We start from the raw sequence: 142,296 nt of genomic DNA on the forward strand, positions 1-142,296 counted from the left end.
CGCTTGTCATTGGCAGCGCAGCGGGCACCCAGAGGGGCTGGGCACCGGCGCAGGGCCGCTCCGCAGCCGCGGAGGACAGCTGCGCGGCTAGCAAGGTGCGCCGCGTAGAGCGCGGCCCTTGTGTGGCCCGGTGGCCAGGCAAGCTCGGGCGGGGACCCCCATGCGAATCTAAGACGGGAGAAGAGGGCAGAGCAAAGGGGGTCCCTTCCCCAACCTCCGGCTCTGAGACTTCCCTGCGCCCCAGAAAAGCGAAAGGATTTTCTCTCTCTCTTTTTTTTATATAAATATTTTATTAAGTTTTCAAATACAAAGTTAGACACATACACTGAAGAAAAAAGTAAAAGAACAAGAAAAAGAAAAAAAAGAAAAAGAAGAAAAGAAAACCAACCATTCAACACATTTTTTATATAACTAACTGGACTTCCTCGCATCTCCCTTACCCTGCATTCTTTATAATAAAGATATCAGCAAATTATTACCTTGTTTCGTACCTTATTTTGTACTTTTCAAATACTATACCTCTAAATTTAACATACTTTTCATCAGTTACTTATATCTTAAATTAAACATAGTATTACCTTAGATTTTGACCTTTTCTTACTTAAAATATAATTTCCTGTTTCCCAAATCTAATTGCTGAAGCTATAGTTTCCGAATCGTGTAAATTTTTAACATTCATACAACTTATATTGTTTTTGTAAATAGTCCTTAAATTTTTTCCAGTCCTCTTCCGTTGTTTCTTCTCCCAAATCTCGGATTCTGCCAGTCATTTCAGCCAGTTCCATGTAGTCCATCATTTGCGTCTGCCACTCTTCCAGTGTGGGCAAATCTTGTGACTTCCAATATTTTGCGATAAGTATTCTTGCTGCTGTAGTTGCATACATAAAGAAAGTTCTATCCTTCTTTAACACTTTCTGGCCAACAATGCCCAAGAGGAAGGCCTCTGGTTTCTTGGGAAAGGTATACTTAAATACCTTTTTTAACTCATTATAGATCATTTCCCAGAAGGCCTTCACTTTTGGACAGGTCCACCAGAGGTGAAAGAATGTCCCTTCAGCCTCCTTACATTTCCAACATTTATTATCAGACAGGTGATATATCTTTGCAAGCTTGACTGGGGTCATGTACCACCTATAAATCATTTTCATAATATTTTCCATCAAGGCATTACATGCCGTGAATTTCATTCTGGTGGTCCATAACCTTTCCCAGTCCTCAAACATGATGTTATACCCAATATCCTGAGCCCATTTTATCATGGCTGATTTGACTGTCTCATCTTGAGTGATTTTCTCTTCAACCTGCCCTCCATCCTCTTGTGGAAAACTCTTTGCCTGCCATGCCCGTATCTCGTTTTTGCTTTTTAATTCCACACACGCACCCTTCGGACTTCGTGGCAATCGGGCGCGTGGGTGCGTTTCCTAAAAGAGTGAGGACCCCCGCCTCCTCCCCACCTGCTCCCTCACCAGCCAGCCAGCCGCGCGCCCTAGCCGGAGAGCCCCGGCCGTCCCCATCGCGCAATCGGCTGGATCTCCCTTCAGCAGGCCGTGCTCACAACTCGGCCCAGGGACCCCCCAGCAGCGGGTCTCCGGCCCAGCTGAAGAATCCGGCAACAAGCCCCCTCCTCCCCAATCGCTCCGCCGAAATATGCTCCAAAACCCGCCAGATAGGCCGCCGGCCGCCAAGTCTCGTGGCGCCCTGAGCGAGGGTCTCTCCCCAACACCGCCACCTCGAACTGCGTTCTCCCGGCTACCCGAGCGAACCAGCGGCAGGACCCCGGTATGGGCCCCCCCAATATTTTTTATAAGTCGGCGCCCCTGGCTCCAGCTATGGATGCGGGAGAAGACTCCATTCAGTTTGCTTTCAAGGGGAAATCTAACCAATCTGTGCTTTCCATAGCAATCCGCAAATGGAGGCAAAATCCACCCTGCTCTGGCTATTGCAAAGGAGTTCAAGGAATGTACTCAGAGACATGTATATGGGGGAGTTATGTGTGTGTACAAAGATGCCTGTATCGTCCAAGTCAAAGGGTGTGGTGATTCCCCACCCCTGCCTCAAAACGAGAGGCAACCTCGCTCATGCACAACTCTCTTTCTCCAACAGCCCATGCAGCCATGGATGATTTACTTGAGCTGCGTTTTAGTCATTGCCATGCTCACTGGATACATGTTTGGGCCAGGTAAGGGCTCAGGTGACACACAAAACTTATTTGAGGTGGGTGAAGAACACGGGCCTTTTCTGTGGCGGCTCCCCATTTGTGGAATGCTCTCCCTGTGGAGACTCACCTGGCGCCTTTGTTACATGTCTTTAGGTGCCAAGAAAAAACGTCTCTCTTCGACCAGGCCTTTGGCTCATTAAACAACCTATGGCCTTTTAAATGTGTTTTTTTTGGGGGGGTGGGGGTGGGGAGGGGAGTTATCGGTTTGTTTTTATCATGTGTTTTGCATTCTTGTGTTGTATTTTTGTGTTGTGACCGCTGGATGAAGGGCGATATGCAAATTTAATTAATTAAGATGGAAAAGACATAGATCCAGCACTGGAAGGGATCTCCAAATATCTGGAGGGCCCTATCTGTACTATATGTTGAAAGAAGTTTTGTATCACTTTAAACGGTCATGCCTTCCCCCCGCCCAAAGAATTCTGGGAACTGTGGAGTGGTTAGGAGACCCCCTGTTCCCTTCGCAGAGCCACAATTCCCAGAGTTCCCTGGGAAGAGGGTGTGACTGTTAAATCACTCTGGGAGGAGGGAGCCAAATTCAACACCCACTTCGTTCTGTCCTCCCAGCTATAATCACCTACGTGGTCACTCTCGAGATCTTCCTTCAGTCATCGCGGGCCACAGCCTTCACGCTGGGCGGCATAGTGAACTGGGTCACCCGCTGTTTTGCTGTGGGGATCTTCCTTAAGCTAGAGGTGAGTGGTTCTGCCAGGTCCCTTTTAGCGGGAAATAAATAAATAAAACGGCAGTAAAAATCGCATTTCGTCGTGCCACAAACGGTATCTAGATATTTCCCGCAAACACAACAGCTCCGCCCCAGCGGTAGGAAATGACGTGGGAATGCTGGGAGAATGCAGGGAACCAGTTTGCATCTGTTGCTGTTTAAAAGAGCTCAGCTCCAGCTTGTGAGCAGCTTCTGAGCTCAGTTGCTCCCCAGAACACAGCCTTCATGTTTGCAGGCGGCTGCAACCTGGTCCCACCTTGCCTTCTGCCTGGCTTGAACCTCACCTCACCCTATACCCCACAGGGCAGGACAACAAGCCCCTGCAATTGGTAGGCCAGGCGAAGTTCCTGAACTGAGGACTGTGGCCGTTCCGCTTTTGCGTGCTTGACAAAACGACCTTTCCTGGAGGTCCTGGATCGGCATCCAGACACCGTGCAGGCGTCATTAAATGGGAACCGGACCCTGGAAGGACAGGATCCCTATGGGCGGGCTTTTCCAAAGTCCAGGTGTCAGGTCCACGTGTCTGTTCTGGGTGGGGTGGCAAGCGGAGGTCAGCAGACCTTCCCGTCCCGAGGGCCGCATTTCCTTCTGGGGGCCACATGAGATGAGCAGGGCCAGCGGCACAAGGAGGGTGTGTTGAGCAACTGTGCTGGTCCCAAGGGCTAACCGTGCAGTGAAGTCTGAGTCCAGTCCGAGGTCGAGGGTGCAGTATGGAGGCTGTCCGTCGAAGCTGAAGCGGGGTCCAAGGCAGGGAGTCGGGTGAGGTCAGGAACTCTGGCAGAAGAGCAGGACAGGGTTCAGGCAGGAACAGGCTACCAACAATGTTGCTCCCGCAACCTGGGACTGGGGCTGACTGGCTTTTATCTGCCCCAAGGCATAGGGCGGCCCCGGTCCACAAGTGACTCACCTCTCCTGGCCTGGAGGCGAGCACTCCTCCTGCGAGAACTCAATTCCCTCCACCTCTCTGCCCTGAGCCTCTGCAGCTCAGGAGAGGCTGGAGGGTGACCGGACCCAGAGGCAACCTCAGTTTCTCCTGAAGGGGCTGAGAGTGGAGCACCTGCAGGCAATGGGTCCTCCATCACCTCAGGAGCCAGAGCAGACTCAGCTGGTGCCTCCACCTGAGGATCCGGCACAGGTGAGGACCCTTCAGGCTCAAGCCCCAGCCCTGGCTCAGCTGGTTCTGAAGGCGGGGACTCCTGTGCAGGCTGGGATTTCTCAGGTTCAGCCTCCGAGTCCGAATCCCAGGCCATCACAGCAACACATGCAAATTTCCTCTTTGCATGCTCGGTTACAACTCACAAACTGTGGCGGAAATGCCCAGAGCTGAAATGGAGACTGGGAAAACAAGGAGCCCGCCGGGACACATTGGTCAACCCCTGCTTACCTCCCCCTGTTCCCTCCCCCTTTTGTCTTTCCAACTCCAGCCGCTCACTGGGCCTTACAGCCTCCTGATCCTTTGGCCTCTCTGCATGCTGACCTTTATTTATATTTCCGCGATGGTTCCGGAAACCAGAGGCATGACCTTTCTTGAAATCCGCAAGTCCATGGATCTCCACGCCAAGGAGGATAAGGAACAGATAGATAGAAACCCAGATAGTTAGAAACTCAGAAGGCGTCAATGCTGTGCTTAATTGTTATTTTTTAAGATACAACGGTCCAAAGAGATCTCCTTCATGCTGTCCTTCAGTCGCCTCAGCTCTGTTAACACGTATGGCCATTTTCCTTTCAGTCCAGAAGAGCAACCCAAGCTGTTTCCCCTTTCCCTGTGTGCACTTTTCTATTGTTCTACCACCATAGGCGCCGACTCCATGGGGCTCCGCCCCCCCAATAATCTCGGGCGCCCCTCCAGCAGAGCGCCGCTGCCGCGCTGGCTCTGCCTGTCGACGCTTGGCGCGTCCGCGGCTTTTATAGGGCGCCCGGCACGCACCAGCTCGATAACGGGCACCGGCGCGGCGGGGAGCGCCGGGCCGGGGGAGGGGGGCGGCCGGCCTGTCTCCTTGGCAAGCCCATTGAGCAGCGCCGGCTCCCCCGGGAGGGCCATCCCCCCGCGCCGCCGATCGCCAACACCGCCGACGCTGTGGCTGCCCGAGCCCGAGCCGAAGCCCGAGCCCGAGCCAAAGCCAGAGCCAGAGCCAGAGCCGAAGCCCAAGGAAGGAAGGAAGGAAGGAAGGAAGGAAGGAAGGAAGGAAGGAAGGAAGGAAGGAAGGAAGGAAGGAAGGAAGGAAGGAAGGAAGGAAGGAAGGAAGGAAGGAAGGAAGGAAGGAAGGAAGGAAGGAAGGAAGGAAGGAAGGAAGGAAGGAAGGAAGGAAGGAAGGAAGGAAGGAAGGAAGGAAGGAAGTTGGAGACCCAAGTTTGGGAAACACTGAACTAGATGAGCTTTGTGGTCCTGCCCAACTCTACAGTTTTATGATCTTAGGTCTTTTACAACATCCTGCACCCTCCTCCTTTTACTGTCTTTGTATCTTCAGTGTGTTATGTCACTATGTTTTCCAACACAGCATGGTGGGTCGGAGCTGTCTGCCTGTCTCAGGCATTGTTGTGGGTTGCCAGGACAGAGGTGGGCATGGGGCTGTGGCAACGCAATGGGTGGGAGTAGTAGTAGTAGTAGTAGTAGTAGTAGTAATAATAATAATAATAATAATAATAATAATAATAATAATTTTTATTTATACTCCGCCCTCCCCATCCAAGACTGGGCTCAGGGCAGCTAATAACCAATAATAAAAACAAGTTGATTAAAATACAATTTAAAAGATTAAGATACAACATTAAAACTACATTAGGCTGCAGTCTCTTCATAGGAGGAGAAAGGAAAAAGAAAGAAGGGGAGGGAATCAAACTGATTCTAAGCCAAAGGCCAGGTGGAACAACTCTGAAATAAATCAGATCCCGCAGGGCCCTGGTCTCATGAGTACCGGATTGGTTCCACCAGTGCTCCCAGCATCTCCAGCACCCCACTGATTCATCATATTGCCAGGACGGATGGAATTCAATATGTACATACCCACTCGTCTCTGGTAACAAAGGTTCGACTCCAGGTGACCAGACCTGATCCAATATAAATGGGATTCCTTCTCTATTTTTTTCTCCCACGCTTTGGGTGAACCAGAGACCTTAAAATGATTAGCATTTATGGGCAGGCTTGCTAGCTAAAAGGTTTGTGTGGTCACCTTCACCTTTTAGTAATCTGATTTGCAAAGCTGGAGTTGCACCATGGGAACAAGCGTCATTGAAATTTGGTCTGTAGGAGATCTGGGTTTGAACTTAGGGCATCAAAAGCCTGGGTAGCAGAGAAGAACAAAAGGCGGTCCCGGGTTCAAATCCCCAACTGAAATCTAGATTTGCCAAGTGTGGCCACACACCCCTCACCTATGTTCCTGATTGCTGAGGTGGACATTGACCACAGTGGTGGCAGCCCAGTTACAGTGAGGGTGGGGCACTGCCCCAACAATTTCAGTCTGCGCTCAGCCAGCCCCCACCTGCCTGATTTCTTTCTTGCTACTTGAGGGATATTGGCACCAGTAGCGTAGTGGCAAATTGAGAAGTGCAGGGCCCCTTCTTAATCGTCACAGCCTCGCCCCTTCTAAGAATATACAGCTTCCTAATATTATACTGTACAGTAATTTTATAGTTGCACAATAATAATAATAATGGATGCATTGCAGCAATCAGTGCAGATCTTTGTGTCTTGCCGTTCAGCTACATACACTATTTTCTGTGCACAGAAATTTGGAGCGCTCCGATGCCTTCTTTCCAAAGTGACTTCAGTTTTGTTTTCCTTGAGGTTCCATTGTGCATAACGGCACTTGCAATGCATTGTTCTCTCGGAACCAAAGCGCCTTGTGTTCAGAGTGCTCCTAAATGCTCAGCTTTGGCGCAGAACTAACTGCAGAGTGACCCTAGGAGCCAATCCCAGTGGCCAACTCGACTTCACTCAGATGGTCTCCAAAGATCACAAAGGGAGAGAAGACTTCTTTTCAATGGCTAGCAGGCTTCTGCGTCATGCTGATTGGGCAGCTGTAGGACTCTGGAGGGAAGGCCCCTGTTGTAGAAATAGTAAAGGGTCTTTGACCTCTACAGTCCCAGATCACTACATCTGTGGGGGGGCCCTGCCTGTCAGCTCCTTGTAGAATTCAGCAGGGAAGGTGTTTAAAGGATACTTGCAAAACCATATCAATTTCAGTTTCAATTCCGGACCTGAGCATGAGCCCCTTACCCTCCTGTGGTTTCCCGCAACTGAGATTCAGAAGCATTCCTGCCTCCAACCGTGGAGGCAGAACACAACCATCAAAACTAGTAGCAGTTGATACTATAGCCTTCCTCTCCATCAATTTGCCCAATTCTCTTTTAAAGCCATCCAAGTTGGTGGCCGTCGCTGCCTCCTGCAGGAGAGACTTTGGTAGTGCACTGAAGTCGTTTCTTTTGTCTGTTCTGAATCTTTCAACATTAAGCTTCCTAGGATGTCGGTGAATTCTAGAGGGGGGGGGGAGAAGCTTCTCTCCATCCACTTTCTCCATGCCACACGTAGTTGTAGCACAAGGGAATTTGCAGGGTGCCTTCCAGACTCCTGCTACTTTGCAAGAGGGATTCCTGTGCATCCTTGAACAGTTTTGCACATTGAAAGTGATTTTAAAATGCTCTTTTGCCCTAGGACAACAAATCTCCTCCTTTTTTAAAAAAAAAAAAATCGACTTTTGGTAGTTTGGAAAGTGATGGAGGAAAGCATGGAAAGAATGAATGGTTAAAGGGAAATTGTAAAAACAACCCAAAAGCAAACCAGAGAATGCTCCTTGTCATATAACAAAAGTAAAGGGACCCCTGACCATTACTTCCAGTCGTGACCGACTCTGGGGTTGCAGCGCTCATCTCGCTTTATTGGCCGAGGGAGCCGGTGTACAGCTTCTGGGTCATGTGGCCAGCATGACTAAGCCGCTTCTGGTAAACCAGATGAAATATACTCAGAACACCAGAGCAGCGCATGGAAACGCCGTTTACCTTCCTGCCGGAGTGGTACCTATTTATCTACTTGCAGTTTGATGTGCTTTTGAACTGCTAGGTTGGCAGGAGCAGGGACCGAGCAACGGGAGCTCAGCCCGTTGAGGGGATTCGAACTGCCAACCTTCTGATCGGCAAGTCCTAGGCTCTGTGGTTTAACCCACAGCGCCACCCACGTCCCCCTTATCATATAACCACCCCGTAAAGATATCTGAAAGAATGTTAAATATAGACTGATTGTATGCTGTAGTCTAATCTCTGCATAAACTGGCTATGTTCTCTTTAGGCTCATTGTTGAACTCAGCAGGGGGGAGGAGGAAGATGGGGACAAAGCTAGAACTCATTGGTTTTACTCACCATTGGCTCTAGTGCCTCCAGCCGTTCGCTCTGGCGCCCCCTACTGTTGGCCTCCCTGACCTCTGCCATATCAGTTCCGGCGGGCACCAGCCTCCACTGCTGGATGAGGCAGTGTGTACAGACCGGGGGTTGGGGGGCGCTAAGAACCTTCCAAATGCTGCTGAGCCGACATGGGTGGTCTGTGGCACTAGTAAGCCAGTCATCTCCTTCCACACAGCCTTGGTGAAGCTAAGGGGCTGCGACAACGTGGAGGATGAAATCGAAGAGCTCCACGAGGAGGACCTCTCTGAGGAATTGGAAAAGGATATGGACATCTTTACGATGTATCACTTCGATGACATATGGAACCACCTCGTCTCTGCCGTCGTCTTGATGGGCGGGCAGCAGCTCACTGGCATTAACGCGGTAGGGCAATCTCCCCGAGGAGAACGGGCCTTTTCGGTGGTGGCTCCTGCGTGTGGGATGCTTTCCGCAGGGAAGCCTGCCTGGTGCCCTCGCTGGCAGATTTGAGGTGCCAGGCAAAAATGTTTTCAGCCAGGCGTTTGGCCTTTAGCCTGGAGAACTGTAGATATTGTGGCCTCCTATAGTGGGTGGGATATTGAGCAGTGAAAAATCCCCCTCCTCACTGGCTCTCTGTGGAGAACCGAAATTAAGACTGAAAAAACGATAGAAACTGAAATGGACAGATTTGTCTGTATCCTGATAGGGGGTCATCATTCAGCTAAGAATCTCTGTTTCTCCTTTCAGGCCAGCTATTATATGGAGATACTCTACATGGCTATGGGGTTAGAAAAGAAAATTGTCGGGTATATCAGCATAACGATATACATTTTGCTTATGTTCATAACTCTCCTGGTGGTAAGATTCTCTCTCATTTCTACATCAACGCCGACGTGATGAGCTCCAGATGTTGTGGCCTACAACTCCATAATCCCTAATCATTGGTCACACAGGCTGGGGCTGATGGGAATTGTAGTCCAAAAATGTCTAGAAGGCATCACGTTCGTCTCCCCTGATATGAATGTTTAGCTCCTCCTTGTAATGCTTCTACCCTCGGCCTACTCCAAAGGCCAGCACTTTTATAGTGTGTGTCTGTGTTAAGCTGGCTGAGTTGTTCCAGTTTCCTACAGACAAACTACAAGTCCAGGTTCAGATGGCATGCAAAGACAAACCATGGCTTAGCTCACAGAGGAGGGGCAAAATGGCTGCCATCGCCTCTCCAGAGATCTGGGTGGAATCTAGACACATAAAAAACGCGGTGGAAATGCTTTTGAACAAAGTTTTGAAAAAATTATTGGATTTGCCATAGCTCACCATCGCCATCTAGTGTCACATTTGTATAATGCACTTTACAACCCAGTTTAAACGTTTTATTTGCAGCTGTATAGCTGAGTGCCTGGTTTGGCTTAGGGTTAAGTAAAAACAGAGCTTCCACCTCTGGGCCCATCCAGGCTGTTGCTAATTTCGGGTGGGATTCAGATGGGCTCAATCCCCAGTTGCATCTCCAGGTAGGGATGGGAATGTACTCTGCCAGAAACTCTGGAGAGCTGCTGCCAGCCAGTGTAGTCAATACTGAGTTCGATTGGCTAATGGGCTTCACTCAATATAAGATAGTTTTTTATATTCCTACATCTGTAGGGCTATAGTTCAATGGTAGAGCATCTGCTTTGCAGGCAGAAGGTCCTAGGTTCAATCCCCAGTATCTCAAGGCTAGGGAAGACACCCTGGCTGAAACCCTGCAAAACTACTGCCAGTCAGTGTAGACATTGCTGAGCTAGAGGGATGCAATGGTCTGACTTGGCACAAGGGAGCTTCTTAGGTTCCTAATCACATACTAGCCAATGAGCGGCGAGAGCTGATTGGGAGGTTTAGCGCAACAAACCCTCTTCCCAAAAATGCGGGAAGCAACAAGGAAATGCACTGGAATTATCTAATCTCCCTGTAAGGTAATGAATATGACCACCCATTAAATAGCTGACATCTCCCTGCAAATAAATCAGAATGTATGCTCAATAGGCAGGCCATCTTGAAGCAGCCTTCCTCTCTCTTTATAACTTCCCTGTTTTTTGTATCTGTTAGATCCGTTTTGCTGATTCTTCGGGGCACAGAAATCTCCTACTCAGTGGCTTGGGGATCTGTAGCATCACCTGCGTCCTCTTAGCCATGGCGATTGAATTACAGGTCTGTATTGCAAGTCCGCAAACTCTTGATGTCTGACGCTAAGCACCCACCAGCGCGGTGCCCTCAGTTCTTGGGATAATGGTAATAATAATTTATCTGTTGCATTTCTTAGTGTTTTTTGTTTGCAGAAAGTAAAGTCCCCAAGGGACCTGCAATGTAAGACAAGAATGAAAACCAAAACTGAAATAAAATAAAAGCTAAAAGCATTCTTATGCATGAAACAAAGGCCACAATATCCCAAACTCCCCGAGCCTGGCTGAAAAGAAACATTTTTGCCTGGTGCCCCCAAGTAGTTAGTGATGGTGAACCTCCCTGGGAAGAGAGCATTTCATAAGCAGGTGCCACCACTGAAAAGACCGTTCTCCTGTTGCCACTCTATAGAGATGGCACATGGAGAAGAGCATCAAATGATGAATGATGCTGATTTTGTGTAGTGGATGCTGCTTTAATGGAAATTATGGGTTGCAGTCAACTGAATCCTACTCAGAGGGAACCCATTATAATTATGGGGTGTGGTGGTCAGCTGGTGTGGTGCAGTGATTAGATCAGGGGTCAGCAAACTTTTTCAGCAGGGGGCTGGTCCACTGTTCCTCAGACCTTGTGGGGGACCGGACTATATTTTTTGGGGGGGAAATGAACAAATTCCCATGCCCCACAAATAACCCAGAGATGCATTTTAAATAAAAGCACACATTCTACTCATGTAAAAACACCAGGCAGGCCCCACAAATAACCCAGAGATGCATTTAAAATAAAAGGACACATTCTACTCATGTAAGAACACGCTGATTCCTGGACCATCCGCGGGCTGGATTTAGAAGGTGATTGGGCCGGATCTGGCCCCTGGGCCTTAGTTTGCCTACCCATGGATTAGATTGTTGGATTGGGGTGTGAGGAGAACTGGGTTCGAATCCCCACTTGGGTCACAAAGCTCCCTGGGTGTGACCTTGAGGCCAGCCTCTCCGCCTAACCTACCTCACAGGGTTATTGTGGGAGAGGGAGAATCATGTGTGTGCCACCTGGGCATCCTCAGAGGAAAAGGGGGGATAGAAATGCAATAGATAATTAAATAATAAATGAAGAAATCCATTAACTTCAGTGCTGCATACCAGCCGAGATGAGCTAAAGTCCATTAACTTCAGCGAGTCTGCTCTGAGTTGGACTGGCATTGGATAAAACCCTATAATTTTATTTATTTGTTCATTTATTTCTACAGTCACGGAACATGAACATTTACACATTGACAAAATGGTAGCTCTATGGGGGAAGCTCAGGAATTTCTGGCACCAAACTGCAGTTCCAAGAATTGCTTGCAGGAGGTGATGACAATTGAACTGGTATAAAAGTGAGAAATTTTGCAGGACAGAGCAGATAGGCTGTTAATTAAACCATGTTGTTTTATTGTTGTTTTGATTTCCTTCCTCCCAAAGGAGCCCAGGGTAGCACATGCAGCAATGATAATTTTTTTAAAAAAACAACACACAACTCAAAGCAATTTTAAAACACTCTAAAACCAGTTTAAAACCTTTTTATGTATAAAAAAACAGTTAAAAACACTCTTAGCTGGTGATCATAGGGTTGCCAGGAGCAGTGTCTTTCAGCCATTAAATGCCTAGGTTAAACAAGAGTGTTATTAAATTCCCGAAAGTAAGTAATGAAGGGAGAGGGTGAGAGATGCACCACACCAGGGAGGACATTCCACAGGGAAGGAGCCACCACTGAAAAGGCCCTGTTATGTGTCAACGCCAGCTGGGCAGTCCCCAGTGGCACCACCCCCAACAGGGTGCTGATCACCTGCTGATCATCGTAGGGTCTGAGATGGTTGATACTAGGGAGAAGAAAGCACCACTGAGTTCAATGGAGCTTATGCCCCAGCATAGGAACACAGTCACGGTCCTATTAAATAGGGTTTTCTGGTGATAATGATTGCAGTAGTGGAGTATCTATGTCATTTGCAACCACAGCACTGTCTCTGCCTGAACTGTGAGTCCCTTTCTCCAACAGAAGACCATCTGGTGGATGTCATATGTCAGCTCATCTTTCGTTACCCTCTTCCTCATTGGACAGTCCATCGGGCCAGGTAAGCTCTCTGATGAAGATGATTTATGAGACTTGTCCATCTCTTGTTACACTGAGCTCTCCAGTACAGTGGTACCTTGGTTTACAAACTTAATCTGTTCCGGAAGTCCATTCTTAAACCAAAGTTTCTTAAACCAAGGCGTGCTTTCCCATAGCACCAGGGGACACAATTTACACTCAACAGGAAGCGGAACATGTTCTGCTTCCAAGGCAAAGTTCACAAACCAAAACACCTACTTCCGGGTTTGCAGCATTCTTAATCCAAATTGTTCATAAACTAAGCTGTTCTTAAATCAAGGTACCACTGTATTGACATAGTTGGACAAAGAAACACTCAGTCCGTAAAAATATATGCAATGCCACACAGACACACCCCAAACAGCTGTGTAAGTGTGCTGCCAAACATCATCATAAGTCTGAAGGGGAATCCAACATTCGTGCTGCTCAGAGTAGATCCATTGAAGCTAGCGAACGTGGCTGTCAGAGCTGCTTCAAGATCCTAGCTCACAGAGGATCACGCTAGCCAGCGGTCATTAAGTAAAAGTCTTTATTGAATTACAGTTTCCATTCTCACGCTGCTGTCTGCAACTCTACGTCTACTAGCTAGATCGGCGAGGCTCCGTCTGAGTCTCCGCCCCGTGCGCACCAACTTAATATCCTAGCCTTGCTCCACCTTTTCCTCCTGACTGTCCTCCTCTGGGTCCCTCTACCCCCCGGGGCTTCTTCCTTCCGGGATTCTTCTGACGCTGACCCAGACCCTTCTGCCTCCTTGCGCCGGGCTTTAGGACCCGGTTCCCTTTCGGGGCTGCTCACTGCGCCGCCTTCCTCTGCATTTGAACTTGGCGCGCGCGCCCAACCTTCCACTTTCCTCTTAACCGTTTCTTCGCTCCCCGATGGAGGTGTGGCCACTCCTGACTCCTGCCCTCCCTCCTGTGGTGAGCTGCCAGCGCTTCCCTCCTGGCTCCTTTCCTCTTCCCTGCTTCCTGGCGGTGACGCTGGTCCCGATTTCCAGCTGCTCCCCCCTGAGTCTCCTCTGGCTCTATCTTCCTGGGGTGCCTCCCTAGACTCCCCCCTTGCCCTGGCCACTGGTGCTCCTTTCTGTGAATCCTCTGATTCACTGGAAAGACTGGGAGATCTCGGGTCGTCGTCATCACTCATCCTTTCCTCTGTCTCCTCCCCTTCGCTCTCTGTTTCCTCCCTTGCCCGTGCCTCTGCACCTAAACCCCTGACATCCATCCCCCCCTCGAAGCCCCCCAGTCCCCCCTCCCCTCCTTCCGGTGCTGGAGCTGGGGGCTGCTGTTGCAAAGGGACGAACGTCGGATATCGGTCGCTTCCCGTGGCAGGCCTCCAGCGGAACTCTTCCAGGTCTTCCTCTCTGCTCTCGTTGACGACAGTCACCTCCTCTTCCATCTCTGTGCCGCCGTGCTCGAAACCAGGGTCGTCCCCGAAAATGTCCATGTCTGTCTCTCCCGCACTTCCTCCAGGCGGCGTTGCTCGGCCGGAACAGTCCAGCCACTTCCTGCGGAACTGCTCCTCCGGCCTATCGTCCCACCAATACGAGGGTTCTGAGACAGATCCCGAGGGTGACCCCTCCGGGGAACGGACGTCTCGTGTTGGTTCCTCGTCCGAGTCGAACCCCCTGAACGTGCTGTCCGAAAGCGTGGGCGTGAAAAGCCAGTCGTCGAAAAAGTCTGCTGGCATAGGTCTATGTGGGAAGAGGGCATGAAACTCGTCTTTGAGCAGAGGTTCGTCTAAAGCGTAGCCCGGCACCCAGCTGTTCGCACTGGCCGGGGTGCCCTCCCTGGCGAGAAAGTATTCTACTCCCTCTTCCCCCCATCGGGAGTCCAAAATCTCCGTGACTTCGTTGATGCGCTCCTCCTGTGCCACTCCCGCGTGCCCCGTTCCTTCTCTGAGCGGACTCGGCGCCGTTCCGGGTTCCTGGAACCTGTGCGGTGCCTTGTAGGGAGTGAGCACCGATCTGTGGAACACCGGATGCATTCTGGAACCCTCCGGAAGCGCCAGCCTGAAAGCCACCGGGTTGACCTGCTCTTCGACTTGGTAGGGCCCCAGTTGTTTATGCCCTAGTTTCTTCTTGGCCAACGACCTGGCCGGCACTGCGTGGGCTGCTAACCAGACCCAGTCTCCCACGTGGAGCTCTTCGCCAACCCTTCTGTGTTTGTCCGCTTGTACCTTGTATGCGTGTTTAGCCAGCTCCAGGTGGCGCCGCAGCTGATCGTGGACTTCCTGCAGCTCCGACGCGAACGCATCTGCTGACTGCGGCTCCCCTTCTCCCCTGCATTCCAGTCCCGGAAAGGTTCTAGGGTGCCGCCCGTTGTTGGCGAAGAACGGCGTGACGCCCGTGGATACGTGCTTCGTGTTGTTGTAGGCAAACTCTGCAAGCGGCAGGTAATCCACCCACGTCGCAGGCTGTTGGTTTGCATAACATCTCAGGTACTGCTGCATGATGGCATTGGCTCGCTCCGCTTGCCCGTTGGTCTGCGGGTGTCTCGCCGACGCCAGATTGATCTTGACGTTTAGGAAGCCCATCAGTTTCTGCCAGAAGTTCGAGATGAACTGCCGCCCGCGGTCGGACAGAATAGACCGTGGCAGACCGTGAACCTTGAACACGTGGTCTATGAACAGTTTGGCGGTTTGCTCCGCCGTGGCCACCTTAGCACACGGAATGAAATGCGCCATCTTGGAGAACAGGTCCACCACCACCAACACTGCCGTCTTGCCCCTTGAGCTGGGCAGATCCGTGACAAAGTCCAGAGCCACCCTTTCCCAAGGTTCGACCGGAGTTTGCAGCGGCTCCAACAGTCCAGCCGGCGGTTTGTGCACCGGCTTTGCCCTCTGGCAGGTGTCACACCTCGCTACGTAGTCTGCGACCTCCCCTCTCATTCCAGGCCACCAGAAATCCCTGGCTACTAATTCCACCGTCTTCTCCTTGCCAAAGTGCCCGGCCGTGGGTGCGTCGTGCAGCTGCTGTAGCACCTTGGCTCGAAGTTCGTCACCCGGCACGTAGATGGCCCCTTTACGGATGAGCAAGCCATCTCGTAGCTGGAAACCGTCGGCCGCTGCCTTGCCCCCTCGCACCTCTGCCATCTTCGTTTGTGCGAAGGAGTCCCCCTGCAACGCTCGCCGCACCGCCTCTAGGTCCACGGTCGCCGCGGCGCACGCCCACACTGTCGGTGCAAAGATGTGCATGGCGGCCGCTGGTGTTGCGTCCTCCAGATACTGTGGCTTGCGAGAGAGAGCGTCTGCCATGATGTTGGTGTCCCCCGGGACATACTCTATTCGGAAGTCGAAGTCCGCAAAGAACTCAGCCCAACGTATCTGCCTCTGGTTCAGGAACTGTGCCGTGCGCCAGTGTTCCAGATTCTTGTGGTCCGTGCAAACCTGCACCGTGTGCTTGGCGCCGATCAGAAAGTGCCTCCACGCCTTGAACGCTGCATGAATGGCCAGCAACTCCCTGTCCCATATGGTGTAGTTCTGCTCGGACTTGCTGAGCTTCCTGGAGTAAAACGCTCCCGGCCGCCACACGCCCTGCGGGTCCTTCTGCAGCAGGACCGCCCCCACTGCTCTGTCCGAAGCGTCTGTCTCCACCCTCATCGGCATGCTGGGGTTGACATGAAGCAGCTGCTCTTCCGACGCGAAGAGACGCTTGAGGACCTGAAAGGACTGCTCCGCCTGCTCTGTCCAGATGAACTTCTTCTTCTTGGAGCTAAGGGTGTCAGTGATGGCCGCCGTCTGCATCGCGAAGCCCTTGATAAACTTGCGATAGAAGTTCGCAAAGCCGACAAACCGTTGGACCTCCTTCCGGTTGCGTGGGCTCTTCCAATCCAACACCGCTCGAACCTTGGCGCTGTCCATGGCGAGCCCCTTGGCAGACAGCTTGTAGCCCAGAAAATCCACCTCCGGCACGTCAAATTGGCACTTCTCCAGCTTGGCGTAGAGCCTGTGTTGCTTTAGCCTGCCCAGCACTTCCTTGACGTGCTTGTCATGTTCTTGCTGCGACTCCGAAAAGATCAGGATGTCATCCAAGAAACAGACGCACGTCTTGTAGAGAAGTCCCGCCAACACGTGATGCATAAATGCTTGAAAAACGTGAGCGCCATTTTGCAGTCCAAAAGGCATAACTCTGTATTCGTAGGTACCCAGTGGCGTGAACATGGCTGTCTTCCACTCATCACCTTCCCGCATGCGAATGAGGTTGTACGCCCCCCGCAGGTCCAACTTGGTGAACACCTTTCCCTTCCGTACCTTCGCCAGGAGGTCGTCGATGCGGGGCATGGGGAAGTCCGACGGCTTGGTCACACTGTTCAAAATCCTGTAATCCACTACGAGTCTTTTTTGGGGCGTGTCTCGCTTCTTAACAAAGAATACAGGACTGCCCCCCACTGCCTTAGACTCCCGGATGAAACCGCGCTCCAAATTATGATCGATGAAGTCTTTGAGTTCCTGCAGTTCGTCCTCAGACATGGAATACAGCTTCCCTTTAGGCAGCGCCGCCCCCGGCAGCAGGTCAATTTTGCAGTCATATGGTCTGTGAGGGGGTAGCCTGTCCGCCTCCTTCTCGCAGAAAACTTCCAGAAATTCTGCGTACTTGTGGGGAATCGCTTGCAGCGTGCCTAGCAGCAGCTGTGACTCCTCTTCCTCTCCTTCCTGCCTGGGTACGATGCAGTGTTCAGCACAAAAGGAAGAGCCGAAGACCAGCTGCCTCTGGAACCAAGCCATCGTTGGGCTGTGCTTGTCCAGCCAACTCATACCCAATACAATGGGCGTGTCAGACAGTTGAGTGACGTTGAAGCTGATGACTTCCCTGTGATTCCCAAGTCGCATCACCATTGGTGGCGTCTGCTTCACCACTTGCCCCCCTAGCAGCTCCCTGCCATCCACCGTGACAACCTGCAGGGGCAGTGTGGCCGGCAGCAACTGCACAGCGTGCCTGTCGACAAATTCCTGCCCTATAAAGTCCGCGTTGCTGCCGGAGTCGATGGTGATTGGCACGTCCATGGTGAGTCCATTGGGCAGCTGGAGAGATGCTGTGAGCCTCACTACTGGTTTGGGCGGGAGGGGGTTCACTGGCTGTAAAATTTCTGGGGACTGCGTCACTAACACGTCTGGCTGGGCCCCAGTGCCTCTTCCTCCAGCCAGACATCGTCGTTTCCCTGCTGTGGTCCTCCCTGCTGCGTTGCTGCAGTCACCATTGCTGAGGCTGCAGTAAGCTTGTGGGGCCTCTGGGGACACTCTTTCGCCATATGCCCTGGCTGCTCACAGACGTAACACTTCCTGGTCCCTCTAGGAGGCTTCGCCTTCACTGCTGCCGGTGCTAGGGCTCTGGTTGCTGACTGAGCCCTTGCACCTCCAACCTCCATAGGTTCGGCTCCTCCTCCTGGCGGAGGCGTGGATTGCGCTCGCGCTGCTTCTCTGGGAAAGAAGGAGGGGCCCCCGGCTGGTTCGCGCCCTCCACGTCCTTCGTCCTTGTTCCACGGACGTCCTTCCAGCCTCACCCCCACTGCCAGTGCCCTCTGAACGACCTCCTGGGTGGTTCGGGGTCTCTCCCCCCTCGCTATCTCATCTTTAATCGAGTTGTGCAGTCCCTCCCAAAAGAGGTCTCTTACAGGAGCCGAATCTCTGTCCCATTCCAGGGCGCTGACCAAGGCGAAAAAGCGTGCATGATACTGTCTGACGCTGGCCCTCCCTTGTCTCAGCCCATGCACCTCCTTCCGTGCAAGATCAATGTCAATACTTGATAAGAAACACCCATCCATCGCTTTAATAAAGGCATCCGCATTCTGGAGCGCCGGATCGTTATCTCTCCATAAATTGCGCAACCATGCTTTCGCCTCCCCATGCAGATGGGACATGATGAACCCCACTCTCTCCTGTTCATCTCTAAAATCTTTATGCAACAGTTGCAGTGCGCACAGTACGTCGGCTCTAAAGTTGGGATACTGTTGCAGGTTCCCATCGAAGTGAGAGAGCAGCCCGCCTGTCCGTCTCGCCAACCCAATTCCCTCCTGCCGGGGTGGTTGCTTTGCCAGTACGTCTAACCTGACCTGGAGATCCCTGCAGGCGGCAGCTGCCTCGTCCTCTCTCTTCCTGGATGCGAGAACCTCGGCGTTCAGTTGTGCCACTGCTTTTCTGAGGTCCTCTATCTGCTGCTCAGCCGTCATGTCTCCTGCCGTTCGTGAGCTCGCTAGTGGGCGCCTGTTTCTCTCCCCTCCTCGAGGCTGCAGATGCCCACAATGTGGAGACGGAGCCTACTGTCAGAGCTGCTTCAAGATCCTAGCTCACAGAGGATCACGCTAGCCAGCGGTCATTAAGTAAAAGTCTTTATTGAATTACAGTTTCCATTCTCACGCTGCTGTCTGCAACTCTACGTCTACTAGCTAGATCGGCGAGGCTCCGTCTGAGTCTCCGCCCCGTGCGCACCAACTTAATATCCTAGCCTTGCTCCACCTTTTCCTCCTGACTGTCCTCCTCTGGGTCCCTCTACCCCCCGGGGCTTCTTCCTTCCGGGATTCTTCTGACGCTGACCCAGACCCTTCTGCCTCCTTGCGCCGGGCTTTAGGACCCGGTTCCCTTTCGGGGCTGCTCACTGCGCCGCCTTCCTCTGCATTTGAACTTGGCGCGCGCGCCCAACCTTCCACTTTCCTCTTAACCGTTTCTTCGCTCCCCGATGGAGGTGTGGCCACTCCTGACTCCTGCCCTCCCTCCTGTGGTGAGCTGCCAGCGCTTCCCTCCTGGCTCCTTTCCTCTTCCCTGCTTCCTGGCGGTGACGCTGGTCCCGATTTCCAGCTGCTCCCCCCTGAGTCTCCTCTGGCTCTATCTTCCTGGGGTGCCTCCCTAGACTCCCCCCTTGCCCTGGCCACTGGTGCTCCTTTCTGTGAATCCTCTGATTCACTGGAAAGACTGGGAGATCTCGGGTCGTCGTCATCACTCATCCTTTCCTCTGTCTCCTCCCCTTCGCTCTCTGTTTCCTCCCTTGCCCGTGCCTCTGCACCTAAACCCCTGACAGTGGCTAACTTCAGTTCGCTAATTTCAGTAGATCTTTTCTGAGTAGAATTTCACTGGCTAGAACCCTAAGTCTTTACCTGGGCCACATTCCCAACCATACATTTAAAGCAGCATCATGGCACGTCAAGCAGTCATGGCTTCCCCCAAGGAATTCTGGGAGCTGTAATTTGTTATGGGTGCTGAGAGTTATTGGGAGAATCCTGTACTCCAGGCATAGGCAAACTCGGCCCTCCATATGTTTTGGGACTACAACTCCCATGATCCCTAGCTAACAGGACCAGTGGTCAGGGATGATGGGAAGTGTAGTCCCAAAACATCTGGAGGGGCGAGTTTGCCTATGCCTGCTCTACTCCCCTCACAGAGTTCTCTGAGAAGAAGAGTTGGTTGTTAAACCAGTCTAAGAATTTAAGTTCTTGGGGAGGGGGGCGGAATAGGGGCCTCCTAGCCACTCTCTGCACCTCTAACAAATGGCAGCTCCCATAATTCTCTGGAGGAAGCCACGGCCGTTCAAAGTGGCATCGTAGCATTTTAAATATATGGCCAGGATGTTCAGGGCTCCTTGAGGAAGCACAAGAGATGAGTAGCATAGATAAACTTCCCTGTTTAGGGAAGTTTTTTAATGACTGATGTTTTAATGTACCAGTACTTTTAATATTTTGTTAGAAGCCGACCAGAGCGGCTGGGGAAACCCAGCCAGATGGGTGGGGTATAAATAAAAAATTATTATATTATTATTAGCGAAAATGAAAATGGGGCATTCTCTCTCTCCTGGCCCAGATCCGATTCCAGTGGTGATTGTAGCAGAGCTGTTCCTTCAGTCATCCCGGTCCACTGCCTTCATGGCTGGGGGCTGTGTTCACTGGTTCTGCAAATTCGTTATCGGACTCGTGTTCCTTCAGATGGAGGTAAGTGGCTTTGGCTAATACATCCAAGGTTCTCTTAGAGGAGTCCCAGGTCATCAAACCTGAGCTTCCACAGACTCCACCTGCCATGAGGCACCATTGGCAGCGGCAGCAACAATGTTCTATGCTTACAATAACATTTTATTCTCCTTCTAATTGTGCTGTTTTAAATGTGCATTTGATACTTGACTTCCTTTAGCAATGTTTTCTTTTGAAATGTTTAAGATAATGGTTTTTTGTGTGTTGACTTTGCTGCGTTAAATGTGCATTCCGTAGCTGGCCTCCTTTGCAATTAAGATAAAGATTTCCAAAATTTCTCAAATTAGATAATTACATAACGACTATGTTTCATAGATTGGCTTCCCTCCCTCCCACCTACCCACCCACCCCTCCCTATGTTTTTATTCAAACCCTTTTCTGCTGCGTTATATAACAAACTCTTCTCTATTACAAAAAAAAAATATCCTTCTAGTACAATTATTTTATTGTTTTTCGTCCACTGCTCATATCTCAAATCCTGCCTGCAATTTCATTTGGCTATACTGTAATGCTTTTTCAAATAGTCCCAAAAAGGCCTTCACTCATCTATTAAAAAGTTTGTCATTTCAATCTCTTGGTTTAGCTGTCAGCTTTGCCATTTCTGCATAGTCTGTTACTTTCAGAAGCCATTCCTCCTTCAGAGACTGGTTTTCTGAAGCACCTGCCCCCTCCATTTAACCTTGCTTTAGCTGTGTTGAACAAGGGTGTTAAGTTGTGGGTGAGCCATATCAGACGACACAGCGATTCTTTAAACAGCTCTTGTTTATTCACAGGCCAGAACAGAACTGGGCTGAAGGGTTCAGCCAGCCTGTTTATATAGAGCTCCACTAGAATTCAACAGTAACCATTTTCTGTAACTATCCAATCACTGAACGTCACTTTCAATCCCTTATTTGCATATGTGGACCTGAGTGAAAACTATCTACAGTATCCCCCTGCTGGCCCAGGGTGAGAACTTCAGTACATAACAAAGGGTGCTTCAGAGAGCGGTTTGCCAAACCGCTCTGAGAAGGGCCTCCGATCTCTGCCCCGTTAAACAGCTTGCATGGGCTGCCTGCTTGCTCGCTTGCCTGCCATTATGCTGGAGTTGGTGTGGCTGCTACTATCTGTAGCTTGATGACATTCTCTTACACACATTCCATTTCGTGCTCTTTCTCTCTATCCTTTTCTCTCTTTTCTCTCTCCAGATACACATTGAGCCTTACAGCTTTCTCCTCTTTTGGCCTCTCTGCGTAGCCATCTTAATTTATGCCTTCAAGCAGATCCCGGAAACCAGCGGCCAGAACTTCCTGGATATCAGGAGGACCGAGGCAATCCGAATGACCAGGACCCTCCTGCTCATGCAAATCTCAGAGGACTAGAAACTTGGGAGACAGTCCATGCAGCGATTTGGAGATATTCTGTTCGGTTGGCCCATTGGTGATCACAGCAGTTTCCCTTCTGGTCTGACTGAACAGCCTGGACTTTATTCCTTCTTTTTCCTACACTGGACTCCGACTGCCACCACCTCTCACTATTGGCTTATGTACCTACCTGAAGGGTCATAGGCTACCCATCCGTGCTTTAATCAGCCTTAATAAAAGCTGGATCAGCCACTCATGCAGAGACACAGCAGGGAACTTCATTTCTGGATGATGCGTCCAGCTCTCAGGCACCTATAATCCACATATGGGGGACCAGATGTCTCCAGATGTTGCTGAACTGTGACTCCCATCACTACTGGCCATGGTGGCTGGGGATTATGGGGGTTGGACTCCCACATCAGGAGTCCCCCATCCCTCCCACAACATCACGAGTTCCCCATCCCTCCTCTAACAGATCTAGAGTTATGCCCAATGGCCATCCTACTCAGAGTAGACCCGTTGAAACTAATGAACTTGGCTTCCTCAATATCTTTTTTCAAAAGAAAAAACTGTCTAACAGGCTGTTTTTCTATTGGTGCTTATTGCTCAGCCTTCATTATCATTATTACATTTTTGTTGATAATAACACATGCTGTATAAACTGAAGTATAATAATAATAAATCCACGTGTGATGTATATCCCTGTTTCCAGGAAGTCTGTGTGTTTCTTTTCATAGAATCATAGAATTGTAGAGTTGGAAGGGACCCTGAGGATTATCTCGTCCAAGCCCCTGCAAAGCAGGACTATGCAGCTGTCCCATACGGGTATTGAACCTGCAGCCTCAGCATTATCAGCACCACGCTCTAACCAAGTGAGCTATCCAGGCTCTAACAACCACAAAATTACAATCCTGCCTGTTTCTCCAAGGAGCTGAAGGCAGCATCCATGGTTCTCTCCTCTATTTTGCCCTCACGACAACCCTGTGAAGTAGGTTCGGCTGGGAGATGGTCCCAAGGCCATCCCAATGAGCTCTCAGGTACTCTTTGCTGTGAGAAGCCACACTGACGCCTTTGCCTCAAAGGCCTGAGGTAAAAGTGTCCCTAAGGTTTCTTAAACTCAGTCATCAGGCCTGTGGAGGAGATGCCATGGAGGTGACAGGTGGATTCCAACGAGATGGGGGCAGCAAAGATGGAGGTGGAGTTAGATGGCCCAGGAGAAGGCCTGTGTGAGGTGAGGGAGGCGGAATTGGGGCGTCAGGGAATGTTGGAGCTTGCGGAAGTGACCAGGGACCAAAAGGCTCAGGAGCTGGATTCTGGGGAAGGTTCCGGTGGGTTGTCAGTGAGCTTGCCGATCAGAAGGTTGGCGGTTCGAATCCCCGCAACAGAGTGAGCTCCTGTTGCTCTGTCCCAGCTCCTGCCAACCTAGCAGTTCGAAAGCACACCAGTGCAAGTAGATAAATAGGCATCGCTGTGGTGGGATGGTAAACGGCGTTTCCATGTGCTCTGGTTTCCGTCACGGTGTTATGTTGCGGCAGAAGCGGTTTAGTCATGCTGGCCACATGACCCGGAGAGCTGTCTGTGGACAAACGCCCGCTCCCTTGCCCTGAAAGTGAGATGAGCGCCGCAACCCCATAGTCGCCTTTGACTGGGATTAACCGTCCCGGGGTCCTTTACCTTTTTACCTTGCTAACAGCAACTTGCTAGATCAGGCCAGTGGCCCCTCTAGTTCAGCATCCTGTTCCCCAAAATTCCTTTGAGAAACCGGAAAGTAGGACCCGGGCGCAAGAGCACCCTTCTGTGGCATCACAGCCTCCAACTATGGAAGGACAGTACAACCATCTTGCCTAGTAGGCACTGATAGCCTTGTCGTCCATGAATTTGTCTAGACCTCTTATAAAGCCATCCAGTTTTGTGGCCATCACTGCCTTTAGACTGAACCTGCGGAAAAACTTTTTTAAAAATAAATCTCTAAGCCGCGCAGTCACAATTTCAGCAAAACTCTGACGTTCTGCAATTCTCTCAAAAATGGTGCCAAATTGTTGTAAATGCTCCCCTGAGTGATTTTTCGGTGGAAACAGAAGTGTTTTTATCATCGGAAAAAGAATTAGCCCTCGACGACTGAACTTGCGGAAAAACCTTTTTTTGAAAACATCTCTAAGCCGCGCGGTCACAATTTCAGCAAAAATCTGACATTCTGCAATTTACTCAAAACTGGTGCCAAATTGTTGCAAATGCTCCCCTGGAGAGGCTTTTCGGTGGAAACAGAAGGGTTTTTATCATCGGAAAAAGAATTAGCCCTTGACAACTGAACTTGCGGAAAAACCTTTTTTTGAAAAAATCCCTAAGCCGCGCGGTCACAATTTCAGCACAAATCTGACATTCTGCAATTTACTCAAAAATCATCCCAAACTCTTACAAATGCTCCCCTGAGAGGTTTTTGGGTGGAAAGAGAAGGCTTTTTATCATCGGAAAAAGAATTAGGCATCCACAACTAAACTTTTTTTTTTGAAAAAATTGCAAAGCCGCCCGGTCACAATTTGAGCAAAAATCTGACATTCTGCTATTTACTCAAAACTGCTGCCAAACTGTTGCAAATGCTCCCCTGATTGGTTTTTCCTTGGAAACAGAAGGGTTTTTAAAATCGGAAAAAGAAGTAGCCCTCGATGACTAAACTTGCAGAAAAACCTTTTTTTGAAAAAATCCCTAAGCCGCGCGGTCACAATTTCAGCAAAAATCTAACATTCTGCAATTCTCTCAGAAATGGTGCCAAACTGTTGCAAACGCTCCCCTAAGAGGTTTTTCGGTAGAAACAGAAGGGTGTTTATCATCGGAAAAAGAATTAGCCCCCGACGACTGAACATGTGGAAAAACCTTTTTTTGAAAAAATCCCTAAGCCGCGCGGTCACAATTTCAGCAGAAATCTGACATTCTGCAATTCTCTCAGAAATGGTGCCAAACTGTTGCAAATGCTCCCCTGTGAGTTTTTTCGATTGAAACAGAACGGTTTTTATCATCGGAAAAGGAATTAGCCCTCGACGACTGAACTTGCGGAAATACCTTTTTTTGAAAAAATCCCTAAGCCGCGCGGTCACAATTTCAGCAAAAATCTGACATTCTGCAATTCTCTCAGAAATGGTGCCAAACTGTTGCAAATGCTCCCCTGATAGGTTTTTCGGTGGAAACAGAAGGCTTTTTATCATCGGAAAAAGAATTAGCCCTCGACGACTGAACTTGCGGAAAAACCTTTTTTTGAAAAAATCCCTAAGCCGCGCGGTCACAATTTCAGCAAAACTCTGACATTCTGCAATTCTCTCAGAAATGGTGCCAAACTGTTGCAAATGCTCCCCTGAGAGGTGTTTCGGTGGAAACAGAAGGCTTTTTATCATCGGAAAAACAATTAGCCCTCCACGACTGAACTTGCGGAAAAAGCTTTTTTTGAAAAAATTCCTAAGTCGCGCGGTCACTATTTCAGCAAAACTCTTACGTTCTGCAATTCTCTCAAAAATGGTGCCAAATTGTTGTAAATGCTCCCCTGAGTGATTTTTCGGTGGAAACAGAAGTGTTTTTATCATCGGAAAAAGAATTAGCCCTCGAAGACTGAACTTGCGGAAAAACCTTTTTTTGAAAACATCTCTAAGCCGCGCGGTCACAATTTCAGCAAAAATCTGACATTCTGCAATTTACTCAAAACTGGTGCCAAATTGTTGCAAATGCTCCCCTGGAGAGGCTTTTCGGTGGAAACAGAAGGGTTTTTATCATCGGAAAAAGAATTAGCCCTCGACAACTGAACTTGCGGAAAAACCTTTTTTTGAAAAAATCCCTAAGCCGCGCGGTCACAATTTCAGCAAAAATCTGACATTCTGCAATTTACTCAAAAATCATCCCAAACTCTTACAAATGCTCCCCTGAGAGGTTTTTGGGTGGAAAGAGAAGGCTTTTTATCATCGGAAAAAGAATTAGGCATCCACAACTAAGCTTTTTTTTTGAAAAAATTGCAAAGCCGCCCGGTCACAATTTGAGCAAAAATCTGACATTCTGCTATTTACTCAAAACTGCTGCCAAATTGTTGCAAATGCTCCCCTGGAGAGGCTTTTCCGTGGAAACAGAAGGGTTTTTATCATTGGAAAAAGAAGTAGCCCTCGATGACTAAACTTGCAGAAAAACCTTTTTTTGAAAAAATCCCTAAGCCGCACGGTCACAATTTGAGCAAAAATCTGACATTCTGCAATTCTCTCAGAAATGGTGCCAAACTGTGGCAAATGCTCCCCTGAGAGGTTTTTCGGTGGAAAGAGAAGGCTTTTTATCATCGGAAAAAGAATTAGGCATCCACGACTAAACTTTTTTAAAAAAAAAAATCCCTAAACCGCGGGGTCACAATTTCAGCAAAAATCTGACATTCTGCAATTTACTCAAAACTTGTGCCAAATTGTTGCAAATGCTCCCCTGGAGAGGCTTTTCGGTGGAAACAGAAGGGTTTTTATCATCGGAAAAAGAATTAGCCCTCGATGACTAAACTTGTGGAAAAACCTTTTTTTGAAAAAATCCCTAAGCCGCACGGTCACAATTTGAGCAAAAATCTGACATTCTGCAATTCTCTCAAAAATGGTGCCAAACTGTTGCAAATGCTCCCCTGATAGGTTTTTCGGTGGAAACAGAAGTGTTTTTATCATCGGAAAAAGAATTAGCCCTCAACGACTGAACTTGCGGAAAAACCTTTTTTTGAAAACATCTCTAAGCCGCGCGGTCACAATTTCAGCAAAAATCTGACATTCTGCAATTTACTCAAAACTGGTGCCAAACTGTTGCAAACGCTCCCCTAAGAGGTTTTTCGGTAGAAACAGAAGGGTGTTTATCATCGGAAAAAGAATTAGCCCCCGACGACTGAACATGTGGAAAAACCTTTTTTTGAAAAAATCCCTAAGCCGCGCGGTCACAATTTCAGCAGAAATCTGACATTCTGCAATTCTCTCAGAAATGGTGCCAAACTGTTGCAAATGCTCCCCTGTGAGTTTTTTCGATTGAAACAGAATGGTTTTTATCATCGGAAAAGGAATTAGCCCTCGACGACTGAACTTGCGGAAAAACCTTTTTTTGAAAAAATCCCTAAGCCGCGCGGTCACAATTTCAGCAAAAATCTGACATTCTGCAATTCTCTCAGAAATGGTGCCAAACTGTTGCAAATGCTCCCCTGATAGGTTTTTCGGTGGAAACAGAAGGCTTTTTATCATCGGAAAAAGAATTAGCCCTCGACGACTGAACTTGCGGAAAAACCTTTTTTTGAAAAAATCCCTAAGCCGCGCGGTCACAATTTCAGCAAAACTCTGACATTCTGCAATTCTCTCAGAAATGGTGCCAAACTGTTGCAAATGCTCCCCTGAGAGGTTTTTCGGTGGAAACAGAAGGCTTTTTATCATCGGAAAAACAATTAGCCCTCCACGACTGAACTTGCGGAAAAAGCTTTTTTTGAAAAAATCCCTAAGCCGCGCGGTCACTATTTCAGCAAAACTCTGACGTTCTGCAATTCTCTCAAAAATGGTGCCAAATTGTTGTAAATGCTCCCCTGAGTGATTTTTCGGTGGAAACAGAAGTGTTTTTATCATCGGAAAAAGAATTAGCCCTCGAAGACTGAACTTGCGGAAAAACCTTTTTTTGAAAACATCTCTAAGCCGCGCGGTCACAATTTCAGCAAAAATCTGACATTCTGCAATTTACTCAAAACTGGTGCCAAATTGTTGCAAATGCTCCCCTGGAGAGGCTTTTCGGTGGAAACAGAAGGGTTTTTATCATTGGAAAAAGAAGTAGCCCTCGATGACTAAACTTGCAGAAAAACCTTTTTTTGAAAAAATCCCTAAGCCGCACGGTCACAATTTGAGCAAAAATCTGACATTCTGCAATTTACTCAAAAATCATCCCAAACTCTTACAAATGCTCCCCTGAGAGGTTTTTCGGTGGAAAGAGAAGGCTTTTTATCATCGGAAAAAGAATTAGGCATCCACGACTAAACTTTTTTTAAAAAAAAAAATCCCTAAACCGCGGGGTCACAATTTCAGCAAAAATCTGACATTCTGCAATTTACTCAAAACTGGTGCCAAATTGTTGCAAATGCTCCCCTGGAGAGGCTTTTCGGTGGAAACAGAAGGGTTTTTATCATCGGAAAAAGAATTAGCCCTCGACGACTGAACTTGCGGATAAACCTTTTTTTGAAAAAATCCCTAAGCCGCGCTGTCAGGGAACTGCCATCAGAGCATCAGGTGGTGGAGGGACTCAGGCAGGATGAAAGAGACTCAACTGCTGAAGCAGGGACCAGCAGGGGGAGGAGTGATTCTCTGAGGGAATGTGAGCAGGAGGGAGGGCTCAGGGACGCTTCCAGCGAAAATAGTGGGGAGGTATCTGAGTCTCACATAGGGAGACCCATACCTCGCAGGAAACTGTCACGCCGTGAGTCCAGGAGACGCGTTTCCGTTAAGGAACTTCTTTGCTGGAAACGCTTCCGCAGGCAGCCACTGTCGGACTCTACTAGTGACTAGAGCAGACATGTCTGAGGAGCTCCGTCACACACAGAGGTTTGTGGGGGCACACAAACTCTGAGGGAGCACGTTTTCACGCACAAGCAGCTAATCAAACCCTCACAGCAGTCCGACAGTCTTTGTACGCTGCCTGTGCAAGAGAAGGCATCATGAGCGAACCAACCGGAACCGGAGGAGCAGGGGCTGGAGCTGGTCCAAGCTTGGAAGATAGATACCGAGCGTTGGAGGTTCAACTGGCCCTGCAGACGGCGAGGCTGGAGGAGAGAAGGGCTCAGGATGCAGACAAGAAGGGGAGAGCCACTCAATTCCCCAGAAAGGTACCAGGATTGGTGCAGAAATTTGGGGGGGACCCCAAGGACTACCATGCTTTTAGGACAGAGATGCAATATGCCCTTAATGTGCAGTTCGATGAGTTCCCTGATGAGGAATCGCGAGTTGCTTTTGTAATTGGGCATCTTGAGAAAGGGGCTAGAGACTGGGTTCGACCCCTAATGGCAACGCACAATGACATACTAAAGGACACAATGAAGTTCTTTCGTGCAATGGATATCATGTTTTCCAGCGATATTGAGGAAGGGGTGGTGCGCAGACAGCTAATGGCTTGTAAGCAGGGGAGTCGATCTGTCCGTGAATATTGGACTGAGTTTACCATGCTGATTCACAGACTGAGTTGGGATTTATCGGCGGCACCCGTTCAAATGCTATTTGAAGAAGGTCTTTCTTCGGGGGTGAAAGACGAGCTGGCACGGAGCCCCAGGGCGGAGTCTATGGATCAGCTGACCAAATCTGCGCTGACCATAGGAGCGCGGCAGGAGGCAAGAGCCTTGGAGAGGCGGGAAGGGAGAGGGGAACGTTGGAAGGAGTTCCGCATTCCAGACATTCCTGAGCCAGCTTTCCCGCCGGCAGAGCCGATGGAAATCGGAACAGCGCGCGCGCGCGCATTTTCAAAAACCAGCGAGGGAGCTAAGAAGGAGGGAAAGGGCCCCCGGAAATGCTATCTCTGCCAACAGCCAGGCCACTTTGCCAGAGTCTGCCCCCAGAGGAAGGAATGGCAAGGGATGGTGGGAGCTGTTGAGGGGGGAGAAGAAGGGGGAGAGGAGCAGGTAAAAGCCAACGCCTGGTTGCCACAATTGGGGCACTGCAGCCAGGCCAAAGAGCAGTGAAAGTGCCCGTGCCAGAAGCTCCTCGACCTGCTCTAGTGATTGAAGTGTCGCTAGAGCTGCAGAATGGGCACCCCCTAAAAATAAAGGCGCTATTGGACTCAGGCAGCTCCTGCAATTTTATGAGCAAGGAGTTTGCTGCTGAACACCAGATACAGACCATCCCTTTAAGCAACCCCCTGCAGGTGACCACGATTGATGGCAGGGAGTTGTTGGGAGGAGGAGTCCGCTTGCAGACTGTCCCAATGATAATGAGGGTGGCAAGGCACACAGAACTGATAGCGTTTAATGTGGCCACCCTGGGAGGCGCTCCCATTATTTTGGGAATGAGCTGGCTAGCTCTACATGATCCGCTGGTTGGCTGGCATCAAAGAGTGGTGTCCTTTGGTTCAGCACATTGCCTAGAACACTGCAAAGGGAATTGGTAGAGGGTACGGTGCAGGATGCATACGCCCAGGGGAAACTCAGGGATCTCAGAGGGGAGGAAGACAAACCCGGTGGTTTTGAGGAGAGAAATGGGGCATTGTATTATAAGGGAGCGTTATATATACCTGAAGGGGAATTGAGGGAGAAAGTACTCAAGCAGCTGCACGATAGCCCCACAGCAGGGCACTTTGGGCAACACAAAACCATGTGGCTGGTTACCAGGGAATTTTGGTGGCCCAAGGTCAGGGAAGATGTGCGGGAGTATGTGAGAGGGTGTGAACAATGCCAAAGAGCCAAGGGGGAGAGGCAGGCGCCGGCTGGTTTATTAGAACCACTGCCCACACCTGAGAGACCGTGGGAAGCAGTGGCAATAGATTTCATGACTGATCTGCCAAGGTCTAGAGGGAAAACAGCCATCATGGTTGTAGTAGACCTGTTAACTAAAATGGCCCACTTCATAGCCTGCTCACATGCGGTTACAGCAGAAGAAACCGCCAAATTGTTTGTAGAGAATGTGTTTAGGTTGCATGGCGCCCCCTTGAGGGTGGTTTCAGACCGAGGGAAACAATTTACTTCCAGGTTCTGGAGGAAGCTCATGAGCTTACTGCATGTAGAGGTTAATTTCTCGACGGCCCGTCATCCTGAAACCAACGGGCAGGCGGAAAGAGCAAATGGGGTTCTCCAACAATATTTGAGGTGTTATGTTAATGACAGGGAGAATGATTGGGTGGAGAAGCTGGCGTTGGCAGAATTTGCCTACAACAATGCAGAGAACGTGTCCACGGGGATGAGCCCCTTTTTGGCCAATCACGGGTGCCATCCCAGAGCCTTCCCAGGGGGGGAGGGGGAGAACTGGAGCGTTCCAGCTGCAGAACAGTTCGTGGAAGAAATGGAAGCGATCCATCGCCAGCTCCAACTCAACTTAAACAGGGCTAAGGAGGAATATAAGAGGCAAGCAGACAAAAACAGAAGGGAAGGTGAAAGCATCAGGGTGGGGGACCAGGTGTGGCTGTCTACCCAAGGGTTGCCATTCAAAGGAGGTTGTAAGAAATTAAGACCCAAAAGGCTGGGTCCATTTGAAGTCATACAGCAGGTCAATCCAGTGGCTTTCAGGCTCCGGTTACCGAACCACATGAAGCTGCACCCAGTTTTTCACAGGTCGTTGCTGTCACCGTATAGAGGAGACAGTGAGGGGAGGGTCACTAGGGGACCAGCAATGGAGGAGAAGGAACACAGCTACCATGTAGCAGAGATCCTCGATTCCAGGTGGAAGGGAGATCAAGTAGAGTATTTGGTAATGTGGGAAGGGGAACCGGAGTCGGAAAACACCTGGGTTAGGGCAGAGGATGTCAATGACGAGGTTTTAATAGAGACTTTTCATCAGAGGTTCCCACGTAAACCTCAGCCTGTAGCGAGGTTCCGAAGGGAATACTTTGCCACCACCGACGAGGAAGAGGAGTTGGAGGGGTTCCCAGATTCTGAAGAGGAGGAGGATTCAGCTGGCCGGGACGACGATCGATGGAGAGAATTGTTCGAGACGTCAGAAGATGAGGAAGATTCGTTTCGGGGTTTTAGCCCTTTACCTCCCAGGGGGGAGGAATTGGGAGGGGGTGAGGGGGGCCCTGGAGGGGAAGTGGATGTCAGGGAACTGCCATCAGAGCATCAGGTGGTGGAGGGACTCAGGCAGGATGAAAGAGACTCAACTGCTGAAGCAGGGACCAGCAGGGGGAGGAGTGATTCTCTGAGGGAATGTGAGCAGGAGGGAGGGCTCAGGGACGCTTCCAGCGAAAATAGTGGGGAGGTATCTGAGTCTCACATAGGGAGACCCATACCTCGCAGGAAACTGTCACGCCGTGAGTCCAGGAGACGCGTTTCCGTTAAGGAACTTCTTTGCTGGAAACGCTTCCGCAGGCAGCCACTGTCGGACTCTACTAGTGACTAGAGCAGACATGTCTGAGGAGCTCCGTCACACACAGAGGTTTGTGGGGGCACACAAACTCTGAGGGAGCACGTTTTCACGCACAAGCAGCTAATCAAACCCTCACACGCGCGGTCACAATTTCAGCAAAAATCTGACATTCTGCAATTCTCTCAGAAATGGTGCCAAACTGTTGCAAATGCTCCCCTGAGAGGTTTTTGGGTGGAAAGAGAAGGCTTTTTTATCATCGGAAAAAGAATTAGCCCTCGACAACAGAACTTGCGGAAAAACCTTTTTTTGAAAAAATCCCTAAGCCGCGCGGTCACAATTTCAGCAAAAATCTGACATTCTGCAATTTACTCAAAAATCATCCCAAACTCTTACAAATGCTCCCCTGAGAGGTTTTTGGGTGGAAAGAGAAGGCTTTTTATCATCGGAAAAAGAATTAGGCATCCACAACTAAACTTTTTTTTTGAAAAAATTGCAAAGCCGCCCGGTCACAATTTCAGGAAAAATCTGACATTCTGCAATTCTCTCAGAAATGGTGCCAAACTGTTGCAAATGCTCCCCTGATAGGTTTTTCGGTGGAAACAGAAGGCTTTTTATCATCGGAAAAAGAATTAGGCATCCACGACTAAACTTTTTTTAAAAAAAAATTCCCTAAACTGCGGGGTCACAATTTCAGCAAAAATCTGACATTCTGCAATTTACTCAAAACTTGTGCCAAATTGTTGCAAATGCTCCCCTGGAGAGGCTTTTCGGTGGAAACAGAAGGGTTTTTATCATCGGAAAAAGAATTAGCCCTCGATGACTAAACTTGTGGAAAAACCTTTTTTTGAAAAAATCCCTAAGCCGCGCAGTCACAATTTCAGCAAAAATCTGACATTCTGCAATTCTCTCAGAAATTGTGCCAAACTGTTGCAAATGCTCCCCTGTGAGTTTTTTCGATTGAAACAGAACGGTTTTTATCATCGGAAAAGGAATTAGCCCTCAACGACTGAACTTGCGGAAAAACCTTTTTTTGAAAAAATCCCTAAGCCGCGCGGTCACAATTTCAGCAAAAATCTGACATTCTGCAATTCTCTCAGAAATGGTGCCAAACTGTTGCAAATGCTCCCCTGAGTGATTTTTTGGTGGAAACAGAAGGCTTTTTATCATCGGAAAAAGAATTAGCCCTCCACGACTGAACTTGCGGAAAAAGCTTTTTTTGAAAAAATTCCTAAGTCGCGCGGTCACTATTTCAGCAAAACTCTGACGTTCTGCAATTCTCTCAAAAATGGTGCCAAATTGTTGTAAATGCTCCCCTGAGTGATTTTTCGGTGGAAACAGAAGTGTTTTTATCATCGGAAAAAGAATTAGCCCTCGACGACTGAACTTGCGGAAAAACCTTTTTTTGAAAACATCTCTAAGCTGCGCGGTCACAATTTCAGCAAAAATCTGACGTTCTGCAATTTACTCAAAAATGGTGCCAAACTCTCGCAAATGCTCCCCTGAGAGGTTTTTCGGTGGAAACAGAAGGGTTTTTATTATCGGAAAAAGAATTAGCCCTCGACATCTGAACTTGCAGAAAAACCTTTTTTTGAAAAAATCCCAAAGCCGTGCGGTCACAATTTCAGCAAAAATCTGACATTCTGCAATTTACTCAAAAATGGTGCCAAACTGTTGCAAATGCTCCCCTGAAAGGTTTTTTAAGGGAAACAGGCGGCTTTTCATCATCGGAAAAAGAATTAGCCCTCTACGACTGAACTTGCGGAAAAAGTTTTTTAAAAATAAATCTCTAAGCCGCGCGGTCACAATTTCAGCAAAAATCTGACGTTCTGCAATTCTCTCAAAAATGGTGCCAAATTGTTGTAAATGCTCCCCTGAGTGATTTTTCGGCGGAAACAGAGGTGTTTTTATCATCGGAAAAAGAATTAGCCCTCTACGACTGAACTTGCAGAAAAACCTTTTTTTGAAAAAATCCCTAAGCCGCGCGGTCACAATTTCAGCAAAAATCTGACATTCTGCAATTCTCTCAGAAATGGTGCCAAACTGTTGCAAATGCTCCCCTGAGAGGTTTTTCGGTGGAAACAGAAGGCTTTTTATCATCGGAAAAAGAATTAGCCCTCCACGACTGAACTTGCGGAAAAAGCTTTTTTTGAAAAAATTCCTAAGTCGCGCGGTCACTATTTCAGCAAAACTCTGACGTTCTGCAATTCTCTCAAAAATGGTGCCAAATTGTTGTAAATGCTCCCCTGAGTGATTTTTCGGTGGAAACAGAAGTGTTTTTATCATCGGAAAAAGAATTAGCCCTCGACGACTGAACTTGCGGAAAAACCTTTTTTTGAAAACATCTCTAAGCTGCGCGGTCACAATTTCAGCAAAAATCTGACGTTCTGCAATTTACTCAAAAATGGTGCCAAACTCTCGCAAATGCTCCCCTGAGAGGTTTTTCGGTGAAAACAGAAGGGTTTTTATTATCGGAAAAAGAATTAGCCCTCGACATCTGAACTTGCAGAAAAACCTTTTTTTGAAAAAATCCCAAAGCCGTGCGGTCACAATTTCAGCAAAAATCTGACATTCTGCAATTTACTCAAAAATGGTGCCAAACTGTTGCAAATGCTCCCCTGAAAGGTTTTTTAAGGGAAACAGGCGGCTTTTCATCATCGGAAAAAGAATTAGCCCTCTACGACTGAACTTGCGGAAAAAGTTTTTTAAAAATAAATCTCTAAGCCGCGCGGTCACAATTTCAGCAAAAATCTGACGTTCTGCAATTCTCTCAAAAATGGTGCCAAATTGTTGTAAATGCTCCCCTGAGTGATTTTTCGGCGGAAACAGAGGTGTTTTTATCATCGGAAAAAGAATTAGCCCTCTACGACTGAACTTGCAGAAAAACCTTTTTTTGAAAAAATCCCTAAGCCGCGCGGTCACAATTTCAGCAAAAATCTGACATTCTGCAATTCTCTCAGAAATGGTGCCAAACTGTTGCAAATGCTCCCCTGAGAGGTTTTTCGGTGGAAACAGAAGGCTTTTTATCATCGGAAAAAGAATTAGCCCTCCACGACTGAACTTGCGGAAAAAGCTTTTTTTGAAAAAATTCCTAAGTCGCGCGGTCACTATTTCAGCAAAACTCTGACGTTCTGCAATTCTCTCAAAAATGGTGCCAAATTGTTGTAAATGCTCCCCTGAGTGATTTTTCGGTGGAAACAGAAGTGTTTTTATCATCGGAAAAAGAATTAGCCCTCGACGACTGAACTTGCGGAAAAACCTTTTTTTGAAAACATCTCTAAGCCGCGCGGTCACAATTTCAGCAAAAATCTGACGTTCTGCAATTTACTCAAAAATGGTGCCAAACTCTCGCAAATGCTCCCCTGAGAGTTTTTTCGATTGAAACAGAACGGTTTTTATCATCGGAAAAGGAATTAGCCCTCAACGACTGAACTTGCGGAAAAACCTTTTTTTGAAAAAATCCCTAAGCCGCGCGGTCACAATTTCAGCAAAAATCTGACATTCTGCAATTCTCTCAGAAATGGTGCCAAACTGTTGCAAATGCTCCCCTGATAGGTTTTTCGGTGGAAACAGAAGGCTTTTTATCACCGGAAAAAGAATTAGCCCTCAACGACTGAACTTGCGGAAAAACCTTTTTTTGAAAAAATCCCTAAGCCGCGCGGTCACAATTTCAGCAAAAATCTGACATTCTGCAATTCTCTCAGAAATGGTGCCAAACTGTTGCAAATGCTCCCCTGAGTGATTTTTCGGTGGAAACAGAAGGCTTTTTATCATCGGAAAAAGAATTAGCCCTCCACGACTGAACTTGCGGAAAAAGCTTTTTTTGAAAAAATTCCTAAGTCGCGCGGTCACTATTTCAGCAAAACTCTGACGTTCTGCAATTCTCTCAAAAATGGTGCCAAATTGTTGTAAATGCTCCCCTGAGTGATTTTTCGGTGGAAACAGAAGTGTTTTTATCATCGGAAAAAGAATTAGCCCTCGACGACTGAACTTGCGGAAAAACCTTTTTTTGAAAACATCTCTAAGCTGCGCGGTCACAATTTCAGCAAAAATCTGACGTTCTGCAATTTACTCAAAAATGGTGCCAAACTCTCGCAAATGCTCCCCTGAGAGGTTTTTCGGTGAAAACAGAAGGGTTTTTATTATCGGAAAAAGAATTAGCCCTCGACATCTGAACTTGCAGAAAAACCTTTTTTTGAAAAAATCCCAAAGCCGTGCGGTCACAATTTCAGCAAAAATCTGACATTCTGCAATTTACTCAAAAATGGTGCCAAACTGTTGCAAATGCTCCCCTGAAAGGTTTTTTAAGGGAAACAGGCGGCTTTTCATCATCGGAAAAAGAATTAGCCCTCTACGACTGAACTTGCGGAAAAAGTTTTTTAAAAATAAATCTCTAAGCCGCGCGGTCACAATTTCAGCAAAAATCTGACGTTCTGCAATTCTCTCAAAAATGGTGCCAAATTGTTGTAAATGCTCCCCTGAGTGATTTTTCGGCGGAAACAGAGGTGTTTTTATCATCGGAAAAAGAATTAGCCCTCTACGACTGAACTTGCAGAAAAACCTTTTTTTGAAAAAATCCCTAAGCCGCGCGGTCACAATTTCAGCAAAAATCTGACATTCTGCAATTCTCTCAGAAATGGTGCCAAACTGTTGCAAATGCTCCCCTGAGAGGTTTTTCGGTGGAAACAGAAGGCTTTTTATCATCGGAAAAAGAATTAGCCCTCCACGACTGAACTTGCGGAAAAAGCTTTTTTTGAAAAAATTCCTAAGTCGCGCGGTCACTATTTCAGCAAAACTCTGACGTTCTGCAATTCTCTCAAAAATGGTGCCAAATTGTTGTAAATGCTCCCCTGAGTGATTTTTCGGTGGAAACAGAAGTGTTTTTATCATCGGAAAAAGAATTAGCCCTCGACGACTGAACTTGCGGAAAAACCTTTTTTTGAAAACATCTCTAAGCCGCGCGGTCACAATTTCAGCAAAAATCTGACGTTCTGCAATTTACTCAAAAATGGTGCCAAACTCTCGCAAATGCTCCCCTGAGAGTTTTTTCGATTGAAACAGAACGGTTTTTATCATCGGAAAAGGAATTAGCCCTCAACGACTGAACTTGCGGAAAAACCTTTTTTTGAAAAAATCCCTAAGCCGCGCGGTCACAATTTCAGCAAAAATCTGACATTCTGCAATTCTCTCAGAAATGGTGCCAAACTGTTGCAAATGCTCCCCTGATAGGTTTTTCGGTGGAAACAGAAGGCTTTTTATCACCGGAAAAAGAATTAGCCCTCAACGACTGAACTTGCGGAAAAACATTTTTTTGAAAAAATCCCTAAGCCGCGCGGTCACAATTTCAGCAAAAATCTGACATTCTGCAATTCTCTCAGAAATGGTGCCAAACTGTTGCAAATGCTCCCCTGAGTGATTTTTCGGTGGAAACAGAAGGCTTTTTATCATCGGAAAAAGAATTAGCCCTCCACGACTGAACTTGCGGGAAAAGCTTTTTTTGAAAAAATTCCTAAGTCGCGCGGTCACTATTTCAGCAAAACTCTGACGTTCTGCAATTCTCTCAAAAATGGTGCCAAATTGTTGTAAATGCTCCCCTGAGTGATTTTTCGGTGGAAACAGAAGTGTTTTTATCATCGGAAAAAGAATTAGCCCTCGACGACTGAACTTGCGGAAAAACCTTTTTTTGAAAACATCTCTAAGCTGCGCGGTCACAATTTCAGCAAAAATCTGACGTTCTGCAATTTACTCAAAAATGGTGCCAAACTCTCGCAAATGCTCCCCTGAGAGGTTTTTCGGTGGAAACAGAAGGGTTTTTATTATCGGAAAAAGAATTAGCCCTCGACATCTGAACTTGCAGAAAAACCTTTTTTTGAAAAAATCCCAAAGCCGTGCGGTCACAATTTCAGCAAAAATCTGACATTCTGCAATTTACTCAAAAATGGTGCCAAACTGTTGCAAATGCTCCCCTGAAAGGTTTTTTAAGGGAAACAGGCGGCTTTTCATCATCGGAAAAAGAATTAGCCCTCTACGACTGAACTTGCGGAAAAAGTTTTTTAAAAATAAATCTCTAAGCCGCGCGGTCACAATTTCAGCAAAAATCTGACGTTCTGCAATTCTCTCAAAAATGGTGCCAAATTGTTGTAAATGCTCCCCTGAGTGATTTTTCGGCGGAAACAGAGGTGTTTTTATCATCGGAAAAAGAATTAGCCCTCTACGACTGAACTTGCAGAAAAACCTTTTTTTGAAAAAATCCCTAAGCCGCGCGGTCACAATTTCAGCAAAAATCTGACATTCTGCAATTCTCTCAGAAATGGTGCCAAACTGTTGCAAATGCTCCCCTGAGAGGTTTTTCGGTGGAAACAGAAGGCTTTTTATCATCGGAAAAAGAATTAGCCCTCCACGACTGAACTTGCGGAAAAAGCTTTTTTTGAAAAAATTCCTAAGTCGCGCGGTCACTATTTCAGCAAAACTCTGACGTTCTGCAATTCTCTCAAAAATGGTGCCAAATTGTTGTAAATGCTCCCCTGAGTGATTTTTCGGTGGAAACAGAAGTGTTTTTATCATCGGAAAAAGAATTAGCCCTCGACAACTGAACTTGCGGAAAAACCTTTTTTTGAAAACATCTCTAAGCTGCGCGGTCACAATTTCAGCAAAAATCTGACGTTCTGCAATTTACTCAAAAATGGTGCCAAACTCTCGCAAATGCTCCCCTGAGAGGTTTTTCGGTGGAAACAGAAGGGTTTTTATTATCGGAAAAAGAATTAGCCCTCGACATCTGAACTTGCAGAAAAACCTTTTTTTGAAAAAATCCCAAAGCCGTGCGGTCACAATTTCAGCAAAAATCTGACATTCTGCAATTTACTCAAAAATGGTGCCAAACTGTTGCAAATGCTCCCCTGAAAGGTTTTTTAAGGGAAACAGGCGGCTTTTCATCATCGGAAAAAGAATTAGCCCTCTACGACTGAACTTGCGGAAAAAGTTTTTTAAAAATAAATCTCTAAGCCGCGCGGTCACAATTTCAGCAAAAATCTGACGTTCTGCAATTCTCTCAAAAATGGTGCCAAATTGTTGTAAATGCTCCCCTGAGTGATTTTTCGGCGGAAACAGAGGTGTTTTTATCATCGGAAAAAGAATTAGCCCTCTACGACTGAACTTGCAGAAAAACCTTTTTTTGAAAAAATCCCTAAGCCGCGCGGTCACAATTTCAGCAAAAATCTGACATTCTGCAATTCTCTCAGAAATGGTGCCAAACTGTTGCAAATGCTCCCCTGAGAGGTTTTTCGGTGGAAACAGAAGGGTTTTTATCATCGGAAAAAGAATTAGCCCTCCACGACTGAACTTGCGGAAAAAGCTTTTTTTGAAAAAATTCCTAAGTCGCGCGGTCACTATTTCAGCAAAACTCTGACGTTCTGCAATTCTCTCAAAAATGGTGCCAAATTGTTGTAAATGCTCCCCTGAGTGATTTTTCGGTGGAAACAGAAGTGTTTTTATCATCGGGAAAAGAATTAGCCCTCGACGACTGAACTTGCGGAAAAACCTTTTTTTGAAAACATCTCTAAGCTGCGCGGTCACAATTTCAGCAAAAATCTGACATTCTGCAATTTACTCAAAAATGGTGCCCAACTGTTGCAAATGCTCCCCTGAATGGTTTTTTAGGGGAAACAGACAGCTTTTTATCATCGGGAAAAGAACTAGCCATCGACATCTGAACTTGCGGAAAAACTTTTTAAAAAAAAAATCTCTAAGCTGCGCGGTCACAATTTCAGCAAAAATATAACATCCTGCAATTTACTCAGAAATGGTGCCAAACTCTTGCAAATGCTCCCCTGAGAGGTTTTTCGGTGGAAACAGAAGGGTTTTTATCATCGGAAGAAGAATTAGCCCTCGACGATTGAACTTGCGGAAAAACTTTTTTTTGAAAAAATCCCTAAGCTTTTAATTTATTTATTTTTTATTTCTCATATTTAGTTAACTTATTTTCCTGACTTCCTCACGCCTCCCTTTTTTGTATCCCTTTTAAGAATTGGTTCAGCAAATTCATATCCTATTATTTTATCTATTATCAATCCCATCTTAGATTTTAGCTTGTTGCTAGAACCCCTTCAATTCATTTCAATGTCATCAGCATTCAAAAATTTTACAATGTTTCTGTAAATAATTTTTAAATTTCCTCCAATCTTCTTCCACCGACTCTTCTCCCTGGTCTCGGATTTTGCAAGTCATTTCCGCCATTAGTTGCATCTGCCATTCTTCCAGAGTGGGTAAGTCTTGTGTCTTCCAATGCTTTGCAATGAGAATTCTTGCTGCTGCTGTAGCGTACATAAAGAAAGTTCTATCCTTCTTTAGCACCGATTGGCCAACTATGCCCAGGAGAAAGGCCTCTGGTTTCTTCAGGAAAGTATATTTAAATACCTTTTTCATTTCATTATAGATCATCTCCCCGAAAGCCTTAATCCTTGGGCACATCCACCAAAGGTGAAAGAATGTACCTTCAATTTCTTTACATTTCCAACATTTGTTATCGGGCAAATGATATATTTTTGCAAGCTTGACTGGAGTCATGTACCACCTATACATCATTTTCATAATATTCACTCTTAGGGCATTACATGCCGTAAATTTAATCCCGGTGGTCTACAACTTCTCCCAGTCAGCAAACATATTATATCCTATATCTTGTGCCCATTTTATCATTGCAGATTTTACCGTTTCTTCCTCAGTATTCCATTTCAACAGCAGATTGTACATTCTTGATAGTATCTTAGCATTGGGTTCTGTGATGGGATGATTAGCTGCTTGTGCGTAAAATCGTGGTCCCTCAGAGTTTGTGCAACTCCACAAACCTCTGTGTGTGACAGAGCTCCTCAAACATGTCTGCCCTAGTCACTTGTAGATTCCGACAGTGGTTGTTTTCGGAATCGTTTCCAGCATAAGAGCTCCTTAACGGAAACCCGCCTTCTGGACTCACGGCGTGACAGTTTCCGGCGAGGCGTGGGTCTCCCTATGGGAGCTTCAGATACCTCCCCACTGTTCTCGCTGGAAGTGTCTCTGAGCCCTCCCACCTGCTCGCATTCCCTCAGAGATCCACTCCTCCCCCTGCTGGTTCCTGCTTCAGCTGTTGAGTCTCTGTCTACCTCCCTGAGCCCCTCCACCACCTGTTCCTCCGATGGCAGTTCCCTGACATCCACCTCCCCTCCAGGGCCCCCCTCACCCCCTCCCGTTTCCTCTCCTCTGGGAGGTGAGGAGGTAAAACCCCGAAAAGAATCTTCTTCATCTTCAGACGTCTCGAACAATTCCCTCCATCGATCGCCGTCCTGGCTCGCTGAATCCTCCTCCTCCTCGGAATCTGTGAACCCCTCCAACTCCTCTTCTTCGTCGGTGGTGGCAAAGTATTCCCTCCGGAACCTCGCTACAGGCTGAGGTTTACGTGGGAACCTCTGATGAAAAGTTTCTATTAAAACCTCGTCATTGACATCCTCTGCCCTGACCCAGGTGTTTTCCGACTCCGGTTCCCCTTCCCACATTACCAAATACTCTACTTGATCTCCCTTCCACCTGGAATCGAGGATCTCCGCTACATGGTAGCTTTGTTCCCTTTCCTCCATTGCTGGTCCCCGAGTGACCCTCCCTTCTCTGTCCCCTTTATACAGTGACAGCAATGACCTGTGGAAAACTGGGTGCAGCTTCATGTGGTTCGGTAACCGGAGTCTGAAAGCCACTGGATTGACCTGTTGTGTGATTTCAAATGGGCCCAATCTTTTGGGTCTTAACTTCTTACAACCCCCTTTGAAGGGTAACCCTTGGGTTGACAGCCACACTTGGTCCCCCACCCTAATGGTTTCACCTTCTCTCCTGTGTTTGTCTGCCTGCCTCTTATATTCCTCCTTGGCCCTGTCTAAGTTAAGTTGGAGCTGGCGATGGATCGCTTCCATTTCTTCTACGAACTGTTCGGCAGCTGGAACGCTCCATCTCTCCCCTTCCCCCCCTGGGAAAGCCCTGGGATGGCACCCGTAATTAGCCAAAAAGGGGCTCATCCCCGTGGACACGTTCTCCGCATTGTTGTAGGCAAATTCCGCCAATGCCAACTTCTCCACCCAATCATTCTCTCTGTCATTAACATAACACCTCAAATATTGCTGGAGGATGCCATTGGCTCTTTCCGCCTGCCCATTGGTTTCAGGATGCCGGGCAGTCGAGAAATTAACCTCTACATGCAGTAAGCTCATGAGCTTCCTCCAGAACCTGGAAGTAAATTGTTTCCCTCGGTCTGAAACCACCCTCAAGGGGGCACCATGCAACCTAAACACATTTTCTACAAACAATTTAGCTGTTTCTTCTGCCGTGACCGCATGTGAGCAGGCTATAAAGTGTGCCATTTTGGTTAACAGGTCTACCACAACCATGATGGCTGTTTTCCCTCTGGACCTTGGCAGATCAGTCATGAAATCTATGGCCACTGCTTCCCATGGTTTTTCTGGTGTGGGTAGTGGTTCTAACAACCCTGCCGGCGCCCGCCTTTCCCCTTTGGCTCGCTGGCATTGGTCACAACTCCTCACATACTCCCGCACGTCTTCCCTGACCTTAGGCCACCAAAATTCCCTGGTCACCAGCCACATGGTTCTGTGTTGCCCAAAATGCCCCGCTGTGGGGCTATCGTGCAGCTGCTTGAGTACCTTCCCCCTCAACTCTCCTTCAGGTATATATAACGCTCCCTTGTAGTACAACGCCCCGTTTCTCTCCTCAAAACCTCCGGGTTTATCTCCCTCCCTCCTGAGTCCCCTGAGTTTGTCCTGTGCGTATTCATCGTTCTCCGTTCCCTCTACCAGTTCTCTTTGCCCCACCAATGCCGCCCCACACACCCAGCGGTCCTCTGGAATGACATGTCTCTCTTCGGGTGCTCCCTCCCCCTCCAAATATTCAGGTTTACGTGAGAGAGCGTCCGCCCTAACGTTCTCTGGGCCTGGCACATAACAAATCTCAAAGTTAAATCTGGAGAACTCCTGGGCCCATCTCAACTGCCGTTGGTTGAGCACTCGTGCCGTTCTCCAATACTCTAGGTTCTTGTGGTCAGTGCACACTTGCACCTTATGTTGTGCGCCAATTAGCAGGTGCCTCCATCTCCGAAAAGCCTCATGAATAGCAAGAAGTTCTCGATCGTACACCGTGTAGTTCCTCTCGGATTTGTTCAGCTTTCGCGAAAAAAAAGCACACGGTCTCCACTCTGACTCCTCCTTCCCTGGCTGCAGAAGAAGCACCGCCCCTATGGCTCTGTCTGATGCGTCTGTTTCGACTCTCATCTTTTTTTGTAAATCCACATGCAGAAGTTGTTCTTCAGAGGCGAAGGCCCTTTTTAGCTCCTCAAAAGCTCGCTCCGCCTCCTCAGTCCAAACAAATTTCTTCTTACTGCTGAGACAGTCCGTTATGGGCGCCGTCAGGTGGGCAAAGTTTCGGATGAACTTACGGTAAAAGTTCCCAAACCCTAGGAACCTCTGCACATCCTTCTTTGTTTTGGGTGTTTTCCATTCCAGCACTGCCTGGACCTTGCCGGGATCCATAGCCAATCCCTTGTCTGGCAGGCGGTACCCCAGGAACTCCACCTCCTTGGTATGAAACTGACACTTCTCCAGTTTCACCCACAGCCGGTTGGCTAGCAGCCTGCGCAACACTTCTCTGACGTCTCTCACATGCTGCTCCTCATTCTCAGAATACACCAACACGTCATCCAGGAAGGCCACACAATTCTTGTAAAGCAAAGGCCCTAGTACGTGGTTCATCAGCGATTGAAAGCACGCTGAGCCTGCTTGTAATCCAAACGGCATAACGAGATATTCAAATGCCCCCAAAGGGGTGAACATGGTGGTTTTCCATTCATCCCCTTTCCTTATACGTATCAGATTGTACGCCCCCCTTAGGTCCAGCTTGGTAAAAATCTTTCCCTTCCGCACCCTGTTCAAAATGTCATCTATTCTAGGCATGGGAAAGGCCAATGGTTCTGACACTGCGTTTAAGGCCCGAAAGTCACACACAAGTCTCGGCTTGTCCGTGTTTTTCTTATCCACAAAAAACACTGGACTACCTCCCACCGCTCTTGACTCTCTGATGAAACCCCTCTTCACGTTCTTGTCAATGAACTCTCGTAACTCCTGCATTTCTCTGTCTGACATGGCATACAACTTGCCTGCGGGGAGCTGCGCCCCAGGCAGTAAATTGATTTGACAATCAAAGGGTCTATGCGGGGGTAGTTGGTCAGCTTCCCTTTCGCTGAACACATCACTGAGATCTGCGTATTGTCGTGGTACCTTCACCTTCTCCGTTACTTCTGTCCCTGCTAGGGTAGCTTGGGCTCCTGCTGAACCCTTTCCCTCCCTGCAGTGTTCTAAGCAATGTGCGGAACCAAAGGAAACCACTCTCTGATGCCAGCCCACCAGTGGATCATGTAACGCCAGCCAGCTCATCCCCAAAATAATGGGAGCCCCTCCCAAGGTGGCCACATTAAACGCTATCAGTTCTGTGTGCCTTGCCACCTTCATTATCACTGGGACGGTCTGCAAGCTGACTTCCCCTCCCAACAGCTCCCTGCCATCGATCGTGGTCACCTGTAGGGGGTTGCTTAAAGGGATCGTCTGTATCTGGTGTTCAGCTGCAAACTCTTTGCTCATGAAATTGCAGGAGCTGCCTGAGTCCAACAGCGCCTTAATCTTCAGAGGGTATCCGTTTTGCAACTCTAGTGACACTTCTATCACTAGGGCAGGTTTGGGAGGTTCTGGCGTGGGCACTTTCACTGCTCTTTGGCCTGGCTGCTGTGCCCCGACGGTGGCAGCCAGGCGTTGGCTTTTACTTGCTCCGATATCTCTTCCACTCCTCCCTCAACAGCTCCCACCATCCCTTGCCATTCCTTCCTCTGGGGGCAGACTCTGGCAAAGTGACCTGGCTGTTGGCAGAGATAGCACTTCCGGGCGCCTTTTCCCTCCTTCCTACCCCCTTCACTGGGCTTTGAAACTGCGCGCGCGCGCGCTGTTCCGATTTCCATCGGCTCTGCCGGCGGGAAAGCTGGCTCAGGAATGTCTGGAATGCGGAACTCCTTCCAACGTTCCCCCTTACCTTCCCGCCTCTCCAAGGCTCTCGCCTCCTGGCGCGCTCCTATGGTCAGCGCAGATTTGGTCAGCTGATCCATAGAAACCGCTCTGGGGCTCCGGGACAGTTCGTCTTTCACAGCCGAAGAAAGACCTTCTTCAAATAGCATCTGAATAGGTGCCGCCGATAAATCCCACCCCAATCTGTGAACCAGCATGGTGAACTCAGTCCAGTACTCACGGACAGATCGGCTTCCCTGCTTGCAAGCCATTAACTGTCTGCGCACCACTCCCTCCTCAATATCGCTGGAAAACATGAGATCCATTGCACGAAAGAACTTCATGGTGTCCTTTAGGACGTCATTATGCGTTGCCATCAGGGGTCTAACCCAGTCCCTCGCCCCTTTTTCAAGATGCCCAATCACAAAAGCCACTCGCGATTCCTCATCAGGGAATTCATCAAACTGCACATTGAGGGCATATTGCATCTCTGTTCTAAAGGCATGGTAGTCCTTGGGGTCCCCCCCAAATTTCTGCACCAATCCTGGTACCTTTCTGGTGAACTGGGTGGCTCTCCCCTTCTTGTCTGCATCCTGAGCCCTTCTCTCCTCAAGCCTCGCCGTCTGCAGCGCCAATTGGATTTCCAACGCTCGGTACCTTTCTTCCAAGCTTGGACCAGCTCCAACCCCTGCTCCTTCGGTTCCGGCTGGGTCGCTCATGATGCCTTCTCCTGCACAGGCAGCGTACAGAGACTGTCGGAATGCTGTGATGGGATGATTAGCTGCTTGTGCGTAAAATCGTGGTCCCTCAGAGTTTGTGCAACTCCACAAACCTCTGTGTGTGACAGAGCTCCTCAAACATGTCTGCCCTAGTCACTTGTAGATTCCGACAGTGGTTGTTTTCGGAATCGTTTCCAGCATAAGAGCTCCTTAACGGAAACCCGCCTTCTGGACTCACGGCGTGACAGTTTCCGGCGAGGCGTGGGTCTCCCTATGGGAGCTTCAGATACCTCCCCACTGTTCTCGCTGGAAGTGTCTCTGAGCCCTCCCACCTGCTCGCATTCCCTCAGAGATCCACTCCTCCCCCTGCTGGTTCCTGCTTCAGCTGTTGAGTCTCTGTCTACCTCCCTGAGCCCCTCCACCACCTGTTCCTCCGATGGCAGTTCCCTGACAGGTTCTAACAGTTCTGTTTCTAATTTTGATTTTTCCACCTGGAAACCAATTTTTTTATCCAAATTTTAAACCTCTCTTATTTTAAAATAATGTAACCAGTCTCGCACCTTCTCTTTAAGCTTCTCATAACTCTGCAATTTCAATTTGTCACCTTCCTGTTCTAAAATTTCCCAGTATTTTGGCCATTTGGCCTCCATGTTAATTTTTTTCAAAGCTTTCGCTAAAATCCCTAAGCTTTTAAATCCAGGCTTCAGCGAAAGCAACGCGTAGCCTCCAGAGCACGGAGGGAGCACTCCCTCTGCGCTTCGGAGGCTTCACGTTGCTATCACTGTAGCCAAGGAGCCTGCATTCGCTCCATAGGACGCAAACACATTTCCCCCTAATTTTTGGAGGGGGAAAAGTGCGTCCTATAGACCGAAAAATACAGTACATCGTTTGAGCTGGCTGGGCCAAGGTGCCATTTCGGGCAGGGGACTTGGGCTATGGTTTTCTTGCAGCCTGGACCCACAAGACTGAAGTCAAGAGCATCCCTGAGAAGACTGCCATACCTCACCTGGCTTGACCTGCCATATTTGTTTCTTCCCCTTCTAGAATAGGAAGGCAGTTCATAGTTGAAGCCAAGAGGTCTGGTAAGAGCCACTATTCTGTCACACATCTTTTTCCACCTCCCCACTTTCAGGCTAGGAGAGAAGCAAAGCAGCTCACATCACTCAGCCAAACCCTGTGGCACTACCTAGGCCCTCACAATGGGCAGAGCCCATTTTTTAAATAACGAGGATGCAGGAAATTTGTTCTCACTCAGAATTTGGAGACCACTACACCAAGCCTACTCACCAGCTTTTTGACTCATCAGCAGCTACAAAATGAAATCCAGTCGCAACTTGGGTCCACAGATGCCAGGAGAGCAGTGAAGGGTTCAGAAATTTGTGGTACCCCAAAAGTCTTCTCCTCTTTGTCCGCCATTTTTTAACCTCACCATTCTTCCTGGCAGTTTGGCTGCTTCTGTTGACTTTCCCTGCATAGGCAGAGGGGTGGCAACTCTCAAGTCGCTTCTAAGTAACCTGTTTTATTATTTGTACAACGCTTGTGGGGAAGTTGGATGATATCATATATTTATTGAGCATCATTCTGATTTATTTGTCCAGAGGTTACACACCATTGCATACAGGAAAAGATAAAACTGTTAATGGTAGGGGTGTTGTAAGCAAAAAAATGGCTTATCTTCTGAGTTTATGTCAATAAAACTCAGAGACAAGAGGAGTTAGGAGTCCATTGTTTATTGCAAAGCAATAGGTTACAGTCGAATCTTTTCGCAAAACTGCAACCACACCCCAGGGTCGGGCAGTGGTATTTATAATATTTCAAGCAAAGCATTTCAGTTTTCACCAATCAAATCATTACCTCATTTCATGTTTAATACGCATGTGCAATAAGCGTTAGTGATTTTTGCCGATTCAGTTCTGATTCTCACCGCTTTGTTAAAGTTCTGACTTCTGATACATTATGTTATTATGCATGTTGAGAACCTGTGTTACGTGTAGCCATTTGCACCATGTATCAACTTACGTTCTAGCCTATGAGCTATATCTTTGTAATTCACATATTAGCTGTACTTCTACCCCGGGGGGGGGGGCGGCAACTTGCAAAATCATCAGTTTAATAAAGCAACAGGTTACCATAACTTCTCTATTAGAAGCACGCTCGAGGATTTATAGAGGTTCACATTATATACCGTATTTTTCGTCCCCTAGGACGCACCGGCCCATAAGACGCACTTATTTTTTGGTGGGGAAATAAGGGGGGGGAATTATTTTTTCCCCCCAGGCACGGGGCTGGGGCGGGGGTAGCCTGAGCTTCCCCCGACCCCAGCCCCCAGAAGAGGCAGCTCTCCCACTGCTTGCGGAGAGATGCGCAAAGCCCGAATCCTGGAGGGCGCTGAGCTCAGCGCCCCCCAGGCTTCTGGGTGCAGGCAGCTCTCTGCAAGCGGTGGCAGAGCTGCACGACTTCGCGCAGCTCTCCCACGGCTTGCGGAGAGCTTCCTGCGCACCGACCCCTCTCGCTCTCCAGGCTTCAGCGAAAGCCTGCATTCACCCCATAGGACGCACACATATTTCCCCTTCATTTTTGGAGCGGAAAAAGTGCGTCCTATAGGGCGAAAAATACGGTAATGATATTAATAATTGATAATTAATAATTTATTTATACCCCGCCCATCTGGCTGAGTTTCCCCAGCCACTCTGGGCGGCTCCCAATCGAATGTTAAAAACAATACAGCATTAAATATTAAAAACTTCCCTGAACAGGGCTGCCTTCAGATGTCTTTTAAAAATAGGATAGCTGCTTATTTCCTTCACATCTGAAGGGAGGGTGTTCCACAGGGTGGGCGCCACTACCAAGAAGGCCCTCTGTCTGGTTCCCTGTAACCTCACTTCTCACAATGGGGGAACCGCCAGAAGACCCTCAGCGCTGGATCTCAGTGGGGGCTGAACGATGGGGGTGGAGACGCTTCTTCAGTTATACAGGACCGAGGCCGTTTAGGGCTTTAAAGGTCAGCACCAACACTTTGAAGTGTGCTTGGAAATGTATTGGGAGCCAAAGCAGATCTCTCAGGACCGGTGTTATGTGGTCCCGGTGGCCACTTCCAGTCACCAGTCTAGCTGCCAATTTCTGGATTAATTGCAGTTTCTGTGTCACCTTCAAAGGTAGCCCCACGTAGAGCGCATTGCAGTAGTCCAAGCAAGTGTTGAATGGTTTCTTTAAATGTAAAGGTTCATCATTGTTCCACTCCATGTGTATGTCTTTAAGGGGCCAGAGCAAGGGCCAGAGCAAGATAACGAGACCCAGCTTTACAGCTGTGTAACATAGCAGGTGCTGCTGAGTTGTATTTGATTAAGGTGTGCCAGCATCTGGGTAGAGTATATAAGGAGCAGCACCTAGCTCTCCCATTACCCTGGGGGATGGGTTGGTGGTTGGGTCTGGTTTGTTGATGTATTTAGTTTAAATGGAGTTTTTGTTTTTCTTATTAAAACCTTCTTCAAGTTATTTTTGAGTCCCTTTTTAATGCAAGGTCTCCCCAGCAAGCTCTCTGCAGCGCTACCATACTGCAAAAAGCCAACATCTTTGGTTATGGGCCCAGCTGCTGAGTGGATGACTGCATATTTTTGGACTCTGAGAAAGGTTTGAAAACTCCTTCTCCTGTTAGCGTAGTTTTTGTGGGTCTGGAAGAGTTCCAGAATGGTTGACCGGGTTGCAGAAGCTGAGAAGGCTCTGGTCTTCCCACAGCTAACAGATGAGAACTATAGTTTATGGTCTTTTCGGGTGGAGGCGCTTTTGACCTCTAGAGAAGTATGGACCTATGTAACTGATGACCCTCCTGACCCTGTAACTAATGCTTGGTCGAAAGGAGATGCAAAAGCCAGGGCGATAATTAATTTGGCAGTCAGCAACCAGCAAGTAGTCTATATAAGAAATAAGAAAACTGCCAAAGAAATGTGGGACAGTCTTGCAGCAGTGCATGTTAGAAAAGAGTCAGCGTCTGCATTGACGTTTTTCAAGCAGTTGTACCAGACGAAGTTGCAGCCTGGTGGTGATTTGGCAGCACTCTTGAGACGTCTGGAGGCAATACGCGGCGAATTAATTCAAAGGGACATGGAGATACCTGATATTCAGTATGTTTTTATCATCCTTTGTTCCCTTAATGAGGACTTTGATGGGATAGCTAGCCAGATATCTGCCGTTCCACCAGCACAATTAACTGTGGAAGGGGTAACGGCAAGATTAATGGGCGAGTTGGATAGAAGGGAGGCTTGTGCCATAAGCACTCCTGTTTCCAGAAAGAATGAGGAACGCCATATGCAAACCTGTGGTGATACAACTGCATTTAAAGCTGCAAAGCGTTGTTGGTTCTGCAATAAGCAAGGACATTTTGCAAGGGACTGCAGATCCAAAAGAAAGCAAAGTTCTCCCAAGCCTGTTTCTGTTCGTCAATCACGGTCGTCAGCCCAGCAGCCGACATCGTACCGTAAGGACAGAAACGAGCCGCGAGCTTTTCACGCTCGGACTAAAGATCGTAAAAGAATTAAAGATGCCAAGTGGAAGTCTTTTGTTATCGACTCAGGAGCATCGCAGCACGTCTGCAATGATCGAAGCTTGTTTATTTCTTTCGAAGAGGAAATTGGTAATGTACATTTAGCCAATTCACAAGTCCTGCAGTCGCTTGGCAGGGGTACCGTTAAACTTGACTCTTTAAACATTACAATAGCGAACTGCATTTACTGCCCGTCAGTGGACAATTTATTATCAGTAAGGTGCTTTGCTCATCAAGGGATAACTGTGCGTTTCTTAAAGTCTATGTGTGAGTTTTTCGAGGGGAACAAACGTCTATTGTATGCCCGGGAATCTGATGGTTTATATAGACTGTATTTTCGAACCTACTCCCAATCGCCTATAAATTGCAGAGCAGCACAGTCAAGCCAGGGGTTGAGGAATGTAAGGCCACATTCTGGGTGTGTCCACGAGGCGCACAGAATTCTGGGACACCTGAATTTTGCTGATGTAATTAAGACAAAGAATATTGTCAATGGCCTCAACTTAAAACCATGCAAATTCTTTATGCAATGTCTATCCTGTTGCAAGAATAAGATTAAGGTTGCACGCAAGGGCAGGTGCTTAGATAGGAAGGTAACTGAGCCATTTGAGCGTGTACATTGTGATTTAGTTGGGCCACTCCCACCATCACTAGGAGGTTCTAAGTACTGGCTTACTCTCATAGACCAGTATAGCAGATATTGTTGGATTTATGCAATAGCTGAGAAGTCCCAAGCATTTGAGAAGTACAAGGTTTTTTGCAACTGGGTAAAAACACACTTTAACAAACCAATTAAGAACCTGTTTTCTGACCGGGGTGGGGAATTTGTTTCTGAGGATTTTGAGAAATTCCTGGAAGCGCAGGGGACTACTCATGAGTTATCTTGCCCCCGAAGTCCCTGGCAAAATGGGCTTGTTGAAGTTGTGCAGCGTGACTTGCAGGCAGGGGTTAAAACTTATCTGCACGATGCTAATCTGCCCAAAGACTTTTGGGCTGAAGCACTCCATGCCTTTTGTTATGTTAGAAATCGCAGTTATCATTCTGGTTTAGATGTCACCCCCTATGAGAAGCTGTTTAAAAAACGCCCTAATCTGAAATACCTACGCATTTGGGGTTCAGATGTAATTATGCATTATCCTGCTAAGCAGAAATTGGGTGAGCGTAGTGTCCAGGGAAAATTAATGGGCTACCAGCAGGGGGCGTACAGAATTTACATACCAGCAACTGGCAAATTTCATATTACCAGAAGCATGATACAAACTGTAAATTGGAATGGAGTTGCTGTTTTCCAAGATACTGATGGTATAAATGATACTGAGGAAGAAGAGGAAGAAGCAGCAGCAGGAGGAGAAAATGGTGATTCTGAATTAATAGAAAAAGACAAAAAGCCTGTTGAATCTGATAATTTGTTTGACTTAAAGTCACAGGCACCTGAGGGGAGGTTAGATTCTCTTGAGTTTTCTGACCGTGAGCTTAGCCTACAGGCACCTCATCAGTCTGACAATGATGATTTACAACCTGAAACTAGTAGTTCACTTAGTCCCATTAAGTCTGAGGAGTCTGACTCTCCTTCCGGACTGAGACGTTCAGATAGAAAGAGGCAGAAACCACAACGTTTTGCAGATGAACATTTTAACACTGTGTATGCCAATAAGGTGGTTTTTGAGCCAAAAAGCTACAGTGATGTTCAGAATTTACCTATGCACCAAGCTGTAAATTGGTATAAAGCTATGAACTCTGAGATAGCTTCTTTAAAAGAGCATAACACTTGGTCTCTTGTACCACAAACCCCAGATATGAGACTTATTGATTCAAAATGAGTTTATAGAGTTAAAATGAATGACAAAAATGAAGTTGTAAGGTACAAGGCAAGAGTAGTTGCTAGGGGCTTTCAACAAATTCCAGGAGATTATGATTTGTGTTATTCACCAAGTGTAAAATATGAAGCAGTTAAGCTTTTGTTAAAAGATGCATCACAATGTGGAAAAGCCCACTATGCAATGTTTCTCTGCTCTTAAGAGAGTGGTAATGTACCTTAAACATACCAAACATTATAGGTTGCAGTTTACAAGAAGCACTTCCAAAGGTTACACATGAAAAACATGTACAAAGTATGCTTTATGTTTTTGTTCCACAATGATGAACCGCAGGGGAAATGTTGAATGGTTTCTTTAAATGTAAAGGTTCATCATTGTTCCACTCCATGTGTATGTCTTTAAGGGGCCAGAGCAAGGGCCAGAGCAAGATAACGAGACCCAGCTTTACAGCTGTGTAACATAGCAGGTGCTGCTGAGTTGTATTTGATTAAGGTGTGCCAGCATCTGGGTAGAGTATATAAGGAGCAGCACCTAGCTCTCCCATTACCCTGGGGGATGGGTTGGTGGTTGGGTCTGTTTGTTGATGTATTTAGTTTAAATGGAGTTTTTGTTTTTCTTATTAAAACCTTCTTTAAGTTATTTTTGAGTCCTTTTTAATGCATGATCTCCCCAGCAAGCTCTCTGCAGCGCTACCATACTGCAAAAAGCCAACAGCAAGAGATAACTAGAGCATGCACCACTCTGGTGAGACAGTCTGCGGGCAAGTAAGGTCTCAGCCTGCGTACCAGGTGGAGCTGGTAGACAGCCGCCCTGGACACAGAATTAACCTGCGCCTCCATGGACAGCTGTGAGTCCAAAATGACTCCCAGGCTGCGCACCTGGTCCTTCAGGGGCACAGTTACCCTATTCAGGACCAGGGAGTCCTCCACACCTGCCCACCCCCTGTCCCCCAAGAACAGTACTTCTGTCTTGTCAGGATTCAACCTCAATCTGTTAGCCACCATCCATCCTCCAACCGCCTCCAGACACTCACACAGGACCTTCACCTCCTTCACTGGGTCTGATTTAAAAGAGAGGTAGAGGTAGTTATCACATTTGTTGTGGCCCTTTGGGCCGCCGGCACCACAGGGGCACACGAAAATGCCTCACTCAGTATGATATGGTTCTGTGTTTTTTATGACTAGCTTTTGTAACCTTCAGGTTAGACAACTATAACGTGTTGTCCATGGGAATGCGATTGGGGGGGGGGGGGAATGTCGTGTACGAGAGCATTGTGTCTCCCAAACCTGGGAAGAAGCATCCTCAGCTTTGGGAAGGTGGCTCCAGGCTTTAACACTTTTAATACTCTAATTTACCAGGAACATTTAGGGGAATAATCTAGTCCATTGACTGCACACCACTGGTTCCCATCATCCCAGTCTGCAGGCCCCAATGGTTGTGAGAGATGGGAATTCAGGGTTGAACTAAATGCTACAGTACTGCATCTTTCAAGTCCCACCAAAGTTTATTTTATTTCAGACCTCCAAGTGTCCCTGTTTTCCAGGGACTGTCCTGGATTTACAGAAGCTGTCCCGGTTTCTGATTTGATCCTGTTTTTCCTTAGGATGTCCCTATTTTCATGGGAGAAACATTGGAGGCTATGGAGTTTTGTGACCCTAGAGCCAAGTAGATAAGTACCAGTAACTATACAACCTGCAGTAGACATCTGGAGGCAGCCCTGTATAGGGAGGTTTTTTTGGTTTTTTAAAAAAAATGTTTTATGATGTTTTTATATATGTGGGAAGCTGCCCAGAGTATCTGGGGCAACCTAGTCAGATGGGTGGGGTATAATAATAATAATAATAATAATAATAATAATAATAATAATAATAAATGGGATGTCTCTATTTCCATGGGAGAAAGGTTGGCAGGTATGTATATAATTTTCCCTCTGATAGAACACCTGGAGAGGCAGGGAAAGGCGGGTGCTTTGGGATGGGTGGGATAATAATACAGTAATGATGATGATGACGATGATGGAATAGGACGTCCCTCTTTCCATGGGAGAAATGTTAGGGGATGTTTATAAAAATTTCCCTCTGCCTGGCGAGGTAGGGAAAGGCGGGCGCTTTGGAATGGATAGGATGAGGATGATGATGGAATAAAATTTGGAGGGTATGTATATATCTGTTTCCTCTGACACGACGCCTGGAGAGGCAGGCAAAGGCGAAGGCTGCTTCGGCGAGGCGAAAAAAGCAGAGCCACATCCCCTCGGGGGGCCGTTTGGGGCCGCGGCGGGCGGAGCTCCCTCTTGCCTCCCTCTTCTCCGCCCGGAAACGGCTCCCTCCTCCTCCTCCTCCGCCATCCCGCCTCTTCCCTCGGCGTCTCCGGCCCAGCGCCTAGGCGACCGGGCGCGGCCCTCAGGGCCTGTCGCTGTTCAGACGCCGCCCCCCCGCCCGCCCGCCCGGCCGGCGCGCCATGGAGGCCTCCTCCCGCCCGGTGAGGGAGACGGACGGGCCTGCGAAGCCCGCCCTGAGGGCCTCTCGCCCGCCTCTCGCTTTGCCTCAGCCTTTTCGCGCTTCTCGCTTAAGCCCCGAATCTGGAGCGAATGGCGGGGAAGCTGCTCCCTTCCCTCTCCCTGGAAAAGCGGGCGAGGAGGAGGGAGAAATCCCGCTTCTCTCTGCAGGAGGATGAAGGGCTGGCTTGCTCTACCTGAAGCATAGCCTTTTCCTCAGGAGGACACAATCTAAATCACTTTACAATCCGAAACCAGTTCCTTGAGGACTAGTCTTTTGACAGCGCTCCGTTGTAGCGGTTTTGGGATCGATCCGTTCTTACTTGTGGTGTTTTGCATTGGTTCCCCGGGGACAGTTGCTCCGGTTGTGTCGTCCAAGCCCACCCCTCCGACCCAGTGGAATAATAGTTTTTATTATTTTTTATTATTTCATGAATAATAGTTATTTTTATTTTGGGAATGGGGAACCTGCAGGTTGAGACTGGGCTCGTGTCATCTTGCTGTGTGGACGTCTGAATGTGATATAAAAGTTCCTTGGAGGGTGTGCTGTCGCTGCGAGGCAGCAGGTGTCTCTGCCTGCCAATATGTTAATACAATACACCCATGCGTGTATTTGATGCTGCGGTTCATGGAATCAGAATTGTAGAAATGCAAAGGGACCTTGGCGGTCATCTAGACCAACCCCCTGCAATGCATGCGTGTGTGCATACAGTGATACCTCTTGATACGAACGCTTCTGGTTGCGCCTGCGTCGGGTTACGAGCTGCGCTAACCTGGAAGTAGTTCCTCCTGGTTGCAAACTTTGCCCCGGGATGCGAGCGGGAATTGCGTGCCAGAGGCGCGCATGCAGTGAGAGTCATGCTTTCGCTAATGGCGCCTCATGTTAAAAACAGTTTCAGGGTAAGAACGGACCTCCGGAACGAATTAAGTTCGTAACCAGAGGTACCACTGTATATGATATGCATGTACAGTCACAGTGGCGTAGCGTGGGGGGTGCAAGGGGGGCAAGCCGCACCGGGCGCAACATCTGGGGGGGGCGCGCTCGCTGCCTCCGGAGTCGCCGAAGAGCCTCGGGCGCAGGCTGTAGCAGAGCCGCATGTCTCGCGGCGCCCGGCTGAAGGCGCCCGGCAGGCAGCGGCTCTCAGCACTCGCCACGGAGGACGCGCCAGGCAGCCCCTCCTCACAGCCCCGCCTCCGCCGCTGCTGCTGCAGCTGCTGGGCCGTTGCATTTTTCTCGCCTCTCTGCCCCCCTCCTCCTCCGGGCAAGCGGCGTCGTTTGGGCAGCAGCGCCAGCGGCAACTCGCAGGTTAGGGGTTAGGGGGGCGCAAATTACGTGCCTTGCCCCGGGTTAGGGGGCGCAAATTACTTGCGTTGCCCCGGGTGCTGACAACTCACGCTACGCCACTGTACAGTCATACCTCAGGTTGAAGTAGCTTCGGGATAAGTATTTTTGGGTTGTGTGCTGTGGTGACCCAAAAGTAACGGATTGTGTTACTTCCGGGTTTCGCTGCATGTGCAGATGGTCAAAATGATGTCATGCGCAGAAGCGGCAAATTGCGACACGTGCGGATGCGGGTTGCGTTCGCTTCTGGATGCGAATGGGGCTCCGAAACAGATCCCGTTTGCATCCAGAGGTACCACTATATATCGTAAGGTTACCAGATGTTTTTCAGTGAATCCAGGGACACTTTTCAACTCAGTGGGGACTGATTTGTAAATCCGGGGACTGTTCCTGGGAAACGGGGATGTCTGGTAACCTTAGTACAGTGGTACCTCGGGTTACATACTCTTCAGGTCACATACGCTTCAGGTTACAGACTCTGCTAACCCAGAAATAGTGCTTCAGGTTAAGAACCTTGCTTCAGAATGAGAACAGAAATCGTGCTCCGGTGGCGCAGTGGCAGCGGGAGGCCCCATTAGCTAAAGTGGTACTTCAGGTTAAGAACAGTTTCAGGTTAAGAACGGACCTCCGGAATGAATTAAGTACTTAACCCGAGGTACCACTGTATATCGTATCCCTAATCTGCTGTTTAAACCAGATTCTTGGAAGACTCACTCAGAGAAGCCCCTTGGGATAGCATGCTTCTTGACAAGTGTCTTTAATGTCGGCTTCCTTGACAAGTGTCTTTAATGTCGGTTTTGTGGTTTTATTTTTTGAGGGACAATTCTCCCCTTCCGTTTTTCTCCCCAGACTTCGTGGTCATAAGTGGGCCAATGATGCTACTCTAGAACGGCTTTGTTTTATTTATTCCTTTGGACACCGCTTTGGTCATTTCTGGTTGTGAAGTGGTTTATAAGTCTAACAGACAGGTTGCGTATATCCAGTTTTTATCCAGTTTTTACCCTCCAAAAAACCCTGTAAAATAGGTTAGGCTGAGAGATCGTGGCTGGCCTAAGGTGACCCAGTGAGCTTCACAGCTGAGTAAGTGATCTGAACTTGTGTCTCCACTCCGAGTCCAGATTCTCGCCAGTGTCCCATACCTTTTGACCTCTTGGAAAATTAAGAGTAATGCCCGGGTGATACACGCTTTTTCTGTTTGCACAGCCACTGTACTTAAAATCATAGTGACAGCCGAGGGAAATTTGTCCGCATTTTCAAAGCACCTCTTCTTCACCCTCATTTATCCTGCAGTTTATCTTACTACATCTTGCAACAACCATATATTATGTTTCCACCCCCCTTTTGTCAGTTGCAGCCCAATCCTATGCATATTTACTCAGAAGGAAATCAATCTATCCAAATAGGTGTACCGAATAATTGAAACCTTAATGCCCACCTCTATCTGTTAAGAGCACTGCACACTGTTATAAATCCATTTAGTAGCCGTGCCAATAGTCTTACTGTAAGCCCCTTTTAGATTCAGTTGCACTTACACTGCTGGAGTAATTTGAGGATCTAGGTGCTTGCTTATAAATCTGCGCTGGTAAATTCTGTGCAGATGAGTCATGTTTTTCGGTTTTCAATACAGAAACTATCATGCCGTTAATTCAGGTCAGAATTAAAGAGCCCTTGGAGCAAAAAAAAAAGAGGCCTAAATCCAGTTCTGCCACTTTTACTCCTACAAATTACGCTGAGATTAGCGTTGCAGAACGTTGCTTTAGAGAGATGGGATCAAGTTGTTAAGTTTGAAATAATAAGATGCTATTTGGCATCACCAACAAAACAACTTTAATGAAATCGTTGTCATGCCCTCAGTCATGTGGGGCAATGGTTCACTTCCAGCTAATCCTGGATGTTGGATTATTTTTAGTACAGTATTAACACAGGTCATTGTTGGTGTAGGAGATTGTTTTGTGTCTGTTGCATGAAATCTCACTTTAAATGACATGGGGAAGAAGCAAGTGGTGAGTTTTATTTTGAGTTGTTATTCTTAGGCTATTTATTGAGATAAAGACATCTGATATTTTTTTAAAAAAAACTTGTTTTTCCTTTGCTTCAGTTAATGTAATAACAGATCTGATTCTTAAGCTGTGTCACTGAGATTATCAGGTATACTGTATACCTGATAATATACTGAACTTCCGTTATAACCTGGTAAAAAATAATAATTTGTATTGTATTTTGAAACATGGTGCATATTTGGATTAGATACGGCATCTAGTACAGAAAGGCAGTGAAAATTATTTTAGGGGGCTAGGTGGGGTATTCTAGTATATTGATACTTATGTCTCTTACTTGGAGTTAAGACCCACCAGAAAGATGTGTTTTGGAGTAAATCTGTTTACGGCTGTGAATTTACTAGTAACATTTGCTCCAGCTTGGAAATTGTGTCTTAACTGCTGTCTCATTTATGTATTTAGTTTTGGCTTCTTCTGTATTTTGTATCGATGATTCTATAAAGTGCCTTGTTGTTTCTTGTGGTAGAAAGACAAGATTGAAATTAATAAACAACAGTAGTAAACTACTAGGCAGTGATTTTAAAAGCGATGATGTATGCTTGCATCTCAGTAAATGTGTGATGGCCTGGCTGTAGCTATCACATATTGCTTCATCGGTTACATTGTGCTGGATATGTGTTAAGAGAGCAGCTGTTTTTAATATAAATATATTTATGTTTTTATTTCAGTGTCCACCGCGGGTTCTCCCCCCAGTGCCAAGGTAAGATTAAATGATTAACTTCTGGGGAAATTGGATCGTAAAAATAAAAACTCTCAAGGAAAGCTAGAAATCCCGCTAGTCCAAAGGCCCATGAGCTTCTTGCTATTTACCGTAAATGTTACAGCCATACCATAGCTGTCAACTTTTCCCTTTTCTTGCAAGGAATCCTATTCGGAATAAGGGAATTCCTTTTAAAAAAGGGAAACGTTGACAGCTATGAGCCATACCTGTTAGGTGGGAGAATTTAAACAGTTTTGGGTTGCCATCTGTTTTGAAGTTAATAGTACTCTTTCTTTTATATTTCCTCCTAACTTCTTTGACAACTTGCTTTGCTGTGAAGTGGAAACCAAGGTGAGTTAATTTATTATTAAACAGCTAGATTATTTGCACAAAACTCTTTATTGTGTAAATGTTCTGTGGTTATAAGTTGGATAGGTTTTGCTTAGACTTTTTTAAAAAAACTTTTGCCTTCTGACATCTGGTTGGAGGGTGCAGAAATCTGTGCTGGAATAATCACAGATGTTGCTATAGTGTTAATGCTGAGTTCAGTGGGACAGTAATTTAATACTGCTGCAGAAATGATAGTAACTGTTGAGTAATTAAAATGGTTGCAGGTTGTTGTTTTTTTAAAGAAAAGAATCTCCTGGAGTAGAACATGGAAAAACAGATAGGATGTTCTAGCCCAAATGATCTTTAGGATGGTTATAAGGTTTACAGCAGGGACGCGGGTGGTGCTGTGGGTTAAACCACAGAGCCTAGGGCTTGCCGATCAGAAGTTTGGCGGTTTGAATCCCTGTGATGGCGTGAGCTCCCGTTGCTCAGTCCCTGCTCCTGCCCACCTAGCAGTTCGAAAGCACATCAAAGTGCAAGTAGATAAATAGGTACTGCTCCAGTGGGAAGGTAAACGGCGTTTCCGTGCGCTGCTCTGGTTCGCCAGAAGTGGCTTAGTCATGCTGGCCACATGACCCGGAAGCTGTACGCTGGCTCCCTCGGCCAATAAAGCGAGATGAGCGCCGCAACCCCAGAGTCGGCCACGACTGGCCCTAACGGTCAGGGGTCCCTTTACCTTTACCTTTAAGGTTTACAGCTAGATAATGCATCTGAACCCCTTTGAATGCCCCAAATGATGTTATACAAATGCTGGATATGACTATTATTGTGCCTTGTCTCAGATATCTAACAAATTATTTGGTGCTTTTGTTTTGTTTTGTTTACTCCAGATGAAATTCCTCTTGGTCGCCAAAAAAAGAAAAAGGCCAAGGGGAAAAGCTCACTAGGTAAGAGGCTGTTTTGATTGAGAACAGTACAGTGGATTTTAGATGAACAGCATATAGACTACTGGCCATTGCAGTGCATACAGTTTCACAGGCAGCATAATTTAAGCATGGCTAGTTAGCTAGGATTATGCTAATCTGAGCTCTGCAAATTTAGTAGGAACTCCCATCTTCATGAATTATCTACCTTGAAGAATCTACTATCTGCTATCCTGGGCTCCTTTGGGTGGAAGGGTGGAGTGTAAATGTAATAGCAAATAAATAAAAACTAATACAGCCAGACACCATTCAATGGATAGAAGCAGCTCCAGGTTTATTAAAACAGTTAAGCAAGTATTATGTGTAAAAGCAACTGAGGGGAGTCATTCCAGAGCAAATCATGGTCTCTGAATGCAGTTACAGATTTAGGTAATGCATCAAGTCAACTATTTGCACAGCCATTGAATTCTTTCTATACTCATTTTTGTGTGTGTGTGTGTGTGTGTGTGTGCTTCACAATTTATTTACAGTTTCCTTTTTGAGCCTTTTTGTACGTATGGAGTGCACATGATACTATCCGAATTATCTTTAAATTAAACCAGTTACTTCCACAGTGAAAACAAACATGTATCTCCTCACAGACAGGTTAATTTTACCAATTGCAACCTAGACTAGCTAAAATAATCTGTCTTGTTCAGAGAGTGTGATTCAGTCTTCAGTCTTGGTTAAACAATGGACTTTGGCTCGGTTCACAAGTAATGCTCAACCTGAACAAGCAAGCATGCTGGCGCATATTTAGAAAATTGTTTGTGTTTTGCTCTTCCCACATTCCTGCTGTGCTACCAGGATTTAAACTATGATTTGGCTTATCGTTGTACGTAAACCCAGGATTGTGGTTTGTTTTGTTCTGAATCAAAACAAACCATGAGCTTTTCTATACAGTGGTACCTCGGGTTACAGACGCTTCAGGTTACAGACGCTTCAGGTTACAGACTCCGCTAATCCAGAAATAGTACCTCGGGTTAAGAACTTTACTTCAGGATGAGAAAAGAAATCGGGCGGCGCGGCAGCAGCAGGAGGCCCCATTAGCTAAAGTGGTGCTTCAGGTTAAGAACAGTTTCAGGTTAAGAACGGACCTCCAGAACAAATTAAGTTCTTAACCCGAGGTACCACTGAATATGCATCAGCACACTTGTATGTTCATGCTAAGGCATAGTTTGGCTTGGTGTTCCGTGCAAACCAGGCCTTGGTGTTCTTGACAGAAAATTCCAGCATCATGTAACCTGCTGAGCAAGCTAGAATCGCCCAGCTGGAAGCAGTCAGGTCTTGGGGACTTACAGGCCTTTTATACCAAGGATAATATGAATATAGGGTAAAGAGTGCTATATCCAGATCTGTTCTCCTAGATCTCACCAGTTCTGGCTGTTACACTTCCAGCTGAGGGCTTGTGAGGTACAGTAAACGAAGGTCTGGAAACGATGCCTTATGAGGAACGGCTAAGGGAGCTGGGCATGTTTAGCCTGGAGGAGAGGAGGTTAAGGGGCGATATGATAGCCATGTTCAAATATATAAAAGGATGTGACGTAGAGGAGGGAGAAAGGTTGTTTTCTGCTGCTCCAGAGAAGCGGACACGGAGCAATGGATCCAAACTACAAGAAAGAAGATTCCACCTAAACATTAGGAAGAACTTCCTGACAGTAAGAGCTGTTTGACAGTGGAATTTGCTGCCAAGGCGTGTGGTGGAGTCTCCTTCTTTGGAGGTCTTTAAGCAGAGGCTTGACATCCATATGTCAGGAGTGCTCTGATGGTGTTTCCTGCTTGGCAGGGGGTTGGACTCGATGGCCCTTGTGGTCTCTTCCAACTCTATGATTCTATGAGTACCTCTTGTGTGGCTGTGTACTACAGTGGCAAAGGTAAAGGGACCCCTGACCACTAGGTCCAGTCGTGACCGACTCTGGGGTTGCGGCACTCATCTTGCTTTACTGGCCAAGGGAGCTGGTGTACAGCTTCCGGGTCATGTGGCCAGCATGACTAAGCTACTTCTGGCGAACCAGAGCAGCACACGGAAACGCCTTTTACCTTCCCGCTGGAGCGGTAACGGTTTATCTACTTGTACTTTGACGTGCTTTTGAACTGCTAGGTTGGCAGGAGCAGGGACTAAGCAACGGGAGCTCACCCCGTTGTGGGGATTTGAACCGCCGACCTTCTGATTGACAAGTCCTAGGCTCTGTGGTTTAACCCACAGCGCCACCTGCGTCCACTACGGTGGTACCTCAGGTTAAGTACTTAATTCATTCCGGAGGTCTGTTCTTAACCTGAAACTGTTCTTAACCTGAAGCACCACTTTAGCTAATGGGGCCTCCCGCTGCCACCGCGCCGCTGGAACACAATTTCTGTTCTCATCCTGAAGCAAAGTTCTTAACCCGAGGTACTATTTCTGGGTTAGCGGAGCCTGTAACCTGAAGCGTATGTAACCCGAGGTAGCACTGTACTTGGAATCTGTCTAATATCTACTGACCTAGATTGCCTGTAATCTTCTAATTTTTGTGTAGAACAGTATATCCTGGCAGAGTCGTGAAATAACTGAGATCTCCCCCCCCCCGCCCCCACTTTCTCTTATTTTTGTCCTTTCAGAGCATCTCGGTCACTTGGAACTAGACAGTGAGTCATACTGCGTCTGCTTTTGAGTCTTTTTTTCTCACCCATTGTTCATATGTTGAACAATAAGACTAATACTTTTGAAAATATTCCTTTTTAATTGCCGTATTGTGCTGTTTTTGAAATTCATTATAGAAACTAATCTAGTGTAGTGTAGCCGAAGAGCAAAAGTTACCGTATTTTTTGCACCATAACACTCACTTTTTTCCTCCTAGAAAGTAAGGGGAAATGTCTGTGCGTGTTATGGAGGGAATGCCTACGGGTGGCGGGGGGGATCTGCTGCAGTCGTGAGCAGAGGATCCATGGTTCCCCTTCCTTCCCTCCTCCGTGGCTCGCTTTGAAACAGCAAAGCGGGAGAAGAGCCGCTGAGTGGGGAGGAGAGAGGGACAGAGAGCCTGCTTGCTTTAAAGGAGCAAAACGGGAGAGGAGAGGAGCCTTCTCCTCTTATACCCCTCTTCTGCATTATTAGCAGCATCCTTCTCCACACACCCCACGCGTGCTCCTTGTCCCTTGAGTGCTTTTCCTTCCCTCCCCACTTAAAACGTGGTTACAAAGCACGGATCCACATGGATCCTCAGGATTTTTGCACTGGGTCACCCCAAATTCACCATCACATCACATAGCATGTCCATGGCTACATCTTGCACCAAAAAAATCACGCACCCACTGTTGCCTGGGGCTGCAGTGGTGCAAAAATGTGGTTACAAAGCATGGATCCACATGGATCCTCATGATTTTTGCATTGGGCTACTCCAAACTCACTGTCAGATCACATGTCTGTGTCCAAAGCATGAACCACAAAAATCATACATCCACTGTTTCGTTTAGAATATTTTTTTTTCTTGTTTTCCTCCTCTAAAAACTATGAGCGTGTTATGGTCGGGTGCGTGTTATAGAGTGAAAAATACGGGTAGATGTCTTTGTGATCTGTGTTCATAAGCACTGTTAAACTCAGCAGGACTCTTCTGAGTAGAAATACAAAGAGCTGGACAGCAATTTGACAGATTATATGGAGCGTTACGATATTCCAAACATACAAATTACTTTACTCGGACCAGAGCTAAATGCTGATTTAAAATTTATTCACATTATTATTATTATTTAAATTTGTATACCATCCTTCGTCTAAAGATCCCAGGGCAGTTCACAACAGAAAAATACAAAATGTGAATGCACATTACGTTTGTAAAATAACCTCTTCATAGTGGCTTCGTGGACTTTCCATCAAACGTGCTTCCGACTGGCTTCATTTGTAAATTGGTACATAATTATTTTCCCTCTCAAGAATATAATCAAGCATTACGCTGCAAATGGTTGGCAGGGAAAATGCTATGCTCTTTCCTTCTTCCTCCACCCTGTGCTGCAATGTATCCTCTCCAAAGGGCACTTTTGCAATGGAGAAAGATCCATTGGGCTATTATAGGTAGCTGCACTGCAATATAGAGTTATTCCCCCCTTGGTTTGGGGTGAAAATCTTGCCTGCGAAAACTATTTTCCTCTGCCGGTCTCACAAATCTCGTTGTTAGGATTTCAACTCGGGCAGCTCTAGTAGGAGTCACACACCACAGTTGCAATGCACCCTGTCACTTCCTTAAACCCATTCACAAGACATCAATTGCTTCAGTCCCCCTTACAAGCTCTAATGCAGGGTTTCCCAAATGTGGATCTCCAACTGTTTTTGGACTACAACTCCCGCCATCCCTAGCTAGCAGGACCAGTGGTCAGTGATGATGGGAACTGTTAAAGTTTGTGGGTCGTAAATCCTTTGACCCACCGAGTCTGCTGCAACGGCCCTACAATAGATTTGATTTATTGCTACTCTGACAAACTCCAATGGCGCCCACACGCTTCCACTCGCGCGCTGCCACTCTTCTCAGTTGCCGGATAATAGCAGAGTTCACACGCAGTGTAAAATGGCTTGTCTGTGTTGACATGGTGTCTTCAATAACTCAGCTCGACACCAGTGCTTCTATTCTAACACGCTTTATTTAGAAGCATAACAAACAGAAAAGAAAAAGCCTACAGAATCTAGCTGCATGCTTGCAGCTTTCTGTCTCTAACAAGAATGAAACTACCTTGCTCACATTCTCAGACAGACTGCTCTCCAGAAAAAGCTCAGCCCCCGCAGAGCACAGATCAAAGGAAAATGCCCAGGTCCCGTGGGCAATGCACCCAGTGTGGTGTAGTGGTTAAGAGCGGTAGTCACGTAATTTGGGGAACTGGGTTCGTGTCCCTGCTCCTCCACATGCAGCTGCTGGGTGACCTTGGGCCAGTCACACTTCTCTGAAGTCTCTCAGCCCCACTCACCTCACAGAGTGTTTGTTGTGGGGGAGGAAGGGAAAGGAGAATGTTAGCCGCTTTGAGACTCCTTAAAGGGAGTGAAAGGCGGGATATCAAATCCAAACTCTTCTTCTTCTTCAGTGAATCAGAATGCTTCTGGAGTGCTAACTCTTGACTGTCCAGAACCATAACAGGAACTGCAGTCCAAAAATGGCTAGAGACCCAAGTTTGGGAAACCCTGATCTAATGTGTAAGCCTAAGAAAATGTTACGGACATATCTAGATCCACATGCACTTGTTAAAAACCCAGTCAGGTGGTAAGTGTTCCCATGAACTGTTTAGATAATTTTGCAATAGGTAGAAGATAAATGCTTACAGTCAAAACAAGAAGATCAAGGAAGTGTTTAAGGTGTTGATTGACGTCACTGTTTGATCCTGCTTTTTAGATGGTGTTGTTCAAGAAGCTGTCCGCCCACCATCTGAAGGCAGTGAGCCCCTGACATCTGAAGCCCAGGATGTACCACCTCAGAGGAAACGGAAGAAAAAGAAGGTGCCTACAGGTATGCAGAGAACTGCCATCTCTTTAAGATTTCTGTAGTAGTGTAAAATGTCCCTGATGCGTATGATTTCTTTTTTTAAAAAGATGCTAATAGGACTTCCGGGTTGGCGCCATCGCCGAATGGCGGACTCCCTCCGAGCTCAGGAGGGAGTCTGCTCGGCAGGGGCTGGGTCCTACCGCGCCGGCGACGCGGGGACCCTTAAAAACCACGGGCACGGAGCCCGTGGACATGGTGACTCGGCTGGCACCGCTAGCGCCCTCCCGACTCGTGAAGGAGCCTTTTTAAAGGCTTCCGATCTGGTGCCGGGGAGCGGCGTGGTGCTGTGAGTCCTCCGCTTCCCCTGCCGAGCGCAGCCGCATGCCATTCGACGGAGAGCGCTGGCTTCTTCCATTGGAAATTCGGACTTTTAACAACAACTCGTGAGTAATTGGGTAACCGGGTATAAAAGGAGAAAAAAAGAATTTTTTCCGGATTCGGCATGAGCGGGGGCGATCTAAAAAGGAAGTCAGTCCCCCCCTGATTGTAAACATGCTAAAACAAGGACTGGGTAACCAAGATCGATCCAGAAGTTTATTGCTGATAAAAATTATTAATTCCACGATGCGAAATTACAAGAATTGTGCTGGAGGAGAAAAGTGGAGGGTGAGAGGGAAAAGGCAACCCCCCCTGGGAACCGGGGCGATTCGTAGAACCTGGCGAAGAGAGACGGAGAATTTGACAGCTGTCAAAGTAGCTGTCAAATCTTGAGAATATAAAGAGGACTTTGTTACAAGTATTTTGCTGGTTAATTCTGTTATAATTTGATATAATATGGATACAAACTGTCGGGGGGAAAAAGAAACAACAATTTGACTTTTGGATTAGAGGATACAAAGTTACTGCAATCCCCCTAGAGGGGTTTCGGGACATTACAAGCGGTCGTATGTGGAAATCTACTCTGGGATGTGCACAGGTCTTATCTTCTGGGAAAGCTGCAAAACTGAAATACTATTTTGTCTACAGAGGTGTTTATATTAAAAGGAGATAATAGAATTTTCTATTGAAGAAAGGAAGGGACTGGACGTAAGTTTTTGTTCCTGAATAACAAACCTTTGTAGAGATACTAGACTTCGGAATAAGAACGTTTTAGCAGCTGAACAAGACAAGAAACCTGAGAAAGTAAGGAATAAAAAGAACAAAGGACCAACTACGACACGGAAAGAACAATGGGAGGAGCAACAAAGACCAAGGAAACTAAAGGCCTCTATTAGACTGGATTTTTGAAGTTAAACATCAATAAAACAAATAAATTTAAAGAAAACCGGCAAGGTGGAATGAGAAAAATTTGGCTGTGGACTTGAGATCTCCAGGCCGATAACATACAGACTGATGGACATGGGGAATTCAAACCGGGGAAGGGAGGGGGAATCTTGGAATCCAAAGGCTATGTAACCAACTTTTTGAATCTTCTTATATCTTTTATTTTCTATTTCTTTATATAACTTTGGTATCTTGATCTATCATGTTTTTTTTAAAAAAGGGGGAATTCGTGGAAGGAAATTGGGGCAGATCTTGGGGGGAAAATCTTTTTTCTATTTCTGTTAAAGATGAGGAGTGATGGTAAGATTGTATAAATTTAAATTGGCTAATGGGTTAAACATATTAGGTTTTAATTGGGAATGAGAGCTTGTGGAACCAACTTAGGGAAAGGGGAATACAGTCGGGAGGGGAAGGAGGGAGTCATAGAAAGAAGGTTATGAAAGTAAGAATTTAAATTTGTCTTTCTTTTCTTTATCTTCTCTATTTTTCTTATTCTGTTATTATTGGAAATTTTAATAAATATGATTAAAAAAAAAAGATGCTAATAGAACTGAAAGGGACGCAGGTGGCGCTGTGGGTTAATCCACAGAGCCTAGGACTTGCCGATCAGAAGGTCGGTGGTTCGAATCCCCGCAACGGGGTGAGCTCCCGTTGCTCGGTCCCTGCTCCTGCCAACCTAGCAGTACGAAAGCATGTCAAAGTGCAAGTAGATAAATAGGAACCGCTCCGGCAGGAAGGTAAACGGCTTTTCCATGTGCTGCTCTGGTTCGCCAGAAGTGGCTTAGTCATGCTGGCCACATGACCCGGAAGCTGTACACCGGCTTCCTCGGCCAGTAAAGCGAGATGAGCGCCGCAACCCCAGAGTCGGCCACGACTGGACCTAATGGTCAGGGGTCCCTTCACCTTTACCTAATAGAACTGAAAAAGACAGAAGGAGAGAATGGCAGGTGGCGTAGGGGAACTGGCAGAGAATATAAGTCACTGTGGTTCTGTGGCTGGTCATAGAAAATCCAAGTTGAAATCCCAACTCAGCCATAATGCTTGCTTGGACGGCTTTGAGCATTTTTCAGTCTTGGGGCTATGGAGATGCTCAAATGCAGCTCTGAGTTCTTTGGAGGAAGAGCCGGGTACATCTGATGGGAGGGCATTCCACAGGACGGGTGCCACTACTGAGAAGGCCCTCTGCCTGGTTCCCTGTAACCTTGCTTCTTGCAAAGAGGGAACCGCCAGAAGGCCCTCGGAGCTGGACCTCAGTGTCTGGGCTGAACGATGAGGGTGGAGACGCTTCTTCAGGTATACTGGGAGTGCCTATTGTGCTCATGACTCTGGTAAAACAAAATGGTACTAAACTGGGAATCTTATCATGAAGCACACATCAAGTAAATGACTTTATTTTAGCATTGGATTATAAATTGTTTTTACAGTATTTGTATCTAGAGAGAGAATGTGACGTAGTGATTAATAATAATAATAAAAATAATAAATTTTATTTATATCCCGCCCTCCCCAGCCGAAGCCGGGCTCAGGGTGGCTAACAACAATAAAACAGTACAAAAGTACAACACAACACTCTAAAATCATTTGTTATAAAATTAATTCAAATCAAGCCACTGGCAACCATTGGGCCAGAGCTCCGCGAAGATTGCCGAGGGAGGGAATCAGGCTGTGCCCTGGCCAAAGGCCTGGTGGAACAGCTCTGTCTTGCAGGCCCTGCGGAAAGATGTCAAGTCCCGCAGGGCCCTAGTCTCTTGTGACAGAATGTTCCACCAGATCGGAGCCACAGCCGAAAATGCCCTGGCTCTAGTTGAGGCCAGCCTAACCTCTCTGTGGCCTGGGACCTTCAAGATGTTTTTATTTGAAGACCGTAAGTTTCTCTGTGGGACATACCAGGAGAGGCGGTCCCGTAGGTACGAGGGTCCTAGGCCATATAGGGCTTTAAGGGTTAGAACCAGCACCTTAAACCTGATCCTGTACTCCACTGGGAGCCAGTGCAGCTGGTATAGCACTGGGTGAATGTGATCTCACAGCGAAGACCCCGAAACATTAGAGTGTTAGATGTGGACCGGGAAGACCCAGCCATGAAAATCTCTCTCAGCCTAAGCATTCTTACAAGGTTATTGGGAGGAGGAAATGGGGGCACAGGAGAACAGTGTGCATTACCTTGAGCTCTTTGGAGTAAAGGAAGCAGATAATCAAATTTGTTTGTGATGTTTTAAATACTCTTGTCTCACCCTTCTCTGGGCAACAAGTTATGGAGGCCTGCAATACAGATTGTGGTGTTTTTTTGTTTTAAATCTTCAGAATCCGAGACATCTTTCATGGAACAGAACGGAAACGGCGTGGACCCTCCACCGGCTGAAGAAACAGTGACTCGTAAACAACGGAAAAGAGTAAAGTGAGAGCTTCCAGTCTGACTCACTTTCTACCCCTCCGCTGCTGAACAACCCCTTTAGATTAAGGCCTAGCAAAACATAAAACAGATCCTGCAATTGCAAGGAACTGACTAAGCTGAGAATTAGATAGCCCTTCGCCATCAACTGATAATGGCACAAATAACACAGAACAAGTCTTACCTGTAGAGAAAGATGGACAAGCTGAAATAAGGAAAGTTGGTATTTTCTGTTTGCTAACGTAGCAGATCACCACTACACTCGGGTATTTGGGGTTTGTTCTTGTTTTATTATGTATTTTGTGTTTTTATATTGTGCCCTGAGATACCTGTGGGTATAGGGCAGTGTGAAAATTTAAGAAATGATGATGATGATGATGATGATGATGATGCACTGGACACCAAAAGCTTCCAATCAGAGATGTCAAAGGGCCAGTGCTTCAGTTCAGATGCACTTCAAATACTATTATAGTTGCTTATTAAATTTCTGCCCCACATTTCCTCCCAATGGGGCCCAGGTGGCACCACTAACACAGCCTTCCGTGCAGATCATAGATCCCATGATGGTTGATAATAATATCAATAAACATGTGGTGTTGATATGACCTTGCAGGGGAATCCTATACATACCCCATTGAATTCAATGTGGCTTACTCCCGGATAAATGAGTTTAGGATTGCTGCCATAGTCACTAGCCTAAAAGGAGAATTGTCATATTTTTCTTTCTGTTCTTTTTAATTATAGGAAAACTCGACCCGCAGAAAGTGCCAATGAATTGGGTGTGGAGGAAGAAGATATAATTGAAGATGAGCAAGTAAAAAGCTCAGAGCAGCATCCCATTTTTTCTGTGTTTTCTGTTCCAGTTGGTGTTAGCCAGCCTATCAGCAAGGTGTTCGTTGAAAAAAATCGTAAGTCTTACATAGTTTTTTTTAATTAAATTTTTAATTAACATTTTACTTCTTAAATTTACATTAAAACTTTTTTATTTACTTTCATTTTTATATCTTACTGTAATATGAAAAAAACTTTAATAAAAATCTTAATACAAAAAAGGAAGTCTTAGTATTTCAATAACACACAGTTGTTTTTAAATCAGAAGATATGCTTTCTAATGCATGCTTTTGCTGAAGATAGGTTTTTATGATGAATTTTAGATCATTTTCATTGCAGGAGAGATCACACTCTTAGGCCATGTTTGGGTGATCAAATCTTGGCTTAATAAGCAGAGATATTAACAAGAATTTTGGCAGAGCAAGCAAACCAACCAGGAAATCTTCCATTAGCTATAGATTCCTCTATAGGACACTGCGGTTAAGTATTTTGCGAAAGGATATCCATGCATAGTCTGAAGTTGGCTTATTGTCCTGGCGTGTTTTTGGTTCCGACAAAATGGGAAACTATGGCCAATGGAAAATTTCCTGGTTTGTTCCTCACATGAAGGGAGGAGGGAAGGGGTAATGTGTGTTCCCAAAAAGCTGGATCAAATCTTGGCTTATTAAGCTGAAATGTGATCATCTGAATGTGGCTTTCAGTTAAGTACTTCAGGAGCAAGCAGTTCAGGCTGCTTCCCCTCAAGCTCTTTGCAATAAAGTAAAATTAAACGAGTGAGACTCAATAATCCCAAGTAGGGTGCTGGGTTTACATACCCTTCCTCCTCCTGCACAGCTGGAAGGAGAGCTGCCACAATTCCTTTCCGTTTCCACAATTCTTGGCTTAACCAGGGATCCTGGTTAAAGCAAACTCTGGCTAGTTTAATAAAACATCTATGATACGAACTTGGCTCATTTCGAACTTGAGTAGAGTTTGTTTGTAAAATTTGAATAACGCATGGCTACTGAAGCCATTTAATTAGATTACTGTAAGCAGGTCAACGCAGGTGGTGCTGTGGTCTAAACCACAGAGCCTAGGGCTTGCCAATCGGAAGGTTGGTGGTTCGAATCCCCACGACGGGGTGAGTTCCCGTTGCTCAGTCCCTGCTCCTGCCAACCTAGCAGTTTGAAAGCACGTCAAAGTGCAAGTAGATAAATAGGTATCACTCCGGCGGGAAGGTAAACGGCGTTTCCTTGCACTGTTCTGGTTCGCCAGAAGCGGCTTAGTCATGCTGGCCACATGACCCGGAAAAACTGTCTGCGGACAAACGTCGGCTCTCTCGGCCAGTAAAGCAAGATGAGCGCTGCAACCCCAGAGTCGTTCACAACTGGACTTAACTGTCAGGCGTCCTTTAGGTCAGTGTTTCCCAACCTTTTTTGGGCAAAGGAACACTTGTTAGATGAAAAAAATGTCGAGGCACACCACCATTACAGCCCCGTGACGTCAGCGCGCAGCGTCATGCCGGGAGGGACGCACGAAAGTGTAAGTTTCAATTTTTTCCCCTCCCCCTTGCCGGGGAACCTCCAAGCTTTGGGGGTGGGGGAGGAGGAGGCAGCAAAGCGAGGCAGGAAGGAGAGCGCGGCTTGGCTGGGTGAGCTTTGGCAGGGGCAGGGAATGAGAGCCGCGAGGCGGGCGCTGCGGACGGAGGCGCTGCCCGCCGAGCTCGCAGGCAGCCAGGCAGGCAGACGGCGAGAGCCCCGCGCTGGGCGGCCTCTCCTCGCCGCTGCCGCCCCGCCTCTCGCCGCCCGACTCGCCCGCCTCCCTCCAGGCAACATCTCGCGGCACACCAGGCAACATCTCGCGGCACACTAGTGTGCCGCGGAACAGTGGTTGGGAAACACTGCTTTAGGTAAAGGTAAAGGGACCCCTGACTGTTAGGTCCAGTCGTGACCGACTCTGGGGTTGCGGTGCTCATCTCGTTTTATTGGCCAAGGGAGCCAGTGTACAGCTTCCGGGTCATGTGGCCAGCATGTCTAAGCCGCTTCTGGCGAACCAGAGCAGCGCACGGAAATGCCGTTTACCTTCCCGCCAGAGCGGTACCTATTTATCTACTTGCACTTTGACGTGCTTTCGAACTGCTAGGTGGGCAGGAGTAGGGACTGGGCAACAGGAGCTCACCCCATCACGGGGATTCGAACGGCCAACCTTCTGATCGGCAAGTCCTAGGCTCTGGTTTAATCCACAGCGCCACCCGTGTCCACCTTTACCTTTTTAAGCAGGTCGAATCCACTCTTTGATCCAGAAGAGGAGATGAGAATTGGTTTTCACCATTTTTCCTCCTGTGCACCTTGAAAATATACTCCAGAGTGTTCTGGGTCCCTTCAGTGTGAGAAGTCGCATGGATTGCTGCAGTAGGAACATGCAAGAAGGGCTTTCCCTCCTCTTTCCATTAGCAAGGATCTCCACTAGATCAAAGACTGTTCTGCAAATAACAGATAACCCCTTCCTTTCTTGGAACAAAACCATTGGCTACAGAAACAAAAGACTGACAGGCAAACCCATTTTACTTGGTTATTGTTGATGGGGAAAAACGGGAATACAGTGGTACCTTGGGTTAAGAACTTAATTCGTTCTGGAGGTCCGTTCTTAACCTGAAACTGTTCTTAACCTGAGGTACCACTTTAGCTAATGGGTCTTCCTGCTGCTGCCGCGCCGCCAGAGCACAATTTCTGTTCTCATCCTGAAGCAAAGTTCTTAACCCGAGGTACTATTTCTGGGTTAGCGGAGTCTGTAACTCGAAGCGTCTGTAACCTGAAGCATCTGTAACCCGAGGTATCACTGTAAACAAAACATAAAAGGTTTAAAAAGCCTTTCACTGCCACCCTATGTTTAATTAGTGCAATGGATTTACATTCAAGTAAGTGAGCAAAGGGACGTGGGTGTCGCTGTGGGTTAAACCACAGAGCCTTGGGCTTGCCGATCAGAAGGCACTGTTCTGGTTCGCCAGAAGCGGCTTAGCCATGCTGGCCACATGACCCGGAAGCTGTACGCCGGCTCCCTCGGCCAGTAAAGTGAGATGAGCGCCGCAACCCCAGAGTCGGTCACGACAATGGTCAGGGGTCCCTTTACCTTTACCTTAAGTGAGCAAAAGATTACACCTTGGTATAGTAAGGAATGAAGTTAAGGCTGTTCCAGTGCAGGGTCTCGTTCCAAAAAACACTGCGACGCTACTGTGAATTGATGAATAAATGTAGCACTAGCAGTGATTACCTTTACAATTACTTAAACTTCACTTTCTCCCCAAAGGGCGTTTCCAGGCAGCTGACCGCAAAGATTTAATTAAAACCACTGAAAACTTTGATGTATTCATGGAGATGAAGGCTTCTTGGACAACCAAGGATGTGGCACTCTCCGTCCATCGTGGTTTTAGGTATGAGATTTGTCTCACTTGGCTGCTGTTTAAAGTATGGTGACCTAAAAGCAACATGACAGGCTAATAATTTGATTACAACACTTTATATAGCTACTAAATTGTATCTTCATTCAGAGTCAAGTGGCATACAATATATACAAGGTAACACCAACTAATGTGACTTCAGAGAATTTCCCAAAGTAGGGGATTTTTTCAATGGTGTATCAGACAGAGAATGATTCATGCTTGAGGCAACATGAGTGCTAAGTATACAAACAGTGAAATAGAGATGGGTATTCTGCGCAGTGGGTCCAGCTATACACAACAGTTCATTTGTACACTTCATGTGAATTCCTTCAGTGAACTGTAGGAGCATTAAGCAGTATTGGTCTCTACCAATAAATTATTCCTTGTTATTCCAACTGGACCAATTGTCACACGTGATGATGATTAACTACAAACTTTTATTTTGGGTTGTTGCTATAAAAATATATTAAGAACTTAGGAACAAAAGCTGGTTTTTTTGTGATTGACTGCATTGTTAAACCAAGCTGAGAAAATATGTGTACTTTAGAAAGTGAAGTAATAAAAGGCAATTTCACCCTTTTCAAACCTGTTAGACCCTAACTGTTTTAACTCTTGGGATTTGTGTGGGCTTAAACTTTTATTTTATTGTGATTTCATTCATCTAGGGTGATTGGACTATTTACTCACGGCTTCCTTGCTGGCTATGCTGTCTGGAACATCATAGTGATTTATGTTCTGGCAGGAAACCAGCTGTCGACTGTCTCCAACTTGCTGCAGCAATACAAGACGCTGGCTTATCCTGCTCAGTGTCTCCTTTACCTTCTGCTCACAATTAGCACAGTTTCAGCTTTTGACAGGTACAATTTTCATGCATTTCTCTACCCTTGCGGCAATTCTTGCCCACCATCACTTTTAGCTGGTGGCCTGGCTGCGCCCCTGTCTGGACAGTGATAGCCTAACTTCTAGCTAGAGTATGACTATGCACTGATGAAGTAGTAATTACCGTATTTTTCGCTCTATAGGATGCACCCGACCATAAGACGCACCTTGTTTTAGAGGGGGAGAACAAGAAGAAAAAAATCTCCCCCTCTCTGCTCAGAGCCCCTTCAGCGAAGTGGCAGGAGAAACGGAGCCCCTTCCATTTCTCCTCCTGCTTGTCTGAAGGGGCGCTGCGCTGCTCTCCCTCTCTGCTGAAGCCGGGAGAGTCTTGCTCTCCCGGCTTCAGCAAAAGGAACCTGAAGCCTCCGGCTATCCCTGAAGCCTTCGGAGCGCAGCGGGAGGTCCTGCTGTGTTCTGGAGGCTTCGGGCGGCTATCCCTGAAGCCTTCAGAGTGCAGCGCGAGTTCCCGCTGCGCTCCGGAGGCTTCGGGTACCTTTTGCTGAAGCCGGGAGAGCAAGACTCTCCTGGCTTCAGCGAAAGGAACCTGAAGCCTCCGGAGCGCAGTGGGAACTCGCGCTGCGCTCCAAAGGCTTCAGGCGGCTATCCCTGAATAATAATAATAATAATAAATTTTATTTATATCCCGCCCTCCCCAGCCGAAGCCGGGCTCAGGGCGGCTAACAACAATCAAAATAGTCCAACATTCTAAAACATTCATTATAAAATTAATTAAATCAAATTAAAATCAAATTAATGGCAACCATCAAGCAAAATTTTGTGCAGATTGCCAGAGGAGGGGGTCAGGCTGCGCCCTGACAAAAGGCCTGGTGGAACAGCTCTGTCTTGCAGGCCATGCGGAAGGATGTCAGCTCCTGCAGGGCCCTAGTCTCTTGTGACAGAGTGTTCCACCAGATTGGAGCCGCGGCCGAGAAAGCCCTGGCTCTAGTTGAGGCCAACCTAACCTCTCTGTGGCCTGGGATCTTTAGGGTGTTTTTATTTGCAGACCGTAAATTTCTCTGTGGGACATACCAGGAGAGGCGGTCCCATAGGTACGTGGGTCCTAGGCCGTATAGGGCTTTAAAGGTTAAAACCAGCACCTTAAACCTGATCCTGTACTCCACCGGGAGCCAGTGCAGCTGGTATAGTACCGGATGGATATGATCTCGCAGCGAAGACCCCATAAGGAGTCTCGCCGCGGCATTCTGCACCCGCTGGAGTTTCTGGGTCAGTCTCAAGGGCAGCCTCAAGGTGCGCACCGATCCCTCTCGCTCTCCAGGCTTCAGCGAAAGCAACGCAAAGCTTCCAGAGTGCAGAGGGAGCGCTCCCTCTGCACTTCGGAGCCTTCGCATTGCTATCGCTGAAGCCAAGGAGCCTGCATTCGCTCCATAGGACGCACACACATTTCCCCCTAATTTTTGGAGGGGAAATGGTGCGTCCTATAGAGCGAAAAATATGGTATGCCACTTGTTTACTGGAACAACAGTCCCTAAGATTGGGACCTAAGGGTGCAACCTGGTTCCTTTTAAATCAATGGAGTTTCGTCTTTGACTTCCTTGGGAGCTGGATTGCTGCGTATCAGAGTAAAATACATTGCATTGATTCGCTTGATGTCACATTGTGCTTAGTTTTAAACAAACCCATTTCATATCCAGGATTGACTTGGCGAAAGCATCAGTAGCTGTACGAGGCTTCCTTACCTTGGACCCAGCAGCAATTGCCTCTTTCAGTAAGTAAGACGTCACCGTTTGCCTTGCAAAACTACTAGTGGTCTGCGTCTTTGTTACAACTTCATTACTGCCTTTAAGCAGGATTTACTTCATGTCCTTCGTTTTGAAATATTTGAGAAGATTTCCATAGAAAAGTGAGATATATGAGAGAGAGAAATACTGTTGTGTTTTCTATAAAAGTCAGTAAATTAGGGTGGTGAATTGCTCTTGAAACAATGCATTTCCTTGATCTGGATGCAGTGTGTGTGTGTGTGTGTGTGTGTGTCCTTGGTGGGTGGATAGCAGACAGGAAATATGACTGGTTTTTGTGGTGCTGAAGAGGGAGACCTACATAATAAATGCAGGACTTTGAAGACAGTGGTGAATTTCACAATAATATGGCTTTGAAAAACAGCAAATGTTACTCATTTCATTCATTTTTCTCAGTGTACTTTGCTGCTCTCATCTTGTCTCTGAGCCAGCAAATGACGAGTGACAGAATTCACCTGTACACACCACCTTCGGAGAATGGTAGCCTCTGGTAGGAATTGTGGGTTTTTTCTTCTAAAAGATCAACTACTTTGACTTTTGTATTGAGCAGCACAAAAATCTTCATAATATGGTGTGTGATATAATACACAATCAGTTGATTTGCTCTGCTGGTTATTTTACTAGGAAGTGAAGGTGTTAGACAAAGCATTGCTGCACCAAAAGTTGTGAATCTGGTAGTTAATTGTTGAATCCCCCCCATAATGTTCCTTCTGTGACTCTGTTTGCTCATTTATTGAAACACATGAAAGCTTGATAGTTTGTATAGCCTGAAGGGTTTGTGCAGATGTCGGTCCTCTAGATTTCTAAGAAATATTCTTGTGTAAGATGCCAGCGGTTTACCCCCTGTCGAAACCCAAATTATGGTTAATAATCAGGTGATAGATAAGCTTGTGATAATATAATTCTAAATTGGAACTAGTTTAAATCTCTGTCCAACACCAAGACAAAAGTTGATGTAGCAGCAGTATTCCAGGTTGTAGCAAGGGGTCAGTGAGTAGATCTTGCAACCCTCTTCTAGATTGCCAGAAACATGTGACTACAGTGGTGCCCCGCAAGACGAATGCCTCGCAAGACGAAAAACCTGCTAGACGAAAGGGTTTTCTGTTTTTCGATGCGCTTCGCAAGACAAATTTCCCTATGGGCTTGCTTCGCAAGACGAAAACATCTTGCAAGTATTGCGATTTTTTTCGCTCCCCTCCTTCTTTTCCTAAGCCGCTAATAGCCTTTTAGCTGCTAAGCCGCTAATAGCCGCTAAACCGCTAATAGCGCTAATCCGCTAATAGGGTTGCTTCGCAAGACGAAAAAACCACTAGACGAAGAGACTCGCGGAACGGATTATTTTCGTCTTGCAAGGCACCACTGTATTAACAAGGACTTTTAGTACAGTATTAACAACAACATGGTGGTCAGCGTTTCCCCATAGTAAATGTTTCCTAATTAATTTTGGCCAGTGAACCATAGTGGCCTAGAGATGGATTGCCAAAGTACTAGAAGATTGCGTTCTTATAAAGCCAAGCCATCAGCAAGGCAGACTAGACATGATAGAATTAGTTCCATATGTAATACAGTAAGCCCGCAACTTACGTGGGGGGTAACATTCAGGATTCAGTGGCGGGTAGGATTGCTAAAGTCATTCCCCCCAGAACTCTGCCCCCCTTGTCACACGTGTAAAGCTGATTGTGCACAAGTTTTTATGTTGTGAATTGTCCTCTGATCTTCAGACGAACGGCAGTACACACATTTAATCAAATTGTGTTGGAAGCCACCCAGAGTGGCTGGGGCAACCCAGCCCGATGGGTGGGGGATAATAATAATAATAATAATAATAATAATAATAATAATAATAATAATAATAATATTTCACATAAGTTTTGAGCTTACTGTAGGAGAAAGTGGGAGGCGGGATCCAATTTTAGCAGAAAAATGTGCTTGAGGAATGCAGAGCCCTTCTGTTACCCACAGCTTCCGTTTGCGAACTTCTCTTGCTGAGCACTCCTCAGCTGAGCTCCAGGATACTGGAAGTGACCTCAGTGGATAAAAAGGCTTGGGGAAAGGGGCTGCAAGGAGAAATGTAGTGGGCATAGGGGGTCCCCTTTTCCAGTCGCCATTGTACCCCCTCACCCTCCTTTCTGTTCATGGAACCGCTGCCTTCATGTCTAATTTGTCTCTGAGCAACACCTATTTAACACTTCACCTAATTTATATTGTACCTGTCACTAGATAGGTAAGTAGGTGCTTTAAAGATAGAATGCCAACCAATTTGATTTCTGTAGATTTATAACTCACCTTTTTGCTCAAAGGGCATTTCCACATTACATTTAAGCAAGCAGAACCGATGCTGTCAAATGTAGTTTCGCCATAAGTACTTGTCTCTCCCCCCTCCCCCCCAGGACCTCGGGTGCAGAGGAACAAATTCTTCAGCCCTGGATTGTGGTGAATCTTGTGATAGCTCTTCTCGTTGGGATCTCCTGGCTCTTCTTATCCTACCGGCCCCAGTTAGATCACAGTGAAGGTAAAAGACAGGGATGCTCCATTGTGATTCATAAACTGTTCAAAATCTCCACCGTAGATTTCTTCTTGGGCAAATTGCCGTTTCTTTCCGAGACCTGTTTAAGATCCAGGGAATTTCAGAGTAGTATTGTAGACTGCAAGCTCCAAGGAAAGGAACAACTGCAGTTTGGAGGTAGCAGAACACAGGGGAAATGGAAAGAATATTGTGATGGTTTGGGGGAAAGAAGAGGGAGCAGGGTGGTTGGAAAAGAAACAGGTGGAACGTTGTATAGTACCACATTGAGATTACCATATTAGATCAGGGGTCCTGATCTTGACATCCCTCCAGGCCATTTCAGTTGAGGTATTGGTCAGTTACTTTACATCAGGTGGCAACTTCATTCCCCCCCAAAAAAATTTTTATTAGTTTTCCACAAATATTTAAACACACAAACAAATAAACAAACAAACGTAAATCCTAGCCTTATTCAAACTAATCTTATTAACACTGTTAAGCGACTTCCTCGTATCCCCTTGGTTGAATTTCAGTGTATATCATTTTAATAATAATAATTTTATTATTTATACCCCGCCCTCCCCAGCCAAGGCCGGGCTCAGAGCGGCTTACAAGCAATAATAAAAACAAGATGAATGATTACAACTTAACAACAAAAATAAAATACAACATTAAAATAATGGAATATTAAAATATTAAAATGTAGCCTCATCGCAGGAGAAGGAAAAGAAAAAAGAGAGAGGGAGGGAGGGAATCAAATTGGCTCCAAGCCAAAGGCCAGACAGAACAACTCTGTCTTACAGGCCCTGCGGAAAGAAATCAGATCCTGCAGGGCCCTGGTCTCATGAGGCAGAGCGTTCCACCAGGTCGAAGCCAGAGTTGAAAAGGCCCTGGCTCTGGTTGAAGCCAATCTAACTTCCTTAGGGCCTGGGACCACTAGGGTGTTGTTATTTTTGGACCTTGAGGCTCTCTGTGGGGCATACTGGGAGAGGCGGTCCCGTAGGTACAAGAGTCCTAGGCCGTGAAAGGCTTTAAAGGTCAAAAGCAGCACCTTAAATCTGACCCTGTACTCCACCGGGAGCCAATGCAGCTTGAAAAGCACTGGGTGAATATGCTCCCATGGCAGAGACCCCGTGAGGAGCCTCGCTGCAGCATTCTGCACCCGCTGGAGTTTCTGGGACAGCTTCAAGGGCAGTCCCACGTAGAACGAATTACAGTAGTCAAGCCTGGAGATGACCGTCGCATGGATCAATGGCCAGGTCGGGGCGGGAAAGGTAGGGGACCAACTGCTTGATGCAGCGAAGGTGGAAAAATGTCGCATTGGCTGTTGCTGTAACTTGCGCCTCCATGGAAAGGGAGGCGTCAAGGATTACACCCAAACTCTTTAACGGTTTTCCAACGGTTTTCATAAAATTAACTTAGTCACTTAACATCTTTATTTCTTTCCCAATCTAAATTTCAACATATTAATTTATCACATTACATATTTAAATCCTAAGCCTATCTGGTATTTGCAAGCTTTTCCAATTAATTTAACTTAACATATTTAACTAAATAATCTTTAAATTTCGTCCATTCTTCCTGGTAATCCTCCTCCTTCTGATCACGGACTCTTCCAGTCAGGTCGGCTAGTTCCGAAAAGTCCCATCATCTTCATCTGCCAATCTTCCACTGTTGGTATTTCTTGTGTTTTCCAATTCTTAGCTAATAAAATTCGAGCAGCAGTTGTGGCATACAAAAATAATTTGACATCTTTCTTGGGCAATTCTAAACCTGTTATTCCAAGAAGAAAGGCCTCTGGTTTCTTAATAAATGGTTTCAACATTTTTTTCAATTCATTATAAATCTTCTCCCAGAAGTCTTTCACCTTGGGGCAGGTCCACCACATATGATAGAAGGTACCTTCTTTTTCTTTACATTTCCAACATAGATTATCACAGGTTTGATAAATCTTTGCTAATTTAACAGGTCAGATACCATCTATACATCACTTTCATTATGTTTTCCTTTAACATTGTATATGCAGTGAACTTAACCCCTTTCTTCCACAATCTTTCCCAATCCTCAAACATTATGTTGTGTCCTACATCTCTTGCCCAATCTATCATCACTGATTTAACTTGTTCATCCTTTGTATGCCACTCCAACAATAAATTATACATTTTAAACAGATTTTTAACTTTAGAATCCAACTTCAAAAGACAGCATGGATCGGTGCTGACAGCAATCCTCACTTCATCCATTTGCAGGCACAGCTTGGATTCAAATCTGTTTGCAGGTGGTTTGAATCCAAACCATGCCTACAAATGGGCAGCTTCAAAAGGGGGTTGCTGTTGGTGCCGATCATCTGATCGCTGTTGTGAGCCCTCGTGCCAGTGATCAATCAGAAGCACACTTTAAGCTCCTGTTTATCACGTTGCATCTGTTTAGTTACCTGCCCCATACCCGATGTCACGGTGTGGGGTGGGTCAGTCGGGTTTGGGGTAAAAATCACAATGACCTTTGCTGGCCCTAAGTAGTTAGGCCTGTAGGCTAGAGATTTAGAGCAAATGCTAAGACTGCGGCAAGAGTATTGTTAGCCAAGAAATGGAAACAAGAAGAAATTCCGATGAAGGAAGAACGGCAGACGAAATTAATGGACTATGCAGAATTGGACAAAATGACAGGAAGGATTCGAAACCTGCGGGACCAGAGATTTACAGAAGATTGGAAGAAATATATGAATTATTTGAAGAGCAACTGTAATCAACAAGGACTACAAGAAGTTTTGTAAGGAGAAATATACGAAGTGTTACAAAGTAGAAGAAGATAGAGATATTGGTTATGAGTTTGAAATGTAATAGGGAAGATAAGAAATGCATACTGAGAGATTAGATTAGAAAATTTTCAGACAGGATTGATGGAAGTCAAAAAATTGAATAAGATGGAAAAGTATGTTTAATTACTGTTGAAAATGATATGTTAAAAAAACATATATGCTAAGACACGTAAGGGGCATTCAGAGTTTGATGCTGACGAAAATTGTATGTTTTCAACTGTATTCTAATGTTCCCTACTGTTTTGCCTTTTCTTGCAGAACTGATGTTTAATGCTGAAGTAGAAGAATATCCCCCACCAGATAAAGAAGCCAAAGTGTCTTCATAGCACAGAGACCCTCTTCAAATACAATTGTTATGATGGCTTAGTATTATCTATTTGTATTTCTGTTTAATACTTTTTATATTTAAAATGTATTTTTGCATTGTATAGGGTTGTGGGTTTTTTGCATAACTTATAATTATGTTTATTTTAAAATGTCAATAGTTTTTTAAATGGTAGGACAGTGTCAAAGTTTACTTTTTTCTTAGGAATATTCTAAAATTACTCTCTAAATATCTAGTTTTGCTGATGCAAGGAGACACATGGAACAGGAAACTTAAAATAAGAAGAGAACATTCTTTGTAGCACATTTCTTCCCTTTTAATAATCTGCATTTTGGTAGCCATATTTTCACAGAATTGAGAGCACATTGACATTCAAAATATCACAACAACTTTAGTGCCAATTTGTCTTTAAAAAATTAAATCAGGAATTAAAATGCATATTTAAATCATTAGTTTCAGCAGCATAAATAACTCATTGAAAAGTTTGCAAAATGTCTTTACAAATTTGTGCTGCTCCATAGTCACAGCTGCTGGCACTCATAAACCATGTTTGTATTGTACTGCTTAATTTATAAATCTAGCTGAACAAGTATATAAATTTGTTTACCAGTTCTTACTGAGTTATTATTGCATTACTTGGAAGTAATTATAGATTTCAGAAGTTCATTGTTTCATATCATGACCAATTCCAGTTAAATGTGTACTCCCAATTTAATTTGTTGGGTTGGGTAGGTTCCCTTATGATATAATGTACTTACACAAATGTTTCATACAAATGAATAACTACCGTATTTTTCGCTCTATAACACGCACCAGACCATAACACGCACGTAGTTTTTAGAGGAGGAAAACAAGAAAAAAAATATTCGAAACAAAATAGTGGATATATGATTTTTGTGGTTCATGCTGTGGCCACAGACATGTGATCTGACAGTGAGTTTGGAGTAGCCCAATGCAAAAATCCTGAGGATCCATGTGGATCCATGCTTTGTAACCACGGACGAGGAAAGGAAGGGGAACCATGGATCCTCTGCTCACGACTGCAGCAGATCCCCCCCGCCACCCGCAGGCATTCGCTCCATAACACACACAGACATTTCCCCTTACTTTCTAGGAGGAAAAAAGTGAGTGTTATGGTGCAAAAAATACGGTAATAACTTGTATTTCAAATGTAGTTGGAAGTGTAAGCAGAAATAGACTCTGCCAATTCTTAAGCCTCCCTCATGATATCACTGATTTTGAAACTCCAAATTGGTTTTTAAAATAAGTGTTCTCTAAGTCTACCTCTTGTACAACATTGTAAAATTTAAACATTTGTGCAAATAAAAAATCAGCTCTTTTAATTAATGTGCCTCATATTTGGAAGAATATGGTCGAGATTTGTTTAGGTTTTTTAATCAAGTATTTTCATTATAAAGATATAATGGAACCCCGCTAGAGAAATGACACCAGCTCCCTTGTTTTCTTTCTGTCAGCAGGTGATACCTTCTTATTCCAACAGACTTTTGGCAACTGGTTGCTTTTAATGAAAGTGCCCAACTGTTTTTCTAGTAATCTGTGTTTTTAATATTTTATTTAAATGTACATGGGTGTACACACACACACTTTTAATTCCATTAATGTTCAGTTGTTTTTTAATGCTTGCCCCCCTCCCATGTTTTTAGTTATTCCTGTTTTATTTATGTGGGAGGGGGTTTATTAATTTGTGTTTTATTATGTATTTTGTGTTCTCGTTTTGTATTTTTACATCGTGAACTGCCCTACGATCTTCAGCTGAAGGGTGGTATACAAACTTAAGAAACAATCATAATCGTAATTTGCAAGCGCCCATGAGTTCTTGTCTAGAAAAAAGGCAAAGTATAAACAAACAAGATAGATAGTTGAAATGCTATTTTTTGTTTATTATCGAGTCCCCATCTGGGGAAATGGCAAGGTACAGATAAATACATGCCCCATTTATGTATGTATAATGTTGTTGTTGTTTAGTCGTCTAGTCGTGTCCGACTCTTCGTGACCCCATGGACCAGAGCATGCCAGGCACTTCTGTCCTCCACTGCCTCCCGCAGTTTGATCAAACTCATGCTGGTAGCTTCAAGAACACCATCCAACCATCTCATATGTATAGATAGGTAGTTCTAATTCGATTCACGTTTAATTGTCTTTTGTATGTGTGCATTGTTGTATGTATATAGTTCTAATGTATATAGTTCTAATTCATGTTTGTTTTGTATGCGTGCATTGTATGAATATAGTTATAATTCACGTTTAATTCTTTCGTATGTGTGCATTGTTGTATGTATATAGTTCTAATTCATATAGTTCTAATGTATACAGTTCTAATTCATGTTTGTCTTTTGTATGTGTGCATTGTATGAATATAGTTATAATTCACGTTTAATTCTTTTGTATGTGTGCATTGTTGTATGTATATAGTTCTAATTCATTTTTAATTGTCTTTCATACATGTGCATTGTTGGATATATATAGTTCTAATTCATGTTTGTCTTTCCTATGTGTGCATGTATAGTTAGTTCTATTCAATGTTTAATTGCTTTTGTATGTGTTCACTGTTGTATGTATAGTTCTAATTCGATTCATATTTAGTTGGTTTCTAAATAATTGTCGTCGTTCTCTCTCCCCAAAAAATGTTTTAGCTATTCCTATTTTACCTGTAAGCCGCCGTGAGTCCCCGTTTGGGAAAAAGGGCGGGGTACAAATAAAGTGATAATAATGATAATAATGACAACAACGCCCCGCTTGCGGGCTTCCCAGTGGTACCCAGCTGCTCTCAAAAGCTAATCCTAATCTGTTACCATTAATTTCCCATTTTTTATGAGGCGTTGCTGGTGTGTGTGTGGGGGGGTCGCCTGGGCCCCGCAGCCCCAGGCCCCCTTTATGTGAGGCGGCCGCCGCCGAGCAGCCAAATTGTGACGCCGCCTGAGGGGGGAAAGCGCCGCCGGAGAAGGCGACGGAGAAGGCGGCAGCAAAGCCGGGGCTGCCGGCGGGCGCGTCCTTCCCAACCGGAGGGAGATGAGAAAGAACCAAGGGCTTCCTTGGCCCTCCCGCCGCCGCCGCCGCCACCACCACCACCGGCCATCGTAGCCGCCGCCGCCATGCGGAGCCTCTTCGGCCGCAAGGCAGCCGAGCCTCCGAACCGGGGCGCCCCGGCCGACGACACCCTGCCGCCGCCCAGCTCCGCCCCCCGCGAGAGCGTCACCTCCTCCGGCGCCGCGCCCCCCTCCTCCTTGTCGACCATCCTCCGCCTGCGAGGCTTCGGCCCCGGCCGGAGCGATAGCGTCGACGCCGAAGGAGGCCCCTCGGCCGAAAAGTTCAAGGGGGAAAGGGCCCGCTCCCTCCTCATGGTACTACTACTCAGGGAAGAAGTGCCCCTGAGCGTGTGCAGAGCGCAGTGTCCTCAAAGAACTCAGGGCGCCATTTCATGGGGCTTGAGGCCAGAGAGGATGGGGGCAGACTTCCCTCGTCGCCCTCCTCCTCAGAGACATTTTGCCACCTGAGGCAGAGCCCAAAATGGCGCCCGCCCTCCTACCTGGGAAATGTGCTTCAGGAACCCAGGGAGTGGGGGGGATAAAGATTTGCTAGTCCTGCCTTGTGAGGTGGGCGCCTCGCCTCACGGGCGAGCCAGCTCTGCGTTTTCAAAGGGAGTTGGGAAGAGAAACATGGCTCCATACCTGCTTTGGGGAATGCTGGGTTTGGCCCCTGGCCAGTATCCTGCCCATCGTTTCGTGGCTCTGCTGATGCTGACGTTTCCGCCTTACGGTCTTCTCCAGGCCTCCCCAAATGCAGATGCAACTTTATTATTCTCTTGTAAAGAAAATTTGACGCGTGCTCGCCTACAGAAAAGAGCCCCTTTCTCTACATCAAATCGCGTGCATAGAGACCATAGACCAGAGCGCTCACGTCTTCCAATAGGTGCATCCGCTGGTTTTGTGGAAGGGGGTGCAAGGGAGAGAAACTTGGCACCCCTCGACTCCACAAGCTCAGGCGATGCTCTAAGAAAGGGGCTCTTTACGTATGTAGGCTTTGTATGTGCAACTGGCGCATGGAAGAGCCTACACCCGTCCGTGTGTAGAGGTCGATTCGCACCCATGTGCTGAGGTTACAGGGTGGGCCAGTGTGCAAGTACCTGCTCCCTTCTCAAATCCAAGCAACATAATTTTGAAGGTGTGGATGGGGCTTTTGAGAAGCAGAACTTCCATAGTCCAGCATTCCACCCTTTCTGCATCTCGGCTATGCCTGTGCTAGAATGCTGGCTTCTATTATGACGTAAATTCATTTTGTCTGTCTGGTGCAAAAGTGACCGCTTTTTAGACGTTTCTTCTAAACAGTGTGCCGTGGTTTAAGTACATGCCAAATCCTAGATTTTTGGGTGGCTTGGAAGTACCTTGATTATCAAATCTCCCAAGCAGATGTCCTCCCTTCAGTTTTTTTTCCTTTGATGGAGCCCAGCCTCTGCTTTGGCAGCTGTTTGTGCCTAATTTCAGCTTCCTAGCTAGTACTAGAATAACAATCATGTTGGGATAAATGTCACTCCTCTTCCCAGTTAAATCTATATTTGGACATCGGAATTTGCACTCTGTTCAGAAGATGGAGGCCTTGCCTATAGACCTGTGATCTTGAGTGTGTAGCCCCAGAACTATGAGGTCCAGATTGTGAGCCCTAATATTAACTTTGCTTTAAGAACTCTCAAAGCCCCCATTGCATACATTCTAAGTCAAAAGGTATGAGAAGTTAGTTGAGCAATGGAAAGATTCCACTCCCAATCCATTTTAGTTCCTTTATGTCAGTTCATCCACATACCCCTTCTGGATGTCCTGTCGGCCCACCTGCTAGATTAATGTGACTCAGATTTTAGGAGTCAATGTCTTTGGCCATACTGCAGGCGTTCAATTTAGTATGTGGCAAAATGAATTGTACATGCCATGTAGATCAAATGTTCAAATTATGTGCAAAGCTAAGTTGCTTCAGCTTGCAGTACCTACTACTTTTAGTTAATTACAGAGCCTAATTTTCCATTTTTTTATAGATGTTAATGAGAAATCAGAAGGCATCTGAAGAATCAATGGTTAATCAGCACCTTGATGTACATAATTTAATTCCTTGTGGTGATGTGGTACGTAGATTAAGTATGTTCGCGTTATTATTTTTCCATAGAATTTTCCTTTTTACTTTACCTATTAGTACTATGAGACTGCAAATAAGTTTTGATGACTAAGCTAGGGAATGAGATTTTCTTTGAGAAGTTGCCTTACTTTCTCCTTTCATTAGACTGTTAATACCTTCTTACAAATACTAATAGCCTGGTCTCAGATACATTGGGTTAGCATACAGTATATGCCTGTGATGCAGTTATAAAGGCACTGGTGTAACTTTGTAGTGCTTCATTGTGATTCTCATAGTGTTAACCTAGCATAGAGCTTCAAGTCTTGGGCTGGAAATTGTATGAACAAGTAAGCAACATGGGTAATACAAGCAAGTACATTTTTCTTCTGCTTCTTGGAACCTAAAAAGAACTTAGCCACATTTGGTGTTGTTTAAAAAAGTAAAAACTGATGTACAGCACCACCTCATGCTACAACTGACATTAGAAAAAGGCTTCCATTGGTCTCATGAAAAATCACCTCCATTTCATGGCTGCATTTGTTCTTACGAAAAAAATTTTGCAACTCCCCCATTTACATATGTTCGGTGTGTGTGCAACTGTGCACACAGGCATATTTGTGACCGAAAAACATTACAAAAAGGGGCAGAACAGGGTGTTTGTGGGGGTTTTTCTGTGGTGTTTCAAATATACGGTACATGATTTCACTGATGTATGCGGTGTCTCAGAATGTAAATGGTGGGGAATGCCTGAAAAGAAGGCAAGAGTATTGAGATGTGGCACAGACCAGTATCTCAAATTAAGAAGGAGATGACGGTTGAATAAAACCACCTAATGTGAAGGACCATCCTGCTTATTCTCTGTTAAGGGTGGAAGTACGTACGGATAGCAAGAAAAATGTAGATGCACCAAATTTCAATATGAATTGCAGTTCTAAATGAGGTCTGACGTACCTGAAAATTCCATAAATCCCAAGGCTGAAATCTTACGCTTACTTAGCAGAGAGTAAGTCCTCCTGAACACAGTGGTACATACTTCCAAGTAAATATGCAGAGGAGCATGCTGCTATCTTGTCATCATGTTGGAACATAAATCAGTGAGCTTATCACATACACCCAATGCACAGAACACCGAAGCATTTGATTTCAGGGGGGAAATAGCAGAGAATTCCAGGATTTTGCCCTGTACCTTAAAGCTTGTATGTAACTGCAATGTGCTTTTTATAAGTTGTGGTTATAATCAAGTTAATTTAGTCATAATATAACATTTCATATTCTAATAGAATGGCTTGTTGGCAGTTAGTGTGAAGCAGTGCAAAGATTTTACCCCCAAATGTATCCTTTTTTCTGTTCTATTAGCCCTGCAGTGGGAAGCATACTGGTAAGCCTATTAAGATCTTTGATGATCTCTGGCGAGCTAGGGACAAAGGTGAAAACTGTTTTCTAGTTCTGCTGGAACTCTCAGCAGCTTTTAATACCATCGACCATGACATCCTTCTGGACTGTCTCTGGGCGCTGGGGGCACTGTTATACAGTGGTTCTGCTCCTTCCTCCTGGGCTGTGTTCAGAAAGTAGTGTTGGGGGATGAGTGTTCAGACCCCTGGGCTGCCTGGGAGTCACTATGGACTTGCAGGTATCCATGGAGGTGCAGGTCAATTCTGTGTCCAGGGCAGCTATCTGCCAGCTCCATCTGGTACGCAGACTGAGACCCTATCTGCCCGTGGAATATCTTGCCAATCTCCCGCTTGGACTACTACTTGGGGCTACCTTTGAAGGTGACCCTACAACTACAACTAATCCAGAATGCGGCAGCTAGACTGGTAACTGGGAGTGGCTGCCAAGACCACATAACACTGGTCCTGAAAGACCTACATTGGCTCCCAGTATGTTTCCGGGAACAATTCAAAGTGTTGGTGCTGACCATTAAAGCCCTAAACGGCCTCAGCCCAGTATACCTGAAGGAGCATCTCCACCCCCATTGGGTGAGGTCCAGCGCTGAGGGCCTTCTGGCAGTTCCCTCACTGCGAGAAGTGAAGTTACAGGGAACCAGGCAGAGGGCCTTCTCGGTAGTGGCGCCCGCCCTGTGGAATACCTTCCCACTGGATGTCAAATGAATAAACGACTACCTGACTTAGAAGACATGTGAAGGCAGCCCTGTTTAGGGAAGCTTTTAATATTTGATGAATTATTGTATTTTAATATTTTGCTGGAAGCCGCCCAGAGTGGTTGGGGAAACCCAGCCAGATCGGTGGGGTATTGATGATGATAATAGTAATAATAATAATATTAATAATAATAATATAAATCAGGGAAATAATGCATAGGAAATTGCTCCCACAGCACCACTGCTCCAGTCAAATTTGGAGCCCCCATAGATACAAACACTGGGAAATCTAACATGGATCTCTATATGTTACCTGCTTTAACCTTTATTCCCATTGCTGTCAATGAAACTTGTACATACAAGCTGCTAACTAGATGTTGTAACTTGCTGCTCATAAATTTCTTTAGCACTATTACTCAATGCACATCTTCCTTTTATGGTCACTTGCCCACCAGAAAGATTTGTGCTTCCTTAACATGAGATTCTTTCAGTTGATATTAAAAATGACACCTACTTACTGATTCGCATTAGCATTGATAAAATCATGAAATGCACAAATCCCCAAGTCTTCCGACCAAGCAAGAAGCAAATTCCGATTAATTTCGGAGACGTGAGATATTTTTCTCTGAAGGTATGTTTCTGCTTTTCTTGTGCTTCAATCTTCTTAAAGCTACCTGTCTGAGAATCTTAGTAGCTTTTATTGATAGAACTGCTGTGATGTCAGAGAGGTCACAAGTGTGGGGAAGTGGCGGAGGACAGGATTCTTGTGCTTTTATTCAGGGCTGGCCCAAGACGTTTTGGCAACTGAGGCAAACCACAAAATGATGCCTCCCCACCCACCAGGGAAGAAAGGGGGAGTGGAGGCTTACATCAGGAATTGGCGGGCTAAAGTTCTACATTGGGAACAAGGGGGGAGCAAAGATCTGCTCTGGGGACAAGCGGGAAGAGCAGCGGCAGCAACAGAAGGCCATGCATTCCTTTTAGGCCACAGTGTTCCGTGCGACGGTCACCTCCAGGCTTTACTACTGTAATTCGCTCTACGCAGGGCTGCCCTTGAAGCTGTCCCAGAAACTCCAGCGGGTGCAGAATGCTGCAGCGAGGCTCCTCATGGGGTCTCTGCCATGGGAGCATATTCATCCAGTGCTTTTCCAGCTGCACTGGCTCCTGGTGGAGTACAGGGTCAGATTTAAGGTGCTGGTTTTGACCTTTAAAGCCCTTCACGGCCTGGGACCCTCGTACCTATGGGTCCACCTCTCCTGGTATGCCCCACAGAGAGCCTCAAGGTCCATAAATAGCAACACCCTAGTGGTCCCAGGCCCTAAGGAAGTTAGATTAGCTTCAACCAGAGCCAGGGCCTTTTCAACACTGGCTCCGACCTGGTGGAACGCTCTGCCTCATGAGACCAGAGCCCTGCAGGATCTGATTTCTTTCCGCAGGGCCTGTAAGACAGAGTTGTTCCGCCTGGCCTTTGGCTTGGAGCCAATTTGATTGCCTCCCCCTCTTTCTTTTTCCTTTTTCCTTTCTCCTCCTGTGATGAGGCTGCATTTTAATATTTTAATGTTTCAATATTTTAATGTTGTATTTTAATGTTGTTTTTAAGTTGTATTCATTCAACTTGTTTTTATTATTGCTTGTTAGCCGCCCTGAGCCTGGTCTTGGCTGGGGAGGGCGGGGTATAAATTATTATTATTATTATTATTATTATTATTATTATTATTATTATTAGCAAGATCTGCTGCCCTGCAGATCCTGCTACCTCATGGATAGGTCAGCCCTGCTTTATTAGTTGTGCAGAAAAGGGAGTTCCAGGAGGTGTGCCTTGCATAAGAAACTCCACCTGCTGAAGTACCTTCTGCACAGCTATTAAAGGTATAGGGACCCTGTGCTCTTCTCTTGGCCACTCCATAGGGGAAGCTTGGAAGCTTAAGTGGATAATCTTGTTTGTTTTATTTCACAACATAAATAGGATGGGACTGAAAATATTGGGTAGGGCCCTGGCATGCAAATTTTTGGACTTGGCTGTCTAGGTCAGCCAAAATTTGTGGACTCCTGTTTTTATTCTGGAGGTGGCTCCTGTGACACCTGTACTACGAAGGCTGTTGCAAATAGGTTACATTTCCTGTAGCTTCTTTTAGGAATAAATTGTGCTCAAGTTAATATGTTTACCCCATGTTTTGTTTTTCAGGTTCCAAAGCAGAGAAGTGATCCTAGGAATAGGATTACTTTAGAGCTGGTGGGCTTTGATGGTCCAAAAGACTTTCCAAGGCTCTATGGGAATGCAAACATGCATCTTTATGAAGTCATTCAAGTGAGTATAACAAAAAGAGATTCTCTTATATGTGGATTATACAGGTTATGCTTTGAAACAGAGGACCATAAATACGTATGAAATATTAATTCCTGTTGTAAAAATATTAATCTCTGCTAGGTGTTTTACATAATCAGAATTGATAAGTTATGTAACACTTTCCCTTAAATTCAAATAAACAATGCATAAAGGTTCCTTCTTGATAAGTCTTTCAGTCACTTGGTCACAGTGCAAGCTTACTACACTTCTCCATTCCCCATTTGGTGCCAGAGTTTAGGTTCTAAAATTCTAGCTGGGACATCCAAGTCTTTCAGGCAAAATTCAGCTAATTATTCCTGTCAGCAGAAGCCCATGCAAGGATGCCTGCTTGCACAACAGTGCACTCCCCAAATAAGATTGGCTGGGTAGGTGGGTCTGGAGAACCTCTGGAACAGTGCACAGGATGAGGAGAGCAGGCATCATTCAGTTTGGCAAGCCAAAATGCTTACAATGATGGAACCGTCAGAAGAGTGTGACTTTCAGAGACTTGCCATAATATTGCCTCCAAATTGAGGAGTGGTACACCTCTGAATAAGGCATGCTTGGTACAAGTATAGGGGAAGGCTTAACACTAGAAGACATCTTGTTGACCACTTTTGAAAACAGACGGCTAATTTTGGTCTGATCAAGCTAAGCTCTTCTTCATACACTTAACAAACAGATAGCTCACTCATGGTTGTGCATATGCACCAGTTAGTGGAAACCAACCATTTATGTGTATCTGAGTTACAAATGTGGATTCATAATCAGAATATCCAGAAATACACCTGGCAATTGCAGTCTTTTCTAAACCTGCGGCCTTTCATTTGGAAAGATTTCTTTCCCGAAGGCCTTTAGGTAGGTATTCTTCTATGCAACAGCCGCAGCTCGGATTTTGGTGGCAAAGGGGTGGAAGGAACAAGAAGCCACGACAATCACGGACTGGCATTACAAGCTACAAGAATTTGCTGAAATGGCACAGTTAACAAATACCCTGAGAGGCAATTCAAAACAAAAAATTATGGAAAAGTGGGATAGATATAAAACATATGTTCAAAAAAATCGGTAAAGGTTTGCTGTCTATGCTAGCATTTGATTGACGTTGGAGTGAGACTGAGTTGAGAAAAAAGACTAAGAGCAGGCAGATGAAGGTGATAGACTATATGGGACTAGCAGAAATGACTGGCAGAATCCGCGACCAGGGAAAAGAGGCGGCGGAAGAGGATTGGAAGAAATTTAAGGACTATCTTAAGAAACATTGCAAAATTAATGAATGTTAGAATGATGTTGGTTTGAAAAAATTAAGTGGTTAACAGCTGTAAGGGTTAAGTTTAAAGAAAAAGGGAGGTTATAAATTAGATAAAACTAAGAGTAAGGATTTGTTGAAACAAAAATTTTCAAAATGGGATGCAGAAAGGGGAGGTATGGGGAAGTCGGAGAAATAAGTTATAAGAAAATAAGGATATGAAACTATACTTGTTATTTGTTTTGTGTTTGTGTTGTTCAGTTTGTTTAAAAAATTGGTGAAAATTGAATAAAAATTTTATAAAAAAAAGACTAAGAGCACATAATGATATAGGAATGTATTAGATAAAATGTAAAGAAATATACAATAATAAGAGCACATTCATTTGTAAAAAAGGAATATACAACGGGATAGACAGGAAGGCTAGTGTGTTGGTATGTATATGATTTTTTTGGGGGGGGGAATGTTTTTGGGTTTTTTCTTGGTTCTTTTTTTTTTTGTTTCATTTTCTTTCTAGGTATATAAAATTTGTATATGATTTTTGTATACATGTTGGAAATTATAGCAAGTCCTGTAATGTAATATGACAACGTTTACAGATGTAGTATAAGAATGTTAACAAATAAATAAAATGCAAATTCAAAAAAAATAATGGAAAGATTTGTTTCATGATCTTTATGTAGTGAACAGTAGAGAAGCTCTCGATTTGTTTGCATTCTTCTCTCCCATTCAGAAACAGTCCTTCATTGAAACATGTGCTTTTAGAATCAGAAATATGGTAAGACATTTTTGTTAATTGCATATTGTACAATGGTTGTAAAAAAAACCACACAACCTATCTTAAGTGCCTCGTCTAATTTGAACTGCAGCTTTGTAATTGAGGGAAAGCTTCAAATCATTGCACTGAGGATATGTGAGAGGGAAAGAGAGAGACTATTGATTAGAGCTGCTGTCTATAAATCTGGATAATTGAAAGCGAAGCCGCAAGGTTTCTGCTGGCTGTGTTTCGAACCACTCTGGATTACTTGCTGCCACTCAGTGTAATAGACAATATGAGCTAGATGGATCAATGGTCTGACTCAGTATGAGTCATCTTCCTATGTTCTTGTGACCTCGTAAATTTCAGACCCAAGGGAACAAACTCTTCTGTAGCCCTTTTTTCTCTGTAAACATGAAACCGACTTGATTAGAAGCTTTGTGTTTATAAACAGAGGAGGTTATTGGTAATGAATTTTTGTGCTTATCTTGCCTTTATTGGTGTGTGCATAATTATAAACAGCAGCACAGGAACTCACGGAGACAGCAAGAAAATGAAGAATACTATTATAGTCACAGCCTTGTTTTTTTCTGCGTATGTATTTTAAAAGGAGTGATGTCACAATCTGTTGCTCAATATTTTTAAACCACGTTGTTGAACACTTACATTTTAGAGGTTAGCTTTCTGTGGGCTGTGCAGTAGTATTTCACCTTTCAGAAACTCCCATCCATCTTGGACTCCCTTCTCTTTGAGTACCGTATTTCTCGCTCTATACGACGCACCAGACCACAAGACGCACCTAGTTTTTGGAGGAGGAAAACAAGAAAAAAAATATTCTGAATCTCAGAAGCCAGAACAGCAAGAGGGATCGCTGCGCAGTGAAAGCAGCAATCCCTCTTGCTGTTCTGGCTTCTGGGATAGCTGCACAGCCTGCATTCGCTCCATAAGACGCACACACATTCCCCCTTACTTTTTAAGAGGGAAAAAGTGAGTTTTACAGAGCAAAAAATATGGTATTTCTGACTATGAGATCTCACCCAGTAGTTCCTTAAGCTTTTTGAAATCAGCCTTTGTAAAGTCCAGAGTGCATCTCCAACTACTCTCAGCCTTCCCTTGTCTGTGTATAATGAAATCCAAGAGGATTTGATCACTTCCTCCCAAAGTTCCCAGCACTTCCACTTCACTGATCAGTTCCTCCCTGTTGGTGAGGACCAAGTCCAGGATAAGATGATCCCCTTGTTGTTTCTTCCACCTTTCCTTCCTCGGGTGCTTATGCAAAAGTTTCCAGACCAACATTGATGCAGCTTCTTTCTTTGGGTCCTGGCTACAGTGGTACCTCAGGTTACATACGCTTCAGGTTACAGACTCTGCTAACCCAGAAATAGTGCTTCAGGTTAAGAACTTTGCTTCAGGATGAGAACAGAAATCGCACAGTGACGGCGGGACAGCAGCGGGAGGTCCCATTAGCTAAAGTGGTGCTTCAGGTTAAGAACAGTTTCAGGTTAAGAACAGACCTCTGGAACGAATTAAGTACGTAACCCGAGGTACCACTGTATAAGGATGCAGAACTGAGCTTGTTATTACTATTTCTGCATAGTTTTCCTTTTTGTTTAATTGCTGTTGCAGGGAAGGACTTACCATGGTGTGTTTTTTAAACTCAATAATTCTGTTCTTATTATACTTGTGATAGTTTGCCATAAAATAACTTTAAATTTAATTTGCAATGGGAATTGTTATGCTAAGAAGGGATTTTTATACCTACAGGTGTTCTGCACAGCAGAAGTGGAATATATGTTCTGCTATGGATGTCTTGGATATGGATATTCACATCAGGTCTTGTCTCTCTTTGATGAAGTAGATGATTTGAATTTGAATCACAAAGCTGAAAGGGACCAGAATATCATGAAGCCTAGCAGCCCTCCCATGTACTGTAAATTACTTTCCAGCCCACAGGTCAACTCACAGAATATTATTTGTAGTGTTTTATAGGCAGAGAGTGAGCAAACGATTCACCATGCTAAAGATTGCCATTCCTTAAACAGTTCCAAATGGTTCAGTATAAAAAAATTCCTTCCAGTAGCACCTTAAAGACCAACTAAGTTAGTTCTTGGTATGAGCTTTCGTGTGCATGCACACTTCTTCAGATACACTGTGTATCTGAAGTGTGCATGCACACGAAAGCTCATACCAAGAACTAACTTAGTTGGTCTTTAAGGTGCTACTGGAAGGAATTTTTTTATTTTGACTATGGCAGACCAACACGGCTACCTATCTACAAATGGTTCAGTAGACATCCTAGGGAAGATTCCTTCTCAGTCTCATATTAATGAGTGAATTCAGGAAGCACCATCCGGTCTATGCTATCCAACATTCTGCCTCTTAAAAATGTTTTCTAACCTAAACTGCCCAAGTTGTTTGTTTGCTTATTTTAAACAAACTTCTGATTGTGTATTACAAAATGAGGCGAGGAGACCTGGCAGTGCAGTATAATTTTATTGTACAGAACAGAGATGAAAATGAGGCTTGTTTTTCAACCATAAAAGGTCCTATCAAGGTGGGACTAATTCACTCCCAACTAGTCACAAACTGGAAAAGCAAAATGAATAGTGTACACAGACACTTAAAGGGGGGGTGATTACTTTCTCTAATGAGCTAATCATAGAATCATAGAGTTGGAAGAGACCACAAGGGCCATCGAGTCCAACCCCAGACTGGATGGATGAATGATGGCATTTGGGGTACAGCCGATATATATTTATTGAGAAGTCAGTCCTCATGCATGCATGTCTTTTGCAGCATCTATACGACGCCATTGACATAAAAATGACAGTCCATTTAATCTGGGTTGACCCTTTCTGGAGGAAATACGATAAGGTTTTTAGTTTAATCCACCCAGTTTGCCATTTACCCTGTTGCAATATCTCAGTGACATGTTTGCCATTTAAGCCCCTATCTGGATGCCACTCTTGCTTTTTGAGACAGAACTTTCAGCTCCTTTCAAGCCTCTGTTGAAGTCTACGTCTACTCTTCCCCGCTTGCCATTATTTCTGTCTCCCATAGAGACAGCCAGATAATAACCCATGAAAAGGGTCTACAATTCCATAACAGCTCCCTGTGAGTAGGAACAGAATTGCAAGAATACTTCGGACAATGAGTAGCTATAGAAACTTTGCCTGTCTCCCATGCATAATCAGGGGGTAGAGAGACTATTGGAGGTCATGGAACATAATCTGAAGTACCACTTTATGCTATGTTTTATTAGCTATCTCAGCATTCATCCTTATTGATTGCCATAAATGGCTTTGTTTTGCAGCTAAAACTGCCAGGTGCGGATCCTGCAAAGGCTGTGGCATATTCCATGTTTCTGCGGGTTCCCCCTCCAGAAGACAGAAGAGACAAAATAAGGCAACAATTCTTGACATCTAACTAGATTTGTTTCAATATGTAATGGACTCTGTTTTATAATGCTATGCATACAGTCAGTCATATGTTTTAGAATCGGACCCACATGGTGATATCTAATGTTAGCCGTACTCAGAGTAGACCCATTGATTTAAGACCACCGATTTCAATGTGCCTACTTTGAACATTACTTAGCTGGATATCACCCATAGGGTTTTAGATGTATGCAGATAGGAGGGTCTGTTTACATCTTACGGTGGAAATGAGTTCCCATCTCAAATTATGGGATTCCAATGGGATGTATCCAGCTAAGTCATACATTGAAATCAGTGGATCTACTTTGAGAATGACTTGGTCAGATACAGCACAATAAATATTCTGTCTCACACACTCTCCTTTCATTAGGTATATGTGAAGACTTGGGAGGGTGCAGTTCTTGTGCGAAACCCTAGCAGCACTAGGCAACCCCAAAGTCTATGTGAAACAAGGGTTTACCTGAATGTTGCCACGGAAATTTCTGATGTATTCTGGCTTTGTCTATCATAAAATCTTAACTCTAGAACACTTACCTTACGTCTGAAAACTACCAGATTACTACACCAAACCAGGATAATCTGCTCCACAGGTGGGGCAAGGCTGCTGGTGTATTTTGCCCACAGAGGCTTCCCCTGTGCCCCACTTTTCTTTTTCCCAGCTCCCTCCCCTCTCTTACCTCTGGCTGCTGTGTGTCTGTATCTGTGTGTGAAAGAGTGAAGGGGGACAATGCATGTAAGTGCAAGCCCACTGCCCATTGCCAAATGCTGCCCTTAGCTCACCCCCGCTGCCTTCGCAAAACAATTTAAGCCCGTAAGTTACAGCACAGTGTGCAGCAGCCAAGCTTCAGAGACTCTTCCATGGGCGCTTCCAGGCTGTTGCTATTTTTGAGTGGTGTATCAGCAAAGGGCTTGTGCACCTTTACCTTTTGCCCTGCTCTTTCCAGGGACAGGCCCACACTTTAAAACCCTGTGTGCAAGCGCTGCGTTTTTCTTTATGCCCCAGAGCTTTCCCCACAAGAGCTGCTCCTTGCTCTTTAAAACTGGATTGGAGCAAACAGTGATTTGGGTTTTCCATGGATTGTTGTTTGCTCCGATTCAGCTTTAAAGAGAGGGTTTTCACAGGGAAAGCTGGGGGGGGGGCACTTGGACATGGAACTTTGCAGTGGAGACTGTGCCTGGAAAGATAAGTGTGGATAAGGTTGTGCGATTAAAGCAGTTTGTTCTTGTTCAAAGCAAACCTTCTCCCCAAAATCCGACTTAGTGATAAGGATAAATGCAGTGGAAAGTGAGGATAACATTTGCTAGATGAAATGTCATATAACCTCACTACAGACAAATCAAAATGACTGCTCAGTAAAAAGCTGTTGTTGTCTAGGCTCCTCACAGACTTTGTGCTAACAAATCAGGATGAATGCTCAATAAACAGATGGACTGTGTATAAGTTCTGGTTTATATGGTTCCAATTGGTGGCTGAGAGAATAGCCACATCCCAAGGATGCTACAAGGTTTTATATTTCACACAAGACTCCCCACTTGTGTCCAGTGAAAGAAACCTTCTATGAAAAGTCCTTACCTGGCTTCCTGTTTCAGCATTTGGCAGTGGCGCTTAATGGATAAAGTTTTGTTCATCAGCAAAGAAATGTCTAACTTTAACATGCAGTCATGAGACATCAGACCTCTACAAATCTGGTAGTGTCAAAGGAGCGACTGCTTCCTTCTCTCCATGAGCCATGCTGTACCCAGACTGTTGAGAATTGCATAGATTCAGCCACACATCCGTGATCTCTGCAAATTGCATAGCACCCAGGCAAAAAAAATTCTTCTTGCCTGCTCCAAAGCTCACCTTAGCATGAACCCTAATATGCTCCTTCGCTGAAACAAAAAGGATGTATATATAAACTCAAATAACCTTCCCTTTTCCTTAACTTTTTTTACTTCTGAATCAAAATCATATTGAAACTTATTTTTCTTGCAAATATATAGGGGACTTCAGCAACAAGGGTGACCATCAGAGTAGCAGCCCATGTGGCAGGGTGAAGGGGGAGAATCTTTCCATTGTGATCATCTCCCTAGGCAACATTTGAATGCCTTAGTTTTTCTTTTCTCTCCCCCCAGCAATGCCATCAAGCCACTGCGCCTGGATTACCCTGCATTCTTATCTCCAGACTTGAATGTTTCAGTGGCAAAGATTCATCTGGAGAAACCAAAACCTTCAGAGCACTACAAAAGCCTTCAGGAGGCTTTGCATCAGCCACCCCGAGAAAGGCAAGGACGTAGGCAATAGGTTTTTTTTAAAGTATATATTAATGTATCTAACATTCGTTATACAGTGAGGGGGGGAGTATTTGATCCCCTGCTAAATTTGCCCGTTTGCCCTCTGACAAAGAAATGACCAGTCCGTAATTCTAATGGTAGGTTTATTGCAGCTGTGAGAGACAGAATAACAACAGGAAAACCCCCAGAAACCCAGAAGACAAAAGTCAGAGATTGATGTGCATTATAATGAGTGAAATAAGTGGTCCCTCAGCACTACATTCTGGAAATAGCCCTCCATGCAGAAGTGGAACGATCTTGGTATGGGCGCTGCCATCCTAGAAGCTGAACTTTGTTCAGAAGCAAACCATGGTCAAAGGCAGCCAAGAGGCCTAGGAGAATTAATAAGCTTGCACTTAGGTCATCCTTTTTGGGCAGCCTGTGCAGTTTCTCTACCGAAGCAAGGCATTTGAAATTCGATTGATACGGTTCCAGATACTTTCATGGAAAAGTGACTGGCGGTGGCTGGGATTTCTGATCTGACATTATTGATTACAGTCTTTCTTTTATACATGGTAGGTTTAGTTGTTAATAACATCCTCTAATGTTTTCATCTATTATCATAGTTGGAAAATACTACAGGACAGTTAATATGAGGCTGCAAGCCAAGCCCCGGAAGCAAACCCCATTAAATCCAGTAGGATTTAGACGTGGTTAGGATTGTGTTGTAAATTATCAGCCGCCTTATCTATAAGCAGTTAAGTAAGAGCAACCAAAAAATTGGCTTTCAAACAGATCTGTTCCAATAACCTCAGTAGTATTGGTCTACTTTCCCTCCAGGTAATAGCTTATTGCAAGATTGTGAAGTGAACTGGTAGTTGCAGTAGAGTTAAAGGGGGCTTAGTTTCAGCTATTTCAGTTTAACTTCACCATGGATTGTATAAACATGTAATGTCATTTTTTTTTGTTAGCTGATGGCAAAGAAATATGCATATTGGATATTTCAGTACTGTTAAACTAATTCCCACCCACCCCTTGCTCTTTAGACTGGAGAAACTGAAAACTGAATATCGGAATCTAAAAACATGGCATGAAAAGGCAGATTATTTAGATCAACTGATCTTAAAAAAGGGACCAAAAGTAAAACCAGGCCAAACAAAGGTAATTTCCTTTTCAAAGAAAGACAAATAATGTGTGACTGACTAGGGGCAAAACCTCATGGGAAAGGCAGTTGTTTATTTTTCATTTTTGTACAAAGGGGAAGAATTATTATTTATTACGAAACCCAAAAGCAATTGCAGGCTGCTGAAATGGGAAGTGGAGCTTTTTTTTTTTTAGTATTAAGGGTTTTCTTGAGTTACAAAAGAACATGCAGTGTCTCTGTTTTCCTTTCATAGAATCTTTATATTCGATGTGAGACACTAATGTTATAGGCAGTATAAGGTTGGGGAAGAAGGTTGGTAGTTATAGAACAGCCCTGCCACATGTAGGCCTCCAGAAATCCCCTGTTAAAAGTACAGGAGCCCAGTCATCTTCTGCAGTTGGCCACCCTAATTAAGAGTCTCCTCCAAAGTGCTACTTCCCTTTCCCATTGCATTTTTATAGCTTCCATTCGGTCCCTGCTCCTGCCAACCTAGCAGATTGAAAGCACGTCAAAGTGCAAGTAGATAAATAGGTACCGCTCCAGCGGGAAGGTAAACGGTGTTTCCACGCGCTGCTCTGGTTCGCCAGAAGCGGCTTAGTCCTGCTGGCCACATGACCCGGAAGCTGTACGCCGGCTCCCTCGGCCAATAAAGTGAGATGAGCGCTGCAACCCCAGAGTCGGTCATGACTGGACCTAATGGTCAGGGGTCCCTTTACTCTTTTTATCCGGCACGACAAATCACAATTGGATTTAATTGTTAAGGCTGTTAAGTGGCAATCTTGGAAACAAGGCAGAATTCCAGTCCCAATGCTAATTATCACAGGAAGGAGAATGGTCTGTACTTGCAAGGACTGTATGCCTATTTCTAACTCCTCTCCCCTCCCTATCAGGTGTCTCGCTTCAAGGAAGCTGTTGGGAAAATACAACGCCCTCAAGCATCTACGGTTTATACCTCCTCAGGTTTAGTGAACACTCAAATATTTTCCTGTTCATCTTGAGCGGAGACTAGAAGGGCCAGTGGGTTAATTTTCTAACCTTTACAGTGCAGCATATACAGTGGTACCTCGGGTTAAGTACTTAATTCGTTCCGGAGGTCCGTTCTTAACCTGAAACTGTTCTTAACCTGAAGCACCACTTTAGCTAATGGGTGCTCCCGCTGCTGCCGCGCCGCCGGAGCACGATTTCTGTTCTTATCCTGAAGCAAAGTTCTTAACCCGGGGTATTATTTCTGGGTTAGCGGAGTCTGTAACCTGAAGCGAATGTAACTTGAAGTGTATATAACCCGATGTACCACTGTACTGGTATTTGCAAAAGTTCCAACGTTCAATATTACCTTGTGTGAAAATGGGGGAGGGGGAAGAATTGCCCCATGGCTGCTGACAGAAGACATTCAGTCCACCAAGTTCCTCCCCGGAAGTCCTGACCAATTGATTACCATATTGTCACTCAAGGTGACAGCATGGAGTGTTTGAACACTGAAAAGGGACAGCTTTTTAAGAGGATGCCTATGAACTTCAATGCACTTATGAGTTCATGGTGCATAACCATAATGTGTATTTGCATTTGCATTAAAAAAAAGATCCATAAAGCATTTATCCAGCATAGGGAACTTGGTGGTCTTGCTATGCAACTAGTATTTCCTTTTTTAGTATCTTACAATATAACTTTCTAAAAATTTCTCCCACCACCTGCAGCTTCAGAGCTAATGTCTCATGAAAACGTAAGCTCATTCGCCGGAGAAGACATGAAGGTGTGTGTTATTGATAGATTGCTTCATAAAATTACACCACTGTGGTACCCCTGCAGCTAAAGAGGTTACTGTCAATCACACTCCCACATATTTTAGAAACTATAGTATATGTGCAGGGCCTTATATGTACAGGACTATAGTGTATGTGGGGCTAAATGCATCTCTCTCTGGTCCTCAGAACTCTCAGTGCCCATTGCCCCAGACCACACCTCTCAACAGCCCTGCTTGACTGCTTTTGTCTGGCTGGAATGGGCAATAATGCTTTAATGGATGGAGAGATGGGTGTGCAAAAGTTAGGGGTGTCAGAAGGCACTGTTTTCTGTCCTTCCCTGTGTTTACTGCATGCTGCGCTGTTTCTGTTCTACTGCGTTTTGTCTTCCACCCAAAACCACGTTATTTGCCCCACTGTCCACTTCGGCAAAATTACCGTATTTTTCGCTCTATAGGACGCACTTTTTCCCCTTTAAAAATTCAGGGGAAATGTGTGTGCATCCTATGCAGCGAATGCAGGCTCCTTGGCTTCAGCGGTAGCAACACGAAGCCTCCAAAGCGCAGAGGGAGCGCTCCCTCCGCGCTCCGGAGGCTACGCATTGCTTTCGCTGAAGCTTGGAGAGCGAGAGGGGTCGGATAGCCACCTGAAGCCTTTGTTTTGTTTTTTTTTTAAATCATATTTATTAAAATTTCCAATAATAACAGAGTAAGAAAGATAGAAAAGATAGAGAAAGAAAGAAAAAGAAAGAGAAACTTAAATCCTTACTTTCATAACCTTCTTTCTGGGACTCCCTCCTTCCCCTCCCGACTGTATTCCCCTTTCCTTAAGTTGGTTCCACAAGCTCTCATTCCCAATTTGAAACCAATATGTTTAACCCATTAGCCAAAGTTTATACAATCTTACCATCACTCCTCATCTTTAACAGAAAGAATAAAAAAATTTCCCCCCCAAGATCTGTCCCAATTTCCTTCCACGAGCTCCCCCTTTTTAAAAAAAAACATGTTAAATTAAAATACCAAAGTTATATAAGAAAAAATAGAAGACAAAAGATATAAGAAATCAAAAAGTTGGTTACATAGCCTTTGGATTCCAAAACTCCCCCTCCCTTCCCCGGTTTGAATTCCCCATGTCCATCAGTCTATATGTTATCAGCCTGGAGATCTCAAGTCCATAGCCAGATTTTTCCCCGTTTCGCCATGCCGGTTTTCTTTTAATTTGTTTATTTTAATGATGTTTAACTTCAAAAATCCAGTCAAATAGAGGCCTTTAGTTTCCTTAGTCTTTGTTGCTCCTCCCATTGTTCTTTCTGTGTCGTAGTTAGTCCTTTGATCTTTTTATTCCTTACTTTCTCAGGTTTCTTATCTTGTTCAGCTGCTAAAACGTTCTTTTTCCGAATTCTGGTATCTCTACAGAGGTTTGTTATTCAGGAACAAAAACTTACGTCCAGTCCCTTCCTTTCTTCAATAGAAAATTCTATTGTTTCCTTTTAGTGTAAACACCTCTGTAGACAAAATACTGTTTCCGTTTTGCCGCTTTCCCAGAGAATAAGTCCTGTGCTCAGCCCAGAGTAATTTTCCACATACGACCACTTGTAATGTCTCGAAACCCCTCTAGGGGGATTGCAATAACTTTGTATCCTCTAATCCAAAAGTCAAGTTGTTGTTTCTTTTCTTCCCGACAATTTATGTCCAAATAATGTCAATTTGTAACAGAATTAGCCAACAAAATACTTGTAACAAAGTCCTCTTTATATTCTCAAGCTTTGACAGCTACTTTGACAGCTGTCAAAGTCTCCGTCTCTCTTCGCCAGGCTTTGCGAATCGCCCCAGTTCCCAGGGGGGGTTGCCTTTTCCCTCTCACCCTCCACTCTTCTCCTCCAGCACAATTCTTGTAATTTCGCATCGTGGAATTAATGATTTTTACCAGCGGTAAACTTCTGAATCGATCTTGGTTACCCAGTCCTTGTTTTAGAATGTTTACAGTCAGGGGGGGATTGACTTCCTTTTAAGATCGCCCCCGCTCGTGCCGAATCCGAAAAAAATTTCTTTTTTTCTCCTTTTATACCCGGTTTCCCAATTACTCACGGGTTGTTGTTGATAGTCCGAATTTCAAATGGAAGAAGCCAGCGCTCTCAGTCGAATGGCATGCGGCTGCGCTCGGCAGGGGAAGCGATAGACCCAAAGCACCACGCCACTCCCCGGCACCCGATCCGAAGCCTTTAAAAAGGCTCTTTCACGAGTCGGGAGGGCGCTAGCGGTGCCAGCCGGGTCCCCATGTCCACGGGCTCCGTGCCCGTGGTTTTTGAGGGTCCCCGCGTCGCCGGCGCGGTGGACCCAGCCCCTGCCGAGCAGACTCCCTCCGGAGCTCGGAGGGAGTCCGCCATTCGGCGATGGCGCCAACCCGGAAGTCTCATATAGCCGCCTGAAGCTCCGAAGGCTTCAGGTTCCTTTTGCTGAAGCCGGGAGAGCAAGACTTGACCATTGGACTCACTATTGGTCTTGTACACTCAATCTGCCAGACCCTGTATTCGCATGCAGGAGACCCATTGGCTCCCCTCACTTAGTTTAGCCGGCCAGTCGAAGCCGTTTGCAGGATGTGGCTGATTTTGCATGCTGACTGCTTGTAGGGGCCACAGGTGAGAACTGAGTGCAGGGTGGGGACCAAAGGGGGATATACCACCCATGAAGGAGCACAATGTGTCCCCTTCCAGAGGTATGAGCCATATACCCAAGCAGTGTATACAGTGGTACCTCGGGTTAAGTACTTAATTCGTTCCGGAGGTCCGTACTTAACCTGAAACTGTTCTTAACCTGAAGCACCACTTTAGCTAATGGGGCCTCCCGCTGCCGCTGCGCCGCCGGAGCACAATTTCTGTTCTCATCCTGAAGCAAAGTTCTTAACCTGAAGCACTATTTCTGGGTTAGCAGAGTCTGTAACCTGAAGCGTATGTAACCTGAAGCATATGTAACCCGATGTACCACTGTATTTCATTGAAATTAAGACCAGTAGTTATAAAAAGACTACATTTTAGTACACTAGTGTTGGTGATGATTATTGTTATTTGCAGAAATGGACAAGTCAACTGTCTAATCTCTCAGCACGACCTTCTGGACCTGTGCCATCCCGCAGAAACTTATTTTCATCAGAACAGATTCCTCAACCTGCTGAAACAACCCCACCTGTCCCAGCGCTGACTGTAACCCCTAACCCTATGAGTTCTCCAGTATCTTCAGATGGAGAGAACATGAAAGACATGGTTGTAAGAGAACAAGTTCATCCTGACTCTTCAGATGGAGAGAATATGAAGGACATAGTTGTAAGAGAAAGACTTCATCCTGCGTCTGAAACCTCTCTGTCAAGTTCCGTTGGAAGTGCAGCAAAAACTTCTGACGCTAGGGATTCAGAAAGCCCTGCTTCTTTAGGTCCTGAGAAGAAAGTGACAGAAGAGGAAATACCTGTCATAGTCAAAAAAACACCTATTAAAGAATATCTGCCAGTACCAATACAGGTAGCTGATGGTGATATGTAACGTATTGTTTCACTTTCCCCTCCCCAGGGGATAATGTGGGTTATTCAGCTTTCTCCTTCTCTAATGGGCAAGCTGTTTGGAGCTTTGAGGTTACCATTCTTGCTCTTTTGAAGCCATAGCATATAATTAATAGATGCGTTCTTACAGTGGGGTCAAGGGTAGCAACTGTAATGATGATCCACATCAGACTTTTACTGTAAATATGCTGTACGCCAAGGGATCCTCCAGACAATCTGTTTGTTGGTATTCATCTGGATTTGCTTGCAGAATACCTACGTAAGTGGTGCTTAGACTATAGACGCTTTCAGGCTTTTTCAGTCACATACCAGTGCAAATTCTGGTTGTGTATTTGGGGTGTCTTGAGCAACAAAGCCCACATCCCCACAAAGATCATACTTTTTGCAGTAAGGAAATTGACAGGAAAGTAACTGGAAAATGTGGGCAGCACTTGCTTTGACACAACATTGTCTAGCCTCCCTGCAAACAAATCAGGATAAATGCTCAATAAACAGGTCAGAAATTGACAATGAGCATTCATCCCAATTTACTTGCGGTTGTTTACGTGTCTTCCTGTTAACCACCCATTCATCCCACCCTTTGCAGTGAATTTCCCAGTCACTTTCCAAACAGCAAAATGTCCAATTGGCAGGACGATTTGTTAAAGTAGAACCTTTTGAGCCTGTGAAAATGGGAATTTGCTCCATTCTGACCGACTTTGCACGGTGATGTTCTACCTAGCTGCACTCTGCCAGCAGGCGTTCTTTTGCACACTCATTTTGCATTCTTACTGTTACTGTGATTTATAAGAGTGAATAACTATCTTTTTTTTCCTTCTTGATGTATCCCCTCTGAAATTACAAAGGAATCACAGCCTAAGTCTGAAGTTTCTGTGAGTGTCTCACCTCAGTTTGTGGCACCTCCTAGACCATCAGGTAAATTGACATAACTTTTCGAATAGTAATCATCAGCTTCCAGGTGGTTGGGTTCTATATAAAATAAAGCAAAACATGATATGCCAAGGACCAAAAGGGGAAAAAAGGCTTTTCACACGTTCACAACCTACTTTTAAAACCTCGCTTGGCCTGGTGCTTGGGTTCAAGAAACAGAAAGAATATCGCCTATAGGAAGCCAACAAACCTTTGTTAAATATGTATACTGTGTGTTGTCTCTATGACCATATTTACGCAAAAAACTCAATGGTTGTGTGGTAGGCACACCTCAACAACTCTGAGCAAAGCACGAAGCTTTGTCCCCCAAGGAACAACTTCTGGCAAGAAAAAGATTAACAAATAAACTAACACTAGGCTGAGGAGAAAAGTACAAGGGAGCTCTGGTGAATGTGACTATCAACCCGGGGCGGTTCCACTATGAAATTAATGAAGCTTAATTCTAGAGAACTACATTCCACATTGCTTAAAAAATGTGGGTCTAGTGGGTCTTTTGTTGTATATATTTCAACAATCCCAAAGTTTGAGAGTCAGTAGCACAGATGTTGTAGAGGTGTGGTGGTCTGTCGTGCAACAGTCCCACTGAATAAGATAACAGTGGTTACCCAAACCTCGTTGCTGGTTGTGAAGGGTCCTCCATGACAGTTCAAGCTTCAGGGCCCCCTAGATGTTAAGTCCACCACTGCTGTTGACAAAGGCAGGAGCAAACTGCATCATGAGAACAGTCTACTTCCTAAAGTGTTCCTCCTGCCTTCATCCTGCGCTTTGAGCCAGCACCCAACCCGAGAGCACTGCAATGCCAGTGAGTAACTTATACTTAAGTTTGCTACCTGCTGTACTTTTCAAAGCATGGGCTATGAATGTGGCTTATTACCATGATTACCGTATTTTTCGCTCTATAAGACCATAAGACGCACCTAGTTTTTGGAGGAGGAAAACAAGAAAAAATAATATTCTGGATCTCAGAAGCCAGAACTGCAAGAGGGATAGCTGCGCAGTGAAAGCAGTGATCCCTCTTGCTGTTCTGGCTTCTGGGATAGCTGCGCAGCCTGTATTCGCCCCATAAGACGCACACACATTTCTCCTTACTTTTTGGGAGGGGAAAAGTGAGTCTTATAGAGCAAAAAATACGGTAGTTTGCTTTAAATGAGGATTCCTTGTTTAAACATGGCACCCGGCTAATAAGACTCTTCAAAAGTGAAACTAAACTCGGCAGAAATATTTTCCCTGACCATGCGAGAGAAGCACTTAAGACTAGTGGCTGGGGAAACCCAACCAGCCAGATGGGCAGGGTATAAATAAATATAACTACTACTACTACTACTACTACTACTACTACTACTACTAGCACTTTCCTCAGACTTATTGAGGCTCATCAGTATAGGACTAAACCAGTGGTTCTCAAACTTTTTTCTTTGGGCCACACTTACAGAACAAAAATTTGCTTGCTCCACACCATTTTTTATTGATAAGAAATACATTTGAAAGCCAAAAGAAATGACTCTTAGCAGTGCTTGATTCTGATAAGCAATCTGGATTGGAATGGACACTGAAATATTTAAATGTTTCTTTGATTATCCTTGAATGTTCCTGCTACAGTTGCCGTCCTAACCGTACCACACCTTCGAGAACCACTGAGCTAATCCATTATTTAATGTTACATGCAAACACAGCCTGTATTTCCATTTCTCCTCCTGTCTTTCTTTCCCAGAGGTAGGATTGCTGATCTCCCATCCTTTGGAGGCAGAAAAGCCGTTTCCATAAGACTATGCAGAATTGCAGGATTCTTTTATAGATACCTCTGCAGTAAGAAGAAACTGATAATCAGGGAACTCTCAGGACAGGACTAATTATACAGAAAGCATATATAGGAAATTCTACAGGGGTATTGGAAGAGAATAGCAAGTTGGCAGTCTTGCCTTTGCTATCAAGCCAAAGTAGAGATTGGATGTTTGTGCGCTAACTGCTGCAAAGTGTTTAGAAGTTGCTCCTTGAAAAAGAAAGGGGTTGCCTTAGTCGGAGGCCAAAATATATTGCAGTTATACATATTGGCAAAACCTGTTTGGTGTTTCGCAACTTTCCAACTAGTTGCAGGACCTTAGAGTAAACGCAGGACCTAGCAGAGTAAAGGCAGAATCCACGGAAGCAATCGGAAACTTGGTTGCAGACAGGATAAACGAAGCAGGAACCAGGAACTTGTAGTTAGGTGTTTATTATATACAGTGGACTATTTACAGGAACAGAACACGGATCTTTTGCTAGCACTCTCTGACACGACTCACAACTCCTACACTGACACACAGAACTCTGAACACTCAACTAACACACTCCAGTTAGTAGGTCATTAATTATCACTCCCTTGAGAGAGCTTGACCAATCATGGAGCTGTCTCCATGCCTCTGTTATCATCAGGCAGACTTACTCCTTCAGATTGCCTTCTGGCTGTCTGCCAAACCTTAATTGACTCTGTGTGAGTAGCTGCACATACACATTTTCCAACAATACATAATTTCCTCATATAGAGGTAGTCATAATTGTGTTCTCTACCTTGTGTTGAATTACATATCCCATTACCCTGGCCATTGGCTATGCTGGCCAAGGGCTAGGGATGAGCATATCTGTTAATCTAGACTTCTCTCAGTTTCTCATTCTTCTAATCCTAAATTCAGCTTTCCACATCATTTTGCAGATTTTTTTTAGTCCGCATTAGAACTCATTAGCATTTCAGTGAGAATTTCTAATATACACATTTTTACTAAGCATATTTCCCTTAAATGTTTCTATTTTCCCTGTTTTTTACATTATTTTCACTAATATGTGCCCCGTTATTATTATTATTATTATTATTATTATTATTATTATTATTATTATCCCACTCTGCTCTCTGTGGTCATTTATGAAAGTGACAGTGTCTTTACTGAATTCCATGACAAAATAACTCATTACTCAAATGATTTGGTCTATTTTGCTGGGGAGTGTTGTGCATTATTAACTTATACTAAGTAAAATTAAATACCAGATTTCACAACTAAAAATGTGTTGCTCTTCCATTTGTTGCTCTTTAATATTTTATTTTTCTTGCTGATCCATCCTAGATTCAGTTGTTGAACCAGTACAGCAATTGCCTTGGAAATCTATGGTAAGGAATAACTCGTTAAGCACTGCTCCGATAGCATATAATACAGTTAAGTGAATTTGGTGATGTCTGTGTAGTGATGGCAGCATCATGCAAGGTTTCTTATCTACCTCATTAGTTCGTGATCTGTTGCAGAAAACAGCACGAGGAGTTGGTACAATCTGGCTTCCTATCATTCCCTGCATCTGCTTATATATCCACTTGCCAGGGATAGTTAGTACCTCTTTAAAAGACACGTTGGGTTCATTTGGAAAATGTTTTGTGCTGACACACTTGTCACTTTCTCTTCCTCCTCCTTGGTTATTACAGCCCTGGTTTTTCTGCTTTAAAAGAGAACAGGTAGATTGGGGTGGGTATATATTTATGGGTGGTCTTTGAGCACTGGAGTCTCTCGCTATTGCCACATTGCTAATTCCTTTAGTTAATTTTGTTTGGTGGAGAAGAGGCTTGTTTATGACTTTCAGCATTCTGATCTACAGTCCTGATTTCCACCTTTCCCCTACCTTTTTTCTTGGCAAAGCCCCTTCAAGGTTTGGCTGGATATGACATTTCCCATGGGGAACTCAGCTGAGTAGTTCAACTGATCACAGAGAGCTTGCTCTCACCACAGGTCAGCTATTAGGTCAGGGGTAGGCAACCTAAAGGGATGCGGGTGGCGCTGTGGGTTAAACCACAGAGTCTAGGATTTGCCAATCTGAAGGTCGGCGGTTCAAATCCCCGCAACGGGGTGAGCTCCCGTTGCTTGGTCCCTGCTCCTGCCAACCTAGCAGTTCGAAAGCACATCAAAGTGCAAGTAGATAAATAGGTACCGCTCTGGCAGGAAGGTAAACAGTGTTTCCGTGTGCTGCTCTGGTTCGCCAGAAGTGGCTTAGTCATGCTGGCCACATGACCCAGAAGCTGTCTGCGGACAAACGCCGGCTCCCTCGGCCTATAGAGCGAGATGAGCGCGCAACCCCAGAGTCGGTCACGACTGGACCTAATGGTCAGGGATCCCTTTACCTTTTTAGGCAACCTAAGTCCCGGAGGCTGGATGCAGCCCAATCGCCTTCTCAATCCAGCCCGTGGTCGGTCCAGGAATCAGCATGTTTTTACATGAGTAGAATGTGTGCTTTTATTAAAAATGCATCTCTGGGTTATTTGTGGGGCCTGCCTGTTGTTTTTACAAGAGTAGCCAGTGTGTTTTTATTTAAAATGCATCTCTGGGTTACGTATTTGTGGGGCATAGGAATTTGTTCATTTATTTATTTATTTTCAAAATATAGTCCGGCCCACCACATGGTCTGAGGGACAGTGGACCGGCCCCCGGCTGAAAAAGGTTGCTGACCTCTGGGTTAGGCACAAGCAACAAACCTCCTTTGCCCCTGCACAATCAGGGGTGCACATTAAGGCTCCCAATTGTGCATTGACAGCTGTGTCTCCACCTGCCCCTCACCTTACTTCACATATGACATCTGGTGTGGGGCAGATGGGTGTAGTTTGGGGGAAACCACGTAGTTGGAGACCCTTTGGGGAGAGGGGTTTACATTTCCCCTTCCCACCTCCACCTCCCAGGCTAATTCTGTTTCTGTGTGGAAAACAATCAGTTCAGACTGGGACTAAAAGAGGCCTGGTTTGCACACAAAGCCATGGTTTGTTAAACTATGGTTTATTAAACCATGGTTTGTCTGATGGCCTGAACCCTGCCCACTGGCTTCAACTCTGGTTGTTTACCGCCAAGAAACTACAGTCTGAAGCCATGGTTTGTTATTGTCTTATGAACCTAGGTTTGTTTTAACTTTGACTTGGTTGTACATGCAAAACTAGCATGCAGACTTCCTTAAGCAGAGTTTGCTTGCCACCAGCCCAGACGGCCAGACTGCAATTTTATGTGCACACCTTTGAACGTACATCCTATTGAATTCACAAAGAACTAGTTCTGAGTAAACATGCAATAACACTGTGCAGTAGAAATACCTTCACATACACCTTCTAAACTCATTTTTCTGTGCACAGCCTATTAGCTTAGTGCTGCGGCTGGCCATTGTCTTGTGCCTGGGGATGGTGGCTGTTGGACATTCAGCAGTACTAGCAGATGATGTCAGCACTGATCAGGACTGGCTTGTGTCACCAATACTGTGGGAGGAAACGTGAATTCCTGTGACCCACACATGTGGGGTAAATAGCAAAAGAATCAGCTGGGTGCCTGGATTCAAAACATGGGGCTAAATCACTCTCCAGCAAGAGAAAGCTCTCAGTAGCAGAGTTTAAACTCACAAAGTCAAGCAGTTAGGAATGTAGGCTGTTAAACCTTTTGCATATCCCATTTAGTTCGCTAGCAAAGCACTCTTGTCTTTCCGCCCTCTGGCAGTGAGCAGACCACACCCTTAGTAAGTTTGAATGCTTTACTTACAAATTCCCAAGGTCTGATTTATGCGTTATTCCATGCAGCAGCAAGAACAACGCGGGTAAAAAGTATTGGGTAGAAAATACAGAGATAGCTTCAAACACGTGCTTGTAAGCTTGGAGCAAAGCTTAAAGACATCCTTCTTTGTAGGTTACATAGTGAGAAGAGAGTGACAACAGAAAGAGAAGGCATGATCTAGCTGAGTCTAGGTACCGTATTTTTCGCCCCATAGGACGCACCGGCCCATAGGACACATCAAGTTTTTTGGGGGGGAATAAAGAAAAAAAATTATTTTCCCCCCCCCCAGGCGCTTGTGGGGCAGGCAGCGGGGAGAAGCGCTCTTCTCCCCGTTGCCCGCCTTGAGATCAGGTCCGGGGACAGCGGGAAGACGCGCTGCGTCTCCCAGCTGTCCCTGGAGCTTGTGGGGCAGGCAGCGGGGAGAAGCGCTCTTCTCCCCGCCACCAGCCTTGAGATCAGGTCCGGGGACAGCGGGGAGACGCGCTGCGTCTCCCTGCTGTCCCCGGAGCTTGTGGGGCAGGCAGCGGGGAGAAGCGCTCTCCTCCCCGCCCCCCGCCTTGAGATCAGGTCCGGGGACAGCGAGGAGACGCGCTGCACCTCCCCACTGTCCCCGGAGCTTGCGGGGCTGGCGGCAGGGTCTCCCCGCCGTCAGCCTCCAAACCACTTCGGGAGACAGCGGGATGGCGGCGTTCCGCCTCCCTCTGTCCCCCGACCTTGTGGGGCTGGCGCTGGGGCTCTCCAGGCTTCAGTGAAAGCCTGCATTCGCCCCATAGGACGCACACACATTTCCCCTTCATTTTTGGAGGGGAAAAAGTGCGTCCTATAGGGCGAAAAATACGGTATCTAACTCTGTGGTCTTAACCCCTTCATGCACTGACTAGCAGCCATACATAGTTATGTTTGACTGCTGCTTCTCCCAGATATAACATCATCATAGTATAGCACTTGTGCAGCTGCCATTCTCCATCCAACAGCCTCTGGTGCTTATCTGCTAGCATGCATATGACTTCCCAGCTGAAAATATAACCTGTCTCCTTTATTCCCTGACTTCAGAAATTAGAAATAATGTTTATACTGGTATGATATATACTGTATTACTAATATATTGTTTATATGCATTTTTCCTATTTATGCTCTTCGTTTTGTTGTATTATCATAAACATCTGACCAATAAAATTTATTCATTTGAAAGCCTCTTGTTAAAAAACCTGATCCCAAGGGGGGGAGGGAGATGAGCACAGTACCCAACTGCAGAGGAATTTCCAAAACCCTCCATAACTCCTCTGTTCATCTTGCAGCTTTCAAAATTTCATAATTATGCTCTCTCTCCCTTTTTTAAATTACAGTTCCAGGAAGCAGTTTTTAGTGGAAACAAGTTTGAACCATTCTTGAGAAGTGTCAGTAAAGTACAGCCTCCGCCACCTATTTTTGGCAAAGGAGATGTCAGCCCTTTAGAAAAAACGTACCCATCTGATGCTTACAAAGAACGAGAAGACCAAGATCCACCTGATGGGATGTCATTGACAAAACTGGCGAGTAGTCTGGACACTAAATTAATCAAGAGCAGTGGGGAGCTTTCTATACTAAGGCTTATAGAAAGAAAAATGGATTTAGAAGAGGAGGATCAAAAACGTGGCATGCAGGATGAAAAGGCATCGGAACCACACGCTGTCACATCGGGTTCTTCTGAAAAGACACCAGAAGATAAACTAGTAGAACAAGCAGAAATAAAACAGGTTGAGATTTCCTTTGAGAAGTCTCTAGAAGATGTGCTTGCTGAAAAACTTGTAAAAGTCGTAGCCGTGTCGTCGATTTTAAGCAAAAACCTTGAAAACATAGTTGCAGAGGGACTCTCAGAAGCAAAGCTGCCTGAAACGCTGGAGGATAGCAGTTTGCCAGGGGATAATAAATGTCTGCCTGAGGAAAGAAAGATGTCTGGAGAGAAGGTTGCAGAACCAGATGTAACAAAACTGGCAGCTGCTGTAAGTCAAAATTTGCAGGCTCATCTTATAGACAAATTGTGTGAAGAGGGGATAATCACAGATACAGATCTACCTGAAAAAGACCAGATAGTTTCTTTTCCAATTACTGCTGATTTGCTCAAGAGGAGGAAAAGCTTATCCAGGGAAAGCATGTCACAAACTGAAATCGCAACACTAAAATCACTAAGTGAGCATCCATCAAGAACCACTATCAAAGCTGAATCCGTACAGCATAGTAAAGAAAGTAGTAAGGAAACTAGTAAAGAAAGTAGTAAAGAAAGCAAGTTAGTAGCTACAGGGACAGGTTTATCTGAAAGCAAAATAGATGGCGATAGAGAGGCTGCTTCATATCCTAAAACTGACAGTAGTTCAGTCGAACAAACAAATGCGAAGACAGACTTAAGAAAAGAACCCTCTAAACAGTCACTGGAAATCATTAGAGTAATGTTACCTGTGAACACAGACACAGATAACATTAAGCAGCGACTTTCCATTCATGATGCTCTCCTAGAAAAAATTTTAAAAGCAGAAATAAGAAGTTTGAAATCACTTTTAAGCAAAGAACACCGAGATCACTTTAAAGATCAACTTTCAGCGGCTGGATTAAAGGGAGAAGACTTGAAAACAGTGTGCCGGAAGTTGTCCTTGGCTGTGAAAGGGGATGACAGTGTTACACCAGAGAAGGCTGCGCTGCAAGAATGGCAGGATTCTAGCGAGGGCCTTACTAAAGAGACATTGGCGGTAAATGAAAGTATTCAAAATCTCTTTGAAGTGCTTTCAGAAAACGAAATTGCCAACCTAAAGAATGCATTGAACAAAAAGATTCAAGACCATCTTTCAGACAGACTTTCAAAAATAGGAATGATCACAGAGAGTGAGTTAAAGAGAATACTTGGAAACTTGTTTCCAGTAGTGGAAAAACTAGCAAAGAGTGAGGAAGGCTCAGATGAGCAAAGTACACAACTAGATACTCAAAGCCTGCATGACAGGTTTTCGGAGGAAGAACTACAAAATCTAAAGTCTCTCTTGAGCAGACTTCTAAACGAAGGCCACCGAGACAAACTTTCGGATTCAGAAGTACAAGGTTTAACATCAGTTTTAGAGAAAAGCTTTGAGGATCTTCCCATACAAAACAGTTCTGAAACTGGGATAAGCCAAGAAGTTGAGATAAAGGATGAATGCCGTACTATATCTCTGCCAGATGTTGAGGAAAGTCAGAGAGTTAGTAAGACAGATGTATCTGAGAGAGGAAAAGTTCCTTCAAAGGAAAGTCTTCATAAAATTCCAACAGCGGGTGAAAAACACAAAATAGAAAGAGAAGCTGTAGACCTCTCTGTAACAAGTCTTTTGGAAGTAGAAACAAGGAGCCAAGAAACTCAGACAATGGGTCAGCCCAAAAAAGTGAAACATAAAAAAGAAAGTCACAGGTTGCCGAAGTACAATGATAATCTGATCATACCAAATATAACGAGAACAACATTTGATGTAGGATTAAAAAGCAGGTCACCTGAGGAAACTTCGAAGAGAATCTCTGAACCATTTGCCACATCTTTTTTGAGTGCGCGTGATATTGGCATCCAAAGTGAAGCGAAAAATTATTTCTGCCACAAGCCCACCAGTTTTATTTCCAAGCCTCCCTTTCCGGTAAACCCTCAGACATTTCTCTTTTTGCATTCAGAATCTGAGGAAGATGCAAAGCCAGCAGTTAAACACCACCAGAAGGCAAAAAGGAAGAAATCTGACATAAAGAAGGATAGTGGGTCACACCAACAAGCATCAATAAGTACACAAAGCAGGAGAGATAGGGTGCCTACTGGAAGCACCTCTAAGGAGATTTTAAAAGAAAAATCCAAAAGGCACCCATCAGTTTCTCCAAAATTGAGCGCCACCGAAAACAGGAAGGATTCCAAAGCAACAGCATCCCCCAGCGGTACACGAAGGGAAAGCTTGAAGCAGAAATCTGAGAAGAAGCGAGATACGGAGGTTAAGCCCAAAAAATCACTCACCAAGACTGCTGTCCTGTCTGATCCACAGCTACAAAACCATTCCAAAAATATTTCGGAAAAATCATCCACAACTAAAATACCAGCTCCTGGGCGTACAAAAGGAAGCACATTGGTAAGAACGTTATTGACTCTGTACTTGAAGACCACAAATATTATTTCTGAAGGCAGCATATCTAGGACAATATATGCTTTAATGCATTTATTTTTTCCAAACAGAGCAAATCAGAGCCATGGAACTAGCGTTGCAAATTAAAATCAAAGCTCAACATCTTGGAAAAACAGACTTCAAAACAGGGGCTCCTGTATTAAAGACTTTAATGACAGGTGATTTGACTACACCCATGAGCCCTGTAAACCCAGTGCTTACTGGTTGCTTACACAGCCAGCCTGCTGATTGCACTAAGCAATGATCCTTGGGCCATGTAAATGATTGTTTTCAGAGACTGTACTGCTTTTCAGGAGTAGCAGTTGGGGTGGGGAGAGTTTTCTAACCCTTCTCTCCCTTGCCAGTCCTGATAAAAGTCCCTACCCCACCCTGCACACAAAAAGCCCCTGCTATTTGGCCTGGGATGGAAGCTGTCAGTAGGAACTTATCGGAAGAGAATTTTCATCAGGACCACAGCATGTGTGAGAAAGCTGTAAACCCTTTCCCCGCACAGCGGTTGCAGTCCTGATCAGTTGCTGTATCAGAATAGCATCACACAAAGCAAAGCAGTGTACAGTGGTACCTCGGGTTACATACAGTTCAGGTTACATACGCTTCAGGTTACAGACTCCACTAACCCAGAAATAGTACCTCGGGTTAAGAACTTTGCTTCAGGATGAGAACAGAAATCACACGGCAGCAGTGGGAGGCCCCATTAGCTAAAGTGGTGCTGCAGGTTAAGAACAGTTTCAGGTTAAGAACGGACCTCCGGAACGAATTAAGTATGTAACCAGAGGTACCACTGTAATGTGAAGCTTGGCCATTTCTGCCCTTCTAAACCTGACACAGAGTACATACACATCCTTGGCCCCACGTTACCCTTAGCACCATACTTTCTCTTCTTTTTTACTGCTTCTCAGCACACGGCGTTTGTTCCTTAAATGTTATTCCTTTGTTTGCAACAATATGTATAAGCCACCCACTTACAAAATTGAGGTGGTGTACAGCAGTATGTAAATAAAAGGGACGTGGGTGGCGCTGTGGGTTAAACCACAGAGCCTAGGACTTGCCAATCAGAAGGTTGGCTGTTCGAATCCCTGCAACAGGGTGAGCTCCCGTTGTTCGGTCCCTGCTCCTGCCAACCTAGCAGTTCGAAAGCATAGCAAAGTGCAAGTAGATAAATAGGTACCGCTCCGGCAGGAAGGTAAACGGTGTTTCCGTGCGCTGCTCTGGTTTCGCCAGAAGCGGCTTAGTCATGCTGGCCACATGACCCGGAAGCTGTACGTCGGCTCCCTCGGCCAATAAAGCGAGATGAGCGCCACAACCCCAGAGTCGGCCACGACTGGACCTAATGGTCAGGGGTCCCTTTACCTTTACAGCAATATGCACAGGTGCAGTAAAACACAAGATGCCACAACAGCAATACACATCATCTTGCCTCTGCACGTTCTGCATCTTTTGACCTCCCTTCCAACTCCAGTTCCCAGCCATACCAGCATCCCTACAGGCATTGCAATCCCCTGCCAACAGCATCTAGGTCTCCGTCTCCAGGAAAGGTGGAGAACCTCTATCTGCCCAAGGGCCAACTTGGATGGGGCAACCCACCCATCAGTCGCACAATGTCAGTATGAGATCACAATTGGAAGGGGCAAGGTTTCAAGACTGGGAACCACAGCACAAGGGGCGTTGCCACCCCTATACTTTGCAAGCCTCCTCATTCTCCTTTCCACCTTGAATGTCAGAGGTGGAAAGAAGCACAGAGTGTTAGGAATCCTTTGTGAGCTTCCCTATGCTTCCCCTTTCCATCTTTTTTCCATCTGTGATGTCAGGGGGCTTCAAGGAATAGGCTTGGGATGGAGAAGTTTTTGCCATGAAATAAAAGCCACTTCCCCCTCCATGGGCAAAGCATGGTCCCACTGTTCATTGGCTTCTGGGTGGTTGGGAGCTCACCTTCTTCCAGCAAAAGTTGAGAGCTCACTTTAAGCTCCTGATGGTTCCTTGAAGACCCACATTTACCTGCTCCATGCCCAATGTCCTGTATGACATCAAGTTTGGCCTGCAGGTCACAGGTCCCCCCCCCCCCGCTTTAGAACCTGTTTAGGGTTTCCCTAGGCAAACCAAGAAGGGACGCGGGTGGCGCTGTGGGTTAAACCACAGAGCCTAGGACTTGCCGATCAGAAGGTCGGTGGTTCAAATGCCCGCGATGGGGTGAGCTCCCATTGCTCGGTCCCTGCTCCTGCCAACCTAGCAGTTCAAAAGCACATCAAAGTGCAAGTAGATAGATAGGTACCGCTCCGGAGGGAAGGTAAACGGCGTTTCCGTGCGCTGCTCTGGTTCGCCAGAAGCGGCTTAGTCATGCTGGCCACATGACCCGGAAGCTGTACGCCGGCTCCCTTGGCCAATAAAGCAAGATGAACGCTGCAACCCCAGAGTCGTCAGCGACTGGACCTTACGGTCAGGGGTCCGTTTACCTTTACCTTTTAGGCAAACCAAGAACTTGCACCTATGCATTGCCATCCGAGTGCTTAGAATGTTTGGCGTATCGGTCACAGCACTTCAGCCAATTGCTAATATGGGGAAGGAAATAGAACAGCAACCACTAGTATTTAGCTGACAACAGATACTAACCTGACCCACATATTAACAGCGGCATGAATTTGTTAAATGAAATAAAGTAAGGCTTAGGCATGCAAAGAGACAGAGAACAGTGCAAATTTGATTGTTCGATAAGCCAACCACTGAGCGCTGATGAATGGAAACTTTGGGTTGTAATCCAGCATTGTCAACAGGACTTCTGCTTGCCTAATGGGACTTCCGCCTTCTCTCCTTTCTCCTGCGCCCCCTCTAAATCAGCCAATTTATGGGTAGAGAAGAGGAGGGGAAATGAGTGGGATGCAGCTCACATTGTCTTACAGTGAAGTTTGTCATAATTATTATACACATACATAAAACAACTCTTTGCTTTCATTTTGATATTCAGAACATTGCGGGCCCAGATGATATCGACATGGAAGCTTACAGGCATCTTGAAAAAGCCGTAGAAAGAGCTCTTCTTGATTTAGGAAGAGTCCCGGAGGGCAGCTCCAGCCAGGGAAGGCCAACTCCTGCTCCAAGTTCTACAACTCTCATAACCAAAGATTCACCCAGATCCTATCTCTCTGCTGTCGAGACTCCAAGAAATCAAGCGGGTTCAATAACGGAGATGCTTAACAATCAAGAACAGATCTTAAAAATGACACCTGATCAACTGGAAGTTGTACTTAGGATTCTCCAAAATATATTGAGGCAGAACGCAAGACCCCCAAATAATGGATGAATGGAAACAAGCTCTGTGTAAACCAGCTACGTATGTATGTTCTTACTTTCCCCCAGCTATTATGAAAAATAAAACCCTCTTTGTATATACATTTTTTTAAAGAAAGTTTAAGGATATTTTAAAATTATTGTAGATAGGCGGCTGCCTTATGTCAAGTCAAATATCATTGATCCATATATTTCTGTGTGCGTGCGCGCATGCACGCGTGCGTAAAATATGCCACGATGGACTAGGCAAATTTGACAGGTGGGCAATGCCACCCACCTGTCAATCACCTGTTTCCAGACACAATGTGAATCAAAACTGCCTGCAAATGTATAAAGGGGCTCAGGTTTGATCCCCACATTGGGCAAAAGATTTCTGCATTGCCAAGAGCTGCATTAGATGACTCTCGTGGTCCTTTCCAAATCTACGATTCTATGACTTCCCTAAAAAGGAGCTTCCTCTAGGATGGAACAGTGCTGATGGCAAGCTCCCCCCCCCCCAACTACACCAGGGTGGAGAAACTCCCTAGTGCAGCTGATCCCTATCGGCTCTGATAAACTTGCAACAGAACACCTGGGAGCTGACGTTAAGCTAGGAATGGGGCAGAAATTTGATTCTGTTTGTATTTAAAGGTGAATCTACCTAGTTAGCTCTTTTTTAAAACAATATGCGAAATGAAAGACATCCTGTCAAATTTGCACTTCACTGAATTTTGCAAATACACTTCTCCAGCCAAGTAATGTGCACAAAAACACAAATAAGGTGCAGTGTGTGCATAAGCGTGCATTCACGAAAACACACCAAATGCATTGTACTAGGGAACATAGTAAGTATTAGGGAAATGCATCATGCAAAATTGTGCATTAAGTAAAAAGGTTTATATTAGAAAAACTTTGCACTTGGATTCTGATGAATTTTAGGAATTTATTTTTTTTAAAAAAGCAACTGATATGAAACAGTGGAGAAGTGAACTTGAACATTGGAAAAATGAGAGAAACCCAAATGGACCGATTTGCCCAACTCTACCAGTCTTCCCTTTGGAGCTGCACCTGTAGCTGCCTCACACGTCAGATGTGAGGCAAGTGAATGTTGTTTGCGGGAAATTTTTGCAGGCCAAATTGGGACCCGTGCCATGCCTAATTAAGCTGATGGGCCGGAGGTTCCTGAGCCCTGCTGCATACACTGGCTTGCAGTAGCTCAGGTTGTCTTACTTGGAGATGAATTGGGACAATCTGTATGCAAAGTGTTTGCCTCTGACGCTTACTTCAAAATTCCCTACTGGTGTTACTTTAATACAGAATGCAATGTTTCATCCCTTGCTTGATGAAATGTGCTTAGGTGATTGCTGGAAAAGACCTGAAAAACGATAGATTTGCCTTTATGATGTTCAACTTTTAATAATTGAAACTTTTTTTAAAAAAAGATAACCCATAGTGTCTGCTGCAACTCCCTACTACACATAGTATGACGCTGTCTAAGATGCCTAGCCTAATCCTTTCAGGTCAAGCCCGGCCGTTGCAGCAGCAATTCCTTGCTGTTTCCCAGTGGCACAGTATCGTGATGGCTAGATGTCATCTTGGCAAAGGGGGTGGGGGGGAATCACTGCTGCCACACGGTTTCTTGGTTTTAGAATGAATAGACCCTGCTTGCCAGCTCTGCTCTCAAAAGATATGCAGAGCAACAGAATTCAGGAAGAGCTTGGAAACATGGAGGGCAGGCAGCTGCAGTTTCTCACTTGGCTGTCCCCTCAGATGCATATTGAGCATGGATGACAGCAAATGCATATATTTATTAGAAATAAAATCAATCCTTTCTCTAACCAACTGAGCTAACTTCCTTTAGCATTAACTGCCTGCTGCTAGAATTTGACTGCAGATCACCACACACTGCTCCGAGTTCTCATTCTGCCTGTGATTGTTGTTGTTTAGTCGTTTAGTCGTGTCTGACTCTTCGTGACCCCACGGACCAGAGCACGCCAGGCACTCCTGTCTTCCACTGCCTCCTGCAGTTTGGTCAAACTCATGTTGGTAGCTTCGAGAACACTGTCCAACCATCTCGTCCTCTGTCGTCCCCTTCTCCTTTGCCCTCCATCTTTCCCAACATCAGGGTCTTTCCCATGGAGTCTTCTCTTCTCATGAGGTGGCCAAAGTATTGGAGCCTCAGCTTCAGGACCTGTCCTTCCAGTGAGCACTCAGGGCTGATTTCCTTCAGAATGGATAGGTTTGATCTTCTTGCAGTCCATGGGACTCTCAAGAGTCTCCTCCAGCACCAGAATTCAAAAGCATCAATTCTTCGGTGATCAGCCTTCTTTATGGTCCAGCTCTCACTTCCATACATCACTACTGGGAAAACCATAGATTTAACTATACAGACCATTGTTGGCAAGGTGATGTCTCTGCTTTTTAAGATGCTGTCTAGGAAGATGAGACCCTCTGCCTGTGATAGAGTGGCTGAAAGGCCTAGAACCCATTGTGTCCACTCAACAGACCTCTCCTTAAGAGTCACCCTTAATTGGATGGTGCTGCCTATGAGTTGCAGAATCAACCCTTGATGCCCTGTATTCTCTGACCCATTAACCTAGTCTTTTTATCTAGTCAAAGCAAATTTACTGTCAGGGTGAAGTGTCTACACAGTTCTGAAAGCATATTTCTTACACATGTCGATTTGATGCTAAACACTGAATTCCATGGGATTTGTTCCCAAACATAACACTGGCTACTCAGAAGTAAATCCCACTGAATTAAGTGGGCTGCTCCCCCAAATAAGTGGGGTTAGGAACTATATTCTTTCTGCACAGTTTGCTTATTTGTTACATTTAACATTTTGCCAGTGAATTAAATAGCAGTTTTTATCCTCACAGTGGCACTGGCAGCAATCATATATATCTTGACAAATCTGTAGTAAATAAGTGTCATGCAAGTAGGGTTTTTTTTTTTTAACCAATTAAATATGTAATAATGTAGTAGTTTTTTTAAAAAACCCCAACTACTGCATTATTACACATTTGTTTTAAATTTGATATTTAGTCTCAAAAGTAGTTTTAGCTGACTTATAAGTATGAAGTAAAAATACCACCAGAAGAAGCATGACTGAAGAGTTTTCTTGAAATAAGTACATTTTATTCCAGTTACATTTGTCGGAGTTGAGATGGCAAGAGATCGCGAACACATAAAAATTACTTCAGTAGTTTCCTATTTAAAAGAACAATTGTGATGCCAATAACATGACATCTAATATAACTTTGTGAGGTTACACTTTAAAAACAAAAATTAAGCTAACATCTATTTTACATGATCAAATAAAATGTTCATTAATAAAATATAGTTGTAAATATCTCAGTATTAAAAACCCTGTCCCCAAAATTATATGCTGTACAAAAAGCAAGAATTTTGGTTAAGGTCATGTTCAGTCAGTCATTCACAGTACTAGAGCAACAAGAATAGAAAGTGGCCTCTTTCTTGTCAGTCTGGCCTTTATATTGCTGCTTCTTGTTTGTAATCGGGAATTCTTTCCTGTCTCAATGAAAGGCACAACAAAGAGGACAAAATGCAAGGCATAAGTCCCATCTCATTTAAGCATCTTTTGCTTCCTAGAATAGTGTTTGCAGCAGTCTACCTCCAACAGTCATGTATTGCCATAGTATTAAAGCCATGCTTCCATTCAGTGGGTCTTCTGTATGCCACATAGATTCTTTTTCTTCACTGGTGCAACAGTATTCAACTTGAGATGTCGCCTTTTTAAAGGCTAGTGAGATGTGAGCCCAAGGCAGTGCCATTCCAATTAGAGCTGCGGGTCTATTAAGCAATCTCTTTATAAATAATATAATCAAGTAGTTTCAAACTCTTGTTTTACTGCTGTTATGCAGATTATTCTCCCTTGATTAAGTTTTGTTGAAAAGATACCTTGCATTAAAGATCACAGCTGTCTCCAGGCCTCAGTAATGGCTACCCCAACAACTGTTGGTGGGTAGGTGGCGTGCAAAGCTCACAATGGGTTGCACACCGTTTTTTAAAAGTAGGAATAGGCATTACTTTAAAGAAGTTTATATATGTGATGAACAGTACACACACACACACACACACACACACACACACACAAGCTGAGAGAAGGGAAACAGTATTTTAGATTAACACTTCTGAGGCAGTAAAGGCATAGATATATCAGAGATGCCATACCAGGCTAAAATATGCACCATTGCAATTCAGTTGTAAGAATGGAAGGGAGATGCTTGAGAAAGTGTAGGCATTTATGGTAATTCAAGAAGTGAGGGTTACTGCATTCTGTAGTACAGTGGTGCCCCGCAAGACGAATGCCTCACAAGACGGAAAACCCGCTAGACGAAAGGGTTTTCCGTTTTGGAGGTGCTTCGCAAAACGAATTTCCTATGGGCTTGCTTCGCAAGACGAAAATGTCTTGCGAGTTCCTGCGGGGCTTTTTTTCCTCCCCCCCCCTTTTTCCCAAGCTGCTAAGCCGCTTATCAGCTGATGCTAAGCCGCTTAACAGCTGATCCGCTAAGCCGCTTAACAGCTGATCCGCTAAGCCGCTTAACAGCTGATCCGCTAAGCCGCTAATAGCGCTAATCCGCTAATGGGCTTGCTTCGCAAGACGAAAAAACCGCAAGGCGAAGAGACTCGCGGAACGGATTCTTTTTGTCTTGCGAGGCACCACTGTACCACTTTGGAAGAATTTTCCTCATATAAAGTATTGGCACAAAAATGTTAACATTTTCAAGTATATCACTAATATTTGTATTTTGAACATGAAAAGGAAAAAGCAGCGACAAAAATCACATTATTTTTTTCCTAGAGAGAGATATCAGAGGTATGGTTTAATATCTTTAGAATTCCCAGTACATCTCTCTCTCATTTGGCAAAATGCATCCAGTCTTACAGATGGCTGCTGAACACGCTGTTGGCACCTGTGGCTGGACATGTTGGACGGCAGGAGGCAGCAGTGAAAGTAAAGAACCCTTCGTTTGTTCTTTTACCTGAAATGAGAGAACACGGTGATTTGGAATAGTGAACTTGAACTTGGACACGGGTGGTGCTGTGGGTTAAACCACAGAGCCTAGGACTTGCTGATCAGAAGATCGGCGGTTTGAATCCCCATGACGGGGTGAGCTCCCGTTGCTCAGTCCCTGCTCCTGCCAACTTAGCAGTTCGAAAGCACTTCAAAGTGCAAGTAGATAAATAGGTACCGCTCCGATGGGAAGGTAAACAGCGTTTCCATGTGCTGCTCTGGTTTCACCAGAAGCGGCTTAGTCATGCTGGCCACATGACCCGGAAGCTGTACACCGGCTCCCTCGGCCAATAAAGCGAGATGAACGCCACAACCCCAGAGTCGGTCACGACTGGACCTAATGGTCAGGGGTCCCCTTTCCCCTTTACCCTTTTCCCACAAATATGCCAAAGCCATTGTGAATTTATTTGGATAGGCTCGTTAACTTGCAACAGGCACAGAATTCAGATTCTAAAGCTCTGGTTTACTTTCTCAAGGCATGCAACTATCAGTAACCAGGCTCAACGAATTAGTGGCACTAGAAAGGGGTGGAGAACATTTGAGGGCCAGAGGTTTCTTGCTCATTTGTAGCACCTGCAGCCAGATATTCCCCATCGCTGATGAGAACACTGTCTACCACGTAGTACAAGAAGCAATTGTATTGTGTCCCTTCTGCAAGCATATTGTGCACAAATCCCACCTGCGGTAGTTCTCCAAATTGCAATCAAACCGCTCCAGATACATTGCCTTCCAGCTATAGGCACCACAGTTTCAGCCATGTTCAGCTATGAGCAGCTTGTGTACCCAGTTCACGAATGTTTTCTCGATCAAAGCCTTGGTCTTTAGCTGCAATTCACACATCTAATAATTTGTAACAAGCTCACCTGCTTGAAAAAAGCATGTGACAGGAGACCTCTTGCTGATGGCCTAGATCCCAGGAAGAAAAACAGAACTTAGATATTTTAAGCTTTGCCAATGGAGTTAGCTAGTACTGTAATAACTTCCCCTTCTCTTGTTGCCTATTACAGGGTCAGTCAATAGAAAGAAAAATCAAGCATAGGCACTCCGTTTTAAGTAAGCTCCCCACTTGTTAAAATTGCTCATTTTCAAAATAACATAAACCCTGCAAAAAGTGTAGCTTCCGGCTCCTCGTATGTGGATATTTTAAAATTGGGACTATCAACTGACTGTAGAATTTACCGTATTTTTCGCTCTATAACATGCATCTGACCATAACACACACATAGTTTTTAGAGGAGGAAAACAAGGAAAAAATATTCTAAACGAAACAGTGGATGTATAATTTTTATGGTTCATGCTGTGGCCACAGACTTGTGATCTGACAGTGAGTTTGGGGTAGCCCAATGCAAAAATCCTGAGGATCCATGTGGATCCATGCTTTGTAACCACGTTTTTGCGCCATTGCGGCCCCATGAAACAGTGGGTGTGTGGGTGTTTTTTGGTGCAGGCTGTAGCCATGGAAATGCTATGTGATCTGATGGTGAATTTGGGGTGACCCAGTGCAAAAATCCTGAGGATCCATGTGGATCTGTGCTTTGTAACCACGTTTTAAGTGGGGAGGGAAGGAAAAGAACTCAAGGGACAATGAGCATGCGTGGGGGGGGTGGAGGAGCTTTTCGGCAAGCTGAGCGGGGAGGAGGGAGGGAAAAAGCACAGTTGCTTTAAAGGTATACTTAAGGTATTTGCCCTGTGCCTGGGGTTTTTTCCATTTAATAGTTTGCAGCCTTTTCCTTCCGCTCCTTGTTTTGAGGCAGAATAGATTTGAGCAAGTGAGGAGGACTTGGATTGCAGGGGATTCGCCATTAGCTGTGTAAAAGCACTCCTCCTTGCAGCCTGAAAGATAAGCAGCCACCAGCAGCAATAGAATGGAGCACAAAAAAGCGGTAGGGGCACTAGGACCCAGACAATGCTCAAATCTATCCTGCCTGAAAAGCGGGGATTTGCGAAGTTTTCCCCTCTCCCTCATGGCCTCCCCAGCCTTTTTTTTTACTTCCTGGTTTTCACTGCGCTGGCTCAGAGCTCGAGGTTGGTTTTATTTTGCTGCTGGTTGCTTAAATTTTATCTTTCCTGCCGTCCCTCTGCAGCCTCATTGCTCTGTTTAGAGAGCGCGCGGACTTTTGCTAGCGTCTGTCCCTCCTCCCGTGTAAGCGGCTGCTGCCGGCTTTGCTGCCATGGCTCTCCTTCCCTCCCTCCTCCCCGGCTCCAGGTCGCTTTAAAGCAAGCAAAGTGAGAGCCTCGTAGAGCGTGTAAGCGGCTCCCGCTTTGCTTGACTGACGGCAGCCATGGCTCCGATCCGTGCATTCGCTCCGTAACACGCACAGGCATTTTCCCTTACTTTCTAGGAGCAAAAAAGTTTGTGTTTTGGAGCGAAAATTACGGTAGTCAATTAACTGCCTCTTGAACTGATTAAATATATAGCGACACTTAAGTTAGAAAAGGTCATTTTGACATTTTCCAAATTAGCTTTTAAAATGCAAGGAAAGTGTGACCATATTGCCCACTTACTAATCAACTAAAAGCTTTAAGTGCATCCACACCAAAAATTACATATCCACTTGCACTGTGAGTGAACAAAATATACATTTATGACATGCATCTATATGAAATATACAGAGGGAAGTTCTTGATAACTTCGAGCTCATGTATAAAACAAGGTCTTCAAGTAATTAGAAAGTTCTTTGAACCCCATACAAATATTAACTGCAGCAACTAAATTCTAACAGCCTTACCTTTTCTCTGGGTCCTGCTGCAAACAGAGTTCTATCAAGTTATGGAAAGCTGGGGAGAAAGTTTTTGGTGGAGTCTGCAATCTCTCACTTGTCATTGTGTGTGTCATACTTTCACCAATTCCAGAGTCAATCCCTGATCGAGAATTTTTTATCCTGGATTCACCACGCGGAAAAGTATTTATAGCCCAAGGACAGTAAGAGGGACCTTTCAGCTTCTGCAGCAGCATCTGGAAGAAAATGTCCATTGACTGTCTTAGCCCTACCTGTACACCTCAAATGTACACCTGTTTAATTTCTGGGTACTTTCAGTGAAAATATTTCGGGGGGGGCATGATTCTAAAATGTGCACCTTATATGAAAGCTGTTCACCGCCACTCCCCTATCTCATGTTGCTTCTGAATCCAATCAATTATCTATACTATAGTGTCACAAAGCTACACAGCCAGCTAAGAGCTAACAATCCAATCAGAGTGAGGGCGATGCTTCTTAGACTGGACAACCGGGGAACATGTAACAAACTTGGCACAAACACTATTCAAAACAATGCTTCCTGAATAGGTAAACATTTCTGAACCACTTTGCAACATTTTTTAAAAATAGAGCACCAGAAAGGATGCATTTTGATGTTTGCAAATGTGCTGAAACACATACATTTTAGAAATATCACAACAGAGGAAGTCTTATTGCATTAGGTAGCTAGGTGTTCAAGATCCTCAAAATTGTCACTTCTCTTTTTGTGACATTGTTATCGATCAGAAGTTGAAGAGTTTTGTGCCTTACCTGCGTCCGAGGTATATCCTGAAAAGGTACATGCCCATTAGCTAGTTCACATGCTGTAATGCCCACACTATAGATGTCAGACTTCACATTATATCCATACATATCCTATGGAAGAGATTGCATTGATAACTGCTGAATACATGCCAGTGTGCCATGAATTGAAATAAACATGCATATTCAACTATAAAAAGTTGGTTTTTTTCTTTGAAAAAAGATACCCTATCAATCTAAATAAAAATAAGCCTGTTGCTACATTCAAGTCCTGAAGCACACAACATCATGCCCTTTAAGTATAGTACTGGTTTTAACACAACTGCACTATTTTTTCTTCACAAAAATGGTATTTGCTGCATTTAACAAGTTCATAATACAACCTTTAGCTTCCTTTCAAATGGCTTCATGTGCAAAATGGAATATCAGCACCATAAAATACAGCTATGGTCTTCAGTGCCTTTTTTTACTGAAAATCGGTACCAAGGTTAATCATATTTACACTGAAATACCTGAAACCTGTAAGAAGCTAGAAATTAATTTATGTGCCAGTTCTGCCAGGCTGCATTTCATAGGTTTATCACGAAGTCAGAACCCACTTGATGTGGTTTAAACTGGGAGAAAGGGTTGTACTTTATAGGGGTAAGCCAAGACAAAGAGGCTGGTGATCACTAACTGCAACAGGGAAAATATTGGCCTGGTTTTCAAGTTGCAGTAAGGCTTAGTGCAAATGTACTGACTGCAGAAGAGATCATGACTGTTTCACTTTCTCCCTAGTCATTTTGCTCCTGTGCCATGCTAAAACATGTTTGAACCTAGACTCATGAACAAACCATGAGCTGTCAATCATAGGACAAATCTTGGTTACGACTTATGGTTAGTCTAGAGAGAGCTAAATCACAAGCCTAGGTTTGGAAGAGATGCTAAGCTAAACTGGAGCAAGCTGTGCAGCAGCAAAATGACTGGGAAGGAGTAAAGAGGCCACAATCTCCTTTCTGGGAGCCTGCATGCTGTGTGGACCAGGAGACTACTTCCATAATGAAAGCCACTGTCATGTAATCTGTGGTATTAGTTCCTGCATATATATGTAGGTGTGTGTAAATTATTCATCTGGGTCACTCAAACAAGATCCGTTAAGAACTTGGTAATATTTAACTTGGTAATGTAAGTACATGTCATGCCAAACCAGATATAGCTATATGCTTAGACCGAAGTTTCTAATTTCCCATTCATCATTATATAATCCTTGATATTCTATTAAGGCCTGATCACTTCATTATAAATGTTCTTTAAAATCTCAAGTAATAACTATAGAAGTAGACAGAAATCAGACCTCCAGCTTAATGGTTCTAGTTCACTCCGGCATTCCTCCCAATAATGTGAGGAATTGAGAGGGATGAAAATATTTACAAAAATTTAGGAGTTAGAATAATTGTTACAGCTCCTACAAGGGAGATATGGTTGATTAAGAGGTAGCAATCCATCATGTATGGATGTGCGAAACCATTCCACTTAATTTCAGTAATAATCGGCAAGAATAATTTCATATTTCAACATAAATTATAGGGCTACAACAATTTAAAGGTAAAGGGACCCCTGACCATTAGGTCCAGTCGTGACCGACTCTGGGGTTGCGGCGTTCATCTCGCTTTATTGGCCGAGGGAGCCGGCGTACAGCTTCCGGGTCATGTGGCCAGCATAACTAAGCCGCTTCTGGCGAACCAGAGCAGCGCACGGAAATATTTATCTACTTGCACTTTGATGTGCTTTCGAACTGCTAGGTTGGCAGGACAACAATTTAGAGGCATGCATTTCACATTATCCATAACTTTTCAAATAATGTATTTAATTATAGTGTTATATAGAACACTGAGATGTCAAATGTTAATAATAAAAAGGAGGACATTCAGTAATTAAGATTAGCTTTTATAATGCACAATTAGAACTCTTTATAGACATTTCTTAGATGCAATCTGTGCCAATACGTATTTTCTGCACAACTGCTCAGCCACAGTGAACTGCATCATATACTGACCTGCCTCAGTAGTTCAGGACTCAGCCAGGGAAGCATTGATGCACTGAACTGGGGGAAGTCATACACAGCTTTTAACCGTTTTCCACTGCTCACTAGGCTGCAAAGATGGTTTAATCCAGAAAGATACACCAGGCCATCCCCTGAAATCAGTATATGGCTAGCTTTAATACTTCTGAAAGACATAACAAGTGATTGTTTAGTTAGATTAAAAGAAAAAAAAAGATTCTAACACACATTATACAGGATTGTTCATATGAAGAGTCATTACCCTGTGTCGCATAAGAGAGTGTATCATGCATAATGGAGATGTACATTGTGTTTTGTGTTGCTCTTGACTGCAATGTAAGAATACTGTAATGCCAGCTCTCACTGAATGATGGTGCATGAAGTTATGGTCACCACAGAGCAAAGAGTGCCTTATGCCAACTCAACCGTTTCAAAAATCTCAAGTCACCCAAATAGAACAGAGATAGGGACTCTGGTCTTCCCATTTACCCTTGGTCCCAATCGTCTGTCATTTTCTTAAAAACCTCTCTACACATTACCTGTGAATGTAGCCATGTTGGTGCATGTAGTTTAACCCGCTGATAGCTCCAAACAGGATATTTCCTATCAACACTTCACTCATGCCTTCAGGAAAGTAAGTCCTCAGTAGATGGCTGGCTGAACCTAGAAAAGGTGCATGTAACTTGCTAGCAAGTCAAAATATTATTTATGCAATGAAAGCAGAGCTGACATTTCCTGTCATAATTCAGAAAAGGTGTAGCACGTATATCTGATCCCCCTGCTACATAGTGTACAACCATGTAGGCTCAAAGAACAATTTTGCATATTATGAAGGATATTGGAAATGCTCTTTTTGTATTGATCAGTGCTGCCCCCTAAAAATATTGCTGCACAAGAATTTGCCTGTGGACTCAAGAGCAGGCCTGAATGATACAGCTTTTTACAAAACAGCTAATTTCTCTCTTTCCTCTTTATTGAGGTAGTCCCACTGCTTAAAAGAGGCAGGCATTAAAGGAAGAAGCTGCCTCATGTGTAGAGAACTGAATCTGGCCAATGGGCCAGATCCTTACCGTATTTTTCGCCCCATAAGACGCACCGGCCCATAAGACGCACCTAGATTTTAGGGGGGGAAATAAAGGAAAAAAAATTTATTTCCCCCCCAGGTGCGCTGCGCTAATCCAGAAGCTTGGGGCAAGCTGAGGTCAGCGCGCCCCAAGCTTCTGCGTGCCGGCAAGCAGTCCGCTGCCGCCCCAAGCCTCCCGCACCCGGCAGGAGGTCCCGCTGGGTGCGCAAGGCTTGGGGCGGCAGCGGACTGCTTGCGCGCACCGAGAAGCTTGGGGCGGGCTGAGCTCAGCACGCCCCAAGCTTCTGCATGCCGGCAAGCAGTCCGCTGCCGCCCCAAGCCTCCCGCACCCGGCAGGAGGTCCCGCTGGGTGCGCAAGGCTTGGGGCGGCAGCGGACTGCTTGCGCGCACCTAGAAGCTTGGGGCCAGCTGAGCTCAGCTGGCCCCAAGCTTCTAGGTGCGCGCAAGCAGTCCGCTGCCGCCCCAAGCCTCCCGCACCCGGCAGGAGGTCCCGCTGGGTGCGCGAGGCTTGGGGCGGCAGCGGACTGCTTGCGCGCACCTAGAAGCTTGGGGCGGGCTGAGCTCAGCTGGCCCCAAGCTTCTAGGTGCGCGCAAGCAGTCCGCTGCCGCCCCAAGCCTCCCGCACCCGGCAGGAGGTCCCGCTGGGTGCGGGAGGCTTGGGGCGGCAGCGGACTGCTTGCGCGCACCGAGAAGCTTGGGGCGGGCTGAGCTCAGCTGGCCCCAAGCTTCTAGGTGCGCGCAAGCAGTCCGCTGCCGCCCCAAGCCTCGCGCACCCAGCGGGACCTCCTGCCGGGTGCGGGAGGCTTGGGGCGGCAGCGGACTGCTTGCGCGCACCGAGAAGCTTGGGGCGGGCTGAGCTCAGCTGGCCCCAAGCTTCTCGGTGCGCGCAAGCAGTCCGCTGCCGCCCCAAGCCTTGCGCACCCAGCGGGACCTCCTGCCGGGTGCGGGAGGCTTGGGGCGGCAGCGGACTGCTTGCGCGCACCGAGAAGCTTGGGGCCAGCTGAGCTCAGCCCGCCCCAAGCTTCTAGGTGCGCGCAAGCAGTCCGCTGCCGCCCCAAGCCTCGCGCACCCAGCGGGACCTCCTGCCGGGTGCGGGAGGCTTGGGGCGGCAGCGGACTGCTTGCGCGCACCGAGAAGCTTGGGGCCAGCTGAGCTCAGCCCGCCCCAAGCTTCTAGGTGCGCGCAAGCAGTCCGCTGCCGCCCCAAGCCTCGCGCACCCAGCGGGACCTCCTGCCGGGTGCGCGAGGCTTGGGGCGGCAGCGGACTGCTTGCGCGCACCGAGAAGCTTGGGGCCAGCTGAGCTCAGCCCGCCCCAAGCTTCTAGGTGCGCGCAAGCAGTCCGCTGCCGCCCCAAGCCTCGCGCACCCGGTGGGACCTCCTGCCGGGTGCGCGAGGCTTGCAGACACTCGCCCGAAGCAGGGGGAGCCCTCCAGAGGGCTCCCCGTGCTTCGGGCGACAGGCTGCCGCCTCAAGCCTCGCGCACCCGGTCGGACCTCCTGCCGGGCACGCGAGGCTTGCAGGCATTCGCCCCATAAGACGCACCCCGATTTCCCCTTCATTTTTGGAGGGGAAAAAGTGCGTCTTATGGGGCGAAAAATACGGTAATTCCATCGCCCTGTGGTGCTGTCAAAGTTCAAAGGGGCTTATGGTAACCACTGATAAGTCTGTTTACAGGCACAGTTTGGCCTACAGACAAGGCACTTACAGAAAAACAACTGGGAGCTCACATTAAGCTCTCATATGCTACAAAGGAACAATGTCCTTGCCTACCCTACTCCTGACATCACATATGCTTTGGAAGAAATGGCCTTGTGGGCCAAGTTGGAAACCATACTGGGCCTAATAAGAACTGCAAGGCAGGAGGTTTCCCACAACTGGTCTATCCCATCCTTGACTTACATCTTGTCAACATGCAAAAGGTATAGGCTTTAAAAATATTAAGCAATATACTTTTCGATAAATGAGCAAGCTGCTCTTAAGTTTGATAGCTCAAATGCATGGTGTGTAAACTAAGCACAGTTGCATTCAAAACTGCAACTGCATGAGCACAATAGATTCCCACTGTCACAACAGAAATTTCCCATTCTCTCCTGCTTCCTGGAGCACCTCATGGACCCTCAAAATCTGCTTCAGAGGGTTGGAAGATCCTCTGGAGTGGATTTGGGGTGGTGGGGTGGACTGCAGGGATGAAGAGACGAAATGAGAGTGGACACAATCCTTAATGAGCCCGTACAGAGATAATTCAATTAATGTGTAGCTTTCCTCAACAGAATACTTACAGTAGGCCATGAAAGGAGAAATAACCCAAAGCCAGCTTCCAGCAGTGAACACTGCCCAAAGAGTCATGATATTGGGGTGTCGAAAGGAATGGGATAAAACCACCTCATTCTAGATGAAAGAATACATGTTTTAATTCTTTAAAAGGGCAATGGAACATTCCACAAACCCTTAGCCACAGCCTACTGCCACTCTGAAGACAATCCCTGAATCAGAAATGAATAGATTTTTGGATTGTTGCACAATGCCAGAGATACAATTTGAGAAAGCTGTCCCTGCATCTAATCACAAGTTTTCTGGAATTATTAGCATATCTAGAAGTACTTTTCTTTTTAATAACCTGGCAACTTTAAAGGGTCTTTAAGCACTTTGTATAAAGTTTAAAAATCACAGCTCCTTTTACATGTCAACCTCATAAATATTTAAAATGTTAAAACATCTGTTTTACTTGTAAAGCTTTCAAGTGTTCTTCAGAACATCTTTCCAGATCTGTAATCCTTACAGCCACCAGTGTTCCTGTAGGGATGTGACGCGCGAGGTAGATTGAAGTTAAGTTGCTGCATCCCCTTCCTATTAGCAAAACAGAAGTTGATCACTTTAACAACTTTGCAATGTTTCTTAGTTACTGCTTTATCATTTAGCATTCGTACAATCCCAATATTCAAGGCAAATACTGACAGATTATGAAGAAAAAGCTGTTCTGAGACTGCAAATAAGGAAACAGCTAATCTGAGCAACCAAAGAAGACACTGCTGCAAGTCTGGCTTTGACTTAGCTCAACTATCACAGGGTTTTGGAATAGATTCTCTATCTAGGAGCTAATTTATCAGAATCAAAGGATCAGCTACCAAGTGCCATCAAACCATTTTTACAAGGTCAAGCTGAGTGCTAAATGACAAAGATTGATATCTTCAAAAGGATAGCAATACACTTTAGCTTGCATACAGGAAAGCACAGCAATGGACAGTGTATACACAACATGTGAAACACATTTAGGCAGTGATTAAAAGAAAGTGTTGGCAGAAGAGCAAACTGGGGATTGAATAAGAAAAATAATTCAAATCAATTTGAAAATAGGCTTCTGCCTCACGGTGCCACAAGTGGTACCCTTCCATCAGTCCCAGAGTAACGATTGGCAGCAACTAACATTGGGCTGGCCATTAAAACGCAAAGGCACTTGTGTTGCGCTGCTTCAAAATGAGAACATTCCCATGAACCTTCCCACATGGCAATGAATAGATTTTCATCAGAAACTTGCACTTTCCTCAGATAAAAAGAAGGGGCTAGAGGCATTCCCTGGCTAAGAGACAAAGAGAGAACAGGGTAGCAGTCTGCAGCATCTTTGGAAGACGAAGTCATCACTTACACCACTGCAATTACTCTGTTTCAAAAGGGCATTGATGCCTGATATTTTAATTACAAAGAAAACAAGCAGTCAGATGGAGCTAGATGAACAAAACAAGCAAATATTAAGATCAATTAAAAATGTTGTATGACTCAAATGTATTGGCCAAACATTGGCAAAACACTGGATTTTCACACCAGGGAAAAATACTGTCCATCTCTCAACCAGACAAGGTAGGAAGATAAGGTACTTGTAAATCACCCTCCCTATAAGCCTTTTTTCAGCTGAAGAATGGAGTAAAACGCTTTCAATTATAAAAATAGGAAATAGAGTATTCCAGATTACAAACTAGTCAGTTACCTATTTCCACCTGGATATCGTAATGGGATACATCCGAGGACCATGATATTTCTTCATCTCCTCTTTGAGCCGATTGTCCCCAATATAAAGCAGGTTCATCTGTCTGAATAGAAAAAAAGTTGTACACACACACACTTTTACTGTATAAAATTGCAGTGAACAGTGTAACTTCGTGTTAATCTTGCAGATCTGCCAGCCTATACATCTTCCAGAAGCACGACAAAGTCTTTTTCTATTGCCATTGCTTTTGGTGTCAGAGGTTGAATTAGTTACTATAAATGTCATAAAGGAGACTTCATCCCACACAGCATATGAGAAATAAGAGTAAGAAAATTAAACACTGCATTTCCCAGTATATCAGACAGTAAAAACCATATACCATGTTTTTCAATTGTATTTCCACTTCTATTATATTCAGGAACTGTGCCAAGGTACAATACCATGTACTGCTTGACTTAGTGTCCATCAAGCATTACAGTGTTACTTATGTGCTGCTACATGCAAATGCAGCCAAATTAATATATTTTATTTTTAAAATGTATAAATTGCTTTGGAAGTGAGAGCTGGACCATAAAGAAGGCTGATCGCCGAAGAATTGATGCTTTTCAATTATGGTGCTGGAGGAGACTCTTGAGAGTCCAATGGACTGCAAGAAGATCAAACCTATCCATTCTGAAGGAAATTAGCCCTGAGTGCTCACTGGAAGGACAGATCATGAAGCTGAGGCTCCAATACTTTGGCCACCTCATGAGAAGAGAAGGCTCCCTGGAAAAGACCCTGATGTTGGGAAAGATGGAGGGCACAAGAAGAAGGGGACAGCAGAGGACGAGATGGTTGGACAGTGTTCTCGAAGCTACAAACATGAGTCTGACTAAACTGCGGGAGGCAGTGGAAGACAGGAGTGCCTGGCGTGCTCTGGTCCAGGGGGTCACGAAGAGTCGGACACGACTAAATGACTAAACAACAAATAAATTGCTTTTCTCAGAAACATATCCAAAGTGGTGTACTGGAAAAACCAGATAGCCCAGTTGGTAGAGCATGAGATTAATCTTAATCTCAGGGTTGTGAGTTTGAGCCCCAGGTTGGGTGAAAGATTCCTACATTGCAGGGTGTTAGACTAGATGAGCCGTGGTCCCTTCCAGCTCTACAATCCTAGGATTCTAACTCATGGAACAGCAGCACTATAAAACCGAAGCAGAGAAATTAACTGGTTCCACAATCTTATGTACTCTTGCTATGGTCCACCAGAAATTCTCAGCTGTGGAAGGGAAAATTTCTCATGTTGCATGCAGAAAGCTCTGCTTGGCTTAGCTAACGACGGGAGCCCCGTGAGGGATTCTGAATCACAGTAATGTGGCTCTCCTTAATTCGGATATATCTATAATGGATATGCCGCTCCATGTAAAGGAAAAGGATAAAGGGACCCCTGACCATTAGGTCCAGTCGTGACCGACTCTAGGGTGGCGGCGCTAATCTCGCTTTCCTGGCCAAGGGAGTCGGCGTACAGCTTCCGGGTCATGTGGCCAGCATGACTAAGCCGCTTCTGGCGAACCAGAGCAGTGCACGGAAACGCCGTTTACCTTCCCGCCGGAGCGGTACCTATTTATCTACTTGCACTTTGACGTGCTTTTGAACTGCTAGGTTGGCAGGACCAGGGACTGAACAACGGGAGCTCACCCCGTCGCAGGGATTCGAACCGCCGACCTTCTGATCAGCAAGTCCTAGGCTCTGTGGTTTAACCCACAGCGCCACCCGCGTCCCGCCTCTCCATGTAATTGTCTCAAAAACACTCTGAGGAACTGGCTCTTATTTCTTATTGTCGGGCTGATGACTATTCTCTGCTGAGAACAGAGGTACCAAGTGTTTCCATTTGGAAACATACCAAAGACAGCAGAAAATAAGTGGAGCGAGCTCTGCTTCAAAAATGCAGACATAATTGTACTAGGACTAACACTAGGGAAACAAGTCAAGTTAATATACATTTTCTCTTACCAAGTCTTGAGTGCTGCTGCCTTCTGATTGCTTTTCTGCTCCAATGGATTCAATTCGTGTCCGTAGAATACAGGAACAGTCCTTGAAAAGCGTAACAGTCAATAAGTGTTCCCTCTATTATATTTTAACAGCTTTGTTACCAGGTGACCTATAATGATGGGCAGCTGGAACCTCACAAAACAGTAAAAACCTACCTCAGACTATCCAGAATCTCTGGACAATTAACACCATTTTGAAAAATCATGACCAAGTATGCTTTCTCCAAATAATGTACAGTCGTACCTCGGCTCCCGAATGCCTACGGAATCCAATGTTCCGGCTCTTGAATGATTGAAAATCGGAAGTGAGTGTTCTGATTTTCAAATGTTCTTTTGGAAGCCAAACGTCCAATGGGGATTCTGATTGGCCGCAGGAGCTTACTGCAGCCAATCAGAAGCCATGATTTGGAAGTTGAACGTTTCAGAAGTCGAACAAACTTCCAGAACGGATTCTGTTCGACTTCCGAGGTACAACTGTATTGCAGTCTTTGGCTCTTCTTTGAACAATGGTCCACATAGGCTATGTATACACCATGTGTACACCATGTATACACCAAAGTGTGTGGGTCACTTAAGATCCAATTTTTCCACGGGCACTTATGTGCATCTTTGTCCACATGAGTGCTTTCAACTGAATGCTATCTTGGTGTTTCCCATGCACACACTGTGTTGTTGTCCCCTCCCCTCAGTTAGTACTTCCCCACCTTCCCTGAGTCCCAGAAACCTGAGGTCTACTATATGCATGTGCAGAGGCTCTGGTTTACCTGTGTACACAGCCAATTTTTTATTTTTATGATACAAGTTTTTCCAATACAGTAGTCCACGCTTGAACAAAACAACAAGTTAAAAAAAAATAAAAGGACATTGGTGTTATGACTGGTCCCAACAGCAGCCAACCAATAAGAACCTTGCCAATGGAAGTAGGGTGTGTGGCAATAGATGGTACCCACAAAAGCCCCACATTAAAAAACAACAACAACCCACACAATGAACTTCAGTATATCCAGTTGAGCAACATGATTTTATGTTGGATCTTTTTGTTACCACATTATCTGCAGCTCGGCAAAGTTGAAATTAAACGGGGGGGGGGGTGCAGGCTGCTAGTTGAATGAGAACATTATATGGATGATGAGAAAAACAGGCACACCTGGGATGCCTCAAACCCTTGTTGAACTGGGAATTGTATACAATCACAGAATAGAGATCTCCCTATAGGTCTTCAGTATTGAATGAAGCCTGGCAACTGTGTGCTTTTGAGCCAAAACTTGGGCCACTATGTTTAGGCGCAGATATAAAAGCAGACATTGAATCCATAGTAGCCCATTCTTAAAACTCAAAGAATATTCCATATAAAAGTGAAGCAGAGCAGGCGTGAGTTGTGCCCTCTATGGACAACACTTGAAGAACTCACATTTCCCATTCTCACTTTGTAGTTCTCAAAATTAGCATGTTTAGTGAAATGTAAAGGAACCAAAGGTAGCAATGGGAAAGTTATTTTGGTGCTGTTTTCTTTTTTGTTTGTTTGTTAAAGCACACAAACCAGATGTATACCTGCAACATGCTACAAACATTGTGATATGTTATTGAAGAGTCCAAACAAAATGGAAGCAAGTCAAAATAAATTATGTGCTTACCAAACAAGACATGGAACTGCCTTAGTTCATGGAAAATGTCATGCAAACCCATTTACCCTGAAACAGAATATCAAAATAAAGTTTACATTCAGCCCCAAACAGTAACCAAAGAAACATGTCATTCTTTTTCCCTTTGACCATGTATGCAGCCTTGAGCACACTGAAGATCTGGACTATAAACGATGTAGAGTGGTGCCCCGCAAGACGAATGCCTTGCAAGACGGAAAACTCGCTAGACAAAAGAGTTTTCCGTTTTGGAGGTGCTTCGCAAAACGAATTTCCTATGGGCTTGCTTCGCAAGACGACAATGTCTTGCGAGTTCCTGCTGGTTTTTTTTCCTCCCCCCCCCCCTTTTTCTAAGCCGCTAAGCCGCTTATCAGCTGATCCGATCAGCAGATAAAGCGCTAATCCGCTAATCTGTCAATGGGCTTGCTTCGCAAGACGAAAAAACCACTAGACGAAGTGAATCACGGAACGGATTCTTTTCGTCTTGCGAGGCACCACTGTATGAATGAAACTCTCAGAAGGATCCTCCCATAGTCAGCTTTACATATGGCTGGTCGGGTTAGAATTAAATATTCTTGGCTGCCACCAGCAGTGGAGGTGATATGTCTCTGAACACCACTTACTGGAAAACACAAGTGAGGAGACTGCTGTTGCACTTAAGCCGTGTTTTGGGGCTGCCCATGGGGTTCTGGCTGACCATAGAATTGTACAGTCGGAAGGGATCCCAAGGGTCATCTAGCCCAACCCCCTGCAATGCAGGAATGAAGAAGAAGAAGAGTTTGGATTTGATATCCCGCCTTTCACTCCCTTTAAGGAGCCTCAAAGTGGCTAACCTTCTCCTTTCCCTTCCTCCCCCACAACAAACATTCTGTGAGGTGAGTGGGGCTGAGAGACTTCAGAGAAGTGTGACTGGCCCAAGGTCACCCAGCAGCTGCATGAGGAGGAGCGGAGACGAGAACCCGGTTCCCCAGATTACGAGACTACCGCTCTTATCCACTACACCACACTGGCTCTCAACTAAAGCACTGTGGGAACAGGACGCCACATTGGTTTGATCCAGCAAGGCTTTTCTTATGTACCTAAAAACCTCCAAGCAGTTTACATGGGGGGGGGGGACCCAACATGTTTAAAATACTGATAAAAAATCAAATGATTGTTAAATACTGAAATAATATTTATGGAACTGGCTTGGGCCCTCCAAATAATTATTTACCTAGAAATTTCCATGCTGCAAAGAAGAAAGAGCTGCTACAAGTCCTGCTTATATGCACTGTGCAGGCTTAAAGTCTAACTTAAATACTTAAACGTACAGGCTTGAATGCAGCTAACTTTCCAAGCAGCATGCACAAAATCTGGCTGCATATGGGATATAGAAACATTATGTGCCCCGTTGAAATGCTAATGATAATTTACTCCAGAGAGATTGCAGTTAGGCTGATCTGGAATAAGTCAGTAAATTCCCTCCCTTGTGCATACAGTTGCCACTTGTCCTATATACAGGATTGTCCTGTTCTGATACAGTTTTGTCCCCACTCTCTCTCTCCCAGGCTAGGGATCGTCTCGGAATATATGTGTTTGAAAGGGTGTGTGAAAAGTGATGCATTTAAGCTCTGGGTAGCCAAACACAGACAGATTTACAAACTCTCACTCTCTGTGTAACAAATTCCTGAGGGGCCATCCTGTTGGGCTGCAACAGATTGCAATGGATTACTTTGTGTGTGTTTTTCTTTCATCTCTATTTATGATTTTCAATTTTATACATGTCAATAATTTCACAACCAGTATAACATTTCAAAACTCGACTTCCTTCCCCCTCTTTCTGCATGCTCTTATAAAACTGCAGGTTATTAAAATAATCCTGCCCATGTCCTTATCTGTTTACAGTTTGTAAATACTCAATAAACCATTTCCATTCTTTTATAAAAAGTTTGTCTTGATTTCTTATTTTTCCGGTAAGTTTCACAATTTCTGCATATTCCATAGGTTTTTGTATCCACTCTTCTTTCACTGGGACTTCTTTTTCCATTTTGGGGCAAATAACATTCTTGCTTGTAATGGATTAATTTGAAGTCACTTTAGCACCAGATTATTATTATTATTATTAGGGGGAATCGCCCTCCCCCCCCAACTCTCCTCCCCGTATTTTGCCAAAACAAAGGTGCCAACTCCTCCGCAGTCCTACCTTCCCATCCTTCCTGGATTTGAGTTTCTACTGAAATGAGGCTGCATTTTAATATTGTATTCTAATGTTGTTTTTAAGTTGTATTTAAATCCATTGTTTTTATATCTGGTGTTAGCCGCCCTGAGCCCGGTCTTGGCTGGGGAGGACGGGGTATAAATAATTTTATTATTATTTATTATTATTAATAAAGAGCTGGACAGAAGTCTGAAATGGATGCAATTAAATGAAGTGGTGCGATGAAAAACAAAAACAGCTGAAAGAGTACAATATACGGACAAATCTGCACTCCACATAAAAAAGTATCTGTTTTCTGACATGAATGAGGATCACAGAGCCAGAGACAAAACGTGGAGGATAAAATCGCGATATGGAATTATGAAAAACATTGATGATGATGATGATGATGAGAGGCAGGACTATGATGTTGAAAGCGCTTTGGAATTCAGACCGTGGGAAGCCAAAACAAAAAATTATTACAATTTGGAAGATAATTGGACTTTTTTATTTTAGTTTTTTAAATTTTTATTGGATTTGATATGTTAATTGGATGTTCCTATTGGAAAATTAATAAATGCTTTAAAATATTATTATTATTATTATTATTATTATTATTATTATTATTATTATTTAACCCCGCCACCCTCACGATATGGCCTTCATCCACCGCCAAAAAAGTGTTGCAAAAAGTTCAGGGTCAGTGGAAGTGTTAGGTTTGCATGAGCAAGGATCTATTTTCTCCCCGCCGCGGAGAGAGAGAGAGGCGACAACGCGGGACAACCCGCGCCTCCCCGTTGCAACACAAAAATAAGCATATAATCGAAACGATAACCATAACCGCCCCTCTATTTTTTGCAACCGAACCGGACCTGGTAGCTACTACGGCGCCGCGCACGCGCGCGCTTCTTTACCTGGAAGCAAGCCCCGCCGGGCCCAGCGGGCCTTACTCCTGAGGAGACCCAAACTTGTCCTGACCGGGGGGGGGGTCGGTCCTTCCCCGCTGGCCTCGCCTCCCTCCGCCCGCGCCCACTTCACAGCGTCTGTCAGGCTCGGGCCGCCGCCCCCCGAGGGAGCCCAGAAACAGAGGCTGCCGCCCGTTGCCAAAGAGGCCGCGGACAGCGCAGCGTTTCTCCTCAGACAAACCGGGGAAGGAAAAATCACCTCAGCCCCTCGCCCGCCTCCCTCGGCCAGCCTGAGGCGACACGAACTGTAGGCCCCGCCCCCTCCGTGAACGCGGCCTGCGAGTGACCTCAGGGTTGCCGCCCGCCCGCCGCGGGACTACCAGTCCCGAAGTGCACCGCGGCAGCATTTCTCATCAGGCGGAGGGAGGTTTCGAAGCGGGGAGAGATAGGAACGCCCCCTTTCTCCACCGTTGCATGACGGGAAGCGTAGTTTGAAAGGCGGCCGGGGGAAGCAGTCGCTGAGGCCGAGCGGTGCTTTCTGCCTCCATCTTGTGACCGAGTTTGTGGCCGCCTCCCGCTCCCCCCCGCCCCCCGCACGTTGCTCCACTTGGGCGCCGGCGCTCCGAAAGAGGGAGCTGAGGAGGCGGCTGTACAATTGTCGCCGGAGCGAGGGGGCTGGAAAGGAGCCCAAGCCTGGAGCTGGTAAGGGGGCAAGTGGGGAATGTGGGGGGAAAGAGACGGAATGGCAAG

The 142,296-nt window shown here is 45.5% G+C and overlaps 5 protein-coding genes across 15 annotated transcripts in view; 4 read left to right on the forward strand and 1 right to left on the reverse strand.

Annotated features, from left to right (window-relative positions):
- Positions 1–22,567, forward strand: part of LOC308596782 (solute carrier family 2, facilitated glucose transporter member 5-like) — a 24,978-nt gene extending 2,411 nt beyond the window's left edge. Inside the window, exons 2-10 of the mRNA XM_081212028.1 lie at positions 2,104–2,179; positions 2,786–2,913; positions 4,367–4,540; positions 8,307–8,699; positions 9,042–9,152; positions 10,374–10,475; positions 12,480–12,555; positions 20,355–20,482; positions 21,706–22,567. Of these exons, the coding sequence (XP_081068154.1) occupies positions 2,104–2,179; positions 2,786–2,913; positions 4,367–4,540; positions 8,307–8,699; positions 9,042–9,152; positions 10,374–10,475; positions 12,480–12,555; positions 20,355–20,482; positions 21,706–21,879 (1,362 nt within the window). The 3' untranslated portion in view covers positions 21,880–22,567. The remainder of the gene's footprint in view (positions 1–2,103; positions 2,180–2,785; positions 2,914–4,366; positions 4,541–8,306; positions 8,700–9,041; positions 9,153–10,373; positions 10,476–12,479; positions 12,556–20,354; positions 20,483–21,705) is intronic.
- A 31,319-nt stretch (positions 22,568–53,886) lies between these two features.
- TMEM237 (transmembrane protein 237) lies at positions 53,887–82,207 on the forward strand. 9 transcript variants are annotated; one of them, XR_014004810.1, is made up of 14 exons: positions 53,892–53,939; positions 58,591–58,622; positions 58,963–58,973; positions 59,843–59,899; positions 62,510–62,536; positions 65,260–65,373; positions 68,974–69,067; positions 69,806–69,969; positions 73,178–73,301; positions 73,976–74,167; positions 75,842–75,915; positions 76,343–76,445; positions 78,337–78,458; positions 81,529–81,636. XR_014004810.1 is itself a non-coding variant. In XM_081181702.1 (14 exons), the coding sequence occupies exons 1-14, from the start codon at positions 53,907–53,909 to the stop codon at positions 81,594–81,596; spliced, it is 1,206 nt and encodes a 401-aa protein (XP_081037828.1). In that variant the 5' UTR covers positions 53,892–53,906; the 3' UTR covers positions 81,597–82,207. The 9 variants fall into 9 exon arrangements, 7 of the variants coding, with proteins under 7 accessions (XP_081037829.1, XP_081037834.1, XP_081037828.1 ...); XM_081181702.1 differs by having other exon boundaries at positions 76,343–76,436; positions 81,529–82,207; XM_081181704.1 differs by lacking the exon at positions 53,892–53,939 and adding an exon at positions 54,423–54,507 and having other exon boundaries at positions 76,343–76,436; positions 81,529–82,207.
- A 2,297-nt stretch (positions 82,208–84,504) lies between these two features.
- On the forward strand, positions 84,505–119,273 carry C2CD6 (C2 calcium dependent domain containing 6). Its single transcript, XM_081212038.1, has 17 exons — positions 84,505–84,957; positions 86,640–86,726; positions 87,997–88,048; positions 89,309–89,448; positions 91,003–91,125; positions 93,123–93,167; positions 94,911–94,979; positions 96,460–96,567; positions 98,699–98,856; positions 99,883–99,997; positions 100,871–100,940; positions 101,675–101,730; positions 104,790–105,230; positions 106,114–106,183; positions 109,294–109,337; positions 113,082–115,835; positions 118,849–119,273. The coding sequence occupies exons 1-17, from the start codon at positions 84,709–84,711 to the stop codon at positions 119,182–119,184; spliced, it is 4,917 nt and encodes a 1,638-aa protein (XP_081068164.1). The 5' UTR covers positions 84,505–84,708; the 3' UTR covers positions 119,185–119,273.
- A 4,614-nt stretch (positions 119,274–123,887) lies between these two features.
- Positions 123,888–141,899, reverse strand: STRADB (STE20 related adaptor beta). Of its 2 annotated transcripts, XM_081181609.1 has the most exons (12): positions 141,556–141,897; positions 138,460–138,516; positions 136,788–136,868; positions 134,796–134,898; positions 133,539–133,660; positions 133,093–133,201; positions 130,269–130,392; positions 129,724–129,895; positions 127,698–127,802; positions 126,918–127,144; positions 125,052–125,094; positions 123,888–124,156 (listed from the first exon to the last, which is right to left on the reverse strand). In XM_081181609.1, exons 2-12 carry the CDS (start codon positions 138,469–138,471, stop codon positions 124,007–124,009), a joined length of 1,248 nt encoding a protein of 415 aa, XP_081037735.1. In that variant the 5' UTR covers positions 138,472–138,516; positions 141,556–141,897; the 3' UTR covers positions 123,888–124,006. The 2 variants fall into 2 exon arrangements, with proteins under 2 accessions (XP_081037735.1, XP_081037736.1); XM_081181610.1 differs by lacking the exons at positions 133,093–133,201; positions 133,539–133,660 and having other exon boundaries at positions 141,556–141,899.
- Positions 141,900–142,060: 161 nt separating this feature from the next.
- The window catches only part of TRAK2 (trafficking kinesin protein 2), a 47,347-nt gene continuing 47,111 nt past the window's right edge, over positions 142,061–142,296 (forward strand). For both annotated transcript variants that reach the window (XM_081210295.1, XM_081210296.1), the window contains exon 1: positions 142,061–142,248. The gene's annotated coding sequence lies outside the window, so the exon portion shown is untranslated. The remainder of the gene's footprint in view (positions 142,249–142,296) is intronic.

Source organism: Podarcis bocagei (genome assembly GCF_964188305.1).
Source record: "Podarcis bocagei genome assembly, chromosome: 1".
Lineage (NCBI taxonomy): Eukaryota > Metazoa > Chordata > Lepidosauria > Squamata > Lacertidae > Podarcis > Podarcis bocagei.

Excerpts from the sequence above, each read along its gene's own strand:
- TMEM237 (XM_081181702.1), top strand. The coding sequence starts at position 53,907 with ATGTCTCTATTTCCATGGGAGAAAGGTTGGCAG. Across the intron at positions 53,940-58,590 it reads CATGGGAGAAAGGTTGGCAG|TGTCCACCGCGGGTTCTCCC; the intron begins GTATGTATATAA and ends TTTTTATTTCAG. Across the intron at positions 74,168-75,841 it reads ACAGTTTCAGCTTTTGACAG|GATTGACTTGGCGAAAGCAT; the intron begins GTACAATTTTCA and ends TTTCATATCCAG.
- C2CD6 (XM_081212038.1), top strand. The coding sequence starts at position 84,709 with ATGCGGAGCCTCTTCGGCCGCAAGGCAGCCGAGCCTCCGAACCGGGGC. Across the intron at positions 86,727-87,996 it reads TAATTCCTTGTGGTGATGTG|AATGGCTTGTTGGCAGTTAG; the intron begins GTACGTAGATTA and ends ATATTCTAATAG. Across the intron at positions 101,731-104,789 it reads TCGCCGGAGAAGACATGAAG|AAATGGACAAGTCAACTGTC; the intron begins GTGTGTGTTATT and ends TGTTATTTGCAG.
- STRADB (XM_081181609.1), bottom strand. Across the intron at positions 133,661-134,795 it reads CGATATCCAGGTGGAAATAG|GAAGGGGATGCAGCAACTTA; the intron begins GTAACTGACTAG and ends TTTTGCTAATAG. Across the intron at positions 125,095-126,917 it reads CAGCAGGACCCAGAGAAAAG|GCCATCAGCAAGAGGTCTCC; the intron begins GTAAGGCTGTTA and ends CCTGGGATCTAG.